Source organism: Nycticebus coucang, chromosome 14 (assembly GCF_027406575.1).
Source record: "Nycticebus coucang isolate mNycCou1 chromosome 14, mNycCou1.pri, whole genome shotgun sequence".
Classification (NCBI taxonomy): domain Eukaryota; kingdom Metazoa; phylum Chordata; class Mammalia; order Primates; family Lorisidae; genus Nycticebus; species Nycticebus coucang.
In genome coordinates this window covers 94701854-94842762 of record NC_069793.1, presented here as the reverse complement: position 1 = coordinate 94842762, position 140909 = coordinate 94701854, and the positions used below count along the sequence as shown (strand labels likewise).

At 42.7% G+C, this 140909-nt stretch overlaps 2 protein-coding genes and 1 pseudogene across 2 annotated transcripts; all 3 read left to right on the top strand.

Moving 5' to 3' along the window:
* The first annotated feature begins 12742 nt into the window (after nt 1-12742).
* Nucleotides 12743-15205, top strand: FUT4 (fucosyltransferase 4). Its single transcript, XM_053562629.1, has one exon. The coding sequence runs from the start codon at nt 12869-12871 to the stop codon at nt 14411-14413; it is 1545 nt and encodes a 514-aa protein (XP_053418604.1). The 5' UTR covers nt 12743-12868; the 3' UTR covers nt 14414-15205.
* Nucleotides 15206-48372: 33167 nt separating this feature from the next.
* On the top strand, nt 48373-103906 carry PIWIL4 (piwi like RNA-mediated gene silencing 4). Its single transcript, XM_053561435.1, has 21 exons — nt 48373-48455; nt 49223-49233; nt 49696-49767; nt 52189-52320; nt 56561-56775; nt 59453-59574; nt 61514-61594; nt 63817-64014; nt 66263-66374; nt 71493-71613; nt 72901-73018; nt 76617-76728; nt 79184-79368; nt 81387-81459; nt 86195-86395; nt 87710-87810; nt 98690-98760; nt 100112-100265; nt 102516-102641; nt 102746-102893; nt 103557-103906. Exons 1-21 carry the CDS (start codon nt 48373-48375, stop codon nt 103671-103673), a joined length of 2553 nt encoding a protein of 850 aa, XP_053417410.1. The 3' UTR covers nt 103674-103906.
* On the top strand, nt 71621-71706 carry LOC128566284 (uncharacterized; annotated as a pseudogene).
* Nucleotides 103907-140909: the final 37003 nt, after the last annotated feature.

Sequence of the window (140909 nt, the reverse complement as noted above, 5' to 3'; positions counted from 1 at the left end):
ATCAAACTATATTTTTTTGCTCTTTAATTCAATAAACATTTTTAAAAAATAGAATTGTAAGGCTGTTTCTTTTATTTATTTTTATTAATATTATATCATAGCTGTGTACATTAATGCAATCATGGGGCACCATACACTGGTTTTATAGACCGTTTGACACATTTTCATCGCACTGGTCAACATAGCCTTCCTGGCATTTTCTTAGCTATTGTGTTAAGACATTTACATTCTACATTTACTGAGTTTCACATGTACCCTTGTAAGATGCCCCGCAGGTGTAATCGCACCAATCACCTTCCCTCTGCCCATCCTCCAACCTCCCTCCCCTCCCTCTCCCTCTTCCCCATATTCTTAGGTTATAACTGGGTTATAGCTTTCCTATGAAAGCCATAAATTAGTTTCATAGTAGGGCTGAGTACATTGGATACTTTTTCTTCCATTCTTGAGATACTTTACTAAGAAGAATATGTTCCAACTCCATCCACGTAAACATGAAAGAGGTAAAGTCTCCATCTTTCTTGAAGGCTGCATAATATTCCATGGTATACATATACCACAATTTATTAATCCATTCGTGGATCCATGGGCACTTGGGCTTTTTCCATGACTTAGCAATTGTGAATTGGGCTGCAATAAACATTCTGGTGCAAATATCTTTGTTATAATGTGATTTTTGGTCTTCTGGGCATATACCTAGTAGAGGAATTATAGGATTGACTTAAGATAGACTCTCACTGGATTAAAGATTTAAACTTAAGACATGAGACTATAAAAATACTAGAAGAGGGCGGCACCTGTGGCTCAGTCAGTAGGGCGCGGGCCCCATATCCTGAGGGTGGCGGGTTCAAACCCGGCCCCGGCCAAACTGCAAACAAAAAATAGCCGGGCGTTGTGGCGGGCGCCTATAGTCCCAGCTACTCGGGAGGCTGAGGCAAGAGAATCGCTTAAGCCCAGGAGTTGGAGGTTGCTGTGAGCTGGGGGAGGCCACGGCACTCTACCGAGGGCCATAAAGTGAGACTCTGTCTCTACAAAAAAAAAAAAATACTAGAAGAGAGTGCAGGGAAATCCCTTGAAGAAATTGGTCTGGGTGAGTATTTTATGAAGAGAACCCCCCGAGCAATTGAAGCAGCTTCAAAAATACACTACTGGGACCTGATCAAACTAAAAAGCTTCTGCACAGCCAATAACACAGTAAGCAAACAGCCCTCAGAATGGGAGAAGATACTTGCAGGTTATGTCTCTGACAAAGGTTTAATAACCAGAATCCACAGAGAACTCAAACATATAAGCAAGAGAAGAACAAGTGATCCATTGCAGGCTGGGCAAGGGACTTGAAGAGAAACTTCTCTGAAGAAGACAGGTGCACGGCCTACAGACATACGAAAAAATGCTCATCACCCTTAATCATCAGAGAAATGCAAATCAAAACTACTTTGAGATATCATCTAACTCCAGTAAGATTAGCCCATATCACAAAATCCCAAGACCAGAGATGTTGGCATGGATATGGAGAAAAGGGAACACTTCTACACTGCTGGTGGGAATGCAAATTAATACATTCCTTTTGGAAAGATGTTTGGAGAACACTTAGAGATATAAAAACAGACCTAGTGTTTCTTTTAAATGATGAAAATAAATAGTAATATTAAATGAATATCCATTTTTATACTTAAGGATGAAATAAATGGGAAGCACTCCTACTGAGGTCTGGGATAAAACAAAAATGCTGTTTTGTCCAAATATGTTTGCACCTTGCTCAGTTTCACTCTTCATTTTATATACGTTATGGACTTCCTGGCTCCAGAGACCTTGAGTTTCCTCAGCTCATGCTAGAGCTAGTTTCTGTGGGTACTGCAGAACTTGATGTCCGAAGGGCTTATGCGCCACATCTTAATTTGGGGCCAAATAGTCATGGCAAAGGGACCTGTGAGCCACACAGATGAGAAGATTGGAAGTAGAAAATACAAAAGCAAAGTTGTTGGGAAAACAATTTCCTTATAGCTGCATCAGATGGAATTTTGTTTTTTGAAAATACAAGTTTTTTTAGTCTTTATTTTTAAAGAGCTCTATTCCCTGTTTTATCTTTGGAACACACTCTTTTTATAAAAACTGATATTTATATTTACAAGTGTAGAAATTTATATTTATGACTTATATTTACAAGTGTAGAAATTATACAATGAAGGGCTTTAGTTTTGTTTTAATAAAAGTACTATCAGGCTACACATATTTTATAACCCATGTTTTTCTCATTTAGCCATACATACATTATGACTATTTTCCTATGTAAGAAATGTTTGTCCAAATCATGATTTTATGGGTTATGTAACATGTCATGATATGGCTGTACCATGATTTATTTAACTTTGCCCTTATTGATGGCCATTCACTTTAAGGAATATTTCCACCTCTTTGAGAAATATGTTGTATGAGCACAACCAATAGGAAACCCCTTAGATTTTCCTCACAGCCTAGACCAGTGGTTCTCAACCTTCCTAATGCCTCCTAATGCCTTTAATACAGTTCCTCATATTGTGGTGACCCCCCCAACCGTAAAATTATTTTCATTCCTACTTTATAACTGTAATTTTGCTACTGTTATGAATGGTAATGTAAATATCTGATCTGCAGGATGCATTTTCATTGTTACAAAGGGGTCACGACCCACAGGTTGAGAACCACTGGCCTAGATGATTCTCTCCCTCATCCTTACAGAAATCTGAAAATTGACACTCTGTAAGAAATAAGCCAGAAGAATTTTGGATAAAAATAGGGTGACAAGTTAGTAGTCAACACTGTCCATTTTAAGAACTTTATCTTCCGGCTTGGGCGCCCGTAGCACAGTGGTTATAGCTCCAGCCACATATACCCAAGCTGGTGGGTTCGAACCCAGCCCCAGCCAGCTAAACAACAATGGCAACTGCAACAACAACAACAACAACAACAACAAAAATAGCCGGGCATTGTGGCGGTCACCTGTAGTCCCAGCTGAGAGGCTGAGGCAAGAGAACCGCTTAAGCCCAAGTTTGAGGTTGCTGTGAGCTGTGACGCCACAGCACTCTACTGAGGGTGACATAGTGACACTCTGTCTCAAAAAAAAAAAAAAAAAGAACTTTATCTCCCTTACATCCCAGAATGCTTGAGCCAGATGCATACTCCTATCAAAACACACACACAGAGAACGGGACTGTAGATTAACATGGAGGGACTTGGAGGACGTTATAGTGAAATGAGCCAGTTACAGAAGGATAAATACTACATGACTACAATTATATTAAGTATGTACAGTAGTCAAGCCCAGAGAAGCAGAGAGTACAATGGTGGTTGCCAGGGGCTGGGGGAAGGGAGACTGGGGGATTTGCTAGTTTGTAAGTATGACATTTCAGTTAAGCAAGGGAAGTTTTAGAGATCTGCTGAAGATTGTATCTATAGATAGCAATACTTTATTGTACACTTAAAAATCTGTTAGGAGGATAGAGGTCGTGTGAAGTGTTCTTACCATAATAAAGTTGAAAAAAAAGATAAGGTGCTACAATGCTGACTGAAACGCAGTGTGCACAAGTAGGATTTATGAACTGGTGGTTTTCCCCACACCAGCTATATTTTATGACCAAAGGCATCCTTTTTAATACGCTGCTTCAGTTTCATCTGGCATAATTACAGTTCTTGCTTGGAGCACAGTCTGTGGGCTGCATAGCCTCCTTCTAATTTATAATTCCACATCTCTATAGCTAAAGGAGGGAGAGTGGAAACTCTTGTACGGAGGGACTCATGTCTCCTCCCCACCGCCAGTGGAAACTCGCTTCCCTTTAACTTGAGACCCTTTTTGGCAATCTGACAAACTTTGCCTAACAGACAGGCACATGGAGATGAGACAGTGGCAAAGGTAGGTGTCTAAATGAATTTTCTACTCTAACGATGACAGTTGATCCATCCAGAGGTGATAAAGAGCAAAGTGACAAGGCAATCAAGGAAATGTTGTTTCAAAAGGCAAGTGGATAGGGTTTCTGAAGGCCAAACACATTCACTGCTTGTAACATCAGCCGTTGACTCCTTTAGCTCTAGAACTGCTCTGAAGAGATCATTCAAACGAATGAGTTGAGTTTGACAGCACATCCCAAAGGGAGAAAGATTTTTGTCAGTTTGTTCAATTTCACCCATGTGCCTCCGTAAATGTTTACTGAACGGAGTTATAGCTTTTGGAGGTTTATAAATCCAAATACCATCTTACCGGAGTGTAGCTTTGCAAATATCGACATAGAACAATTCTCAGTCCCATACTGCAACACTTTAGAAATAGCACTGCAAGCAGGACAATGGCCAAGGAATCGTGTCCTAATATATAAAAGTAAAGAAACCTAAAGTATTCCATCTTTTAAAGGGACTCAAGAAATCATGGGGTCATCATGTCAAAACAATTAAAAATCTTCACTGATATTTCTCAAACTGTGAAATGGGGGACTTAGGGGCAGCGCCTGTGGCTCAAAGGAGTAGGGCACTGGCCCCATATGCCGGAGGTGGCAGGTTCAAACCCAGCTCTGGCCAAAAACTGCAAAATAAATAAATAAATAGAAAGAAATGGGGGACTTAGGAAATGGGGTCCAGGTTGCTTTGCAGGGGTCCTCAAACTTTTTAAACAGGGGGCCAGTTCACTGTCCCTCAGACCGTTGGAGGGCCGGACTATAGTTTTAAAAAAAACTATGAACAAATTCCTATGCACACTGCACTTATCTTATTTTGAAGTAACAAAACAAAACGGAAACAAATACAATCACACCACCGCATGTGGCCTGCGGGCTGCAGTTTGAGGACCCCTGCTAGAGTTTCAAGGTAGCCGAAGAGGTGTAACAGCCCTTCTGTGGTAGAAATGATGAACGGTGGGCTCTACATATGGGTTTTCAGACCACATCTACCTCCTTCATTGAAGAACTGCTGGTATTTCCCTGCTGTCTTGGATGATCCAGGAAATTAAGTGTTGGAACAGTGATATCACTCAACAAAGAGGATAAACTTTTATGCAATGCCTCGTGGTGCTGCAGACAGAAGTAATTCCTGAAGTGCTGTTAGACAGCTGGGGTAGTATTTATTAATATTTCTTCCTCTCCCACCCCCAGCTTCTCCAAGACAAAAAGTCTGTCACATCGTACTGAACATTGCTAAGATTAAATACAGACCAAAGGTTCTCTTTGGAGCAGCTAAAAATAATCTTATAGTCAGCATAATTAATGTGATTTCATCGTCATACATTATGCAAGACTTCTGGGCTATGTTTGATTTGACTACAGAAAACTTGACCTGGAACTATAAAATTTGGCCGTCCTACTCTTCAACAATGTTGTCTTCCTCGTCACATAAGTAACATGCATTTACCCTTCCATTTTCTACATTTGTCAAAAAACATCCATATAACTTTGACCCAACAAGTATTTCTTAATATTGCAAATGCCCTAGGCCACTTTTAGGGGGAAAAAAAAATCACAGGAATGCACGTGATGGATCCTAGTTATACTGTTCTGTGCTGATCAGCTACTGATCTGATCAAGGCAGAATTACTTGACCTGTAAGGAAAACACACCTTTTCCTATCTGCTTTCCTGTAGAATGCCCTAGGTCTGTGTGAGAAATGTGGCTAGATGGGGGAAGAGAAGGGTTGTTAAGATCCCTTTCATCCTCTGCAGGAGGGTTGCACTGTCTCTGTGAGTGAGGGTCTAGTTGCTTTGAGTCAGGCTGCAGCCATGCAGAAGCATTGACGAGGGGCAGGTACCATAGCAAGCTCAACCAGAGACATTTAAGTTTCTGAAACTGTACAGGATTTGTGCTACCTCATTTGACTGAAAACTCAAGCAGACTTGGGGTGGTGGGAGGAGACAGTGCTGGTGAACCTGAATTAGATTTGGAGAGACCAGGGTGGTATTTACCATTTTAACCCTACACGTGGGTACTACAGTCATTATTATACAGTTCAAAGTCTTTTGCATAATCTTTATAAGTGCAGAAACTGAATTGTTTTATTAGTGCCTCATGAAATGTAAAATTAATAGTGTTCATTCATTCATCCATTCATCTACTAATTTATTTTACAAATGTTTATTAAGCATTTGTCAGGCATGTGCCAGACATTGCACTGCGTGATATTAACATGTTCATCTCCATAGCAAAATAATTTTCTGTTCTGTAAGCCTTAAATTCCACAACTTCTACATGTAACTGAAAATAATCTCTATTTTAGGAAAGGGGAGTTTAACGGGAAGAACACAGAGATAAACCCTTGAAATATTTAAATATCACGCAAATACAGTCAGCCTTCTGTATCTATGGGTTCTATAATCATGGACTTGACCAACCACAGATCAAAAATATTAGGAAAAAAAGTATGGCTTCATTCATATTAAATATGTATGGACTTTCTTTTCTTGTCATTATCCCCTGAACGATACAGTATAACAACCATTTACATTAGGTATTATAAGTACTCTACTAATGATTTAAAGTATACTAGAGGTTGGGCAGCGCCTGTGGCTCAAGGAGTAGGGTGCCGGTCCCATGTGCCGGAGGTGGCGGGTTCAAACCCAGCCCCGGCCAAAAAAAAAAGTATACTAGAGGTTGTACATAGGTTATATGCAAATACTATGCCAGTTTATATAAGAGACTGGAGGCTCCTTTGGATTTTGGTATCTATGGGAAGTCCTGGAACTGTACAGAGGTGGAAAGATGATTGTGTTTATGACTTTAACCAGAAAATTTCACCATGTGCATTTTTCTGATCATATAGAATTTTTGCATTACCTGTTTAGTTGAGTAAATGTCCAGGAAGAACTTAAGTGCATAACGAATAAAGTGCTGGGGGGCGGTGCCTATGACTCAAAGGGGTAGGGCACTGGCCCCATGTGCCGGAGGTGGCAGGTTCAAACCCAGCTCTGGCCAAAAGCTGCAAAAAAAAAAAAAAAAAGAATAAAGTGCTGAAGTAAATGTAATAATGTCCCATGTTGACTACCTATAACAATTTATTTTAGGACCAGTAAATTTTTGCAGTGGGATAAAAAGAAATGTGCTTATAAATTCGTGTTAGATTTATTTTTCTATCAATTATTAGGTAGAGCAATGAACAAAAAATTGTGGCTTGTTGCTGACCTCACACGATTCTTCATTTTTAACTAATAGTCCTTTCTATACTTATTTGTCCAATAACACACAGTTAAAAATGTGGATCTGACAAAGGAAACGATCTCCACCTGTTTGCACATGGATTAGCCATTTCATCCACACCTGTTAAATAACCCCTCTCCATTTCCCTGTAAGTACATATATTGGGAGAGACTTTGAACTGCTTTTTTCTCTCTTTAAGGAAAAGAAATTTTAAGTGTACTTAGCAGATCAATGGTCAGTCAGAAAAATCTCAGTGCCAACAGAAAATAACACCCCATTTGAGGATAGCCTGGTTCTCGTGGAGCCCAGGCTGACAGAGGTTGGTCCTGCCTGGAAACCTGGACAGTCTGAATGCCTTCCAGGAGTTTCGCAGGAAATATCAAATCTCTTTCTGGTGAGTAACACTAGGACAGGCTAAAATGAACTAGGGTGGTCTTAGTATCAAATGAACTATTTCCTTGGAAACAATAAAGAATGAGTTAGGATTTTAGGAACCACAGTTGGTCCACTTCTTGCTCCCACAGAATTCTGTCCCAGGTAAAACCTTGGAACCAAATGCGTCACTTCTTCCACATTCAGAAGTAACAGTGACCAGCACTTGGGAGGCCGAGGTGGGTGGATTGTCTGAGCTCACAGGTTCAAGACCAGCCTGAGTCAGAGCAAGACCTCGTCTCTAAAAATAACCACGCATTGTGGTGGGCACCGTTAGTCCCAGCTACTTAGGAGGCTGAGGCAAAAGAATCACTTGAGCCCAAGAGTTGGAGGTTGCTGTGAGCTGTGACGCCACAGCATGGCAGTCTACCGAGGGTGACATAATGAAATTCTGTCTCAAAAAAAAAAGTGAGAATGAGATTGCTCATTCAGCTTGATAAATTAAACCTTGAATTATGGAGCTTTTTTCTATAAAACCTGAGAAACCCTAATGGACCAAAGACTCTTCTTTATACATGACATTATTATCTCTGTGCTTATAACTGAAAGCCAATTCTTCCCATGTGATATTCTATGGAAACTGAGAGGCCTTTAAATGCATAAAGAATTAGTCAACTATTATTTAAAAATTAAAAAGAATCATGGGATGTTCAATGCTGTACGGTGAGCTGGAGCTGAGTCCATCCTCTCCATTTTAAGTATGGTAATAATTCCTTACATGTGGGTGATAGATACGATTTTCCTTGCCCAGCACCTCTTCTCTCTTCTTTGGGTAAAAATATCTCATTTTTTACTTTGCGAAGTTACCTTCCCCCCCTCCATTCCATAAGGTTTTGGGGGCTGATTCTACTTTCAAGAGAGGGTCTAAAGAGAGTCCACATCTCTTGACCACAATGATTGCTTTAAACATGAGCCCTTGGTCCACAATGGGCCAGTGAGCGCAGCCTAATTGGACGTGTTTCTCATGGTTGTCACCAGGGTTCTGATTAATGCATGTAGAACAGTTTCCACTGAAAGCTTAAAAGGTGTCTCAAGGTAATAGCAAGCCGTTCATATAGCCAAGGTCTCTTGATACTTTCCCACTTCCTAGTGCAGAACAGAGATACAGATAATTTCAGTAGTACATTAAGAGTGTTCATCAATTCATTGAGTGAGTATTCACTGAGATGATGAAAACTACTAGAAGCCTTGGGCGGCGCCTGTGGCTCAGTGAGTAGGGCGCCGGCCCCATATGCCGAGGTTGGCGGGTTCAAACCCAGCCCCGGCCAAACTGCAACCAAAAAATAGCCGGGTGCTGTGGTGGGCACCTGTAGTCCCAGCTACTCGGGAGGCTGAGGCAAGAGAATCGCTTAAGCCCAGGAGCTGGAGGTTGCTGTGAGCTGTGTGAGGCCACGGCACTCTACCGAGGGCCATAAAGTGAGACTCTGTCTCTACAAAAAAAAAAAAACCACTAGAAGCCTCATTCTGCCTTAGGTGCTTAGGATGTAGAGGCGAATGAAACGGTCAGAATCCCTGGATGCCTGACAATGGTCTGAAAGACACACATATGGAAGCGCACAGGAGGGCCCTGCAAACCACCCTAGGTGTGTGTTCATGGGACACCAACAAGGCTTCCTGGAAGAAAGGGCTGGCCTCGTAAGTACACACACCTTAAAGTACATAGGTAAACATACAGCTTGCTAAATTTCCTCAAACACACCCATTAACCAGTGCCTACAATAACAAACGTGGCCAGCATATCAGTAGCCCTTATCCTCCCATACATGATACAAATAATTCATTTCAAAAAATAAGAATCTCATTATGTTGATCCCTTGCCTTGCTAAAACCTCCCAAACATTCTCCATGGTTTTTTAGGATAAAACCTCATCTTCTTGGTCAAACTAAACCCTAGTAATTCCTAATCCACTATCTCCATCCTCCCTGCCTGGCCTTTACAGTGCTGCTTCTGTTGTTTGGATCAACATCTCAGCCCTCTGCCTTTCTATTTGAATGATCCACCTTCTCAAAGCCTTCCATGATCCACTACTTGTTAAACTAGAAACGGTGTTTTTATCAGTTTCCTAATTTGTTAAGTGAATGAATAAGAACACCTAGCTTTATTATTTTCCCATAATTTTTTCCCTCCCTATCCCTCATCCCAAAAACAATCCATCCAGAAAAACAAACAAACAAAAATCCATCAATTGCCCTGTTAATAAATCAATGCTTGACCTTAAATCAGTAGTTTGTGGAGAAGTTATACTTATTTCCTTTGATCTAGCCACACCCTCCTGCCTTCTATCCTTTTCCCCCCAAGATAAGACTAATGTAGGACCAGCTTGTTGTCCTGAACCCTACCAAGGTAAGCGGACAAAATGAAATTTTACATTCACAAGACCTGAGCCATACCTTACACAAAAGGTTGGTTTAATTGGAACATGTAGAGTCTTGAGGGAGAAATGGGAGTGGAGAAAGGAAGTAAGCAAGCCAGTTGACATTTAACCAAATGCCTACCTAGTATGTGTTGGACACAATGTTAGGCTCTATCTATTGCCAACTTAAACGAACACAGGGGTCACAGCCTGCAAGGTGACCTTCCTGACTGGCTGCTAAGCATAGCCTTTGGCAGACATTTTGAAGGAGTGGGGGTGGTGGTGGAACAGGAATCTTTGCTGAAGGGTTTGGCCAAGTATACAAATTTAACAGGTTATAAAGGAACTCTGAATACTCCCAAAGGGGCTCCTGAAGCATGTGTAATGAATAAACATGCATGTTATATATGACCCATGTTCACTTTGGGGTGGAGACTTAACATTTAAATGTACTGGGCAAATCCGTATGGGAACCTGGGGAGTGTAAAGGCTTATGGGTTTGGTGCTTTGTTTATGGGAGAATGTGTAATATTTACAAATAAACTTATCCTACATCAAGCACACAAAGTGAATTCAGTGTGAGTTTAAAATGACTTGCTTTTCTTCCAGAGGCTTATAGAGACCTGGACCCCCCACCCTGGGTTACTCACAGAGTTAGGCTTTTTTGGAGTTGTAAATTCCTTAGGCCTTTTCTCTGAAGCTGTACACCCCGTGAAGCCTGAGATCCAAGGGCATGCCGCCCTTCCTCAGAGATACGGGCCAGAGGGTTGACATATGTTAACGACATATTGTCAGAGGTCTATAGGTGCTCTGCCCTGAGGGAAGGACACAGTCGTTACTTCATACTGAGTAAACTAAGTGAATGCTTAAAGATATTCTTCTATCAACTCTGTTCCCCTATGGCTGTTTTCGTCTTTGTGCCCTGCTGGAAAACTAGTCACTGTTTAGAGGAAGAGATTTACTATACAAGTGGTTACATTGATATGATAAATATTTCCTTTCAAGTTAAAATTCAGCTAATAGATAATGGATTAGGTGTGTACGTGACTGGAAGAGTATAAAACTTAAACTTGGAATAAAGAACTTTGCTATACACCATCCCACGGTGTATAGTCTGTTTCTTGACTTAATAATTACAGGAGTGAGTTTAGACCTACAGCAAAGCTGCTGCTCGTTCAAGTCTCAGGTCACGCAACAGAATGTGTAGGGAATTAGATTGTGTTGTGGAAATCAACACGGTCAGCAGGCAGCGCCACTTGGAACCATTTTATAGCTTTTACAATCTGTACTTGATTTTTTTTTTTTTTTTTGTAGAGACAGAGTTTCACTTCATTGCCCTCAGTAGAGTGCCGTGGCGTCACACAGCTCACAGCAACCTCCAACTCCTGGGCTTAGGCGATTCTCCTGCCTCAGCCTCCCGAGTAGGTGGGACTACAGGCGCCCGCCACAACGCCCGGCTATTTCTTTGTTGCAGTTAGGCTGGGGCTGGGTTTGAACCCGCCACCCTCGGTATATGGGGCCGGCGCCCTGCTCACTGAGCCCCAGGTGCCGCCCTGTACTTGATTTTTTTTTTTAAGAGACAGAGTGTCACTTTGTTGCCCTTAGTAGAGTGCCGTGGCGACACAGCTCACAGCAACCTCCAGCTCTTGGGCTTAGGCCATTCTCTTGCCTCAGCTTCCCGAGTCGCTGGGACGACCGGCACCTGCCACAACGCCTGGCTATTTGTTGTTGTTGTTGCAGTGTGGCTGGGCCTGGGTTTGAACCCGCCACCCTGGGTATATGGGGCCGGTGCCCTACTCACTGAGCCACAGGTGCCGCCCTGTACTTGATTTTTAATGAACACATTCTTAACAATAAATCCAAATGGCACTTTTCTCCCCTATCATCCCCTTACATCACATTAGCCTGGGATCTCCCTGATGCATACCTGTGATCTACCAAAAATTTCTCACAAAAGTGCTTCCTCTCTTAGGTCAGCAGCTGACCTATTTAGAACTCTGCTGACAAAAAAGTTGAATATCACAAATGAACACTGAAACCCAGAAATCTGAATTCAAGCTGTAGGTAAAAAAATTTCTCAAATGAAGAAACTTCTCAATGAAGATGCCTCACTGATAATCTTGAAGAAGCCGGTACAATATTTAATCTTTATACCCTAATCTTGGGTACAAATATTTATTTCAATCATTTTCTAGTCCAAAATAATTTGCATAATCTTTAAGAGTGCAAATTTAAAAAAAATGCTTAGTGACATTAATAGTGATGTTCATTCATCTATTTCACTGAATAGGCAGTAAATTCCTAGACAAGCACCTCAGGTACCACATCTGTATCTTTGGTTATTGAGTCCTGGGCGCCTAAATACAAGGAACGCTACCGAGCAGCGGTCAGAAACATTCCGCAGGGTGCAAAGAACGCGCATTACAGTTGCTCATTAAACATCCTGTTCTTTATCCTCTGCTGGGGCGGTAGGCAAAAGGAACGTGCTTACGCCCACTCACGCCGAGAACTTAAGTTTCACACAATGCACACCCTCCGTCGGCCGCACGGTGAGGGCTGATTCCACAACCGGCGGTCTCGGCGGGCCACTCGGTCCCGGCCAGCGACGTGGCGGCCGCGCCCCTGCGCACACGTTCCCACGGCCGCCCGGACTCCCCTCCGGCGGGCGTCGCTGGCGCGTAGCCGGGCTCTGCGGCCGGAAGCGGACTCGGATGCTCGGTGCTGCGGGCGGCTCCGCGCGGCCCCCGGTCCGCCTTCCTTCCGTCCCTGCGCGCGCGGCAGCGGCTTCTGGAGGGTCACGAGCCCTCTGCAGCGCCCTGGGATGAACGGGGCCTTCGCTCTGGAAGGCGAGGGTTCGGGCCACCGAGATCGTGGGCCGGGGCGGGGGGCGCGCTCGGGGCGGCCGTGGAGCCCCCGAGGCGGGATCGCGAGTAGCGGATGAGGCGCGTGTGGGGCGCGGCCGCGGAGCCCGGCAGCTCGGGCGGGGGTGGGGAGCGGGCGGGGGCGCAGCCAGAAACGCCCGGGGCCTGGCCGGGCTGGGCTGGCTCGGGGCACCGTGGAAGGGAGGGACGAGAGGCGCCGGGCTGGGCGGCCTGGCCGGCGCACCTCGCTCTGGCGGCGCGCCCCGCCCGGGACTCGGGAGGAGGCGAGCCCGGCCCCGGGCCTCTGGACTCAGAGACCGCCCCTTCCCGCTCCCGGGCCGGCGGCGAGCGGCAGCGACGGCAGCATGAGAGCCGGGGCGGCCCCTCCACGCCTGCGGACGCGCGGCCAGCGGCTCTGCCTCCGCGCGCCATGGGGGCGCTGTGGGGCGCGGGCGGGCGGCGCCGGGGCCGGGGGCTGCCGCGGGGCGCCCCGCTGGCGGCGGCCGGCATGCTGTGCACCGCGCTGGCCGCGTACGCCTGCTGGGGGCAGCTGCCGCCGCTGCTGCCCTGGGCGCCCGCCGCCCCGCCGCGGCCCGTGAGTGTGCTGCTGTGGTGGGAGCCCTTCGGGGGGCGCGGCGCCGCGCACAGGCAGCCCCCCGACTGCTGGCTGCGCTTCAACATCAGCGGCTGCCGCCTGCTCACCGACCGCGCCGCCTACGGAGAGGCGCACGTCGTGCTCTTCCACCACCGCGACCTGGTGACGGCGCCCCCCGACTGGCCCCCGCCCTGGGGTGCCCAGGTGCGCGACGCGAAGGAGCTGCGCGTTCTAGACCAGGAAGAGGAAGCTGCGGGGGCGGTAGAAGCCCTGGCGACCCCGGGCCCCAGACCCCCCGGCCAGCGCTGGGTGTGGATGAACTTTGAGTCACCCTCACACTCCCCGGGGCTGCGAAACCTGGCCGCTGACCTCTTCAACTGGACGCTGTCCTACCGGACCGACTCGGACATCTTCGTGCCTTATGGCTACCTGTACCCCAGGAGCCACCCGGGCGACCAGCCGTCAGGCCTGGCCCCGCCGCTGGCGCGGAAACGGGGCTTGGTGGCCTGGGTGGTGAGCCACTGGGACGAGCGCCAGGCCCGGGTCCGCTACTACCACCAGCTGAGCCAGCACATAGCCGTGGACGTGTTCGGCCGGGGCGGGCCGGGGCAGCTGGTGCCGGACAGCGGCCTCCTGCACACGGTGGCCCGCTACAAATTCTACCTGGCTTTCGAGAACTCGCAGCACCTGGATTATATCACGGAAAAGCTCTGGCGCAATGCTCTGCTCGCCGGGGCGGTGCCGGTGGTGCTGGGCCCAGACCGTGCCAACTACGAGCGCTTCGTGCCCCGTGGCGCCTTCATCCACGTGGACGACTTCCCGAGTGCCGCCTCCCTGGCCTCGTATCTGCGCTTCCTCGACCGCAACCCAGCAGTCTACCGCCGCTACTTCAGCTGGCGCAGGAGCTACGCCGTGCACGTCACCTCTTTCTGGGACGAGCCTTGGTGCCGGGCCTGCCAGGCCGTGCAGAGGGCTGGGGACCGGCCCAAGAGCATACGCCACCTGGCCAGCTGGTTTGAACGGTGAAGCCGCCCTGCTCTGTCAGTGACCCAGGGAGGCCAGCTTGTGTGCGTCTCCTTGACAGCCGAATCATGGGACTAACTTCTCCAAACACCCATTTTTGCTCTTTGGGAGAAAGGTGATTTACCAATTACTATTATTCAGTTTTGCACTACGCGCAGTTGGGTTTCCTCTGCTGTTGATGGCCAGCAGTTTTGAGGAGTGAAGAATGGGGCCTCTTCCTCACCTTATACCCAGTGTAGAGATGAAGAAATAGGTGCAAGAAGCCGCTGGGGCGGATTCTCTGAATTTCTTCATCTACCACAGGCCATATTTGCGGCCTGCACAGCCTCCAAATCTCAAATACACTGCTCCTCAGCTCACATTCCCTGGACCAAGATGAAGCAAACCCTGGTTTTAGAAAGAGCCTTGTTGCCTCCCAGGAGTTGAAGGACTGTTTCCACACATAAGTCTTTTTCTTTGTTTGGATTCCTCAAAGCCTTGGCTCCTGAGAAAGGTGAGGAGGGCGGTCCAAAAAGCCATTGACTTTCTTAACAAGTACAGTTTGTTTCCCTTCCCTATGAATGGAAACAAGATAGATACTGGACCGTCTTTGGAGGGGAGTTAAGATGAACTTGTGGGTGTACCTCATACACACAGAAATGTATTCCTGCAAAGCTGCCTTAAAATCAAATCCCAAATTCAGTGACCTAGGGACGTTCAGTATTTAATGGAACCCTATGGAGAATCCCTTTACAATGTGAATAATCATCTCCTAATTTATTCTGTTTTTATGTTTTACTATAACTTGGATTTTTTTTTTAAAAAAGCATTTTAATATTACAGATGGGAAAGTAAAACACAAGCAACCTTCTCCCCTGGTGGCCAGAAAATCAGCCTGTGTTTACAAACAGAAGAGAAGGTAGCCACAGTGTCACTTCCATTAAATTGTTTATTCCATGTGTTTTCTGGATCCAAAATTTAGATCGGGATGTCGGTCCTTTAGGGTTGCCCGTATTCCCTGTCTGTAGAACAGTGAAGGAGATCCAATGCATTATTTATGAAATCACGTAAAAGGAAAATAAGTTTCATGATGTCTGTTAGGGGCAGTTTTGTTTCTTTCTGTCAGTTTTTAGTTAAATGTTTAGATCTAAGGGAATGACACTGAATTAGTGCCTACGTTTCTTGTACTCTCTGTGGTAAAAAGCTAAATCTGTAGTTCTCTCTGGTGCCGCAAAGGAGTGCACACAACATACCTTCACAATTCTAGCGCCCGAGACTGTGTTGTGGGACTGGTCTTGACAATGCCTGCAGAATGAACATTACATTCAACAGGTGTCTCCTTGTGCTACTGTGTGCCAAACACTTGGCCTGGATCCCTGGGGAAGACAGAAAGATGTGTAAGGAAGGGTTCTTCTCTTTAGAGCTCTAACAATCTACCACTGCCAAAAAAGTACATCGTGACCAAGAAAACAATTGGTAGACCCTGTTTGATTAAAGTGACATTCTTAGTGATATTGTAATCAGCAATTAGCCAGTTTATAAAGCCTGAAATAATAGGAGTTTTCTCCTCTATTTTAATAAGGATCCACAGTAACTAGTTACTGTAAGAGCTAAGATTAGTTTTATGCAGGGCTCTGCTGCAAACGGTAATTTTGCATTTGATTAGTACAATTAGTTAAATCGTAAAGCAAGATTTACCTCCATGTGCATTGTTGCAGACACACTGGAAAAGCTCCCTTAAGTCTGGGTCCTCCATCTCTTCCTTAAAAGGGGGAAATTTAAACCTAGGGTAAAATTTCCTCATTAAAGTGTTACATTGTTGCAGAATTGGAATTACAAAGTACCAGCCATCCAATAAAGATGGAAGTTCTATTCTTAGAATGATTCTTTTTCTGAGATATTGGCCAGTGATCTTGGTGTTATTGGGGATCTGCTTGGGTCAGAGTTTAGGTTTTGAAGGTAATCTAGTTGAGTTTTGAATTCCAGCTTTGTGAAGTGACTTTGGACAAATGAGTAATAACCCTGGGCTTCTGCTTCCTCACCTGTAAAATGAAAGGGGAAAATACTTTCCAGTTCATCATGAGCATTTCAGGAAGCAAAGATGACTAACACAGCAGGCACCCAATCAATGAGATGTACATACATATTTTCTCCTTTTCTTGCAGTGATTTCAGGGTGTCCTCAGACCCATTTATATGTCTAATTAAATCTCAAGGTATGTCCTACAATAAATCTGAAATAAAAAGGAAGGTGCCTCATATTGTGTATTTCAAATGACTCCCCAATGCTAAGCCATATTTCAAGAATCACTTATTCCCTTTCAGATTAAGCTTAAATTCGCAGACTAGAAAAAAACTACTATACTTTCTTTGAAAAGAATTTTTTTGTTTGTTTTGGTAAAGCTGTATAGTTAAATTATTATCTATTATTAAGTCCATTTGAAACTAACCATATATTTATTATTTAGCATGAGAAAATGTAATTGCATTTTTTGCATGCATGTGCAAGCTGTTAGTATGGAAAAAATTCTAGGCTCCATTTAAAAAAATTCTAAGTCTATTTAAAACTAACCATATATTTATTATTTAGCATGAGAAAATGTAATTAATTGCATTTTATGCTTGCATGTGCAAACTTTTAGTATGGAAACAATTCTAGGCTCATCTCATCAAAAAACGAGAAATGTGGTGATTGCTCATTTTGTTATTTGTCATATTCTAAATTGAGTGGGTTCAAATTTAACATAACAATAGAAAAATGCATATGAAGGTACCATGTATATTTCATAATGTGTTTCCTGTGATTGCCACACTATCTTTTAAAGCATAAGCTTTTCTTTCTAATTTATTTAAATTTAATTGTTAGTGCTTTATGACTCCTAATTACATGAGTGCACGTAGAACTCCCATCATAGTAATGTAGGGGAGACTGAATGGCCTTATGGAAAGAGCCAAAACTGGGTATGTGGCTCTGCCACTTGCTGCCTCTGTGGTCTTGATTAGTCAAGTCACTTAAACTGTCTGAGTTTTAACTTCCCCCTTTATAATGCTTGAATGTGCCTGCATAACGTGATTAGATGTGATGCTGCAGGCCAAGGTGCTTTGTACATTGTAAAGTGCTGTGCAATTACAGGATGCACTAAATGTTCAAGGCACGAGACCAAGAGTTGGCAAACTTTTTCTGTATAGGGCCAGAGGGTAAATATTTCTTTGCAGGCCGTACAGTTTGTTTCCCCAACTCCGCTCTGTTGTTCCAGAGCAAAAACAAGCACAGACCACACAAACAAATGGAGTGGCTAGATTTTGCTCTAGACTTTTAGAGATGTAAAGAATTTGAGAAACTACCTGATGGGGGTTTCTTAGAAGGGATTAAAGAGTTGGAATTTAAGAACTCTAGAGGCAGATATTCCTGGGTGCCTAGACCAGCTTTGCAACATTTCCCAAGTGTTGGATCTTAGGAAAATTATTTAAGCTTTCTGTGTTTTGATAGTTGCACCTCTAATTGAAGGTAATCATATGTAATTTGTGGAGGTGTAAAGAAGATTAGACAAGACACTGAAAGTGCTCACTACTTTGGCACGTAGGAAGCACCTGGAGAAAGCTGGCTGTGATTACTACTGGCCTATTTTACAGGAGGGAGCCAAGGTCCCAATGCACTGCAGGACTTGGCCTAAGGTTGTAGAAGCAGTGTCAGAACCAGCCTTGCTTATGTAAATCACAACCCTTTTGAGCCTCCGTTACTAGTACTGCACAATGAAGGGGCTGGACAAAATCCTCTCTTGGGCCCTTCTTGTTCCACTTGCTATCTCTCTACTAACTGTGGCCCCCTGGGGCTTAAGGAGCTATTTTGCCTCCAAATGTGCCTTCCTTACTGTCTGGAACTGACTTCATCTACAGGAGCAGAAAACCAGGCACCAGAGAAAGAGAAACTGATTTAGCTGATGTCTGTGTGTGTACATACATCTGTATACTGTACATATTAAAGTATCACATGCCTCCGGTATCAGGGACAGCCACATTCTTAGTAATTAGTTTGATCAGTAATTGTGTTGAATACATTTCAAGTCATTCTTGGATGTGTCTCAGGGGCTTTAATGCTGCACATTAAAAAATCAAGTATTTGATAGTTCTTAATGCTTTTAAAAAATCAAGTATTTATGTGCACATGTTCTGACTTTTTGACAAACTGATTAAAGGAACAAGATGGGAGATGACTCCGTGTTTCTGATTTTTATCCGTGATCCACGACACAAGGCATATGTCCTTGCCAGGGGCAGTCTCTGCATGGTCGTTCGTTCTAGGCTGGTGGCTGATGGTTTTGCCTTTTCTGTGTTGTTCCAGGTCAAGTTCAGCTTGTCTTTTTGCTCTTTTCTGCATGGCTTCTTCACTTTGGCTTGGGGATTCATTTCCAAGGGCGTGAGTAATAAACACCTCTCTCTCGGTCTGGCTGATTTTACAAAGCTGATGCTCTTTGTCTCTAGTTCCTTTCCACTAAACTAAATACAGTAGAACCGACGTTTACCCCATGTGCGGGCCAGTACAGGAGGACAGACGTTTACCCCATGTGCGGGCCAGTACAGGAGGACAGACGTTTACCCCATGTGCGGGTCAGTACAGGAGGACAGACGTTTACCCCATGTGCAGGTCAGTACAGGAGGCCTACTTCCTTATGTTGACCAGCTTGTTGCAGTCCCTTGGGAGGTCAACTTACAGAGGTTCTACTGTAATTCCATTTTAAAAAGATGTGGAATCGAGACAGGGAACATGATGGTGAGGAGGCAAGTGTTCTTAACAGCTGATGCTCAGAGTCTTGAAAGGGGGAAATAGGAAGTTGCAATGTACATTATTTTCCCTTTTTTCCTACTTGTCCTCCTCCAACGCACACATGTTGGCATGGTTGTTTAAATACAGGCTTAAATGATGATGGCCAGCTGAGGATAGGAGCAGGACTAGCAAGGAACAGATTAAATAATGAATGAATGAAAAGAAAAGTGCATTATAAAACAGGTGGTGAACATGGATGGGAAGTGAAGAGCAAAAAGAAAAAGGAGGATGGTGCCTGTGGCTCAAAGGAGTAGGGCACCAGCCCCATATGCTGGAGGTGGCGGGTTCAAACCCAGCCCTGGCCAAAAACTGCAAAAAAAAAAAAAAGAAAAAGAAAAAGGAAGGACTACAGATGCCCAGAGAAAGTAAGATCAGTAGAAAGGGAGCAGGAAGGAGCTGAGGAAAGTAGAGGAAAGACAAGGGTTAAAGGACAACCAAAGAGACAGGATAAACTAGAAACGTGCACGGAGAATGAGGGGCTAGGTTAAAATTCACCATTCTCTGCCACTTTGCTGAAAAAGAAATCTTTGTTCCAGCTTGAAAAGCACCATCTGTTAGCAAATATGGAGTGAAATCAAGAAGACTGAACTAACAAGGGAAGTCAGGAACTTGAGGAATAAACTAACATTTTAGCAGAAATATAAAACTATCCCTTGATTCATTACAAAAGATTGTTGAACTCTTACGAATACTCCTTTTTTCATCTTCAAAAAAAAAATGTCATTCATCGCAGTTTTTTTCACTCCTGGTTGGCATACTTCATCTGTATTCAATATCCACTTAAAAGAATTTGTCATATAGCATAATCATCAATTTACTCTTTAAAAGAAAAGAGGAAAAGTTGTAAAGGACTCAGTCATTTAGTATACTTTTTTAGTTTCCTGTAGAACTTTACAAAAGTATCTCAGTAGATCTTAAAAGAGTTGGATTTTGGTAAAGTCTCCATCTTTCTTTAAGGCTGCATAATATTCCATGGTGTACATATACCACAGTTTATTAATCCACTTTACCTCTTTCATGTTTACATGGATGGAGCTGGAACATATTCTTCTTAGTAAAGTATCTCAAGAATGGAAGAAAAAGTATCCAATGTACTCAGCCCTACTATGAAACTAATTTATGGCTTTCGTATGAAAGCTATAACCCAGTTATAACCTAAGAATATGGGGAAAGGGAGGGGAGAGAGGTGGGAGGATGGACAGAGGGAGGGTGATTGGTGGGATTACACCTGCGGTGCATCTTACAAGGGTACATGTGAAACTTAGTAAATATAGAATATAATTGTCTTAACACAGTAACTAAGAAAATGCCAGGAAGGCTATGTTAACCAGAGTGATGAAAATGTGTCAAACTATTTATAAAACCAGTGTATGGTGCCCCATGATCTCATTAATGTACACAGCTATGATTTAATATTAATCAGAAAAATAAGAGTTGGATTTTTATTATGGATCCATTTTGAGATCTTTGAATTAAATGCTTTTAAAAATTAATGAATCTCAACTAATATACAAAATATTACCCATTAGATCATGAGTACTAAAATCTTAATCTGAATTAATTTAATTAAATTTACTTTTTTTGAGATAGAGTCTTATCTGTTGCCCAGGCAAGAGTGCCTTGGCCTCAGCCTAGCTCACAGTAACTTCAAATTCCTGGGCTCAAGTGAGCCTCCTGCCTCAGCTTTCCAAGTAGCTGGGATTACAGAGGCCCATGACAACACTAGCTAATTTTTCTATTTTTAGTAGAGACGAGGGTCTCACTTTGCTCAGGCTGGTCTTGAACTCCTGAGCTCAAGCGATCTTCCTGCCTCAGCCCCCCAGAGTGCTAGGATTATAGGTGTGAACCACTGCTCCCAACCCCCAAATTATTATTGTTACTATTTTACAGTTTTTGGCCGGGGCACCTCTGGCATATGGGGCTGACACCCTACTCCTTTGAGCCATAGGTGATGCCCCCCCCCAATTATTTTTAAAAGAGGGAGAAAAGAGACTATTCAACATTTAACAGGAGTTTCTTGAGTGGCTTCTGTGTGTAAATGTAAATAGAGATGTAAATAGAACTAAGGTAAGGACTCTGTGCTTAAAAGTTTATATTCTGTTGGGCAAGTGCATGCCTTGTAGAAATAGACTTGTGGGTAAATAATCCCAACATATGATAGATGTATTAGACCATATGTAGAATCCAGAATTTAAACTTTTTTTTTTTGAGACAGAGTCTCACTATGTCGCCCTCAGTAGAGTGCTATGTCATCACAGCTCACAGCAACCTCCAACTCATGGGCGTAGCAATTCTCTTGCCTCAGTCTCCCACGTAGCTGGGACTATGGGCACCTGCCACAACGCCCGGTTCTTTTTTTGCTGCATTTGTCATTGTTGTTTAGCTGGCCCCAGCCGGGTTCGAACCTGCCAGCCCTTGTGTATGTGGCCAGCACCGTAACCACTGTACTACAGATGCCGAGACAAAATTTAAACTCTTAAGTAGGAGCTTCAGAGTAGTCAGAGGATTACATTTCAGGAATGAACTTCATCATTAAATTTTCTTAATGTTATTTCTGAAAAAATGCAGGGCTACAGATTCTGGTATTAATACTTTACCAGTTTTCACTAATGCTACAGTTAAAAATAAATGTCATTATTAATCATTATCTTCAAAGTGACTAACCTCTCTAGGGATTTTGCTCTCCTAGCTACTGGGAACACCTGCCCTTACCCAGTGATTTTCTTGGTCTGATACGTCAAGTAAACATTTTAGAAATCTCTGTTCTTTTAGCTGAAATTTATTCTGAAATAAGGGGCTCAAACAGTAATGTATTTAGGTAAGTTTATATACCTTACAATTTATCAAATCTTAGGGAGATAAGGATTTGTGCATTTTAAATTAGGATTCTTTGCAAGAAATTTTAGTTCACTAACATTATTTATTAAGCTTCTTCTATCTATAGGATGTTTTATGTATATTTTTTCTATTTTTTATCCTTCAATTAAAGGAATTATAGTAGAGGGGAAATGATTCCTGCCTGCTGGTATCCATGCCCTCCTGTAATCGCCTTCCCTTGAGTTTGGTTTTGATTAAAAAGTGGGTAAAAGACATAAAAAAAGCTTTTCAAAAGAGACAAATGGCTGATAAACACATGCTCAACACCACTAATCATCAGGGAAATGAAAACTAAAACTACAATGAGATGCCACCTATTCCTGTTAGAATGGCCAATATTAAAACGTCCAAAAACAATAGAAGCTGGTGTGGATGCAGAAAGGAACGTTTACACACTGTGGGACTGCAAATTAGTACAACCTCTATGGAAAACAGTGTGAAGATTTCTCAAAGAACTAGGAGTAGACCTACCATTTGATTGAACAATCCCACTACTGGTCCTTAGCCAAAGGAAAGAAGTCATGTTATCAAAAAGACACCTGAACTCGAATGTTTATTGCCGCACAATTTGCAATTGCAAAGATGTGGAATCAACCGAAGTGCTCATCGGTTCACGAGTGGACTAACAAAATGTGGCGTGTGTATACTACGGACTGCTACTCAGCCATAAAAAGGAAGAATCGAGGCCTTTTGCAACGATTTGGATGGACCTGGAGACAGTTCTCCTAAGTGGTCACAGCTACTTGGGAGGCTGAGGCCTAAGCCCTGGAGTTGGAGGTTGCTGTGAGCTGTGACGCCACAGCACTCTATCGAGGGTGACAAAATGAGACTCTGTCTCTACCAAAAAAAAAAAAGAAAATAGAAAAACAAATACCACATGTACTCTCTATTAAACTGGAACTAACTGATGACACATGTGGGCACAAAGGAAAGTAAAACTCAGTGGAAATCAAGTGGAGGAGATGAGCAAAAACCTACCTCATGGAGACAGTGGAGACTATTTGAGTGATGGGCACACTTACAGCTGTGATTCAAGCTTTACAGAAGTGATCCATGTCACCAGAAACATTTATATGTAGTACCCAATTAATATTGTATTTTGAAATTTAAAAATAAAATAAATTATTGAATTAAAAAGAAAAATATGGGGTAGCTATTTGGCAGCCTTTTGATCTAAGTGCTATTGATGTGTGGATTTATGGACTGCTTCTTATGGATGCCTCTCTACAACTGCAACACTAACGTGTATCTTGCTCCTCTTAAATAGCAGCTGTTCCCTGTTTTGTTACAGTGTCATTATGCTGGAATCATGTCCTAATTTAAGGCACTTTTGTTTTAGAATTGTTTATATTACTAATAGGTTTACATTACTGTAGCCACAGTGATAACTAGAAGTTAGGATAAAATAGGGACAGAAGTCATTCCAATGATCAGAACTCAAAATTATTACATTGATTACTAATACTATTTTAATAATAAAAACCTGACAATTAGTTGCCTTTTTCATAGCACAATGTGTATATTTACTTATGTTACTTTACATGGTTATTTATATCATCACCATATTACATTTAAAAGACATTTGAAAGAAACCGTTGTTATGCCAAAAGTACATGTCAAAACTACCTTTTAATTTTTAGATTGCTCCCTCATGTGTAGCGATTTAGTTAATTTCTTTATATTTTTTATTTTTTATTAAATCATAGTTGTGCACATTAATGAAATCATGGGGTACAATGTGCTGGTTTTATATACAATTTGAAATATTTTCATCAAACTGGGTAACATAGCCTTCATGGCATTTTTTTAGTTATTGTGTTCAAACATTTATAGTCTGCATTTAGTGAGTTTCACCTGTACCCTTCTAAGATACACTGTAGGTGTAGTCCCACCAATTACCGTCCCTCCACCCATCCTCCCCCTCCCCTATTTAATTTATTAATTTTCTTTCATTCATTTAATCCTTGTATCCCCACCTAACTATCCAAGAAAAGTGTATCCTCCTTATCCCCCTCTCCCCACACCTTTCCTTTGATGTATAAAAGGCAGAATTATAGGCGGCGCCTGTGGCTCAGTGGATAAGGCACCGGCCCCATATACGGAGGGTGGCGGGTTCGAACCCAGCCCTGGCCAAACTGCAACCAAAAAATAGCTGGGCGTTGTGGTGGGCGCCTGTGGTCCCAGCTACTCGGGAGGCTGAGGCAAGAGAATCGCTTAAGCCCGGGAGTTGGAGGTTGCTGTGAGCTGTGTGAGGCCACGGCACTCTACCCAGGGCCATAAAGTGAGACTCTGTCTCTACAAAAAAAAAAAAAAAAAAAGGCAGACTTATATTTATATTCATATCGTTATATTTCACTTATTTGAAATTATACTTGAAGTTAAATCTGGGCCTATGGAACTGTGATCAAATTGGAACAGTGTGTGGTGACTTTGACTTGTCTGACTGGCCAGGTCATCTCGATAATGCCCAAAAGCAGTAGGGCTAGTATTTCCAGAATGGTGCCGTCAGGAGGTGATCTGTGGTCAGTCGATGGCCAAATACGTGCGTCCCCTCCAACCTGGTGCGTATCATCTTGCGCAATGATTACAGTCTAACTTCATCGGTATAAACCTCAAACACGCAAACAAGGGGTGGAGGTGGGATAACGAATCCAAAAATCTGCCAATCCGATTCATTAACACCCAGGAACACAGAAACTCACGTTTGCAGTTCCCAGAGTGCTTTTTACCTACTGGTTTCATAGCATTTATTTATTCTTCCATCAGCCATTCGTTGACTTCTGTCCAACAATCCAATTAGCCATTCATTCAGTCAATATGTATTGATGCATGGCAGGTACTCTGAGGACACAGAGGTGAAAACTGTGGTCCCCACCCTCCGGAAGACAAAAGCAGACACAGACAAGGGAAGCAACACTGTTCAAGTGGCTTGAGAAGAGTTATGGTAGAGGAATGAAGGGCATGTACAGGAACATGGGTGAGGGGTTGTCTAAGTCAGCTTAGGTGTCAAGGGTGAGAAGAAATTAGAGAAAATATGTCTGATTTGAAGGAGCTGGAAGAGACGTTCGGCTGACTCCTCTTCAAATATGAAGAGGGGTTATCAGTGTACTTTAGAGGTGAGTATAAGACAGGTGCACTTGGGAGGCGCTAGGGAGCATGAGATAAAACCATAGGTTAGAGGCCTGCATGTATTAATAACTCCAGCCGAGAAAGCAAGGCTGGGCTAGGGCAGGAGTGGGAGGTGGGAGGGCGAGAGGAAAGCAGGTGTGGAAAGTCTTGTAAACGAGGCTAAGAATTTTGGACTTTTTTTTTTAAGTGGTTGGGAACCGCTGAAGGATTCAGTTTAGATTGCCCAGAGTAAATGCCAAAGAGGAGATGCTTCCTTTCTTTACAGGTTTTTGAGCTGTTCTAGATGTTAGGTTTGCTATATTCATTTGCATATCTGAAGCCTAATGAAATTTAGTAAGTTAATTGATTTACTTTAGTGATTTTGGTAGTGCAGCCCTGCCAAGGCCACTCCAGGATCCAGGAAACAGGACTTGAACTCAAGTTCGTCATTCCTAAAATTTTGCTTATGCATCTTTGGACACAGTTCCTCCCGCAACCCCAGCCCTGACAATCACAGATCTGTTTTCAGATAAATGAAATCAGTCCGGCTTCTTTTGCTTAATGTAATGCGTCTGAAACTCTTCCATATTGTGTATCTGTAATACCTTCGTTTTTACTGTTGAATAGTATTCCATTAATTCTTTTTTTTTCTTCTTGAAGACAGAATCTTACTATGTTGCCCTTGGTAGAGTGCTGTGGCATCGCAGCTCACAGCAACCTCAAACTCTTGGACTCAAGAGTTTCTCTTGCCTCAGCCTCCCAAATAGCTGGGACTACAAGTGCCCACCACAATACCCGGTTATTATTATTTTTTTTTATTGTTGGGGATCCATTGAGGGTACAATAAGCCAGTTACACTGATTGCAATTGTTAGGTAAAGTCCCTCTTGCAATCATATCTTGCCCCCATAAAGTGTGACACACACTAAGGCCCCACCCCCCTCCCTCCATCCCTCTTTCTGCTACCCCCCCCCCATAAACTTAATTGTCATTAATTGTCCTCATATCAAGATTGAGTACATAGGATTCATGCTTCTCCATTCTTGTGATGCTTTACTAAGAATAATGTCTTCCACTTCCATCCGGGTTAATACGAAGGATGTAAAGTCTCCATTTTTTTAATGGCTGAATAGTATTCCATGGTATACATATACCACAGCTTGTTAATCCATTCCTGGGTTGGTGGGCATTTAGGCTGTTTCCACATTTTGGCGATTGTAAATTGAGCTGCAATAAACAGTCTAGTACAAGTGTCCTTATGATAAAAGGATTTTCTTCCTTCTGGGTAGATGCCCAGTAATGGGATTGCAGGATCGAATGGGAGGTCTAGGTTGAGTGCTTTGAGGTTTCTCCATACTTCCTTCCAGAGAGGTTGTACTAGTTTGCAGTCCCACCAGCAGTGTAAAAGTGTTCCCTTCTCTCCACATCCACGCCAGCATCTGCAGTTTTGAGATTTTGTGATGTGGGCCATTCTCACTGGGGTTAGATGATATCTCAGGGATGTTTTGATTTGCATTTCTCTAATATATAGAGATGATGAACATTTTTTCATGTGTTTGTTAGCCATTCGTCTGTCGTCTTTAGAGAAAGTTCTATTCATGTCTCTTGCCCATTGATATAAGGGATTGTTGGCTTTTTTCATGTGGATTAATTTGAGTTCTCTATAGATCCTGGTTATCAAGCTTTTGTCTGATTGAAAATATGCAAATATCCTTTCCCATTGTGTGGGTTGTCTCTTTGCTTTGGTTATTGTCTCCTTAGCTGTACAGAAGCTTTTCAGTTTAATGAAGTCCCATTTGTTTATTTTTGTTGTTGTTGCAATTGCCATGGCAGTCTTCTTCATGAAGTCTTCCCCCAGGCCAATATCTTCCAGTGTTTTTCCTATGCTTTCTTTGAGGATTTTTATTGTTTCATGCCTTAAATTTAAGTTCTTTATCCATCTTGAATCAATTTTTGTGAGTGGGGAAAGGTGTGGGTCCAGTTTCAGTCTTTTACATGTAGACATCCAGTTCTCCCAACACCATTTATTGAAGAGGGAGTCTTTCCCCCAAGGTAAGTTCTTGTTTGGTTTATCGAAGATTAGGTGGTTGTAAGATGTTAGTTTCATTTCTTGGTGTTCAATTCGATTCCAAGTGTCTATGTCTCTGTTTTTGTGCCAGTACCATGCTGTCTTGACCATTATGGCTTTGTAGTACAGACTAAAATCTGGTATGCTGATGCCCCCAGCTTTATTTTTGTTACTAAGAAATGCCTTAGCTATACGGGGTTTTTCCGGTTCCATACAAAACGCAGAATCATTTTTTCCAAATCTTGAAAGTATGATGTAGGTACTTTTATAGGAATGGCATTCAATAGGTAGATTGCTTTCGGAAGTATAGACATTTTAACAATGTTGATTCTTCCCATCCATGAGCATGGTATGTTCTTCCATTTGTTAATATCCTCTGCTATTTTCTTTCTGAGGATTTCATAGTTTTCTTTATAGAAGTCCTTCACCACCATCGTTAGGTATATTCCTAGGTATTTCATTTTCTTTGAAACTATGTTGAAGGGAGTTGTGTCCTTAATTAGCTTCTCATCTTGACTGTTATTGGTGTACACAAAGGCTACTGACTTGTGGACATTGATTTTATATCCTGAAACATTACTGTATTTTTTGATGACTTCTAGGAGTCTTGTGGTTGAGTCTTTGGGGTTCTCTAAGTATAAGATCATGTCATCAGCAAATAGGGAGAGTTTGACCTCCTCTGCTCCCATTTGGATTCCCTTTATTTCCTTGTCTTGCCTAATTGTATTGGCTAGAACTTCCAGCACTATGTTGAATAGTAAAGGTGACAGAGGACAACCTTGTCTGGTTCCAGTTCTAAGAGGAAAAGCTTTCAGTTTTATTCCATTCAGTAAAATATTGGCTGTGGGTTTGTCATAGATAGCTTCAATCAGTTTTAGAAATGTCCCACCTATGCCTATACTCTTCAGTGTTCTAATTAGAAAAGGATGCTGGATTTTATCAAATGCTTTTTCTGCATCTATTGAGAGGATCATGTGATCTTTATTTTTGCCTCTGTTAATATGGTGGATAACGTTTATGGACTTGCGTATGTTAAACCAGCCTTGCATCCCTGGGATGAAGCCTACTTGATCATGATCAATGACTTTTTTGATGATAAGCTGTAATCTATTGGCTAGGATTTTGTTGAGAATTTTTGCATCTATATTCATGAGTGAGATTGGTCTGAAATTCTCCTTTTTGTTTGGGTCTTTTCCTGGTTTTGGTATCAGGGTGATGTTTGCTTCATAGAATGTGTTGGGGAAGATTCCTTCTTCCTCAGTTTTTTGTAGTAATTTCTGCAGTACAGGAATAAGCTCTTCCTTGAAGGTTTGATAGAATTCTGGAGTGAAGCCATCTGGACCAGGGCATTTTTTTAGTTGGAAGCTTTTTTATTGTTTCTTTGATCTCAGTGCTTGAAATTGGTCTGTTCAGGAGGTCTATTTCTTCCTGGCTAAGTCTAGGGAGAGGGTGTGATTCCAAATATTGATCCATTTCCTTCACATTGTCAAATTTCTGGGCATAGAGTTTCTGGTAGTATTCAGAGATGATCTCTTGTATCTCTGTGGGATCAGTTGTTATTTCCCCTTTATCGTTTCTGATTGAGGTTACTAGAGATTTTACTTTTCTATTTCTAGTTAGTCTGGCCAATGGTTTATCTATTTTATTTATTTTTTAAAAAAACCAACTCCTTGTTTCATTAATTTTCTGAATGATTCTTTTGTTTTCAATTGCATTGATCTCTGATTTGATTTTGGATATTTCTTTTCTTCTACTGAGTTTAGGCTTAGATTGTTCTTCTTTTTCCAATTCCATAAGATCTCTTGTGAGATTGTTGATGTGCTCTCTTTCTGTTTTTCGAATGTAGGCATCTAAAGCGATGAATTTTCCTCTCAAAACTGCTTTTGCAGTATCCCACAGGTTTTGGTAGCTTGTGTCTTCATTGTTGTTATGCTCAAGGAAGTTAATGATTTCCTGTTTTATTTCTTCCTGCACCCATCTGTTATTCAACAGAAGATTGTTTAATTTCCATGCCTTTGGGTGGGGTCGAGCATTTTTGTTAGAGTTGAGTTCCACCTTTAGTGCCTTATGGTCTGAAAAGATACAAGGTAAAATTTGAATTCTTTTGATTCTGTTCATATTTGTTTTGTGTCCCAGGATATGATCAATTTTGGAGAATGTTCCATGGGGTGATGAGAAGAATGTATATTCTTTATCTTTGGGGTGGAGTGTTCTATATGCGTCTATCAAGCATAGTTGTTCTAGGGTCTCATTTAAATTTCTTATATCTTTGTTTAATTTCTGTTTAGAGGATCTGTCCAGCTCTGTAAGAGGTGTGTTAAAGTCCCCTGTTATGATGGTATTATCAGATATCATATTGCTCAGACTGAGTAAGGTCTGCTTCAAGAATCTGGGAGCATTTAAATTGGGTGCATAAATATTTAGAATTGAAATGTCTTCTTGTTGTAGTTTTCCCTTGACCAATATAAAGTGACCATCTTTGTCTTTTTTGACTTTAGTTGCTTTAAATCCACATGTATCTGAAAATAAGATTGCAACTCCTCTTTTCTTCTGAATTTCATTTGCCTGAAAAATTGTCTTCGAACCCTTGACTCGGAGCTTTAATTTATCTTTTGAAGCCAGGTGTGTTTCTTGCAGACAGCAAATGGATGACTTGTGTTTTTTAATCCAGTCAGCCAATCTATGTCTCTTCAGTGGGGAATTCAAGCCATTAACATTTATGGAGGTAATTGATAAGTGTGGTAGTATTCTATTCGTCTTATTTGGTGAGAGTCCATTGCTTAGTTTTATCTTTTGCATCAGTGTGGAGGTTAGGTTCTGTCCTTTGATTTCTGAGTTCTTACTTTGCTGCTGATCCATTGTGGTGGTCAGTGTGCAGAACAGGTTGAAGTATTTCCTGTAGAGCTGGTCTTGTTGTGGCGAATTTCCTCAATGTTTGTATATCCGTAAATGATTTGATTTCTCTGTCAATTTTGAAGCTTAGCTTAGCAGGGTACAGAATTCTGGGCTGAAAATTGTTCTGTTTAAGTAGATTAAAGGTAGATGACCATTGTCTTCTTGCTTGGAAAGTTTCATTAGAGAAGTCTGCGGTCACTCTGATGGATTTGCCCCTGTAGGTCAACTGGCGCTTACTCCTGGCAGCTTGCAGAATCTTTTCTTTTGTCTTGACTTTGGACAGGTTCATCACAATGTGTCTGGGAGAAGCTCGGTTAGAGTTGAGGCGACCTGGGGTCCGATATCCCTCTGAAAGCAGTGTGTCAGAATCTTTGGTGATGTTTGGGAAATTTTCTTTTATAATATTCTCTAGTGTGGCTTCCATTCCTCTGGGGTATTCTTCTTCCCCTTCTGGAATTCCTATAACTCGTATGTTGGAACGCTTCATAAAGTCCCATAATTCTGACAGTGAACGTTCTGCTTTCTCTCTCTTCTTTTCTGCCTCTTTTACTATCTGAGTTATCTCAAAAACTTTGTCTTCTACCTCTGAAATTCTTTCTTCTGCATGGTCTAACCTGTTGCTGATACTTTCCATTGCATCTTTAAGTTCCCTGATTGACTGTTTCATTTCCTTCAGCTCTGCTATATCCTTTTTATATTCTTCATATCGTTCATCTCTGATTTGATTCTGTTTTTGGATTTCCTTTTGGTTAATTTCCACTTTATTAGCAGTTTCCTTCATTGTTTCCATCATTTCTTTCATTGTTTTCAACATGTGTATTCTAAATTCCCTTTCTGTCATTCCTAACATTTCTGTATAGGTGGAATCCTCTGCAGTAGCTACCTCATGGTCCGTTGGTGGGGTTGTTCTGGACTGGTTCTTCATGTTGCCTGGAGTTTTCTGCTGATTCTTCCTCATGAGTGATTTCTTTTATCTGTTTCCTTGCCCTAATTTTCCTTTCACTTCCTCTTGCTCTTTAAGTTCTTGTGCCTGTGGACTAAGGGTTACAGGACCAGAAGGGTGAGAAGGTTGAGGAGCAAAAAAGGGATGAAAGAAAGGAGGACCGAGTGATAAGAAAAAAAAAGAAAGAGAAAGGAGAGGGGGTGGGGATAAGGAATATTGACAAAAAGAAGAGAGGCACAGAAAGAGGGAGACAGGGCAATATAGGTGTACAGTAGGGTACTTTGACACAACCTTAAAAAACCCCACCTTCTGGGGGTGTCCAGTTGGGTGGTTCCCTTGAGGTCAGCAGCTCTTTGCTAACCTGATCAGACACAGTACCCCACCTCCACCAAGTAGAGAGGAAAGACAAAAATGCTATAAATCAAACCAAAACAAGCAAACAGAAAACTTTACGGGGATAAAATTGGGTGAAAAACCAAATAATAGCGGTAGAAACACTAGCAAAAATGAAGTTGTAGTTATTAAAAAAGGCAGCAATGGGAAATTATAATTAAACTAGAAAAATTGAGAAAGAAAAAGGGATCTGTATGGAAAAGATTGAAATTAAAAAACAAAACATCAACAACGTCAAAATAAACAAACAGAAAAAAACAACCAAACAAAAAAAAAAGAAAAAAAATACACAACCAAAAACAAAGCAGTTTGTATATGTTATTGAATATTGTCTGGGCAACACGTGGTCTTCTGGGGTATGAGATGTTAGTCACAGTTCTGATACGACTGGAGGCTGCTGATTTCTCAAACCCCAGCAGGTAGACACCCTAAATCTCTCTTCAGCCCACTTGAAAGGCACTTTGAACTTGTAAACTTGCTGAGCAGAAGCTTTCCCAGCTTTCTCGCTGGAATCACTGCTGAAGTGGCTATCCACTTACCCAGTGTGCCAAAACCGGTCTCACTCTGCCCCTGAGGGTTAGGGCTGCAAGGCGGCTCAGACCCCACCCTTAGGCTACTTGGTTGCTGGGTTACCAGCTCCCACCCGTTTCTAGCTCTGCGACCCTGAGGGCGGAGCTTGCCGGGGCAGATCACTGACAATGGTTCCGTGTGACCCACCGCCAAACACTATTAGGTCCGTCTGGCTCAGCGGCTCAGACTGGGGCCCTAGACAACGGCCAAAGTTCTCCGCACTCCCACTCAGGCCTTCTCCAAGGCAGTTCAACTCAGTGCCAAGTCCAAGGACATCAAAACAGTTCACAGGTAAGGCCTTTCTGGTTTGCAGTCTCGCTGCTACTGAACTTATAGTTGTGGGCGGGTTTAGACGGATTGAACACAGGCGACCACTTGCCGGTTTTCCACTGTTTTAGTCCTCCTCTTGGGGTCCAGAAGTCTCTCGCTGACTCCCTGTATCCTCATAGGAGTGATGATAGGCAGTTCCCACGAGCCAGAGATGCCTGGAGTCCTATCTCCCCAGACTCACGGTGCCCAGATGCAAGGAAGCTGTTACTCGGCTGCCATCTTGCTCCGCCTCCCCGGTTATTTTTTTGTTGCAGTTGTCATTGTTGTCTTGTAGCAGACCCCAGCTAGGTTTGAACCCACCAGCCCCAGTGTATGTGGCCGGCACCCTAACCACTGAGCTACGGGCTCTGAGCCATTAATTTTTTTTTTTTTTTTTTTGTAGAGACAGAGTCTCACTGTACCGCCCTTGGGTAGAGTTCCGTGGCGTCACACGGCTCACAGCAACCTCTAACTCTTGGGCTTACGCGATTCTCTTGCCTCAGCCTCCCGAGCAGCTGGGACTACAGGCGCGCGCCACAACGCCCGGCTATTTTTCTGTTGCAGTTTGGCCGGGGCTGGGTCTGAACCCGCCACCCTCGGCATATGGGGCCGGCGCCCTACTCACTGAGCCACAGGCGCGAGTTCTTTATTAGATGTAGCTTTTGTTAAGTTTTATCCATGATGTACTTTACCTTGTCATTGTCTTCATAGTGTCTTTTGCAGAGTATAAGTTTTTCATTTTGATAGTCAAATTTATCAATATTTTATTTTATGAATTATGCTTTTGTAGTTGTATCTAAAATTTACCTCGATACCTAAAGTCATGCAGATTTTCTCTTATGTTTTCATCTAGATATCCTCATTCTCTTTTTAAAATTCTCCTGGACTTTTGAAAAACAGAAGTTTGGAATTTTGATGAAGTCAAATTTATCAAGTTTTGTTTTTTTTTTTATGATTCATGCTTTTGGCACCCTAGTTAAGAAATCTGTGTGTAACCCAAAGTCTTTTAGAATTTTCTTCTAGAAATTATATAGTTTCAGATTTTATATTTAGGACTATAATCCTGTGCTTTTTGAATTAATTTTTTTAGCTGGCATAAGCATTTTTTAAAAGTATGGATATGCTTGTTTGCATATATTGAGATGATCATAAGTTGGGATGATTAGTCTGTTGATACGATGAATTACCTGGATTGGTGTTCAAATGTTAACACAGCCTGTATTCCCAGAATAAAACTCACTTTTATTGCTATGGTCTGAAGGTTTGTGTTGCTCCGAATTTCATGCATTGAAATCTAATTCCTATGGTGATGGCGTTTAGGGGTGGAGCCTTTAGAAGGTGATTGAATCATGAGGGTGCTGCACTCATGAGTGGAATTAGTGTCCTCATAAAAGAGACCTGGTGGAGCCTGTTTACCTCTTCTGTTGTGTGAGGATATGCCACGTATAAGAAGTGGGACCCCCACCAGAACCAGACATCCTGGGCCCTTGATCTTAGACTTCCTAACCTCCCAAACGGTAAGAAATAAACTACCCCGTCTAAAGGATGCTATAGCAGTCCAAATGCACTAGACAGTAATCACCTGTTATCCTTGCGATACAGTGTAAGGTTTAATTTGAGCATTTTGCATCTATATTCATGAGACATATTGCTCTGTAGTTTAATTTTTTTTCTTATAATGCCTTTGCCTACTTTCAGTAATGCTAGCCTTATACAATGCGTTTGGTGATATTCCCTCTTCTCGTACTTTCTGTAAAAGTTTGTAGAATTAGTGTTATTTTTTTTCCCCTAAATGTTTGGTAGAACTTACTATATCAAAGCAGAGTATACTTTCATCTTCCCGTATTGTATACTTTCCTTTTTGCTTCTTTCTTTTATTTTATTTTTGTGGACCTGTTCACCTTTCTTCCTTTTGCTGTTCCACTGAAACACAGGACAAGAACATTATGTGTCAGTGATTTTCTTTCTTTCTTTTTTTTTTTTTTTTTTTGCAGTTTTTGGCCCGGGCTGGGTTTGAGCCCACCCCTTCCGGCATATGGGGCTGGCGCCCTACTTTGAGCCACAGCCGCTGCTTGTGTCAGTGATTTTCAATAAAATTAACTATCCTTCCTTCAAACTTTGAACACAAATTTAAAAATGAGTTATATGAGAAATTCCATGTACCTAAGGGAGAGTTTGGTGAAGTATTAAGTTGAACTATGCCATTTAATGTTATTGTCTCAGATCTTTAATGTCCTAACAAGAGAAAATTATTATTTTATATAGCCATTTGTTGTATCTGCCAGAGTCATTTTCTTCTTTATTGTTTAAAGAACCAAAGGTCCAGGTGGTGCCTGTGGCTCAAGGAGTAGGGCATCGGTCCCATATGCCAGAGGTGGTGGGTTCAAACCTGGCCCCGGCCAAAAACAACAACAGAAGAACCAAAGGTACTGTCCATTTATATATTTATTTATTTTTAATTAGGCACTGTGATTTATTACTTTTTTTGTTTCTCTTGTTTTATTTTGTTTTCATTAAATCATAACTGTGTACATTGATGCATTTATGGGATTCAGTGTGCTGATGTGATACACAATGTGAAAAAAAACGCTTACATTGAACTGATTAACACATACATCACCTCACTGACTTATTTGTTGGGGTAAGACAATTATATTCTTTTTTTGTTTTTTTTTTCTTTGAGACAGAATCTCAAACTGTCACCCTGGGTAGAGTACTGTGGCATCACAGCTCACAGCAACCTCAAACTCTTGGGCTTAAGTGATTCTCTTGCCTCAGCCTCCCAAGTAGCTGGGACTACAGGCGCCCACCACAATGCCCAGCTATTTTTTGCTTGTAGTTGTTGTTCGGCAGGCTTGGGCTGGATTCGAACCCATCAGCTCCAGCGTATGCGGCTGGTGCCCTAGATGCTGAGCTACAGGTGCCAAGCTGACAATTATACTCTTTTCTTAATAGTTTTGAAATATACCATTGTATCATACACATTAGGTGAGGTCCCCCCAAATACCCACCCTCCCTCCCCTCTCCACTCCCCTCTCTCCCCTCTTCCCTCCTATTTTCTGGACTATAGTTATGTTTTACCATTTGTATGAGTGTGTAGGTGATTATATATTGATTTCATAGTAGTATTGAGTACATTGGATACTTTTTTCTTCCTTTTTTTTTTTTTTTTGGCAGTTTTTGGCCAGGGCTGGGTTTGAACCCACCACCTCCGGCATATGGGGCTGGCGCCCTACGCCATTGAGCTACAGGCACCACCCATTTTTTTCCATTCTTGAGATACTTTACTAAAAAGAATATGTTCCAGCTCCATCCAGGTAAACATAAAAGATGTGACGGCTCCATCTTTTTTATAGCAGCATAGTATTCCATGGTGTACAAATACCACAATTTGTTAATCCGTTCCTAGGTCGATGGGCACTTGGGCTATTTCCATGTCTTGGCAATTATGGATTGGGCTGCAATAAACTTCTTGTCCAGATGTCTCTGTTGTAAAATGATTTTTGATCATCTGAGTATGATCGTCTAAGTATGATCATCTGAGTATGATGTCTTCCTAGTAGAGGAATCACAGGAGTGAATGGTAGATCTGTTTTTAGTTCCGTGAATATTCTCCAAACTTCTTTCCAAAAAGGTCATATAAACTTGCATTCCCACCAGCAGTGTAGAAGTGTTCCCTTCTCTCCACATCCATGCCAGCATCTGTAGTTTGGGGATTTTTGTTATGTGGACTAATCTTACTGGAGTTAGATGGTATCTCAAAGTAGTTTTGATTTGCATTTCTCTGATGATTTTTTTCATGTATCTGTAGGCCATGCGCCTGTCTTCTTCAGAGAAGTTTCTGTTCATGTCTCTTGCCCACATAGAAATGGGGTTATTTGTTCTTTTCTTATTGATTAGTTTGAGTTCTCTGTAGATTCTAGTTATCAGACCTTTGTCAGAAGTATAACCTGCAAAAATCTTCTTCCATTCTGAAGGTTGTCAGTTTGCTTTGCTTACTGTGCTTTTGGCTGTGCAAAAGCTTTTTAGTTTGATTAGATCCCAGTAATGGATATTTGGTGTTGCTTCAATTGCCCGGGGGGTCCTCCTCATAAAATATTCTCCCAGGCCAATTTCTTCAAGTGTTTTCCCTGCACTCTCTTCTAATATTTTTATAGTTTCATGTCTTACGTTTAAATCTTTTATCCAGTGAGAATCAATTTTTGTTAATGTTGAGAGGTGTGGGTCCAGTTTCAGTCTTCTACAGGTTGCCAGCCAGTTCACCCAGCACCATTTGTTAAATAGGGAGTCTTTCCCCCACTGAATGTTTTTGAAAGGCTTGTCAAAGATCAAATGGCGATAAGTAGTGGGGTTCATCTCTTGGTTCTCTATTCTATTCCATACATCTACCTCTCTGTTTTTGTGCCAGTACCATGCTGTTTTGATGACTATAGATTTATAGTACAGCCTGAAGTCTGGTAATGTGATACCTCCTGATTTGTTTTTATTTCTGAATAATGTATTTGCTATTTGAGTTTTTTTCTGATTCCATATAAAATGAAGCACTTTTTCAAGCTCTTTAAACTATGACAATGGAGCTTTAATAGGGATTGCATTAAATCTGTAGATTGCTTTGGCTAGTATGGACATTTTCACAATGTTGATTCTTCCCAACCATGAGCATGGTATGTTTTTCCATTTGTTAACATCTTCAGCTTTTCGTTTTCTCAGAGTTAATAATTCTCTGTATAGCGATCTTTCACATCCTTTGTTAGGTAAATTCCCAGGTAGTTCATCTTCTTTGGCATTGCTATAAGACGAATGGAGTCCTTGACTGTTTTTTCAGCTTGACTATTGTTGGTATAGATAAAAGCTACTTATTTGTAAGTATTGATTTTATATCCTGAGATGCTGCTATATTCCTTGAGCACTTCTAAGAGTTTCATAGTTGAGTGCCTAAGATTTTCCAGGTATAGGATCATATCATCTGCGAAGAGTAAGAGTTTGATCTCCTCTGACCCTATTTGGATACCCTTGATCACCTTCTTTTGCCTGATTGCGATGGCTAAGACTTCCATTACTGTGTTAAATAGCAGTGGAGACAAAGGGCATCCTTGTCCAGTTCCAGATCTGAGTGGAAATGTTCTCAATTTTACTCCATTCAAGATAATATTGTCTGTGGGTTTGCTGTAGATGGCCTCTTATCAATTTAAGAAATGTCCCTCTATACCTATTTTCTTTTTTTTTTTATTTTTTTTGTAGAGACAGAGTCTCATTTATGGCCCTCGGTAGAGTGCCGTGGCCTCACACAGCTCACAGCAACCTCCAACTCCTGGGCTTAAGCGATTCTCTTGCCTCAGCCTCCCGAGTAGCTGGGACTACAGGTGCCTGCCACAGCACCCGGCTATTTTTTGGTTGCAGTTTGGCCGGGGCCGGGTTTGAACCCGCCACCCTCGGTATATGGGGCTGGCGCCCTACCAACTGAGCCACAGGCGCCGCCCTATACCTATTTTCTTAAGTGTTCTGATCATGAAAGGATGCTGGATATTATCAAAAGCTTTTTCTGCATGAATTGAGAGAATCATATGATGTTTGTTTTTTATTTTATTTATGTGATGTGTTATAGATTTGCATATGTTGAACCAACCCTGTAGCTCTGGAATAAAACCAACTCGATCATGGTGTATAATTTATTCTGTCCATTTATTGATGTGCTAGGAAGGAAGAAGTTTAAGATACTCTTAAACAGGGGACTAAAATGGATTTTGGGTCAACTTTGCCTGGTACCATCCCTGAAGCACATTCAGGAAGCCTAGAGTAGACTACTCCACACAAATAAAAAGGCTTGTGTTTTTGTATACAATAACGTTATTCATTTATCGGGAAGGATTGGTGTGATGTTAAGGCAGTGTTTCTGATTCTCAGTGAGTAAAGCAAATCAGAGATTGACTACAAAGTTCCTCTTTATTTCCATGTGGCTACATATTCATTTGAGTTTTCCAAACACTATAAACAGTTTGCCAGTGGTGTTTTCCAGGTTTTTAAATGAGCATATATTTATTACACTTCAGACATAATTAAACAAAAAAACCTCAATAATTCAGATGTCATTTTAAAATTTTCTAATACATGTAAAAAATTCCTTTCCCCTTTTTCATGCCATCGTCCTCACTTTATCTGAAAGCAGTTTAGTGCGCCCCATTCCTCTAGCGTGACTTATTAAGTTCTAAACTTTTCATTGTTTTCTTTTTTAAAAGCTTTATCAAGGTCATTTATTATTCAGTAATTCTATAAACATGTAGCGTATACTATAAACCACAATAATTTAGACATCAACATTGGTGACCCTGTCATTCTGCTTGAAATTCTCTTGAGATCATGGATATAATATAGATATAAATATATGTATTTTTTAAGTATAACATTTCAGTACCTAGAGTGTAGGTGGTGAGCTAGTTGAATGAAGGAAAAAGATTCACGTTTCTTTCTGTGTATCATAATGCATGAGAGTAAATCATTTTGTCTTACTTTCTTTTTTTTGCGACAGAGTCTCACTCTGTTGTCCTGGGTTGAGTGTTGTGGTGTCATCATAGCTCACAGCAACCTCAAATTCTTGGGCTCAAGAGATTCCCTTGCCTCAGCCTCCCCCGTAGTTGGGACTATAGGCACCTGCTGCAACACCCAACTAATTTTTCTATTTTTAGTAGAAATGGGGTCTTGCTCTTGCTCAGGCTGGTCTTGAACTCCTGAGCTCAAGTGATCCACATGCCTCAGCTTCCCAGAATGTTGGGATTACAGGTGTGAGCTACTATGCCTGGCCAATTTTGTCTTACTTTCACAAGCATTCTGCTTTCATAACTGCCAAAGTTGTAGAATCATTTGAGAAACATGATTAAGAAGTTGGAATAAAGGTTTTTTGTGTTTTCTTAGAGACAGAGTCTTACTTTGTCGCCCTCAGTAGAGTGCTGTAGCGTCACAGCTCATAGCAACCTCCAGCTCTTGGGCTTAGGTGATTCTCTTCCCTCAGCCTCTCAAGTAGCTGGGACTACAGGCACCCACCACAACACCTGGCTATTTTTTGTTGCAGTTCGGCCGGAGCCAGGTTCAAACCCACCACCCTCAGTATATGGGGCTGGAGCCCTACTCACTGAGCCACAGGTGCCGCCTGGAATAAAGGTTTTTATGGAAAAATGTGAAGTGATGAGACCAAACATTTTGCCAAGTGCTGGACACTATTCTAGTGGCTGGGGATAAACAGTGGTAGAACCATCTGGAGGGAAAAGAGGTTAAGTAAGGAAGCAAACAAATAATTTCTATAGCCCAGGAGGGCTTAATGTTTAGAATGATATCCAGCATCTTTTGTCTTTGCTGGGGCCCAAATAAGAGAAACTAGCTTTTGCCCCACAGGGTAGAAAAGGTACACAGGCTTCCCTTATGTGGGGAAGGAAGCTCAGGGAAGGTGAACTCTCCTGCACCAGCTATGTGCCTTGTAAGCTCAGTACAACCCCACGTACATGATCCTGTTTTATACTCACAACATAACCTCTGAGTAGAGTTTTATGATCCCCATGTTACAGATAACTGAGAGGCTGAGATCCTTGCTTTAGATCACATAATCCTTGGGGCAGAGCTAAGGTTGATTCTATGTCTCTTGGGCTCCAAGACTACTTGTCTCCCCTGTATGAAACCTTGAGTTCAGGTGGATGAAATAATACCATTCAAAACCATTCATCTTGAGTTTAGGATTATTTAGGTAGCTTCTTGACTGAAAGTAAGGAAAAAAAGGAAAAAAAAAAAACTACACTGGTGACTTTCAAACCTCTTCTTTTTGGAGAAGAACCCTAATTTTCAGACAGAAGTTTAGGAAGAACCCCAACTGAACAGACCAGTCCTGTTAGAGCTGAGTCACTCACTGACTCCTTTCATTAACCCCCTCAGGAATTTGCCCTTTGATAATTAAGCTCCGTGTGTGTGTTACCATAGTAGTATGTAGGAGACCATACGCCAGGCTTATAGAAACAGCCACCGGTTCTTGAGGAAGGCACTTGGAGCAAGACAGTTTCCTATTTGGCATGGAGGTGTTTCCTAGCCTGTCTGGAGACAATCAAGCGACTGCATACGTTAATGAGTTAAGATTGGTGGCTGGTTAGCAAGCAGGTGTTATACATTGGACATCTGTGGTGCAGCTGGATGGGAGTTGAGCCTGGGAAGAAAAAGCACATAGAGATCATGAAGCATGTAGCACCAGTACGTGGCCACGCACCTGGTGTATAAGGCTTCAGTAAAGCCACGACAGAGGTTGCTCAGGGCTCTCCCTGCACCTATGGGAAGCCCACCTCTTGCAGGCAGCTGTGCCTTCAATCTGTGGTCCCAGCTATTTTTTTCACGTGGTGACAGGGTGTCCACAGCAGGCTCCGATATAAGGGTGACGAGGATGGGATAGTGGACGCACACTGACAGTATTGGGCTAAAACAAGATCAGAACCAGTTACTTAAGATCTTACCAAATTTGAATTTTGTCACCTTGAGAAATCTCGCTTATCCATTTGGAAGACTTGACATTGGCCATCAAGTCTGACAACAGGGAATATGGGGGTCATAGTTATTTGAGGCAGGAGTTCAAGAGGGAATTTGTAGGGCTAAGTCCAGGGACCACACAGGAAGAGTACCGTTCTGAATTTTTCATATTGAGGTCAACAGCTTTTAACTTTGTAGATCTTAGGCCAGTTTGTTATAGACTTCTGGCATATAATGTACATTATACAGTTGCTAATGAATGATATCCCTTCATCCCAGCCACCAGGACTAAGAAAATCAAACGTTATAGTGAAAACCCCTAACGCCAGCGGCGTCTCTTTCCGGTCCTCCTACGTCTACGTGGAGATCAGAGGAGGGCGCCAGGGTGCGAGGGCTTTTTTTTTTTTTTTTTTGGCCGGGGCTAGGTTTGAACCCGCCACCTCCAGCATATGGGACCGGCGCCCTACTCCCTGAGCCACAGGAGCCGCCCAAATCAAACGTTATAATTGAGTCCCTACAAAAGTCATAAATTTGGATCCCTTCCTTGGCATGACAACGTTGAGAGAATATAACTTTGTTTTTTAATTTTGGTAGGCCCCCAGGTAGAGCTGGAAAGACACCAAAGGCTACTCTACACTGTACTGTGGAAAGTGCAGAAGCCTGCTCATTAAGGAAATCTTTCCTTTCCCAGTGTGAGTTCAGGCAGTACCGATCCCTACACCCGTTCATATTTTGCTTGTCCTCGAGAGAGGTACATGTGCTATTCCAACAAGTTCCATAAGTAAATAGAATAAGTGGAAATGCCTGCAGCTCACACACAAGGGGCTGGTGCAAAAGACCCACGTCTACCATGGGCCACTGATGTTAGAGGGTCAGGGATCTTTCTTCACCTCACCTTTTGTACTCTGGGGACATGTGTATGGGGGTGAGGGGAGGACCAACATCTCCGCTAAGCACCACAGGCACAAGGCGCAGGGCCCACGATGCTTTTGGGGTCCGCAGAAATGTTTTAATTTCTTTCAAAATCAGAAAAAAAATTTAGGTAGAAGAAAATGTTTTAGTAAATAATATATTTATCTTCGTACCATCTAAGTGTTATCAAAACTGCAAGGGAGTTTAGGTCCAGTTGCTCACCATACAAAGATCCAATTATTGAGAGAAAGAAGATGTTAAGGAAAAAAGGAATTTTATTACCAAAGACGTCTGCTGGGAGAACTGGGAATCCGGTCTCAAATCTGTCTCCCTGACTAAAGGGAGTCATGGGTTTTTAAGGAGGGGCTGCTGTAGCAGGTCATGATGTAACTAACAAAGGGCCATGTGCCTTGAGGGCAGGTGTGTGTGTAGGGGATGGTGAGTCTTGGCCTCAGGAAGTTTGTCTGGGGCCTTCAGAAGCTCTACTCCTTTTCTTCCAGAAATTCTGTCAATTCTGAGAAACAACTTAAAACTGTCACAAAATATCACCAAACTTCTAAATAAACATCTCCAAACACTTCTAATATTAAATATTGAAAAGTGAACCATACATATAGTTAAGAAATATTAATACAAACAACTATAGTAATTATTTACCGAATTATTTTAGTTCAGGATGGAGAGTGGCCAGAACCTCTCCTGGTAGCTCAGCGGCAGGTGAGACCCCATCCTGCACAGGACACCAGCCTATCTCAGAACACATGCAAACAACCGCCATCAGTCAGACTGGGACCATTTAGCCACACCAAGGAGCTTAACATGCAGAGCTTTTGGATGTGGGAGTAGACTAGAGTACCCACACGTGGGGAGAATGTGCAAACTCCTGTGGCCCAGCCGAAGAATAGATTTTCTTTTTCTCATCACCATGATAACAAAATGACATTATTCAAGCACGTGCTAATATATGCTAATATTTAGAAGCCAAGAAACAAAATGCCTACAATTTCTTTGTAAATGGATCAGGAAAAATATATACACATATAATGAGAAAATAAGGTAAAATATGGTTGAATGTTAACTGATGAATCTTAGTAAAAGTTGTATGGGAATTCTTTGATCTGTTCTTGCAACTTGTAATGTAAATGTGATATATTCCAATAGAAAAAGTTAAAAAAAAAAAAAAAGAGAGACTGTTCAAAATTAATCCAGGAAGTATTGCCCAGTGAAAACATCACCACTGGCATGCTGATTCTACAGATGTTCAACATCTATACCCATGCCGAGGGAAGCAATTTTGTATTAGCCAGAACCACGGGCATTGAACAAACCAGTTAGCTGATGTGAACATGTCTGCAGTTGTCGGTTCTATTTATGGGGACTTCCTAATAAAAATCATAAAAAAATCAAGTTATAGCCACAGGACTGAATAGCCGAAGAAACAACTTGCAGAATGAGTTTAGCCAAATCTTTGATTTGTGCTTATTCTCATTGTTAAAATTCATTTTTAATTCATTGGTATTAATGCTTGGGCATTATTCTATAGCAGGTATGAAACATGTTTTATTTATTTTTAATTTAGTTTTTGAAATAGAGTTTCACTCTGTTGCCCTGGCTGGAGTGTCAGGATGTCATAGCTCACAGCAACCTGAAACTCTTGGGCTCCAAAAATCCTCTTGCCTCAGCCTCCCCAGCAGCTGAGACTGCAGGTGCTGGCCACAATGCCTGGCTAGTTTTTCTATTTTTAATAGAGATGGGGTCTCCCTCTTGCTCAGGCTGATCTCAAATACCTGAGCTCAAGTAATTCACCCGCCTCGGCCTCCCAGATTTCTGAGATTACAGGTGTGAGACACCACACCTGGCCTATGGAATATGTTTTATAGTGAATCCTATATTCTCTTACTAAGTTTCCTCCAAAATAGAACCTGAGATAAAGACTTGCATGCAGGTAGTTTATTTTGGGAAGTGATTGCAGGGTCTAGGAGAGAGGCATTGGGCAGAGTGAAAAAGAGAAGGATGAAAGCCAACCCAGGAATGCATTATCAAGTCCATTACCACAGTGGCATCTACACTGAATCCTACTAGTGACCTTTTGTGAAGCCATAGAATGCAACACAGAATTGTCTTTCCAATGGATGGAAGAGGGAGTATTTATTCACAGTCTACTACCCATTTGCCCCATGAGGTGTTAACTCTCTTGCACTTTGAGGGTTGCTCCTGTGTCAGAATGGCCAAGCAGATTCCTGCAGCCACAGAGAAGTTCTAGGACAGAAGCCAGAAATGCAGGGTTCAGTTGAGGTGAGGTGCTAGCAGGTTACACTGTGCACAGCTGATTGTCATAGCAATGGGGTAGTTTAAAGGAGGAATCAAGGAAAATGTGAAGGGTAGCACAAGGCAAGATGCATCTATGAATAACAGTATCATAAGCTGATATGTGCACATGAAGTGATTTGATGCAAGTTAAAAAGTATGACATATTCTAAAAATTATTTTACATTTTTAATTTGTTCATCAGACATTCTTATGATCATAATAATTAATTATGCAATTTTTATTGTATGGCGAACACCACCCTAAGCATTACTATTATTATTTCATTAATTCTCAAAATAATCCCTGGGCAGGCGGGGGTGGGGGTTTGCCCTATAGTCATGGTTTTCAACCAGGGGTGCTTGCCCTTCAGGAGACATTTGGCCATGTCTAGAGACAATTTTTGGCTGTTAGAATTGGAGGGCATGCTACTGGGGTGCGATGAGTATAGCTCAGAGACACTGCTGCACAGCCTTTAATGCATAGGACAGTCCCCCCACCCCACAAAAGAGAATTACTAGCCCCAAATGTGAATAGTGCTGAGTGAGGCTGAGAAACCCTGGCCTGTCTTCCTCCTCATTTTAGAGTTAAAGAAACTGGGGCTAAGTGAGAGTAAGTAAATTTCCTCGGATCAGAAAGTAAGCAATGGATTTGGGATGTGAATTTTGGTCTGATTCTACAGCCATTGCATATTACAACCGCGCTGTATTACCTCCCCACTGCAAAGAAAAGAGAAGCGCATTTAAAAAGTCACATGTGGCGGCCCCTGTGGCTCACGGAGTAGGGCGCCGGCCCCATATACCAGAGGTGGCAGGTTCAAACCCGGCACCAGCCAAAATCTACAAAAAAAAAAGTCACATGTGGGCTCGGCACCCGTAGCTCAGTGGTTAGAGCGCTGGCCACATGCACCGGGGCTGGTGGGTTCCAACCCCTCCACAGCCTGCTTAAACAATAACAAAAGAAAAAAAAAAATAGCTGGCTGGGCGTTGTGGTGGGCACCTGTAGTTCCAGCTACTTGGAAGGAATTTGAGGTTGCTGTGAGCTGTGACATCACCACACTCTACCGAAGGCACCACAGGGAGACTGTCTCAAAAAAGAAAAAATAAAGTAAAAAGTCATATGTGGAAGGCACAATGTGCATTGTACGTCACTTTTTTTTTTTTTTTTTTGAGATAGAGTCTCATTATGTCGCCCTTGGTATAGTGCTGTGGCGTCACAGCTCACAGCATCCTCAAACTTTTGGGCTTAAGTAATTCTCTTGCCTCAGCCTCCCAAGTACCTGGGACTATAGGTGCCAGCCACAGTGCCTGGCTGTTTTTTCCGTTGCGATGGTCATTGTTGTTTAGCAGGCCTGAGCTGGGTCGAACACGCCTGCCTGGGTGTATGTGGCCGGCGCCGTAACCACTGAGCTAATGTCATAGCAGAGAGTTTAAAAGTACAAATAATGATTGGAAATCATTGATTTAATAACATATCTGTATTTAGAAAACCGAAAGGATTTGACTGAAGTCACATGTATTCCTAGCCTTTCTGGTCCCTCTGTTATGCTATCACATCAATGCAAGTCCCAGGCAAAGGAGCGTAGCACCAGGGAGTGGTACGTTTAGAAAAAATGGGATAAAACCACTCATATTCAGAGAAAAAGCACAGATTTTCAAATCCAGATTCCTTGTCCAGATTTTTTAGCTGCTCCGTCCTTTTTTAGCATAGCAGTTTATCATCACCACAACTTTTAGACTCATTCCTTTTCAAAGAGATGTATTATCATTCATTAGAGTTGCTTCCCTGGAGCAAGTCCAAGGCTGGCCATCATTACCTCTTGCACTTGCCAGCAGTCAAGGTTAACGATTTCCCAAGAGAACCTAGTAAAAGGGTATTCTGATGCAGAATAAACAAGGCAGAGCATGTCAGAATACACAGAATTTGGACCTTTTCCCTCCAGTAGGGGATGTATCTAAAGTAAGGCAGATCAACTATGTGGGCAGAAAAGAATGGGGGCTGAGAAGACCAAGTGTGGGCTGTATCGGTGGCCAGACTTGAATTGGAATCCCAAAAACTTGAGTGAATGCCTTAGTTTTCTTAAGCTTTTATTTCCTCATCTGCAAAACTAAGCCTGGCATGTGTAGGTATTCAATAAACATTAGCTATTCATTGTATTTATTTGATTTTAGGGCCTCAAGTACAGAAAGGCGAATCAATCATATTCTTCACTGTATGTGATTTTCATGCAAGTTATACATTGTATTGTATTGTTTTTTGCTTTCTCTTACCCTACTCACATCTCCATTCTCTTCCCTTATATAGCTGCTCAATCTATTATGTCTGTTGTATATTCTTAGATAGATACGTTTACTTGAAAAAAAATTAGTACATATTCATATATGGGTGTCTCTAATGTTTTGAAAATTAATGTGATATTTTGCATAGTACAGACCTGTTTTTGTTTTTGTATTTTCTTCATTCAACTCAATGGTTTTAAGACCCTATTCATGTTGTTGAGTGTATCTCTGGATGATATTCCTCAGTGTTAGCCTACTCTTCCACTCAGGGTGTCTACCCCATTTTGCCTACCCATAGCTGCTTCTAATAGGAACGTAGGCTGCCTCCAACTACCTTCCACCCCAAATAGCACTTCGATGAACAGCCTACATGTGTGCCCTTCTAAGCTCAGCACAAGCTTTTCAAAAGCGCCAGAGTAGTATTGAATAAGGATCTATACACATTTATTGAAAACTAGGAAAGGCAGACAAAACTGTCATTATTGGTAGAGGACATGATAATCAACATATAAATTCAATGAAATAAAAAGACAAACTTACACGGGAGCCAAGTAGTTCAGCAAGCTTGATAAAGAACATCTAATTTACAAAAACCAGTCTCATAGGTCTATGCTATTACCAATGATTGAGTAATTATCAATTGTGAAATATAAACAAGATACAGCTCACAATAGTAACAAAAATTGTAAAATTTTCAAAAATTAACTGAAATAACACATGAGACTTTTTTAATATTTTTTAAAATTCTATTGAAGGATGCAAGAAGAAACGTGAATAAAAGGGAAAATCTAACATTGTAAAGATGAAAATTCTTCCCAAATAGGTTTATATATTCAATACAATGCCATTGAAACTAAAGCAGAATTTTTAAAGCAACCTGACAAACTTACTTTAAAGTTATAATAAAGTTTGCAAATAAATACATCCATTGGGGAAAAAATCACAGAAAAGACTTGTCCCACTAGATTTTACAGAGATAATACTAAAAAGTGGCAAAGTCTTTGTATAGAAAACACATTCCAAGAAGAGTAGAAATTCAAGGCACAGACCAGACTTATGTATATTTGAGACTCTAGCATTTGCTGGAGGCAGCTCCACAAACCATCAGAGAAAGTATATACTATCAATATTTAACAGATGATGCTGAGGAAAAACGGCTCAGGATCAGGAGATGCAGTTGGACCCTTATCTCACACTATATACAGACGTACTGACACAGGGTCGTGTGTGTAAACCCCTGAAGTATATAAGACATTGAATGTGAATGGCAAACTTACAGAGTGAATAAAAGAATATGTCATATAACATCCTTGTCCTTGTAAACTTAGGGGAGGGAAAATTTTATTTTAAAAAGACCCCAAAAGCACAAACCATAAAATTAAAATTGCTGGATTTAAAGATATCAAAATTCCGGGGTTTTGGTTGGGTAAAGTATTTCATAGCCACATTAACAACTGCTGGATTGGAAGTGGACATTTGCAATATTTAAGAAAAAAGAAAAAGGTTTCTTCCAAACGACAAAGAAAAAGCTAAGAACCTCAATTTTTAAAATGGGCAATGGATGTGAACAGGTAACTCACAAAACGGAAACCCCCAAATGATCATATATATATGATGTATGTTAGATATACGCACATGAATGAAGGGGTGCTTACCCACCCAAGTGATCAAAAAATACAAACTTAAATAATAAGTTGGATGCCACCCAACACATTACATACAAGGGTTGACAATAGCCAGATAGTTGGATGAGGCCACATTTAGGGGGTGGGGAGGATTGGAAGGAAAGGGCCACGTGCGGCCGCCCCGCCCCGCCCCCACCACCACGTGCGCCCCTCTGCTCATGCGCCAGGCTCTGCGGCATTTGCGGCCCCTGCGCACCCAGGGGGCAGCTGGGCACCCACCCACCACCCCCCAGTCGCAACGTCGCCGTCTGCAGCCAAAGAAGAAATCCCCTCCTTGGGACCTTGCAGGGTTTGAAGCCGCGCTGGGCGCCCGGGCGACATGAGCGGACGGGCCCGCGTGAGGGCGCGAGGCATCGCGCGCAGCCCCAGGGCCGCGGAGGTGGGGCGCGCCACCGCCTGTGTGTAGAAGTCCCCTCCTCCCTCGCTCTCCGCCTGGCCCGGCCTTTTCTGCGTGCTGTCACCTCCTCTCCACCTGGCCGGGCCTTTTCTGCGTGCTGTCACCTCCTCTCCGCCTGGCCGGGCCTTTTCTGCGTGCTGTCACCTCCTCTCCGCCTGGCCGGGCCTTTTCTGCGTGCTGTCACCTCCTCTCCTCCTGGCCGGGCCTTTTCTGCGTGCTGTCACCTCCTCTCCTTTCACTACCTTTTCTCTGCACTCCAAGTCTTTCCAAGGCTGCTTACGTTTTTTCCGTCCAGGCCTCTCGTTGGAGTAAGATGCGAATGTGGGTGGACTAGTGCAGCGGACTGAGATGAGTGGCAGGGGCGTCTTTCTTCCTTCCTTTCCGAGTTTTAATTATTTAATTCATTTTTAAATTTCTTGGTAAAAAGGGATGGACCTTCGTGTCATTCTATAGCGTATAATCTAATATGCGATTTGTCTTGCTCATTAGTAAATAAAACTTTTTATTTTAGTAAATAAATATAAGCAATGTCAAACGCAGATTTGGTGTAGAGTCAACTACTGTTTCTTGAGCGTCCAGGAGTGGTGGGACCCCTTGTTGAAGTTAGGAGACCAGAGATTTGACCTGCAAATAAGCAAATTTGGAGTGAGGTTACAACTGCATATTTTTGGAATTTCGAGCAGTCTCGAAAAGAGACTCGAATGAATAATTTGTGGTCATTATGCCTGAATTGTCATGAAATAGTTTTCCCTTGACATTGTTCAATTTTTAGTAGGCCAAGATGTGGTAAGAGAAGATGTTATAGGGAAAAAGTAGTTATAGTGGAAAGAGAAAATATTATTGATTCCCCCTGCCTGTTTTGTGAACGAATTTTGGTCCAGTTTATTGTTGTGTGCATGAGCCACGTAAGCATGAGGTCCTGTGCATCTGTCCCCTCTGATGAGATCTCTGAGCCAAGAATCACATCTCTTTACACCCCCAGAGTCTAACACTGCTAGGCTTACGGTCAGTACTAAAATCAAAGTTTGACAAGTGGGGGAAACTATAGCTTGTCCGGATCCTTTTTTCCAGCATGGGCACTTCTCCTTGCTCAAGAGTTTACTTGTAACATTTTGTTTTTCTAGTCCATAGGAATCTAATAACACGGTAAGTTTTGGTTTGTGAATTACCATCTTAAATCCAAAGCATTTTTCCCCCCAATTTAGCCCACACCTGTTGCTCTCCGTGACAATGAATCGTCCACAGCTGTTGCTCTCAGTGACAGCGCATCAACCTCTAGCAGTGGCTTCGTGGAAACAAGCAGTAGCTCATTGAACAGTAAGTGCAACCTTGTTCCATTTAGTTATGTTAAATCTAAACAGAGCAAGAGGGACACTATTGCTGGGCAGGGTGGCTCCGGCCTGTAATCGTAGACTCTGGGAGGCTGAGGTAGGTGGATTGCCTGATCCCAGGAGTTCAAGACCAGCCTGAGTAACAGCAAGACCCCTATCTCTTAAAAGAAAAAAAAAAAAAAAATAGCCTGGTGTTGTGCTGAGCACCTGGGAGACTAAGGCAAGAGGATTGTTTGAGCCCAAAAGTTTAAGGTTGATGTGAGCTATGATGCCACAGGACTCTACCAAGGGCGACAAAGTAGGACTGTCTCAAAAAAAAAAGGACACTGTTAAGCCCCCCAGCAGCAGGCTCACTTCTTGTGCATTTCAGATTCCTTTCTTGAAGAGTCCCATTTGTCATGTTTCTTTGGGTTTGGGACTTTCCAGTATGGTGTCAGCTGTTACATATCCTGGCAGTGCTTGGTACAAATGGGAATTCATAGACATGAAGAAGCTAGTTCTGGTGGCACCTGTGGCTCACGGAGTAGGGCACTGGCCCCATATACTGGGGGTGGCGGGTTCAAACACGGCCCCAGCCAAAAACTGCAAAAAAAAAAAAAAAAAGCCAGTTCTCTGATTCTTTCTGTTCACTGAAGAATTTTGAAAAAATATTTTATAAATCTTTCTAATATTGGCTTGGCACCCGTGGCACAGTGGTTATAGTGCCACATACACGGAGGGTGGTGGGTTCGAACCCGTCCTTGGCCAGCTGAAAACAACAATGGCAACTGCAACAAAAAATAGCCAGGTGTTGTGGCGGATGCCTGTAGTCCCAGCTACTTGGCAGGCTGAGGCAAGAGAATCGCATAAGCCCAAGAGTTTGAGGTTGCTGTGAACTGTAACACCATGGCACTCTACCGAGGGCAACATAGTGAGACTGTCTCCTCAACAACAACAACAACAAAAAATCTTTCTAACGTAATTACCAATGCCATCAGCTTGCAGGGATGATAGAAACCTGGCAGGCGTGCTCTCTTCTTTCCCAGCTGTGGTAGACATCACCATATGATGGTGTCGCTGTCCCCTGCAAAGCGAGATTTGGTCTCAGGAAACCTGTCAACATGCTTGTCCAAGTAGCCACTATCCCACAGGGCAAGCTGGCATGCTCAGTGTATAAGTTTGCTGGGCTGCCGTACCAATGTAGCACATGTTAAAGTGGCTTAAATAACAAAAATTTATTTTCTCGCAATCCTGAAAGCTTAAAGTCTTAGAGGAGGTGCCAGTGACTTGGTTTCTTCTAAAGCCTGTCTCCTTGGCTTAGATGTGTTCTCCTTGTGTTCAGATAATTTTTCCTTTGTGCATTTCTTAAGGCCTGTGTTTACAATGTTAGTCATGTTGGATTAGGGACAACCTTAATGACCTCATTTTAACTTAACCACCTCTTTAAACATCCTCTTTCCAATAAGGTCATGTTCTGCCGTACTTGGGGGTTAGGGCTATAACATATGAATTTGGGGGGGGGGGAAGGACACAATTTAGCCAGTAACCCCAGGTAAAACCAGTTAGCCATCTCCCATGTTCTGATCACAAAGTTAAGTGATTGGTTTCTCATAAATATGTGAGCACTTAGGTTCTCCCAGACTCTGGGAGTCTGGACTCTGCACCCATCTCATGCCTGGCTCTACTGTTCCTCTCTGGGAGTTTTCAGCAAAAGAAAGTGAGCATCTCCTATGTTCATTTAAACAGGAAGTACTCATTTGGAAACAGATTTAATTTCCTGTTTTCTAGAAGCTACAGTAATATTTTCAAGGTGAGAACACTGGCTTTCATTTTCCTGGGACTGGATCTAGAATAAAAACTTATGATAGAGTTCTGGGCAGTTTTTTTGGCATCTTTTTCCCTGGGAAAGATGAAATATTCAGCTTGTTTCTGAAGTCAGATAGACAGAAATTAGTCTGTGACTCTTCAGAGTGTTACACAAGAGCTAATAGTGAGAGAGCTGCCCTCCATAAATAAGTGTGGGGTGGGACCTGGGGAGATTGGGGGATAGGGCTCTCTCTAGCTAAGAAGAGAAAGTCTACCGCATCATGAGAGTGAGGATAACTCAAAAACTGCTATTTCCAACAAAACAAATTCCTTCATAATTTCCATTCTTTTTTTTTTTTTTTTTTGTGGTTTTTGGCCGGGGCTGGGTTTGAACTCGCCACCTCCAGCATATGGGACCGGCACCCTACTCCTTGAGCCACAGGCGCCACGTGATAATTTCCATTCTTTAGGCTGAAGACGTGTATTCATGAATGTTTTCACAGCGTGGGCACATTTTATTAAACATCCCAAATTTTGATTAGAAATACATTTTTGGTGTAGTAGTTGTAAACTATCACTAGAATGAAATACGAGCGATGACTGCCTTTTCCTCATGTTTTAGGTAAAAATGGTGTATGTTCTGGAGACGATGGAAATACTTTCACAGAAAGGGATGTGACAGTCAGACGGAGCTTCACGGATTTGGGTATCTGTACCAGAGAGAAGTTGGCACATGTGAAAGATTGTAAAATGGGTATCTAGTCTTCATGTTAACTACTTTTTTAATGTTACCAAACTGTGCTTAAGGAATTAGAATTTCTAGGTATAAAATAAACAAGTACGTATATTCACTGCATATGTATTAAACATCTGCTGTGTTCAAGGCTTGTTAGACACTTTCCACTTTTTAGCATTCATTTTCTCTTTTATTAGTAGAGATAATAGTATCTTCCCCAAACTATATTTCATTTTTTAAACTATATTTTACTTTTGGAAAAGATTTCCTCCTTATATCTGCGGTGGGACTTAAAAAGATGCTGCTTCTCTTTCCCAGCCTTTTTACCCTATGTGGGGAATAAAACCTTTCTGGATTTGATCTCTAAAGAGAAAGACATGGCCTGTGGGGGAATTCTTTATCCAGATTCCAGGCTCACCTTTAGAATTGAATGCACAATTGTAGGTATCTGTATTTTCTGGGGAATAGGTCTATTGTTTTCATTGGATTTTTAAAAGATGTTGTAGTTCCCTGTACCAGCCCGTATAGCCTGTGGCTAGGAGGAGTGAGAGTTATAAGAAATACCTGTATGGCTCAATGGAACACCTTGGTGGAAAGGGCATTGAGAGGGATTTAGCTCTCCTAACAAGCATGAGAGCTCCCGAGATGAGAGCAGTGGTGAATTGGCAGTCTCTACACCTGTGGTGTTGAGAGGCACGAGATCAGCCTTATATTAGGCTGGAGGAGAAGGCAGTCGGGAGCATGCGCATTCTATCATGGACCCGCTTACTCTGACTCTGTCTCCCCTCCTGCCTGCAGAACGCCAGCACGGCGTCTGTCTGCTGAAGATCACCAAGCTCTGCTAAAGACTAAGATCTATCTATTCCAAGAAGACTGCTTTACTCTCTCTAAGACTCTCTCTCTCCTGCTGAAGTAGATAGACCTCAGGCACCTAAGAGAAATGGTTCCTGAGCAAGGTAGCTTAGCGGTCTGCATCCAGAACCTAGTTAAGCTGGGCCGGAGACCTGGCCAGTCCTGGGCACTGACAGTTCCCTCTCAGAAGTTAAGACCCACTGATGCAGATGAGTGTTTTTTTCAAACTTTTAAAAAACCAGGCAGCAGGGTAAGAAATCAATGTATTATCCAGTGTACACACACTGGACTCACACAGTCGAAGCAAGTTTCACAAAACAGTGCTGACCCTTAGTGCTTGCCAGGCGCCCTGTTCTGTTGCATTCTGGCCTTTTTATTAAACGTGATTCAACTCACTTAGTTCTGTAACTGCAGCACGAATGGGGCCCAGGTGCAGTTTGAAACACTAATGTAGATCTCCAAGAGTCAGCCCAGCTCTGGCATTCTAGGTTGACTTCTTTTATCCATTTATTAAACACGTGAACAGCGGGAAGTTCCCGCCGCCCGCTAGGGGTGGGCCCCACGCGGCTTCGAGGTCTCCTGTGAGCCGGTTGTGGCCCACACCTTCCTCTGCCCTGGTCTTGTACTCCACTGCCATCACACCAGTCTTGAAGTGCTTGTAAGTGACTGAGAGCCTCCTTGGGAGGCTTAGTGGAGGCAGCAAGAAACGGCCTCTGAAACCAAGAAGCAGAACGGCCAGGCTGACTACTGTGTCCCTTGATTCAAGGGAAGGAAAAATTTCAGGACTGATTGAAGGAATGAGAGAACAAAATGGATCCAGTACCAATTCTGGATTGAAGCTGTGTTCACCTTGTGTCTATGAGTGGCAGGAAGGAATGAATCAAGTCTTAAGTGAGTCTCTCTGAGCCTAGTAGTTCCACTTCAGGGATATTCTTCCTAAGAATATGTACGCAAATACAGAAAAAGGTATATGCACTAAGATGTTCATAATGGTGTTATTTATACGAGTAATAGTGAAAATGGAAACCTTGTCAAGTGTACAAGCACATTCAAGTGGAATATTAACGTTATTAGAATGTATACAAAGGCTATACAAAAGCAAAGAAAATGTTTATGATAGCTCTTGAAAGTAAGTGACCAAGATGCATGATCTATAAAAAGTACATTACAGGCCAGGCGTGGTGGCACATGCCTGTAGTCCCAGCACTGCGGGAGGCCGAGGCGGGTGGATTGTCTGAGCTCAGAGGTTCAAGACCAGTATGAGCAGCAGTGAGCCAGAGTAAGACCCCGTGTCTACTAACAACATCAAAAACAGCCAGCACCACCAGAGGAAGAAGAAAATCAACAAAAAAGGAGTACTTCAAACAAAGAAGAATGAACAAGCAAACTGAAATTAAAAATATAAAAAAATTTTAAAAAAAAAGTACATTACAAATACGTTTACAATAAAAAGGCCACACTGTTCAGAGGAAATAGGACAGGAAGAAAGAAAGCTGTCAACAGTGGTTATGATTTAGGCGTCTCACACTGACATCCCATGGCATCAGGACCTGTTAACTGCTTTGTATACGTTGAGCCCTTTCTTTTTTTTTTTTTTTAAAACGGATTTTTTTTTTTTTTTTTATTATTATTTTTTTTTTTTTTGTAGAGACAGAGTCTCACTTTATGGCCCTCGGTAGAGTGCCGTGGCCTCACGCAGCTCACAGCAACCTCCAACTCCTGGGCTTAAGCGATTCTCTTGCCTCAGCCTCCCGAGCAGCTGGGACTACAGGCGCCCGCCACAACGCCCGGCTAACGTTGAGCCCTTTCATCAGATGAGGCACATACTGCTCTCTTCACTCTGAGAAAAGGGGGGGGGGGTCATTCAGGCGGTGCTACTGCACTCCACGCGAGCCCCTTCTTTTGCTCTAGTCATCAAGCTCTCAAAGAACTTCGCCTCAACCAGAAGCCACAGCTACTTAGGGGAACACCTTGTCTTCCCCAGGAAAGGAGTAACAAAGTCTTTGAGGGTCCACACAGGAAACCTGTGGCCTTCCCAGTCCTTAGTGCGGCCTTGTGACTGAATCCAAATTTTACCTAACAAATCCTTGCATTAAAAGGGGCGCAGGGGAAGGGGGAAGGGAGCGGAGGTAGAGTGATTGGTGGGATTACACCTGCGGTGCATCTTACAAGGGTATATGTGAAACTTAGTAAATGTAGAATGTAAATGTCTTAACACAATAACTAAGAAAATGCCAGGAAGGCTATGTTAACCAGTGTGATGAAAATGTGTCAAACGGTCTATAAAACCAGGGTAGGGTGCCCCATGATCGCATAAATGTACACAGCTATGATTTAATAATAATAAAAAAATAAAAGGGGCACACCAGAGGAAAAAAAAACCGTGAACAGCTAAATACGTTGTCATTTCCTCAGTATTTGGGAGCACAAAAGAAAGCTTCTGCTTAACTACAACAGCACAGTGATGTCCGGTGCCTAGCAGGTGTAAAACCCCGGGTTGAAGCCGAGGAAATAGGATGACACGGGGGATGCCTCTTCCTTCTCACCACCTCAGGGGTCACTTTCCACTTCCTCTGTGAGGAAAGCCACACAGAGCCTATTTGATATCATTCTTTTTTATAAGTCACAAACTATAAGAAGTGAGAAGTACTCCCAAGAGTCTGCCCTGGGGGAGCTTATGTCATCCTGAGGACATCCTTATGTCAATACGCCCAGCGTATCGCCACCATCTCTGATCTCCTCCTGTAGACTTTTAAGATGTGAATAAAAATTTCCTTCGGGCGCTAGAGTTTCTGGAAGTACAGCTGGTCTCCATGTGCCTGCAGAAAATAGAAGCCCAGAGGCCCTGTCTATTCCACACGGGAAAGATGTGATTCCTTCCTCCTCCTCAACCTCCGAGCATCTTCTCTGGGATTGTATAAGCGTCTCACCACTAAACTTTTTCAGAATATTTGCAAGTGTGATTAACTTTTCACTATCTGGATTTCCCAGAGGGTAGGGGTTGTATTTGTGGTAAAAACCAGGCAAGTTCTTTATAATAGGAGAGTAGCATCATTTCAGAGCAACATCTGAAAATATCACTGCAACCTACTGATTTGAATTGAGAAAACGGGAGCTGGAAGGCAGGCTCTGGACGGCGTCCTAGGGTAGCTGAGTTCCGCTTTTTCTCTTCTCCCAAGGACAAGCGTGTCAGTGTCTGCTCTTAACGTTCTCATGAGGCCAGCTTCACACATGGTCCTGTCTCAACTCCCAACATGTTACGAGGCTGCAAATCTTAGAGATTATCTTAAGTCACTGAACAAAAGTCTTTGCTTTACAGCACCTACTGTACAGATGCAAATAAGTTTTTTAAATGAAGTGATTATCATCCACAGGGTGTGATTTTTTTTTTTTTTGTCTTCCTTAGGCTCTAGTGGAATACCTGTGAAACTGGTGACAAATCTGTTTAGTTTAGATTTGCCCCAGGACTGGAAGCTGTACCAGTATTATGTGACATATACTCCAGATTTAGCATCCAGAAGGCTGAGAATTGCTATGCTTTATAGTCAGAGTGAACTTTCCAACAAAGCAAAAGCGTTCGATGGTACCATCCTTTTTCTCTCAGAAAAGCTAGAAAAAAAGGTATACTGTGGTTTATTTTTCACTCTATGTTCGTGAGTATATATAGACCTGTATATTTATATATGAGTACATACATGTTTACAAGATTGTCAGAACAAATGTTTGACTTCTTTCCTCTTGCCTGAGAGCTAAAAGACTTTTTTTTTTTGTGGGTTTTGGCCAGGGCTGGGTTTGAACCTGCCACCTCCAGCATATGCAACAGGCGCCCTACCACTTTGAGCCACAGGCGCCGCCCCCCTTTTTTTTTTTTAATGAAATCATAGCTGTGTACATTGATATGATCATGAGGCATCATTCACTAGCTTCACAGACCGTTTGACACACTTTCATTAATTAAGACGCCACCAGTAATTGCTTTCCTAGCTAAGGAGCTGATGATTTGACATTTTAAACATAAGAGCCATAAGTATCCTTCAAATAGGCATCTTTTTAAAAAGCTTTTTGTCAACCATGGAACTCTACCGAGGGTAACAAAGTGGGACTTTCTTTCTAACAATTGAAAGAAAAACAGGACAAAATAAAACAAAACTTATCCTCAAATAGGCAAGACTTGAAGAAACACCATTTAGCCTGTGGCTTCAGAACTTTACATTCCTTGTCTTTTTGTGCTCCTGCACAATTATTCCTCTGTATCCAAAGGATTTTTATATCAGTCTGTGATTGTAGAATTGTCATTTCTTTTGGGAGTGGTTCTGTCAAGAAATATGAGTTACTTATGGCAATTTAAAAAGTATTTTTTAAATGTTACTATTGGAATTGGCAATTGGATGTTTCATATTCTTTTATCCATTATTTTTACACTGTCAATGTTTTTTAATTTTAAAGATATTGGCATTGATGTTATCACATGCTTTGTTCTAAATATTAAAATTACCATAAGAAAATATTAAAATTACCATTTTCTCTATGAAAAATTGAAATGGAGCATTGGATTAGAACTTTATGCTTCTATCCTTTGGGAAACTTAGTCTTTTTATTCAACATTTTGGACAGTATGAGACCAGTTACATAATTCTAAATTATGAAACGTTAGGCACATTATTGTGGATTTTCTCAGGAAATGTGTTTCTGGGCACTCTTGGGGCCTCTGTTCTTTCATGAGACCCTGAGATTTGCAGGAGCTACTTGAGTGGTGATTTCATCTGGATATGGGACTTTAAAATCATACCATGTGGCTACATTTAATGGGTTGGAAAATCTGGATCTGTACTTTAGAAACATTTTTTTTATTCTCTGTAAGTCCTTACTCATCCTTCAATATTTTGTCCTGTGACCGGATGTGGATAGCATGGTAATATGGCTTCCCATACTTAAATGACCTATTTAAAGTATATTGTTATCATTAAAGATCATTTTGTTTTGTGGATACATTTGTAGCAATACTTTAGAAATTTAGATATGTTAAAATTATTATATGCTATCCTGGAAGGGTCCAGCTTACTTCAGTTGTGTCTATGGAGAATGGAGAAATTTTACTCTGCGATGCTTGGAGTAAGTTAACACCACTCATTTCTTATCCAAAATGAGTATGTAGTATGTGCCGAACACCTTTTTGGTTCTAGGGATGAAGTCTGCTGAGGAGGCAGGTTATAAAATAGACTCTAAAAACTTGGAAAGGACAAAATACATAAATGCCTGTTAATTAACTGACTCCTAATCCCTTGTCCTTCTGAAACATCTCTGATCACTGATGGAAATTTATTGCCGGATCTGTGCCTTCTTTTGTTTTAAAAACCTGTCCTGTGTCCTGTCTGCTCTAGGAAGTTTTTTAATTGGGGAGAGAGAAACCTACTTATGCATTCATTATATTGCTAGGACATTGTTCCAGGTTATAAGAATCCTAGGATTTCACTAGCCTAGGGGTGTCCAAGCCTTTTTTATTCTCTGCCACATATTGGAAAAAGAGGAGTTGCCTTGGGCCACAAATTAAATATGCAAAACTAATTAGCAAAAAGAAAAAGTTCTGTGGATAATTTTCATGATATCTGATACCACAGATAGGCAAAAAAAAGTCCCACAGGGTGCAGGTTGGACACCCCTGATGTAGACCTTCCGAAATTTATGAAATCAGATTTTTTGTCTCTTCTAACTTATGCCACTTTCTCTCCTCTCTCCCCGTGTTTATTTTCCCTCTTCCCTCTTTTCTCTGCTGCTTTCCTCCTTTCTGTTCTTCTACATTATGAGTAAACTTTTCCTCTGGAATCCATGAACTTGAGACGGGCAGGGTAGCCCACTTATAGGCTTCTGGGCATCCCTAAACCCTCTGAAAATGGGTACATTATGTACACTGTGGTATATGCTGCATAAAATTTTCTTGACATAATGTAACTTGTTTCCAACTCTCAAAGTAATTCAGGACCCATCACCTTCCTACCCCCTAAAAAGCTCAAGAACCACTGCCCTGGAGTTTCTTTGAATCAGATCTTTGAACCATGAATCTGGCTTTGATTCTCCATTAAGAAGTTTGAGAATAAAGAGTGGTGGTGCTTTCTTAGAATTAACCAGAGACAGAGGAAGGAACCCTCCGAACATAAAGTAACGATCAGGTTATTGCTCAGATGCTGACGCCTGCCATGTGTTTCTGTTAGTGGTCTAGATGGGGACAGCTTTATACTGTCTATAGTCTGCAGTCCTGGGGATAATGGGTGGCATGTGTAGTAAGTATCTCTTTCCCCAGGTCACAGAATTATCAAGTGAGACTCGCCGAGGTGAGACCGTGAAGATGACTGTCACCCTGACGAGTGAGCTGCCGACCAGCTCCCCGGTGTGCATCCAGGTCTTCAACATGATCTTCAGGAAGTAAGGCCCTTGGCGGGCGAAGTGAATGTGGGCTAGTGAGACCTTTCAGCCGAAAGCACGTGTGTTCAAATATCGGCCATTTGTAAGCAGCGTGCCAGCAACAGTGTCATCTTCAGGCTGTTTTTCTCATCCTTCTATGAGTGATAACGTACAGCACAGTTCAACACAGCCGCTCGGTGGCACAAACTGTCACTGTCTAGTGTTAACCCAAGTTGAGAGAGGCATATTCACCGCATCTCCCTGGCAACAGGGAGGGCGCCTTTTTCCTTTTTTTTTTTTCCTGTGGCTTTCCCACCCTGTCCTTTCCCTCCAGACTTTAGAAAGTTCCCTGTGTTTGGCTTTGCTTCTTTTTCTCTTGGCACATTGATTTGGGATGTGGCAGACATCACTGTGTGTGTTCTACCCTGCTCCCCCCTCAGCCTCTCCCCTCCCCACGGGTTCACCATTGTAACCAGGTTTTTCAAAGTTCTTCAGACTAGTCCAAAGATCACATACTCCACATTCATCCTGGGGATAGAGTAGAGCTCCATGAAATGCAGATTTCCTGGCCCCTCAGTGCACCGACTTAGGAAACGGTTTCATGGGCAGGGGCTGAGAATGCACATTTTTAGGGTACATGGAGCCTTGAGGGCACGTGCCCCTGGTGTGGGTCAGCAGGACACTCTGTTTACAGACCTTCGAGGCCAGCCCTTTGCTCAGTAGTGGCCTCTACAGAGGATGAGGACGGGGAAATTTGGGTCTTTACTGAATAGTTGGGCTCCTGAAGGAGCTGCCCCACGCAGACACTCCTGACTCGGGTCAGATGTCCTGTTCACTTGTGGCACAGCAGTTTTACAGAAGCCAGTCCCGCCTCTCCCCTTGAGAGGAGGCTCTGTGAAACCAGCGGGCTCTGGGAAGATGCTTTTCCCCAACAGAGCTCTTCCACTTGTGTTTTATCTTACTTGAGTCTCACTAGAACACCCTGAGGCAGGTACTGTCAAAATTCCCATTTTACAGATAAAGAGGCCGAGGGTTAGTGATACCCGGTAGCCAGAATCACAGCCAGGACCCCTGGTTTCTGCCTCAACACTGCTTACATTTACCCCTTGTGCTGGGCACCCCCACATAAGGAGGTCTCAGATTCCTGAGGTGGCCAAGATCAGCTATGGCAGTCAGTCTTGGTTAATTAGCAGACCGGGAAGGCTGAGTGGCTTTAGCTCCTCATCACAAGAGGGGAGAGTCCAAAAGAGGCTTCAGACTTGGCTAGCTGGAATGTTAATGCCCACGATCTTAGTAATGGACCCCATGTGAGGGCTGTCTGGGAAGTATCTGGCCATGTAATAGGAAAAAGAATATTAATAGCTGGATACTTTCTGAACAGCCCTCATATTTATCATTGCAGTTACGCTCAGGCAGATACAAGTAATTTCAGTTGTATTCTTCTCAAATAGGAAGAAGTGGTAGTTTTTTTTTTTTGTTTTTAATAGAGTCTCACGCCATCGCCGTAAATATCGCCATGAGTGCTCTGGCATCATGGCTCACAGCAAATTCAAACTCTTGGGCTCAACTGATCTTGCTTCAGCCTCCCAAGTAGCTGGGACTATAGGCACCCACTGCAATACCCCGATAGTTTTTCTTTTTTTAGTAGAGACCTGGGGAGGTGGTGGTGGTGGTTGCATTCTTGTTCAGGCTGGTCTTGAACTCCTGAGCTCAAGCAATCCACCCACTTCAGCCTCCCAAAGTGCTAGGATTGTAGGCGTGAGCCACCAGGCCTGGCTGGAAGTGGAAGTTCTTACGTGTATACTCAAACATGTGTTTAGTACCTAAACCTTCCAGTGCTATGAGAGTGAGAGTCAGTACCTATAGAGTCTTACCGTTACGTTCAGCAAGGGTGTAAACTTAGAATTACACCATTTTTGACTGACACTTACCAAGAATTCAAAAAAATATGTATTTGCAGGATCTTAAAGAAGTTGTCCATGTACCAAATCGGGCGAAATTTCTATAATCCTTCAGAGCCAGTGGAAATTCCCCAGCACAAGTAGGTTTATTTATATTTTCTTTTACTCTGAAATTGTTCTAATGTGAACAACATAATTTCTGATGCAGTATTATGCCTTCTCTGAGAGACTCTGGTATGAAAATGTAATGGATTATTTTAATTATCGAGTTTCATTTGTGTAGACTGGTAAATTTGAACATGAAGCTAGCAGCTTGTTTTCTTGTATTAGTGTTATCCGTAGGGGTAGATCATTATCGTAAATCCTGGAAGGATATTCAGAAACTGAATTTTCTGTCTGTGATAAGTAATAATGGAAGCATAACAAGCTGTATTAGGCTGTAACACATAGTGGGTGCTCTGTTTTGTTGTTGAAAGGAAGTTAGCAGAGTAGGGGTAGTTGACGTGAAATCATCGGGTAAACAAAGGTCAGACAGAGAAGCCAACCAAACCAGCCTGATGAAGGACAGAACTGTTGTGCACACTTGGCTGAATTCCCACCCGAGTGGTCAGCCATATCTTTTTTTTTGGGGGGGGGGGACAGAGTGTCACTATGTCGCCCTCAGTAGAGTGCTGTGGCGTCACAGCTCACAGCAACCTCAAATCTTGGGCTTAAGCGATTCTCTTGCCTCAGCCTCCCAAGTAGCTGGGACTACAGGTGCCCGCCGCAACGCCCGGCTATTTTTTATTGCAGTTGTCATTGTTGTTTTAGCTGGCCTGGGCTGGGTTCAAACCCGCCAACTTCAGTGTATGTGGCTGGTGCCGTAACCACTGTGCTCAGGCGCCGAGCCAGGTCAGCTGTATCTTGAACTGGTTGTTACTTGGGTCTTAAAATACTGTGGTCAAGCTAAAGACGAAGAAGCAACCAGTAGCCCAAAGCCAGATACATGGAGGGAAAAGCACAGCCGCGATAGAGAGTGGAGGTGGGGGGTTGACCTTTTGCCGGGTAGAGGAAAAAGAATGGGTTTTCCGTATGTTCTGTGGTCAGATTGGTCTCTCTAAAGCAGTGTTTTTCAACCTTCATTATCTCATGGCAAACTCGAATCTGTATTTAAACTTCTGTGGCACACTTAAATTATGTTAACCCCCCCCCAAAAAAATGAAAAAAGAATATACTTACTTTGAATTTCTTTCAAAAATAATCTAATAATCTTTACGTGCCCTGGCGCACCAGGTGCAAATCACTTCTCTCAAGCCTCCTGTTTCTCCCTGTCACTTGTTTCTCTCCTGGTTTAGAAATTCTCACAGGCCCAGGGCTGTGCACCAGGTGCTCAATGTGTGTGCTTTCCCTGAATACTGGGTTAGTGTCGCAACGAATTAAGTACACAAACTATAAACTGCAGTGATTTTAAAAATTGTTTGCTTATTCTTTCATGCTGTTACTGTAACTTCTGTTCAAGACTTTTCAGTCTATGCAGGAAGGAACTGTTACCTTCACTTCTCTTGTGCGTCTGTTCATGATGTGACTTCTGTATTTCTTAATCTCACAGTTGTTATTTTTGAGACAGAGTCTACCTTTGTTGCCCTTGGTAACCGTGCTGTGGCATCACAGCTCACTGCAGCCTCAAACTCTTGGGCTCAGGCAATCCTCCTGCCTTAGCCTCCTGAGTAGCTGGGACTACAGGTGCCCGCCACGATGCCCTGCTATTTTTAGATATGGGGTCTCACTGTGGCTCAGACTGGTGTTGAACTTCTGAGCTCAGGCAGTACCCCCACCTTGGCTTCTCAGACTGCTATACGTTAAGCTCATTATTTGGTTTACTCACTGCCGCCACCTTTGAGTCTAGGAACTTTTCTGAACTTAGATGTTTTAATGATGGGGCAGATCTCTTTATAAATAAATTATTCCTGCAGCTGTTGTTTCTTGTGGACCTACCCCCCGAATTTTGGTATTATCTGGAGACATTTTTGGTTGTCACAGCTACGGGACTGCTACTGGGCCCTAGATAGGATCCGGGGATACTGCTCAATAGCCCACGATGCCCAGAACAAGCCCTGACAAAGGATTATCTACTCCAACCCAAGATGTCATTGGTGCTAAGGTTGAGAAACTCTGCTTTACAGTAATATATTTTATCCTAAATGATTGTTTAAAAACACTCCAGCTGAAAATAGTTTTTCGTTAGCAACTGGAAGAAATCAGACCCAAGAAAATAATTATCTTAGAAAATCTAAAGAATTAGAATGAAAAATCACCATTTAAAATCTTTATTGTTTTCCTGGTATAACATTTACATTTGTTTTTTATTTTTTTGTTTTTGAAGATTATCTCTCTGGCCCGGGTTTGCCATTTCTGTAAGCCAGTTCGAAAGTAGGCTCCTGTTTAGTGCTGATGTAAGTTACAAAGTCCTGCGGAATGAGACTGTTCTAGAATTCATGACTGCGCTCTGCTGCAAAACTGGCTCATCCTGCATCATCCAGATGTGTGAGAAACAGCTGATAGGGCTCATTGTGCTTACAAGGTAAAGGCTGCACCCTTTTCTCTGAGAATCAGTTATTTAAGGCATTTGGGAACAGGAATAGGTTTGGAGCATTAGCGTGGTCAGAGATCTGATCCACTTACTCTTCTAGTTAGAAGGCTGGCTGTTCTCAGTCGACTAGAGTTCAGACGTGCTTGTGTGGTGTACTGGACGATCCAACAGCTGCTCTGGTCCCAGATTCTCTCTTGGGGTGGCCTCCCCTTCTCCCACTCTCTAGTCTACCCACCCAAGCTGCACTTTGCCACTTTAGTTCAATTCAATTGGATGGATTCCCCACCCCCAGTTCTGCCTATTAAATTTGGACGTGCACAAAGCTGAGCTCTCATGTCCCCATTTTCCAAAGCCTCCATTGCCCACCCAGTTGGAATCGTTCAGTTCCCTCCACGGGCTGCTTCTGTTGCTCTTCGTTTATAGCCACTTCTGTATGGCGATTTTATATTATCTTACAGGATGTTAGATCCATGTCCCACCTCCTCTGTTAAAGAGTCTGAGCGCTTCTAGTCTGAGACCATTTTTACTGCTTTGCAGACCTCTAGGTTTATCTGTATAAATTCACTTCCATGCACATTGGACCAGATTAAACATGGGCAGATCAGAGGAATTCCTGAGTACTAAGATGCCTGCTAGTCCGAGAACACATTTTTTTTTTTTAATTAAATCATAGCTGTGTACATTAATGCAATCATGGGGCACCATGCACTGGTTTTATGTACAATTTGAAATATTTTCATCAAACTGGTTAACATAGCCTTCCTGGCATTTTCTTGATTATTGTGTTAAGACATTTACATTCTACATTTAGTAAGTTTCACATGTACCCTTGTAAGATGCACCGTAGGTGTGATCCCACCGATTACCCTCCCTCCGCCCACCCTCCACCTCCCCCTTCCCTCCCTTTGGTTGCCCTGGGTAGAGCGTTGTGGCTTCGTAGCTCACACCAACCTGGAACTCTTGGGATCAAACGATCCTCTTGCCTCAGCCTCTAGAATAGCTGAGCCTTCAGGTCCCCACCATGACATCCTGCTAGTTTTTTTCTATTTTTAGAAGAGATGGGATTTCCCTCTTGCTCAAGCTGGTCTTAAATCCCTGAGCTCAAGCAATCCGCCCACTTCAGTGTCCCAGAATGCTAGGATTATAGGTGTGAGCCACCTCACCCGGCCCCAAGAATACTTCTTTGAGGGGACATGTTAACCTTCTAGTCTGGCTTAGAATTTCCACTTAATTTTTCTGGGTTATATAGCAGAGAGGTGGACTGGCTGAATTTCCACTACCTGGGATAAAGAGGTCACCCTCTTATCGCGATCTTGCTGGATTAGCTTACTGCTTTTCTTTTTTTTTTTGTAGAGACAGAGTCTCACTGTACCACCCTCGGTAGAGTGCCGTGGCGTCACATGGCTCACAGCCACCTCTAACTCTTGGGCTTACGTGATTCTCTTGCCTCAGCCTCCCGAGTAGCTGGGACTACAGGCGCCCGCCACAACACCCGGCTATTTTTTTTTGTTGTTGTTGTTGCAGTTTGGCCCGGGGCTGGGTTTGAACCTGCCACCCTCGGCATATGGGGCCAGCGCCCTACTCACTGAGCCACAGGTGCTGCCCAGCTTACTGCTTTTCAAATCACTTTGCAGGGACCAGAGGCTCTAGACAAGCCTACCGTGGAGGTTTCTGTCCATGTGCTGGGGCACCCGTGAAGATATTCCAGGCCACCCAGCTGGAGGGGAAGGGAGTTTGGAATCTCACAGCTGAGATGTTCTGTGGTTTTGCTGGGGCCACCCTAGCAGGGACGTAAGCAGGGTGTGGTCGATCAGACTTCTTTTGGTGGTTTTCTCAGAAAGACTACCTGGGGGCTCAGGAATCGGAGCAACACCTGAGGAAGCTGATGAGGAAGTTTCAGGCAAAGCTCAGGCCTTTGGACATTTAAGAATGATTTACCTAAAGTTAGAGCATCCGTCAGTGACAAAAATAAACTGTGGTCCAGTGACTTTCCCACAGGTTTGGTTGGAATGCTGACAGAGGTCCTCCTGTATACTGAGGAATTAAGTCACGTTCTTCTCTGATAAGAACTCATCATTTTTTTAAAAAAAGGAATTGTCTTGTCTTATAATCTTTTGTGATTTCTGACATTTTGGAGCCCTTATATTTTGAATTAAAAGTATGGTGAAGTAGTTGTTCGTCCTCGATGATCTAGAAAGTTTTTTAAAATTATTATTAAAGAGACCCTTGCATTTACCAGATACAATAACAGAACTTACCGTATTGACGACATTGACTGGTCCGTGAAGCCCACGAGCACCTTCCGGAAGCGGGATGGTACTGAGATCACCTATGTGGATTACTACAGACAGGTAGGAGGCGGTCTGCCTTCAGCCTCAGCTCCTTGTTCTCTTCCAGTCCCGTGGTCCCCGGGAGGTCGGGCTGAGTCTGCCTCTGACCCGATTCTTGCACTGTCTCCTTTTCTCTGTCCCCATCACCCCACCTTGGGACCCTGTCTCCTGGGACCTTGTTGCCTTCTGTCCCTTTCCTCCTGTAATCTCAGCCTATCCCTTAAAAGCACATTTTATCATGTCACTTCCAAAGTTAAACCATTTGCATGGCTCCCGCTGCCTTAGGAGCCACATGTAACCTTTCTGGCAAAGTCACGGTGATATATCATCTCCTTGTGATATATCATCTCTTGCCACATCCCTGTTCCTCCCCTGTGCTTGGCTGGACTTGCCTTGTGGGGTTCTGTGACTCAGTTTCTCCCCTGTGCATTTTCACACATGTTGCTTCCTCTCCTGCATACCCCTCTTAGCCAGACAAATGCTGACCTCTTTTCTGTGCCCAGCTGGCCATCAGCCCTCACGGGAGCCCAATGGCTCTCCTTCCCTGAACTTAGCTGCGTCAGGTCACTGCTGGCACCACACGAATGGATGGACCTCCATCCTGGACCTCGGACCCTGGGGGGTTACCTTGAGCTTTTTATTTCTGGCTAGTGCTCTGCACACAGTAGATAATCAAGACGGATTTAGGGATGGGCTCTCCTGCCGCCTCTGAAAGCTCTGTTCACAGTCATCAGTCATCCTTGATCCTCACCTTTCAGGTTTGGCGCCTTTCAGAGTTCAGTGTACAGTTGTAATCAGGTCCCCAAATCTCACACAACAACAAATAAAAAAGAAAAACACTTCCTTGATGTTTTGAAAGTCAGCCACACTGGTTCCAAGAACCTTTTCAGTTCTTTCGAGGCACGAAGTTCTGCTGCTATAGAAATAGTTCTATAAAGGTCAAATGCAGTTACTGTCTGACCCTCAGGGGCTTTCAGTGGCATCTGATACCTGTGACCCCTCCCGCCAGAAGGAATTGATCTTTTCCTTCTTGGACTCCTGACACCCCTGTGGCTCTCCATTCAGCTTTCAGATTCTTCTAGCTCAGTCTGTAGCAATGGTTCCCTCAATAAAAGGCTTTGTATTTTGAGATGCTCAAGTAGAGTGTCTTTGTATTGACTTCATCCCCAAATTATGTATTCATCTCCCTTGTGAGAACAGATTTGCATGAGTATCCTGCAGGCATCTCAGACTAACAGTGTTCAGACTGAGGTCATTGTCACTCCCATTTCTGTTTCCCCCGAGGATGCAGCAGCTCAGTTAGGGGTCCCTTTGCCTCTTTCCCTTCTTCACTGTCCCTGAGATGACAGTGTGTGCTTTGTCCTTGTCTCTCTGGAACCCATCCCTCCTCCCCATCCCTGTTCCTGCTGCATTGCTGCAGGACCTCTCCTGGACCTCCTCAGGGAGGTAACACAGTCACACTTTAGGCTCTTTCCTCCGTGTGATCTGTCATCTTAATGGCCACTAGAGAGATTTTCTGAAGGGCTGCCCAGATGTGTGACCAAGAACATAAGCCCTGGAATAAGATGGGCCTGGCTCTGGCTGTACACCCGTAGCTCAGTGATTAGGGTGCCAGCCACATGCTCCGGGGCTGGTGGGTTCAAGCCAGGCCTGGGTCTGCTAAAAAAAAAAAAAAAAAAAAGTAAAAGGTCTTGCCTCTAGCTGTGTAACCTTGGATTATCACTTAACCTAAAGTAGCAATTCTCAACCTGTGGGTCGCAACCCCTTTGGACTGTATTAAAGGTTCATGAAAGGTTGAGAACCACTGACCTAAAGGGTCATCTGTAAAGGGAATTTCTCTCTCTCTTTTCTTTCTTTTTTTTTGAGACAGCATCTCAGTCTGTCACCCTGGGTAGATTGCTATGGCATCATAGCTCACAGCAACCTCAAACTCTTAGGCTCAAGCAGTCCTCTTGCCTCAGCCTCCCAAGGATCTGGGACTACAGGCACCCACCACAAAGCCTCACTAGTTTTCCTATTTTTAGTAGAGATGGGGTCTTTGATCTCCAACTCCTGAGCTCAAGTGATCCACCCACACTGGCCTCCCAGAGTGCTGGGATCATAGGTATGAGCCACTGTGCCCGGCCCTCTTTCTCTGCTTCCAAGGCACAGTGGAGCACTGAACAAGCTCATCTGTGTGCAGAGCATTTCTCAGGGGCTAGCATATTGTGAGCACTGAGTGAAGAGTGGAAACCCTTCCCCACTTTCTGTCCTCCCTTCTTCCTCTCCAGAGTCACACAGTTTGACGCCATCCCCTTCCAGCGTCACTGCCCTCAGCATCCCCCACCCTGTGCTCCAGGCTGTCATCACCGCGGTCTGCTCACCAGTCACTACAGTTGGGAGACAACTGCATAAAGCCACACCACACCTTTCTCCTTCATCCTAGCTTCAAGCTGACTTGTGAAGTCCTCTCTGACTCTGCTTTCTGTCACACATGCAAAAGAGCCACCTGTTCTCTTCTCTGGGCCCCCGTGTCATGAATCATGTTTCTATAATACTTCCTTTGTAGAACAGGGATGGTGTTTGGTTAATCTTTGATACATAGTTACCTAGTAAAGCATCTTGCACATAAAATGTGCTCTGTGTTTATGTATTAAACCCACAGGGAATGGGTTACATACTTTTGTTTCTTTCCTGAAACAATTAAATTTGTTTGATTAAATTTGTTTCTAATTGAGAAGAAGTATTTTACCACCCGTGACATTCTGAACAGGGAATCATGCTAAAAACCCCCTCACTTTTTTGTAATGAGTTGTGATTCACTGTGTCTATGTACATTGTCATTAGGGAGAAAAAGAAAACTGGTCACTGTCCAGTTTGTCCTCTTCTCTGTCCCACAAGAAGACGACTAAATTATTATGTAGTCATTCTTCAAAGTGGAAGACCTCATACTTTTGACCTTTATATTTCTCTGTTTTATCTTATCCTGAAACTTTTTTTTTTTTTGAGACAGAGTCTCATTTGTTGCCCTCAGTAGAGTGCTGTATAGTCATAGCTCACGGCAACCTCAAACTCTTGGACTCAGGCGGTTCTTTTGCCTAAGCCTCCTAAGTAGCTGGGACTACAGGCGCCTGGCTATTTTAGAGACAAGGTGTCCCTCTGGCTCAGTCTGGTCTCAAAACTATGAGCTCAGGCAATCCACCTGCCTTGGCCTCCCAGTGTGCTAGGATGACAGGTGCGAACTACCATGTCCGGCCCCTGAAACATATTTTTAAATGCTAAGAAAACCGTGCAAGAAGAGGATTAAATTCACCTTCTGACGGTGGCTCAGAAGGTCACATTCTTGCCATGTACCAGTAAATAGCAGCCCCCTTTCTTGGCCATGCCCCAGTCTTGCTTGCACTGTTACCCGAGACTCTTCATACTCCCACATTTTCTGCAAGGTTTTCTCTTGGCTTCTGCCTTCACGAAGCCTTCCCTGATCCACTAGCCATACACTGTTTCTCTTGTCCTTTCCACCTTGCTAGCCCAGGGATCCTGAGCCGAATTGTGTAACAAGCGGAGTCTGAAGAGAGAAATGCTGAGCGAGCTAAAATTCCAGTTACAGGGGCTTTGGGGAAGGTGTTAATTCAAGTGTGCCTTGATCTGTGGAGGGGATAATAGTATCTATTTCATAGTTTTGTTGTTAAAATTTAATGAGGAAGAATATAAGCACTTATCATATCATTGTGCTTCTCATCTGCCCTCTTTGTAGATAACATATTTACTTGAAGGGCACTTCCTGGAACAGAGAAAGCACCCCAGGTGCACTGAATTAATGAAGCCACGTAGGAAATACCCCTTTTGATAGAAGGCGTCTCCAAGGATTTTAGCCATAGTATTAGTCGCACTTGCCACTTTAGAATGATTTTGAAAGATTTTTTGTTTGAATGACTAAATGTCCTTCTTTGAAAATGCCCTGGTGTGATGGCTCATGCCTGTAATCCTGAGCACTCTGTGAGGCCAAGGCAGATGGGAGGACTGCTGGAGCTCAGGAGTTAGAAAACAACCTGAGCAAGAGCAAGACCCTGTCTCTACTAAAAAACAGAAAAAACAAGCTGGATTTGGTTGTGCACACCTGTAGTCCCAGCTACTGGGGAAGCTGAGGGAACAGAAGCTCATGAGCCCAAGAGGTTGAGGTTGCTGTGAGCTGTGACACCAGGGCACTCTCCCCAGGGCAACATAGTGAGACTCTGTCAAACAAACAAAAAAAAGAAATGCACACATCTAGTTTCCTTTATTATAATTACTATTGTCAGCATCATGTATTGCCCAGGCATTTCATAAATAATATTTTTCCAGTTGTTGTGTTACTAATGTTGAGTAAATTATACTGGAAATGAGTTAATTGTGACCTTTGCCGTTGGAACATTTGGCAAGGTGAGAATATTGGAATTTGATTTAGGAAGGGAAAAAGGAGTCAGGTATAAACTAACACTTGCCAAAGACTCATTATCAACTGGACACTGGGCTAGTGGTTTGCCCCGCTGCTGTTACCCTTATTTCATGGGTGAGGAAAGGCAAGTAACTTCCCTCGTGTCACGGTCCCAGCAAGTGGAAGAGCTGGGGACCAAATTCACTTTTGTCAGACTTCAGAGCTGCTTGCCCATGAAATCCCTCTATCCTGGCAGTTAAGGACAGTTATGCTCTTATTTGAGGTTGACTCAGCAAAACCCATGCCTCCAGCTTGCATATAGACAATTTCAAAATGAATACAGATGTTTAGAACCAGGGAGTTCCGTGTGGGGCTGTCCGCCTGAGTCCTCAACAGTGGAAATGCTGGCTTCGATTCTGCCTCATCAGGGTCGTTGAGTGATGTACAGAACCCACTGGAGACTGTTCTGAATCTGGCTAAAACCCAGAGCACGGAAATAATTTTTTTTAATGGTGTTGCATTATAAAAGAAAATAATTAAAATAATAAAACTGCTCTCACATAAAAAAGATAGGTCCTGGGAAGAAGGCAGACATGGGTAGGCGACCATGGAATTTTCTCCTTGCTCCACTGAAAAGATTTGCTTCTGTATTCATTTTGGGATTACCTTGTTGCTTATAAGCAAAGATGCTTATCTTGCTGTGTTTTCCACGTTAACCTTTTCCTCATTAATCTTGCATTTTATAGCAATATGATCTTACTTTATCTGACCTGAATCAGCCAATGCTTGTTAGTCTGTTGAAGAGCAAGAGAAATAACGCCGAACCTCAGCTTGTTCACTTGGTACCTGAACTCTGCTTTCTCACAGGTAATGTAAGACTGTACTTTCAGGGATCATTTCTATAGTTTGTCACAGGTAATGTTTGCATCTTATAACCCTGTCAGGCTCCTGGTCACAGGGCCTGGATCCCAGGTCACAGCCAGAAGCTTCTTAAGTTAGATTAGGGCCAGAGCGTTAACTTAACCCACGAAGGATGGGCCTTTTAAGTAATGATCAGTAGTAGAGACAGGTGGAGATAGAGTCTGTTTTGGGTCTGTTTTCTTTTCTCCTTTTGTTACTTGGATGTAAAATAGTCTCCCTGATATTTTCCTAACATTGAGCTGCTCTTTGTCATTTTTTGAGCTTCATTTGTATAAAAAGTGATTGCTGGGCAGCGCCTGTGGCTCAAAGGAGTTGGGCGCTGGCCCCATATGCCAGAGATGGTAAGTTCAAACAACCCAGCCCTGGCCAAAAACTGGAAAAAAAAAAAAAAAAGTGATTGCCTTTGATTTTCTTTGGGTATCATGTTAGAGCGATGTCAGAATGATTCTTGCTTTTCTTTTTGCATGCGCTTCCAGAAGGTAATTCAGTGTACAACAGTGTACAATATGAATAACTGGCTTGAGTACTTTTAATGATGTTCATTTTAACTAACAGGTTGGGCCTAGGCAGGGAGGGATTTTCTACTTTTTATATTTCTGTACTGCCTGAGTCAATTATGTATATACTTTGCATTTAGAAATCTTAATAAGGATATAATCCTTGGGGAGAGAGATGTGCATTCTCAGTGGTATTTAGATATTGTAGACAGGCCCAGCCCAGTGCGGCAGCCAGCAGCCGCAGGAGTTTGCGGAACCCTTGAAATGTGACTAACCTGAGTTGGAAGACTGTGAGATGTGCCGTGAACGTAGAATGCAGACCAGATTTTAAAGGCTTAGCCCAGCGGTTCTCAACCTTCTAATGCTGTGATGTATTATCATTGTTACAAAGGGGTCGTGACCCACAGGTTGAGAACCATTGGCTTAGCATGAATAAAAAGGAAACTATCGTATCAATACAATTTTTATGTTGCTTACACGTTGAAATAACACGTTAGATATATTGGGTTAAATAATATATACGACTTAAAATAACTTCATCTGTTTCTCTCTGGCTTTTCTTGACGTGGCTACTGGAAAATTTAAAATGCTGTCTGTGTTTTCATTTCCATTGGTCAGCGCTGTATACAGATGGTGAATCCTATTGAGGCCAAGTGGAAAAGTTTAAACTGTGCCTGAGATGAGCTGGGGTTGCATATATTCAGTTTTTCACTTTGTTTTCATTTGCATTTCCTAGGACTGACTGACCAGGCCACCTCTGATTTTCAGCTGATGAAGGCCGTGGCTGAGGAGACACGGCTCGGTCCTTTGGGCCGGCAGCAGCGCCTGGCCAGGCTTGTGGATAACATCCAGAGGTACCGGGTCACCTTGCTGAGACTGTGTGTACCCTGCCTGGGGCCCAGCTTGTAGGATTGGGTGATCTGTGTAACACTTCATTCCTTGATGGAAATGTCCCATTCTTAGTGGTTCAGAGCAAGGAGCTTTAATACTGTGCCTCCAAAGCCCAGAGCTTCATCTGAGATGCCTCAGGACTAGTGGGATTGCGGGGAAGTCTGGAGGGGCCATGCTGGTAGGAAGACCACCTCCCTTCACCTAGACAGCTCTGCTTTCATTAGTTTTCTACATTGAGGATAAAATTTTGAATGAAGAAAAGGGTTGTAATCTAAAAAACTGCAACACTAAAGACCTCCAAAGGAACAAACCCCAGGCCCCCATATTAAGGGTTAAGAATGTTCAGATCTAAATGTAGGGCCCTCAGCACACTGAGCGTAAGGAAAACCCCACTATGTACTCTTTTAAACTCAAGAAACCTTTATAGCTATTGGTTTAGTTCATCTGGTTCTCAGACTATGTTCCTGCCCACAGTTATGACAGTTTTCTGTAACCTGTATGGGAAAGTCGAGCTGTTCTCTGGTTTCCCCTGTGACCTCCTGAAACTGCACTGATATTGTAGCCCCACATGGCTGCTGGGCACTCCAAGGGTCTGATGACACATCTTGAAATGATCATTTTTTGGTTATATTGGGTTAAATAATATATATCTTTAAAATCACTTTTTGAAGACAGGTACTAGAATATCTAAAATTATATATGTGGCTCGCTTTACATTTTTATGAACGACATTGTTGTAAAATGGTTAGTTTTCTTTCAAAAGTTTTTTTTGAGTAATACTACCTCATGGAGGAACTTGGAGATTTACATAAGCAAAAAGAGAGTGTGTGTGTAAAGACTCAGTACGTATTTGTTTGATAAATGAATGAATCACAGGGAATGGATGGTGTAATATCCTTTCAGATATTTGCAAAAGCCTATAATCCTTTTCTTTTTAGGGAAATGAGACAGAACTGTACATCATGTTTTATAAATTGAGTTTTTCACGTAAAGGTTTTTTCTCAAACGTTGCCACATGATAAATGTGCATTTATTTTATCATGCTAGTGGTTTCTTAGTTTCCATTTCATAGATGCACTTTGTGTCATTTATTCTGGCTATCCCCCAGACTAATGTTTACTGGAGAAGACTCTCCTGCTAAATTCCGCTTCTCCTGGGCTGTGGATTCGTCCCCAGCGCATCTGCCGGCTGCCTTTCGGTACTGCTGTTTCCCTCCGACCAGTGATGTCCTCCCCCAGCTCAGCCTGGACAGAGAGTGTCGGAAGCACAGTAACTAATTCAAAGGATTATTGACCAGACAAGACATAGCCTTAATAGATGGAAACAGTGAGCTATCACAGAAAGACAGTGGTAAAGAGGTTTGAGGGTTTGAGTTTGAGGTCCCAGAAAAAATGAACTGGAGCTTTTATTTATTTATTTTTGAGACACAGTCTTGTCTCCCAAGCTACGGTGCAATGGTGCAGTCATAGCTCACTGCAGCCTCAAACTCCTGGGTTCAAGTGATCCTCCCCTCAACCACCCAGGTAGTTGAGACTATGAATGTGTGCCACCATGCCTGGCTAATTTGTAGAGATGGGATCTTGCTATGTTGCTTGGGCTGGTCTCAAACTCCTAGCCTGCTGGCTCCAAGGGAATCCTCCTACCTCAGCTTCTCCAAGTCCTAGGATTACAGGCATGAGCCACCATGCCCAGCCAGAGACAGAACTTTATTTTTTTCTTTCAATTTTGCTTTCAATTTCAGCTGGCTTTTACTCATCTTAGTTTGAAGTTTTGTTTTTTTTTTCCTTTCTTCCTTTAGCGATTCTCTTACCTTTTGGCTCCCAAGTAGCTGGGATTATAGACGCCTGCCACAATGCCTGGCTTTTTTTTTTTTTGGTAGAGACAGGGTCTCACTCTGGCTCACTCCAGCTCATGCTGGTCTCAAACCTCTGAGCTCAGGCAGTCCACCCGCCTTGGCCTCCCACAGCGCTAGGACTACAGACATGAGCCACCATGCCCAGCCAGAGGCAGAGCTTTAATAGAAAAACAAAGGGTGTCCCATTCGATCCTGCAATCCCATTACTGGGCATCTACCCAGAAGGAAAAAAATCCTTTTATCATAAGGACACTTGTACTAGACTGTTTATTGCAGCTCAATTTACAATCGCCAAAATGTGGAAACAGCCTAAATGCCCACCAACCCAGGAATGGATTAACAAGCTGTGGTATATGTATACCATGGAATACTATTCAGCCATTAACAAAAATGGAGACTTTACATCCTTCGTATTAACCTGGATGGAAGTGGAAGACATTATTCTTAGTAAAGCATCACAAGAATGGAGAAGCATGAATCCTATGTACTCAATCTTGATATGAGGACAATTAATGACAATTAAGGTTATGGGGGGGGGAAGTAGAAAGAGGGAAGGAGGGAGAGGGGTGGGGCCTTGGTGTGTGTCACACTTTATGGGGGCAAGACATGATTGCAAGAGGGACTTTACCTAACAATTGCAGTCAGTGTAACTGGCTTATTGTACCCTCAATGAATCCCCAACAATAAAAAAAAAAAAAAATTAAAAAAAACAAAACCCTAACCCACAGAACGTCACAGCCTAGCATAAACATGCTCAAAACACGTACATTAGCCTTGTAGTTGAGGAAAATCATCTAGCATAAAGCTGATTTTATAATAAAGTGTCGACTATCTCATGTAAAAAAAAAAAAAGAAAAACAAAGGGTGGGTTTCCTCAGTGTCCTGTGAATGCCTGGCTTAGTGGCTGCTGAGGCCAGGAGACAAAGTGTTCGTGGTTACCACACTCAAGGAGCTTATGGCTCAGTGGAAATTGTCATATATCTTCCATGAGATAAAATACAAACATGACTAAAGCTTATTTATCAGTTTAAAGTACTGTACAAAAAGAAAGTACTGTTCCTTTTGCTAATGGGAATGTCCTCCTCACAGTCTTCCTACCACCCTGCGTATTCTAGGCGTCTTCTCAAGTTTAATTTCTTCCCTTCCCTTCCTTTATCCTCCATCCACTCCCAAACCAAGAAATTCCCATAGTTCCACATCCACTGGCTCCAAAATATCTCATGAGCAAGTTTGTCATCAGGAATGATAATAGTGTACCGTTTCAAGCACATGGCATGTGCTAGGCGCTACGGTGGTCACTTTACCCGTACTGTTACATTTAACCTTCACACCAACCCTATGAAACAGCTACTTTTTATTATCCTTGTACTTTTCCAGTAAGGAAACCACAGCATTAAAAAGATGTGATCGTTTGCTCAAAGTCACATACTGTTAAGTGTTAGAGCTAGGAGTTAAACCGAGGTCTGTCTCGCTTGGAGGCTCATTTTTCAAACCATGGTGCCCCCCACGTATCCCAGCTCATCCCAAATGGGCAAAGTTATCCCAAATTCTGTTGAGCAGGGGAAAGAAATGGTATGTAAAAATAGAAGCCAGGAAAGAATCCTAAAGACACTGAAAATCAGCCCCTGAATAATTCAGCAAGATACAATTTATATTTCTAACGATTAAAATAAGCACTTAATGATTTTAAACGACTTTGTCAACAGAAACAAGGATGCTCGTTTTGAGCTAGAGACCTGGGGAATGCATTTTGGAAGTCAGATGTCTGTGACTGGCCGAGTTGTGCCCCCAGAAAAGATATTAATGCGAGACCACATAGTAAGTATTGTGATTCTTTTTTCATTCATAAATATTTACTGGAATGTTTGTAAGTTTGATCATTTGCCAAAGTGACTAGTAACTCACCCACTATTTGGTGTCTTCATGGCCAAGTCCTGCCCTCACTTTGTCCTAAGACTTTAGTTACCCGCTGGTTTCCTTTTCGATCTGAATTTAGTTGTGTGGACTTCGTGGCACCCAGAAGGCATGATATATGTTAGTTAGAAAACAGCATTTCAAGCCATTGCAGTTAAAACATACCTACCTTTTACTGGGTGTTGTATTATTCTTATATACTTCAAATTAAAAAAAGAAAAAGCCACAGTTACCTGTGAAAAATTCAGTGACCATTAAGTCTAGTAGGCTACGTTTCCTGACACCAGAATTGGTTTTTAGTTGCCATATCCTTTGTGTCTGTTCATCTTTCAAAGGAATGCTTCTCAGACTGGCATGAATATGAAGAAATTCACACACAGCCCAGCCCCAGACGTAGGGCTTGGGGGAGAGAGGCAGTCTGAGGCCTGGGGAACACCCAGCAGGCCACATCTGCCCTTCAGTCGAAGAAATAAGCCTCTTTTTCGAAAAATTACTCATTATCTTTTTGCTTTCCCCCTTTGTTTTCCCCACTTTAAAGGCCAGTTACATTTCATTTTTTTTTATTGTTGGGGATTCATTGAGGGTACAATAAGCCAGGTTACACTGATTGCAATTGTTAGGTAAAGTCCCTCTTGCAATCGTGTCTTGCCCCCATAAAGTGTGACACACACCAAGGCCCCACCCACCTCCCTCCGTCCCTCTTTCTGCTTCCCCCCCATAACCTTAATTGTCCTCATATCAAAATTGAGTACATAGGATTCATGCTTCTCCATTCTTGTGATGCTTTACTAAGAATAATGTCTTCCATTTCCATCCAGGTTAATATGAAGGATGTATTTATTTTTTAAAGTCCCTCTTCTTATTTTTAAAGGCCTCTTCTTAGGCATTATAAACTGACTTGTCTGAACTAATATAACTGAACAACAAATACATCTTGTTGGCAGATTGGGAAGTTTTTATTTCATCATCTCTTTTTAACAAAATATCACTAAATTACCAAAACCTTTTTTTTTTTTTTTTTTTTTTGGAGCTGAGGAAAAACTACTTTTCAAAACAAAACTTTGTAAAATACTAAAATTTAGACCTATGAGTATCTTGGGCAGGAGTCAGTGAAGCAAAGCTCAATTTCAGATCCACATATGAAGAAGGACTTCAGATACTTAACATGATCCATCTCATCATCTGTATAAGTAAAATCACATTTACCAGAGCTTTCATTCTTATTTATTTATTTGCATTGTGTGTGTGTGTGTGTGTAAACTGATGTCTATAGGAGAAAGGGCATGAAAATGAGAGACCTCATCCCCTAGAGGTAGCGGATGGCTGGGGTGACTGTCATAAACTTCTTGGTCAATTCTGCTTTTCTGAAGCTAGGTGGGTCTGAGGCACTAAGTAAACCAAAGGTTCCTAGGCCTCAGGGTGTGCCTAGGCACACTGTCCTGGGTCTGTCCCCACCCCCCACCCCCCGCAGTCCCTGTAAGATGATGGCAGATGGAAGTGGCCTCGGTGTGTGCACGGACACACTGTCTTGGGTCTCTCCCTGCATCCCTCCACCCCCAGTCCCTGTAAGATGACGGCAGGTGGAAGTGGCCTCAGTGTGTGTACGGACACACTGTCTTGGGTCTCTCCCTGCATCCCACCCCCCGCAGTCCCTGTAAGATGACGGCAGGTGGAAGTGGCCTCGGTGTGTGCATGGGCACACTGTCTTGGGTCTCTCCCTGCATCCCACCCCCCGCAGTCCCTGTAAGATGACGGCAGGTGGAAGTGGCCTCGGTGTGTGCATGGGCACACTGTCTTGGGTCTCTCCCTGCATCCCACCCCCCGCAGTCCCTGTAAGATGACGGCAGGTGGAAGTGGCCTCGGTGTGTGCATGGGCACACTGTCTTGGGTCTCTCCCTGCATCCCACCCCCCGCAGTCCCTGTAAGATGACGGCAGGTGGAAGTGGCCTCGGTGTGTGCATGGGCACACTGTCTTGGGTCTCTCCCTGCATCCCACCCCCCGCAGTCCCTGTAAGATGACGGCAGGTGGAAGTGGCCTCGGTGTGTGCATGGGCACACTGTCTTGGGTCTCTCCCTGCATCCCTCCACCCCCAGTCCCTGTAAGATGACGGTGTGAGCAGGAGGGCTGTGGCTGTCCTCATACTTGCTATAATGGGTAGAAATGAACTTTGGCACAAGATAGAACCATTTATGGAACGCACCTGGATTTGTGGATCTGTGTTTTAATACTTTGAATAGCAAACTGTTTATAGTATAAACAGTTCTGTTAGGACAAATGGTGGCCATCTTCAAACTGTCTTTATTTACTGGCTCTCTGAATAGATTTGTTCAATCTGTTTATGATCATTATTTTTCTCAGTTTCAACCTGTGTCTTCTGCTGATTGGTCCAAGGATATTCGAACTTGCAAGATTTTAAATGCACAGTCCTTAAATAAATGGTTGATATTATGTAGTAACAGAACAGAAAATGTGACCGAGAGCTTCCTGAACTGCTTGAGAAAAGTGGGAAACGTCATGGGATTTAACGTGGACTACCCCCAAATGTGAGAACGCACTGAATTTTTTTCATGTATTAGTTTGGTTTAGTTATGGTGTGGTAAGAAATAATGGCTGATGTATCTACAAAAGTTTCTTTATGTCAGTAAAGTTTCCCAGTGTGAAGTACCAAGAAAATAGTCATAAGTAAATAGATACTTTAATGACTGAATTTCTATAAAGTTAAAACATATTTTCTGTTGGTCTTCTCTGACCTTGTTTCCACGGTTCTTGGTTGATAGTCTCATTCCCTGGAAATCGGTTGAGAGCTAATTGGGGTGTAACTCCTTCCTAAGTTTACTATTGCCTTCTCAACTTTTTTTCTTCTTTCATATCAGTACGTATAACTGATATGAATCTTGCCGGTTTTTCATATCAGTTATTTACTTAACATCAAACAAGCTATTAACGAAAGTTGCATGACCTGACTTATTTAATAGGTGTATGCTTTAAACTTTAACATAAAAAATAGATGTAAAATAATCTGATTCTATTATTGTAGCATAAGATTAGTTATTTATTTATTCTTAGACTATTTATTGAGTATTACTGTGTGCTAGATACTATCCCAGTTGATGGAGGTGAGAAAAGTAAGTTGCTTTCACTTTAGGAAGAGATACATACACTCTTACACCCAAGGAAAAGCTGGGGAAGCTCATCGTATTTAACCTGATATGCTTAGAAAAGTATGCAACAGATACTTCTTTTTCTTTGTTATGCTTGAGGTGCAAATGTCCTAATTGGCAAGGTGGAAAGTTATTCTTTAAACACGTAGCTACTAATTAATTACATCAGCAGTGCAAGTATTGTTGGAAACGGTAGTTATTCTGTCTCAGCTTACATCGTTGTTTAGAATTCTCCTCTTATCAAATCTGTTAACTAATCGCCTGGTTTGAGTTTCACCTGCTCTAATTTCTCTTAGCCCATAAGCTAATAAAGCAGGAAAGATTATGAAAGAGGCCACAGTCCACAGACCCTGGGCTGGCGTCATAAGCTCTTTTTCACATGAATTCTCTGACTAGGCCTGTTGCCGGGTTCTGTCCTTAACCTGTTTTATTTGAAACCTTATATTTTATTCCATCCTTTTTCTTGCCCAGGAAGTATCTGTTTACCTGTTAGATTTAGGTGCATCGCTTCTCGTATATAAAGCACTTGCCTGATGATTTTAGAAGGAATGGACAGAAAGGGCAGCTAAGTCAGAGTGCAAGAAGAATTAGAAGTCGGAACCATGTAGTTGTTCAGACAGGGCTGCTGGCTTTGCATGTAGACCATTTAGAATCAGCCTCCAGGGGTTAGTGGTCCTGCCGCCCGCTGGGCAAGGTTTCAAAGGCTACTGGGCAATGGCACAAATAAATCATATATGCATAAAAGAGGCTGATTCTATGTAAAAAAACTAGACTTATAAAGTCCTGTGTGGGGGGATGGCTCCAGATGCTCTGACCCCCAACATGATCTAAGGACAGAACATACGTTTTGTACGTACTTGATGGTTGATTGATTGATTAAGGCTAAATATTCCAGGCTCCATACAAGCTGCCACTGAGGGGAAAAAATATTTTTGTCTGAATCATGCAGACTCGCTAAATATCTTGATGATTCATTAACCTGATATTTTCTGAAACATCTATTTTAAGATTCCTATAGAGATTTAGCATTGCAGAAATCTAAATGCTGGTGTAGCTTGAGCCCTTTTTCAGACACTTGATGACAGGACGCTTGATTTCAGAAGCTCGTTTTCAACCCCATTTTGAACAACAGGATTATTCATTATAGGGGTTCTGCACAACTGTGAGAACATTTCATTTTCTGCCAAACTATTTTTATGCTATAAAAATGGTTATTTAATGTTTTTGGCATCTCTTGTAGTGAAAGAAACAACTTTAGACTCAGGAGGTTTTTATCTTTCCATAATTTCTTCCCTAAAATTTTTAGTCTGTAATGAAAATGTATTTGTACTATTTCTAATACCGTAGCACCGTATGCTCCTAAGAAGGAATTAATCTTCAAAATTAATCTTTTTATGTAGCATAAGAGTACAAGAAAATCCAGCTGCCTTTCTTAGAGCCGTACAGCAACATGTTGAGCCTGATGTTCAGTTGGTAAGCATGAGATACTTTTAAGTTTTTATATATAGTTATATTTTTACTTTATATGTAAAATCTAAAATAAGGGATTTGGACATACTTTCCCATGACATGTTTGCAGATTGCCTTGCATTTCCCCAAAGCACCCAACCAAGTGTTAATGTTAATATCGTAGTCAGTATTTTATTTCCCTTTTATATTTCTAACATTACTTTTTGGGGGGAGGGGAGACAGGGTCACTCTGTCACCTCCATTAGAGTGCTGTGGCATCACAGCTCACAGCAACCTCAAACTCTCGTGCTTAAGTGATCCTCTTGCCTCAGCCTCCTGAGTAGCTGGACTACAGGTGCCTGCCACAACACCCGGCTAGTTCTTTTTTTCTGTTTTTAGTAGAGACAGGGTCTTGCTCTTGCTCAGACTGGTATTGAACTCCTGAGCTCAGATATGTGATTTGCAAGGTATTTTCTGCCATTCCACGATTGCCTTTTTTAGGCTCCCAATTGTATCCTGTAAGATGCAGTTCTTAATTTTAATGAAGCCCAATTTACTTTTGCTTCCTATGCTTTTGATGTCATAGTCAAGAAATCCTTGCTGCATGGCATCCCATGAAGTCCCTGCATTTTCTTTGAAGAGTTTTGTAGCTTTTATGTTTAGATCTTTGGTCCACTTGCTTTTTTTTTTTTTTTTTTTTTTCACTTTGTTGCCCTTAGTTGAGGGCGGTGGTGTCATCATAGCACACAGCAACTTCAAACTCTTGTGCTCAAGCGATTTTCTTGTTTCAGCCTCCCTGGTAGCTGAGACTCCAGGCTCCCACCACGATCCCTGGCTATTTATTTTATTTTTTTTAGAGATGGGGGTCTCACTCTTGCTCTTTTTTTAGAGATGGGGGGTCTCACTTTTGCTCAGACTGGTCTTGAACTCCTGTGTTCAAGCAATCCACCCATCTCAGCCTCCCAGGGAGCTTTTAAAATACATTGCTTCTTGTTACTCCTATCTCAGTCTCTTGGATGTCTGTATATTTTCCAATTTACTGGGGGTCATCTCTCACTTAATATTTGAGAAAAACCCACCTCACTGCATAAATGTTGGGGTAGCAGGTGTTCTCCCCAGTATTTCAGAGGATTCTTGGGGGGGGGTTTCGAGTTGCCTGTGGCCCCAAGGTTCCTGTTTTCTCTGAATTCTTGCTGCCTTCTGGGTGTTCCATCCTCTCCGAGCACCGTTTCCTCCTGCACAGCATCGTTTTTGGGACATCTGCAAAAGGTGGGTGTGACCACGCGTGCCTAGCTGACTGCAGACTGCGTGGGGCCCGGGCACGATTACATCACATCTCAACATTTCAGACAAGCTAAAATTGACATCCTGTCCTTGAGAATCTCTCAGCCATTCATATTTCCTTGAAATGTCTATTCGCCTTCCAGGCCTGGTCCTCCCCACTATTGCGGGGATTTTTCTGGGTCTTCCATCGTCTCTTCTTAACCTCCCTAGCTCTCTTAGCCCAATGCAGCAAATTCCGGTTTGTATCTCATGCAAAATAATGAACCTCCCTGTACCTAAGTGCTCTTTTAATTAGTTTCTCTTTTAGTTCAAAGGATGTTATATTAAATGAAGACAATTCTCAACCTAAGAGCATTTATTTTTTTACTTAAAGTACAGAAACTTACAGAAAAGTTGCGAGAATAGTACAAAGAACTCTTGTATCTCCTTGACCCAGAATCCATCATTACTGACATTTTGCAGTACTTCCTTCATTATTTCCTGTATTTTGTTTTTCTTGAGCCATTTGAGAGTTAACTTAACAGACATGGTACCCCATTGCCCTTAAATTCTTCAGTGCACATTTTCTTTTTTATTGTTGGGGATTCATTGAGGGTACAATAAGCCAGGTTACACTGATTGCAATTGTTAGGTAAAGTCCCTCTTGCAATCATGTCTTGCCCCCATAAAGTGTGACACACACCAAGGCCCCACCCCTCTCCCTCCTTCCCTCTCTCTGCTTTTCCTTCCCCCCAATGACCTTAATTGTCGTTAATTGTCCTCATATCAAAATTGAGTACATTCATGCTTCTCCATTCTTGTGATGGAGAATAATGTCTTCCACTTCCATTTTCTATAAGCAAGATCCCTCACTGACAGAGCCATAGGACAGCTGTCCAATCAGGAAATGACTTCCCCGACTGTCCCACCAGTGTGCTCTGGAGGACGAGGATCTAGTGTGATGTACTTAAGTTGTTCATCTCGGTCAGACGTCTCTCCTTCAGCCCGACACTGTTCCTTAGATTTCCCCTGGTTTTGATGACTTTCTAAAGTACAGACCTGTTACATCATATAATGTCCCTCAGTTTGCGTTTGTTAAGTTCAGGCTTTGCACATTTGGCGAGACTTATCACAGCAGTGATCCTCTGTCCTTACAGAGTTCCACCTTGCAGTACTCTGCCAATTAAGGAGGCATCTGCTAGACGACCCCACCATAAAGTTACTCTTTTTAATCAGTTTGTGTGTGTGTGTGTGTGTGTGTGCTTTGAGACCATACAAGTATCCTTTTCCTCATCAAACATTTACGCCTTAGTCTGAGCATCCATTATAATTCTTGCCCAGAATCCATTATTACTGTGATGGTTGACACCTGAGGATTCCACCCAGCTTCCATACTTAGGAGGGGCCGAGCAACAGGCCCCATGTGTTCATTAGTTGGTATCAGTATGGACTTACAGATTTGTATTTTATTTAGTAGGAGGAAAACAAATTTTCTTTGCAGTGAGGTTTTCCTGTAAATGTTATGGTTCTGAAGAGCAATACCTTTCATGAGCCGTTTGTTTGCCTCCCTTTTTTTTCTGTTGCTCTTATTATTTGTTTTGATGCTCATCATCTTGTCCTTGATTTTGACAGTGGGAGCCCTGTTCAAGCTGACTTCAGGGCCTTTTTCCTGTGTCCCCCCCTTTCTTAGATGGGATGTTTCCTTATTTTTTGGCAAAATAAGACATACAAGGCTTATCATGTAGTTTTGCTTCTCAGCCCTGCAATCAGATATTTCTTACCAGAGTCCTTTTGGCAGAAAATAGTATTTAGAAACAAATATTTGGGCCATTGGCATGCTCATTTGCTAAATGGGTGTTGCCCTCCCCTACCCAGGCTTTCTCAATGGGCAGAGCTAGGAAATATGTGCATGTCACGTGGCTCCTGTTACCCTTTCCTTGTCTGCTCACTCCTCCAGACCCTGTGTGTAGCTCATACCATTTGGCTCCCATCTGCTGTCAGCCCGGGCCCCACTGGGACACTGCCTTGTTCTGCCACCTTCCTTGTTTGGCAGCAAACTCATGGGATGGAAGGAAGGCTTTTCACTTTGAGAATTTTGCTGATAATATAGAAGTATTTTTGTCTACTTTATATAATTAAGTGTAAATAATCTTAGCCTCTGACATTATAACTTTAAATAATCGTATGAGTCGGGGGGGCAGTGCCCGTGGCTCAGTGGGTAGGGCGCCAGCCCCATATACTTAGGGTGGCGGGTTTTAACCCAGCCTCGGCCAGCTAAAACAGCAGTGACAACTGCCACAAAAAATAGCCAGGTGTTGTGGTGGGTGCCTGTAGTCCCAGCTACTTGGGAGGTTGAGGCAAGAGAATCACCTAAGCCCAAGAGTTGGAGATTTCTGTGAGCTGTGATGCCACAACACTGTACCAATGGTGACACAATGAGACTCTGTCTCAAAAAAAGAAAAAAATTGTATGTGTTGGAAAACTTGTGTTTTTTTGTCCTAATCATGGCAGTGCCCATTACAATTTGGGAATTTTGGCTCGGTGCCTATAGCACAGTGGTTACAGAAGCAGCCACAAGCACCAAGGCTGGCAGGTTCAAGCCTGGCCAGGGGCCAATTAAACAACAATGATACCTGCAACAAGAAAATAGCCCCACATTGCAGCTGGTGTCTGTAGTCCCAGCTACTTGGGAGGCCAAGGGAAGAGAATCACTTAAACCTAAGATTTTGAGGTTGCTGTGAGCTGTGATGCTGTGAGCTGTGGGCAACAAAGTGAGAGTCTGTCTCAAAAAACAAAACAGCAACAACAACAACAAAACCATTCTGGGGAGTTTCGAAGATAGAGACTAAAGGATGGGAAGGAGGGGAGAGGTGAAGGCCCTTCCGTGTAGGAAACACCTGATAAGTACAGGTAGTGACAGAGATGGGTGGAATTAAAAATACCAGGGGCCAGAACTTCCTTTATTCTTATTTTCCCTCCCCCAGTATTTCTACTTTCAACTTCCAGTAAAAAAAAAAGTAAAAGTGTTTTTTGTTTGTTTTCTTCATTTTTGATTATCTTATACTTGATGGAAAAAGCACCACAGGTTAAGCTAATTCTCCACTTTGTTTATCTTTGGGTGGAGTTGGGGGCGAGGACAGTGGGAATGTGAGCTGGAGAAGGGTAGGAAGGGGCCAGCGCAGAGTGGAGAGACAAGGTGGGAAGCAGAAACAGTGGAGAAAGAGCTTAGCAAGAAACACAGAGGAAGGAAGAGTCGGAGGAGCTGGACAGTGTGGGAATGGGCTCTGCAGAGTCAGTCGCTGCTGAAAACGCACTTCAAGTGGTGGGGATGAATTTTTCCGTGTTTTGATGGCCATTTGAGTATTTGCTTCCTGGGAACTTAGTGACAAAAGATGTTGGCATGATGTATGTATTCGTTTTTTCAAAAAGCTACTTCTAAGCCTAAGTAAATTTCTAAAATCTTCTGCTGCGTTTTTTGTTTGTTTGTCACTTTTAGGTGATGTGCATTCTGCCTTCTAATCAGAAGAGCTATTATGATTCCATTAAAAAATATCTGAGCTGGGACTGCCCAGTCCCAAGCCAGTGTGTTCTCGCGCGGACCTTGAATAAACAGGGAATGATGATGAGCATTGCCACCAAGATCGCCCTGCAGATGACCTGTAAACTCGGAGGCGAGCTGTGGGCCGTGGAGATACCTGTGAGGAGCCTGTTGCACTTTTCCATTTAATAATCAGTCAATTTTTAAAATTAAAGCAAAGTAGGCAGTAGTATCACATGATCCCAGAATTATTTGGTTGGTCCGTTGAGCTTTTGTCCTGGGTTCTGGTGTCACATAACGTTGGACGTCCAGAAGGTGAGGCACAGCTGCTCTTCTCCGGGACCTTCAGTTAAGCTGCTAACTTAGAATATTTCATGGAAGAGAATCGAGTTTGGAAAAGACTTAAAGGGACCTGATTTGTATCCCACCCACCCCCAGCTTCTGTTTTACAGTCTGAGGGCCATGGTCTCCAGCTTTGCCAGCTTTCAGCAGGAGCCTCACTCTCAGAGCAGCCTGGTGCCCTCGACGGGGCTTCCTAGAGCTCCGGGAACTGGCACAGCCTGTGATCTGAATCTGCAAACTGGTGGAAACTTAGAAAATCCTCTTCTTTTTCCTGAATGTACTGTAGCCACCATGGAAGAAAGTGAGGAAATGTGAAATGAGGAAAGGTTGCCCATTTCTTTCTTCTGTTTTTTTTTTTTTTTGCAGTTTTTGGCCTGGGCTGGGTTTGAACCTGCCACCTCCGGTATATGTGGCCGGCACCCTATGCCTTGAGCCGCAGGTGCCACCAAGTTGCCCATTTCTTATATTGTAGGTCACTATGAAACTTTTGAGATAGACTGTGTTGGAGTCATTATTTTCACTTCTAAGGAATACACAGTCCGAGGCGTCCTTTTGCACGTTTCAACTTGCTTGCCTTAGCCGTGTTACCGGGAAGGCTTCGTTTGTTTCCATCTGTGTGGATTTGAAGTTTTTGATTTTGGTGTATCTCCAAGTTTTCATAGTGCCCCACATACGTGTATAATCAGGATGCATGTGGTTCTCTCCGGCTCCAACGCCCCCTACCTATACCCCGCTCCCCCCAGGGGTGGAGGTGCACAGCACCTTAGAGGTCTAAAGGATGGGGATGGAGTTCCTCTGCAAATTTTTCAGACCAGAGGTCAAGAGGTAAGGGAGAAATGGACCGATTAGGGTCTCAGAATCTCTTTAGCCCCTAGAACCTCTTGCCGACCCACACAGAAGATGAAGGGTATTTTGGACTATGGTGAGTCTCTTAAGCCCAGTATATCCCATAGTTTTCCTTGACCTTTAAGTCTTTCTGGTTTAACAATTGGCCTCATCTGGATCTTGATCTCTCTCTTAGATTAATTTAAATAATTCAGTAACTGGAAGCAGTTTTTAAAAATATTTATATTAAATCATTGGGGAAATTATTCCTCACCCCATTAAATGAAGACAATGTTAATTTTATAGCTGAAGTCCTTGATGGTGGTCGGTATCGACGTCTGTAAAGATGCATTCAAGAAGGAAGTGGTGGTCGGCTGTGTGGCCAGTGTTAACCCCCAAATCACCAGGTACTGTGAAAACTACCCTAACACAGTCTGCAGTTACTTAGACAATTAATTTTGGGTTTCGCTAAAGAACTTAATAGCAAGGGAATTGTTTGTATTAGTCATTCATATTTTAATATTGAGGTAATGTGTAGCCTCATTAAAAAAAATTTTGTTCATTTGTTAGGGTATGATATTGCTCATATTTCAATCATCTTTCCCAAATCATAGAGGGGTAGAAATTCTTACACATTTACTTATTTTCTGAATGTCCATGTTGTATTGGGACGTTACATATATACCTATGCTAAGTAGTTGATTTCAAAATCTGGATTAGTATCTTGATCTGAGCTGCCACTTACGCTGTGATCAAGTTCTGGTTATCTAACTTTGGTGTCTCTCACTGTATTATCCTGTAAAATGAAGATAATGTGCGTATTTCATAAGGCATGTATGGTAATTATGTAAGATAAAGTGTTTACAGGGGTGATCAATGGGTGTTTAACCCTTTTCCTTCTCTGTTGCACATCGGAAGAAGGGTTGTCTTGGACCACGCATTAAATGTACAAACATGAACAGAAGTTGATTTACAAAGAAAAGGTCTATGCATAATTTTTGTGATATCCAACACCACAGATAAGCAAAAAAGTCCCCGTAAAAACAGCATGAGGCCTATGGGCCTCCGTTTGGACACCCCTGAATAGCCACCCATGGTAAATGCTCAATACATATTTGCTATTACTATTCTTGATACTTGCCGATATTTGACGTAGCTGTAGTTCACACAGCTCTTAAAAACATGGGCAAGATTGGGTAATGCCTTAAACATTGGCCCATAATCCTCATTAAATTTTAGTTGTTAGAAATGTTCTTATATTTATAACTAAACAATGTTTTCTGAGGCTCTAGAAGCTGCTTGCAAAATGTTTTTCTCCTGGTTTATTTGATATACTCTGTTAAATTTGTGGTCAGATAATATATTTGGGATTGAAATAAGAAAAGTAACCTCCTGCTTCCAAGCCTACAGCTCCATTCCAGCTTGCATGAGATGCCTGTTAACATATGTCAATTCATTAACCAAGTTGATAAAGGACGTTCATTTTTTTCCTTTGTACATCTGGAATTTATTTTGTGGTAGAGTGAGATAGGGATTCATCTTTGTATTTTTCCCCAAGTCGTCAACAGTTATCATCAAATTTTTCTAGCTTTATTGAGGTATAATTAACAAACAAAAATTGTATATATTTAAAGTATACAATATGATTTTTTTTCTTTTATTTCAGATTAATGTGAGGGTACAAACAACCAAGTCAACATATTTGATGTTGTTAGGTAGAGTCCCTTTTGTGCTTAGGTACCTCACTCAAAAGGTGTGCCAAACACCCCCACACCTTGCTCTTTCAGTGGGGGCACCCTACTCACTCCCTTCTCCCCTTTCTTCACTTCTGCTCCCCCCAACTTGAATTGAAATGAGTTTTTTTTTTTAACGTGGGCAGACATTAGATCAGGGGTCCTCAAACTTTTTAAACAGGGGGCCAGTTCACTGCCCCTCAGACCACTGGAGGGCCGAACTATAGTTTAAAAAAGAAAACTATGAACACATTCCTATGCACACTGCACATATCTTATTTTGAAGTAAAAAAACAAAATAGGAACAAATACAGTCACGCCTCATGTGGCCCACGGGCTGTAGTTTGAAGACACCTGCGTTAGATTGTCCACTTGGTTCATATTAGAATTGAGTGCATTGGATAATTGTTTTTCCGAACGCATAAAGCACACTTTGTTAATCCACTTCTGAGTTGATGGGTATCTAGGTTGTTTCCACATCTTGGCGATGTAAAGCATGCTGCGATAGACAATCTAGTGCAAATGTCCTGATGATAAAATGATTTCTTTTTCTTCCTCGTAGATGCCTAGAAATAGGATTGTGGGGTCAAATGGGAGGTCTAATTTGAGTTCTTTGAAGATTCTCCACACTTCTTTCCAAAGAGGCTGTATTAGTTTGCGGTCCCACCAGCAGTGTAAAAGTGTTCCCCCCACCACCCCGCTCTACGCCAGCATCTGCAGCTTTGGGACTTAGTAATGACAGTATGATGTTTTGATACATGTTTTGTGCAAGTGCGATCATTACCACGTTCAAGCTAATTAACATATCCCTTACGTAGTCCCTATATTTTTGTGTGGTGAGAATATTTAACATCTGCTCTCAGCAAATTGAGGTACCCAGTAGTACATTATTATTATCTGTAAGCAACATGGTGTACTTTGGGTGTCAGGAGCTTATTTATCTCATAGCTGAATGTTTTCAACCTTTGACCACCCTCTCCCCACTCTCCACTGGTAACTCTTCTCTATGCAGTGGTTGTATGAGTTTGACTTTTTAAGATCCTACATATACATGGTCAGGCAGTATTTCTCTTTCTGTGTCTGGTTTAATATATCGTCCCCTAGGTTCATCCATGTTGTTGTGAATGGCAGGATTTTCTTTTATAAAGCTGAATAATACAAGTATTCTCTGTGTGTGTTTGTGTGTCTGTCCCAACTCTTTTTACCTTTATCTGTCAGTGGACACTTAGGTTGATTCTCTGTCTTGACTATTGTGAATGATGCCGTAATGAACTTGGAAGCACAGATAGCTCCAACATACTGATTTCATTTCCTTTGGGTATATATTGAGAAGTGGGATAGCTCGGTCATCTAGCAGTTCTATTTTTAACTGGTTTCCATCGTGGCTGTACTAATTTACTTTCTCACCAACAATGTATAAAAGTTCTCTTTTCTCCACATTCTTCCCAACCCTTCACTTTTCACTTTTTGATAATAGCCACCCTAAATATGTGAGGTGATATCTCATGGTGGTTTTGACTTGTGTTTCCCTGATTAGTGATGTTGAACACTTTTTAATCTATGTGTTGGCCATTTCCGTGTTTTCCCTTGAACAATGTCTATTCAGGTCCTTTGCCCATTTTTTATTAAATCATAGATGTGTACATTAATGTAATCATGGGGTACGATGTTCTGGTTTTATATATATTTTAAAATATTTTCTTTGAACTGGTTAACATAGCCTTCACAGCATATTCTTAGTTATTGTGTTAAGACATTTATATTCTACACTTAGTAAATTTTACACGTACCCTTGTAAGATGCACCGTAGGTGTGGTCCCACCAATTACCCTCCCTCCACCCATCCTTCCCTCTCCCCTCCGCTCCCTCTCCCCTTTCCCCTTCTTCTTGGGCTATAATTGGGTTATAGCGTTCACATGAAAGCTATAAATTGGTTTCATAGTAGGGCTGAGTACATTGGATACTTTTCCTTCCATTCTTGAGATACTTTGCTAAGAATATGTTCCAGCTCCATCCATGTAAACATGAAAGAGGAAAAGTCTCCGTCTTTCTTTAAGGCTGCATAATATTCCATGGTATACATATACTACAATTTATTAATCCATTCATGGCTTTGCCCATTTTTAATTGGATTATTGCTTTTTGGGGTCTATTATGTTGTGTGAGTTCCTTTTATATTTTGGATATTGTTCCCTTAATGCATATATGACTTACCAATATTTTTCCCTGTCTTTAAGTCTATAAGTTTCCTTTTCATTTTGTTGATTCCTTCCTTTGTTATGCAGAAACTTTGTTGCTTTTGTTATCTGTGCTTTGGTGTTATATCCAAAAAGTCATTGTCAATTTTAGACAAGGTAGCATGAGGAAAAAAAATCATTGCTAAGACAAATATCTATGTTTCTTCTAGGAGTGTTGTAGTTTCAGATCATGTGTTTAATCCATTTTGAGTTAATTTTTGTATGTGGGGTAAGGATCCATTTTTTTTTTTTTTTTTGCATATGGATGTCTACTTATCACAACATCATTTATGGGAGAGACTTTCTTTTTCCTATTATGTATTCTTGGTGCCTTTGTCAAAGATTCATTGACCGTATATGTGTGGATTCATTTCTGGGCTTTCTATTCTGTTCCATTGGTCTAGATGTCTGGTTTTTTTTTTTTCTTTTTACTAGTACCATGCTGTTTTGATTGTTATAGCTTTGTAATATAATTTGAAATCAGAAAGTGTGATGCATGTTTGTTCTGTTCATTTAAGATTGCTTTAACTATTTGGGGTTTTCTGTGTCATAAAATGTTAGTTTTTTTTTTTATTTCCATGAAAAATGCCTTTGGAATTTTGATAAGAATTGCATTAAAGTTTTAGATTACTTTGAATAGTATGGACAGGGCGGTGCCTGTGGCTCAGCGGGTAGGGCGCCGGTCCCATATGCCGGAGGTGGCGGGTTCAAACCCAGCCCTGGCCAAAAAAAAAAAAAAAAGAATAGTATGGACACTTTCTCCATATTAATTCTTCCAATCCATGAACATGCGATATCTTTCCATTTATTTGTGCCGTCTCAATTTATTTTATCAATGTTTTATAGTTTTCAGTGTACATATTTTTTACCACTTTGGTTAAATTCATTTCTACATCATTTATTCTTTTTGAGGCTATTGTAAAAGAGATTGTTTTCATAATTTGTTTTTCAGATTGTTAGTGTTTATAAACAGTTGATTTTTGTATGTTGATTTTTTTTTTTTTATCCTGTAACTTTATTAAACTTTTACTAATTCTAAGAGGTTTTGGTTGAGTCTTTAGGGTTTTCTGTATATAAGATTGTGTTATCTGCCAACAGACAATTTTTCTTTTTCCTTTTCAATTTGGATACCTTTTATTTCTTTTTCTTATCTAATTGTTCTGACTGGAGCTTCCAGTACTCTGTTGAGTAGAAGTGGTAAATGGACATCCTTGTTTCGTTGATGCTCTTAGAAGAAAGACGTCTGACTTTTCACTGTTGAGTATGATGTCCATTATGGGCTTGTCACATATGGGTGGCCTTTGTTGTATTCAGGTACATCCCTTTTATACCTGATTTGTTGAGAGTCTTTCTCTGAAAGGATATTGAATTTTGTCAAATGCTTTTTTCTACATCTATTGAAACAATCATACAGTTTTCTTCTTCATTCTATCACTGTGGTACGTCACATTTATTGATTTACACATGCATCTCAGATATAAATCTTGATCGTAGTATATTGAGGAAGGAAAAATAAATCTTACACTTTCTGGTGGTCCTGAGAATGCAGTTGCAGAAGAACTCAGTCTCCAAAGATAAGAAATAACTTGAAGAAATACACTAAACAGGAATAAACTTGATAGAGACCATGTAACAAATAATATCACTCTGGTTTCTTGAGAAATATAATCATTAGCTTTGTGTGATTTTACTAAAAATTTTCCCATGACCTAACATCTGTAACTGTAACTCCATATATATATATAGTATAAAAGAGCTTTGTGGGGATGACATGGGGGAGCTCAATGCTTTAAGGCTGTGATGGCCTGCTGAGTTTCCCTGCCAGCTAATAAAATTCCTTGCCTTGTAATCTTTGGTGAGAGTCTGTTGGTTTCAAATAGACAGTCCTACAATGGTATGACCATTTTAGTATGCTGTTGAATTTTGTAATTTCTTAACATATAGTGTCTGTCTGGCTTTGGTATCAGGTAATGTTGGCCTCAAAATGAGTTTGTAAGTGTTTCCTATTCTTTAATTTTTTGGAAGAGTTTGAAAAGGATGCATACTAATTCTTTAAATATTTGGTAGACCTCATCAGTGAAGCTATCAGGTTCTGGACTTTTTTTTGTTCGGAGATTTTTGATTACTGATCCAATCTCCATGCTCATTATTAGTCTGTTCTCTCTATTTCTTTATGGTTCAATCTTGGCAGGCTGAATGTTTTCAGGAATTTCTTTTTGATTATCCAAATTGTTCATGGTTGTCCTTGTGATTTTTGTATTTTTGTGGTATCCGTTGCATTAAAAAAAAACTATTTCTACTTTTTTATTTCTGATTTTGTTTGCTTGAGTCTTATCCCTTTTTTAATTAAAATTGTCCCTCAGTATCCACAGGGGATTGGTTCCAGGACCCTCTGTAGATAATAAAATCCAAAGCTGCTCAGGTTCTTCAGGGAGCCTTCCATACTTATGAGTTCCACATCTGGAGATTCAAGCAACCATGTCAACAAAGCCTGTTGAAAATGCTGTTGTTTAAATTCCTGAATGTGGAACCTGAGGATAAGGAGATTCAGGCATAGTTAGTCTAGCTAAAGGTTTGTAAATTTTATTTATCTTTTCAAAACACCATCTCTTAGTTTTACTGATTTTTTCTATTTTTTTATCCCTGTTTTATTTATGTCTGCACTGATGTTTATTTTTTCCTTCCTTTTGCTAACATTGAGCTTCTTTTTTGTTTTTTTATTTTTTGATGTAAAAGTTTAGATTGTTTATCTGAGAGCTTCCTTTTTTGTTCATGTAGACATTTACTACTATAAACTTTCATGTTCAAACTGTTTTTACTGCATCCCATAAATTTTCTTATGTTATGTCTCCATTTTTGTTTGTCTCAGGTATTTTTTTTTTTTGATCTATTGATTTTCATGGGCGTGGGTGTGGTCTTTTATTTCCACATATTTGCAAGTTTTCAGTTTCCCTCCTCTACTGATTTCTAGTTTCATCCTGTTGTGGTCAGACAAGATACTTAATATAATTTCAGTCATCTTAAACTTGTTAAGACTTGGTGTTGTTTTTCCTGGAGTATGTTTGTTCTGCCTATGCTAGAGCAGAATGTGTATTCTGCTGCTGTTGGGTTAAATCTATGTTCTATGTCTTTAGATTCATTCTGTCTAAAGTGTTACTCAAGCGAGCCTGGAGTGATGGCTCATGCTTGTAATCCTAGCACTCTGGGAGAGCAAGGTGGGTGGATTGCCTGAGCTCAGGAGTTTAAGACCAGCCTGAGCAAGAGCGAGACCCCATTTCTACTAAAAATAGAAAAAACTGTCTGGCATTGTGGTGAGCACTTATAGTCCCAGCTACTGGGGAGGCTGAAACAAGAGGATCTCTTAAGCCCATGAGTTTGAGGTTGCTATGAGCTATGGCACCACAACATTCTGTTCAGGTCAACAGAGTGAGACTATGTCTCAAAAAAATAATAAGAAGAAGAATACTGGTCATTCCTAGTCCAGTGTTTACATACTGATTTTCTATCAGTAATCTATCCATTGTTCAAAGTGGGGTACTGAGGTCCCATACTATTTATTATTATATTACTGTCTATTTCTCCCTTCAGATGTTGATATTTGACGTATACGTTTAGATGCTTTGATGTTGGGTGCACATATGCTTAGAACTGATACATCATCTTGATGAATTGATCCCTTTATCATTGTACAGTGACGTTCTTTGTCTTTGTGAATTTTTTGACAAAAGTCTGTTTTGTCTAAGTTCGTTTATTTATTTATTTATTCATTTATTTATTTATTTTTGAGAGAGAGCCTCAAGCTGTCGCCCTCAGTACAGTGCTGTGGCGTCATAGCTCACAGCAACTTCCAACTCCTGGGCTCAAGCGATTCTCCTGCTTCCGCCTCCCAAGTAGCTGGGACTACAGAAGCCCGCCACATCGCCCAGCTATTTTTGTTGTTGTTGTTTGCAGCCATCATAGTTGTTTGGTGGGCCCTGGCTGGATTCGAACCTGCCAGCTCAGGTGTATGTGGCTGGTGCCTGAGCCACTTGAGCCACAGGCGCCGAGCCTTGTCTAAGTTTAGTTACCCCTGCTCTCTTTCGGTTCTGTTTGCATGGAATATTTTTTTCATCCCTCCAGTTTGTTCACTGTGTCTTTAAATTTGAAGTGAGTCTCTTGTAGGCTGCATATAGCCTGAGCAAGAGCAAGACCCCATTTTCAGCTCCAGAATTTGTTTGGTTCCTTTCAATGATTTCTGCCTCTTCATTGAAATTCTTGTTTTGTTTATGTATTTTTCTAACATCATTGAGTGTTCTATTTGCATTCTCTTATAACTTGCTTAAAACAACTACAGTAGAACCTCCATAGTTGACCACCTGCCTACATTGATCACCTCCTTAAATTGACCTAATTTTCATAGCGTAGACAGCATCACATGTACAAATAAATAGAGTAGACCCAATTCCCTATGTTGAATATCTCTATATTTTGACCAGTTTGTTATAGTCCCTTGGGTGGTCAACTTACAGAGATTCTACATTTTTAAAATTTTTTGTCAAGAAGTTCATATATCTCCATTTACTTGGGGTTGTTTATTGGAATATTATTGTATTCCTTTGGTAGTGTCATATTTTCTGATGTTTGTCATGTTTTTTGAAGTCTTGCATTAGTATCTTTGCATTTGAAAAATGTTGCTTGCTCTTGACTGGCTAGCTGCGGGAGAGAAGTGCCCTCACTAGTCAGCCCAGACAGGTGTTCTGAGGTTCCCTCACACCTGTTCTATGGATGTGTCTGCTCTATATTTCTTGTTCTCTCTTTAGGGTAATTCTTAAAATTGCTTATGTTCTTTCACTTCCACACAGCCAGGCCATCTACCAAGAGGCTCGCATTGTTTTCCTTTAGAGTCCTTCCCTGAAATGCTCATTCGTGTGCCTTCTGCTCATCCTGCAGAATTGACATAGCTGTCTGTGTGAAGTGCTTGTAATTCCTGTCTGCAGGGACGTGTTTGGGCAGCCAGCATGGGCAGGGTTGGTGGTGAGATGTGTGGAACATTTGGGGTGCTTGTGGGTTAATTGAACAGATCTATAAGCAAGGCATCCTAAGCCACCTGTGGGTAAGCTGCTGTTTTGTTTTTTTTTTTTTAATTTTTCCTAAGTGAGTTATGGGTGAGTGTCTTGATGGCATTCACAGAGCAGTTGGTAAGGTCTGTAGCCTCCCTTTCCTGCTCCCAGATGCTCTCCCCCCACCCCAGCTGTGCTGATTACTTTGGTGTTGTGAATGAGACAAGAAAGAAGTGGGCATCTTGGGCAGCATCCTGTATAGCTGGTCTGCCAGGTCCTTACTAATTCTCTAACTTTCACTTTGTAAGAAAAACCATGGGCCTGCGTGGGGTTTCTCTGAGCGCTAAGTTATGCCACCCTGGAGGGGTGACACAAGCAAAGTGAATTCGTTTGTGTGACCCTCTTTAATCCATTTATTCTTGGATATTTTATACCAGTGGTGTGCTAGAACTACTTCTCCATGGACTCCTGGACTCCCACAGAGGTACTGTTATCCATGGGTAGTTGTCACAATTCACACTCTGGAAAGCAGATAATGGTAGAAACCTGTTATTCTGACGTCTTAGTGACATCACTCAGGACTTCCAGTTTGTTAGCAGCATTCCTAATTAATGTTACTATTTTTTCTTTTTTACTCTTTTGGAGACATGGCCTTATTTATGTTCTCCAAGCTAGAGTGCACCGGTTAGTCACAGGTATGGACCATAGCACTCTACAGCCCCGAACTCCTGGGTGCAAGCAACCCTCTTGCTGTAGCCTCCCAAGTAGCTGAGACTACAGGCATGCGCTTTATATTGTTGCATGTGTTTAGAGCTGTAATAAGGTGGGCACATACTTACCAGTAAGTTATGGGCTTCATTTTCCAGGTGCTTTTAATGAAGTAATGGCTTTAGCAAGAGAACTTTCTTCTGAAATCTAGATAAGTTTTAATTATGTTATGATTTTTAAATTTAAAAGGCTCACCTATGGAAATGGAAGTTTATGCTTGAAAAGTCTTTGACTATTTGGAAATTAGAAGAGCTTTTAAACTAATATATTTCTGGGCGGCGCCTGTGGCTCAGTGAGTAGGGTGCCAGCCCCATATGCCGAGGGTGGCGGGTTCAAACCCAGCCCCGGCCAAACTGCAACAAAAAAATAGCCGGGCGTTGTGGCGGGCGCCTGTAGTCCCAGCTGCTCGGGAGGCTGAGGCAAGAGAATCGCGTAAGCCCAAGAGTTAAGAGGTTGCTGTGAGCCGTGTGACGCCACGGCACTCTACCCGAGGGCGGTACAGTGAGACTCTGTCTCTACAAAAAAAAAAAAAAAAAAAAAAAAACTAATATATTTCTTTCTTTCTTTTTTTTTTTTTTTTTTGAGACAGAATCTCAAACTGTCACTCTAGGTAGAGTATTGTGGTATCATAGCTCATAGCAACCTCCAACTCCTAGGCTCAACCGACCCTCTTACCTCAGTTTTCCTATTTTTAGTAGAGACAGGGTCTTGCTTTTTGTTCAGGCTGTTCTTGAACTTGGAGCTCAAGCAATCCACCTGCCTCGGCCTCCTAGAGTGCTAGGATTACAGGTGTGAGCCACCGCACCCAGCCATAATACATTTCTTAATAAAAATTATATAGTGGCTTCTAATTATTAGTTTTTACTATATTTCAAGTACTCTGCTACGTATTTTACATCTATTCCTAACTTAATTTTTACCATAACCTTATAAGGTAGTAGCTGCCTTACTATCTTATAAATCTCCTTGGTGTACAGATAAGGAAACTGAGACTTAGGTTTCCATAGCAAAGTTACATCGCTGGTAAGTATACTGGCCAGGATTTGAACCCAGATATGTCTGACACTAACACTGTGCTTTAGTTTCTCTTTTCAATAAATCGTAATCACTGCCAGAGGTGGTGGCTCACGCCTATAATCCTAGCCCTCTGCGAGGCTGAGGCGGGTAGATTACCTGAGCTCAGGAGTTTGAGACCAGCCTTAGTTGAGAGTGAGACCCCGTCTCTAAAACTAGGCGACTGTTGTGGTGGGTGCCTGTAGTACTGGGGAGACTGAAGCAAGAGGATCGTTTGAGCCCAACAGTTTGAGGTTGCTGTGAGCTGTGGCGCTAGTCACTCTACTGAGGGCGACAAAGTGAGACTCTGTCTCAAATAAGTAAATAAATAATAGATTGTGATCACAGAATGTATACAAAATTAGGAGCATTGAATTATATTTTTAATTTTTTAATTAAATTTCACAGTAGAAATTTTAAAGCTGAACCTTACTTTTTGTCCTTTGCTTGCTTTAGGTGGTTTTCCCGCTGCATCCTTCAGAGAACAATGACGGATATGGCAGATTGCTTAAAAGTTTTCATGACTGGTACTAAAAATATAGCAATGGGTGGTGGCTCCAAGGGCTGTTGCTTCAGACCTTAAGTCTGCGTGCTTTTAGCAGGAAAAAAGATAGGCGGGAAGAAGCTCTCCAACCCTGTCTGTGTCAACTGTCACCAGCAGAGGCTCTCCAGAGCTGCATGCTGCTCACAGACTCTGTGGCACTTAAACATCGTCTCTTTGTGATAAACATAAAACCAGGAGGAAGGGAAATTTGTGGCTGCTGATGTTCCTGGCAGGATGAAGGTCAAAAGAAAACTACCGTGGAGAAGTGAGGGTTATGACAGAGCAGTGTTAAATGTAGACACAGAGAAGCCTTTGGGATTGGGGCAGGGGTGCTAACAGGTAAGGCAGCACAGCAGGGGGAGATGGGAGAAAGCAGATTAGTTTGCAGTGCAAGGTGATGGAACGACGGATCAGGGCTTCTGCTTCTCCCCAGCCCTGGCCCAGGTCTGCCTCTCCTGTTCCTTAACAGTTCCTTGTGCAAATACCTCCCTCTTCTGATTTGCATTTCCCATCTTTAAACTTTGGGGGGTTGTAAAGAATTTGTTTTTCCTGAAGAAGTGAGTTTGGTGACAGTTGACAGTTTACATATATGATTATTTCTATCAAATTAAAATGCATTTTCTGGACAGCAAACCTCTTCTAAAATACACGTAACTGTGCATCCTATACATGGAGAGAATTATTCCATCTTACTGTTTCCCCTTGCCTCAAAACCTGGTAAATTTTTTTTAGCAGTTACTATGAAAAGTTTCTGCCAGGTAACAGTTACTGTCTTATCTCTGCTCTTCACAGGATTTCTAGTTGGACTGGGCAGAAATGTTTTCAGAGTTCATGTCGTCAGAATGGGAATAAGTTGGACAAGTCTGTGTGAAGAGATATTTTCAGGAATGGCCAAGCCATTCCCTTGTTTTCATATTTATTCTCGTTAAGGAAGAAAGTGACATAAAATTATGTAGTTTATAACTACAGAAAGTATTTAAAGACTTGAAGGCACGAACTATTAGTATTAATTTGGTTTTAGGCGTTTGTGTATCTATACCATGAATTCAATTTTAATTTATTCTTTAAATATTAAAATTTTTATGCAAGAGATATGCCCAGTTTAAAAATATATTATTCCCAAGAAACCATTAGGGTTCCTCAAATAGCAGAGACAAAGGAATTCTCCCTAAAGTTATCCGATTTTATATTTTTGCAAATATAACTGTAATTAAGCATTACTCTATTTTACAATGGCTGGAGGTAGGAAAACTACTTAAACCTTGCAATATATGGGAATGCTGTTTTTTGTTGGCATTGGGTAAGCCATTGTTTTCTCACACCAAATTCTGCAGGAGCTCTCAACAAATGGTACAAGTACAATCAGGATTTGCCTGCTCGGATAATTGTGTATCGTGATGGTGTAGGGGATGGCCAGCTAAAAACACTTATTGAGTATGAAGTCCCGCAGTTGCTGAGCAGTGTGAGAGAAGCCAACTCAAATACCAGGTATTCGATTACTGTCCTCGCCTCCACCCTCCTGATCACAGCACCTTCAGCTGTAACGATTACACATTACACACAGGCATGAGAGCATAGCTTTTATTTTTATACGATGAAGTTTTGCTCTGTGTCTGCCTCATGCCAGTAGAGCTGTATGCCTTTCCCCTAAATTGGAGGTTAGTTGGGATGGTCTGACATAAATAGCATGGGTGGTGTAAGCCCCGGGAGCCCCGGTTCTGGGGGTGCCTAGAGAAGGGAAAGTGTAGGAGACGCAGCAGGAAGCCTGCAGGGCTGCTGGCCCGTGATGATGCTTCATACGTATTAATATGCCATGGAAGAAAACAGGCTGTGGTTTCAAATTTGAGGCCCCAGTCAAGACCCAGAACCAAATCCTCTGAGTCGCAGGCACAGATGTGTACGTGAGGTTGATGGAAGGTGCCGCAAGGGGTCTGAGCTGCACAGGTCAGTCACACCATCTCAAACACTGAATGCCTTGCTCTGTTACGTTTTAAAATTTCAGTGTGTCCTTACAAAATTTTCCTCAGTGATTATGTGAAGTGGTAAGTGCAAAAAAATATTTAAAATGGTAAATAGGGGAGGACAATATTCCTAACTTGGCTCCTAAAACTATTTGGAAAGCATCTTATCCTGAGCTATGCACAGGGCTCCATCTACAGGGTCACACCATCACCAGCATCACGCAGAGTGTCGTGGCCACAGTCACAAAGGAGAGCAGTCTTGACCTTAGTCATTTACCGTCACAGGGATCCTCAAACTTTTTAAACAGGGGGCCAGTTCACTGTCCCTCAGACCGTTGGAGGGCCGGACTATAGTTAAAAAAACAAAACAAAACAAAAAACTGTGATCAAATTCCTATGAACACTGCACCTATCTTATTTTGAAGTGAAAAAACAAAACGGGAACAAATACAATCACACCGCCGCATGTGGCCCGCGGGCCGTAGTTTGAGGACCCCTGGGAGGGAAAGCCTGATAGCTTGATGGCAATATCACCTTGAGTTCACCCTCCGGTTAGAGCCCAAATACCTTGCTCAGCACTTGACGGCTGTGAATGTATTAAGAATCCCAAGGGCGCAAGTGAGGGATGCAGGAAGTACAGTGCTGAGGAATTACTTTTCTTGTGCTGTAACATCAACTCTCAAAAGTTTCAATACTGCAAATGCTCATAAAGTTAAAAAATACATATAATGCTGAAAATGAAACTTTATAGTAATCCTTACATCCCGGAGATACCTTCCATGACGGTGAATATTTGGATTCGGCCTTGACTTTACCAAACACTTTAACAATTACTCATTCAGCTCTTGGCCAGAATGGGTATTTGCTCCGTCTGTCTGTCCACACAGGTGAGTTTTCATGATTCGGAAAGGATGATTTGAGGAGTAAGAGGAACTTGTGCTTGTCCCTTTGTTACTCAGAAATAAAGTTGAAAGGAAGAGTGAAGTTGAAAATAGGGTGACTATTGCTAATGAGAACAATAGGTCTGGTCTCCAGGGATAGTTCTGGAAAGTCTGCAGAACTGCTCGTTGAAACTCATCGTCCTGTTAATTATTCCTTCCCACCCCTCCAGATGACATAAACGAGGCCAGTGACTTGGCACGCCACACTTACGCAATGATGAGGACAGTCTCCAACTTGAAAAGTTCTATGGATCTCTAGAAAAGGAGGGAATGTACTGGATGATTTTTATTTTTTGTTTGTTTTGCAATGTTTCTCTAATGCATTTCTACTTCATTTTTTATTTTTGAGAAGAGCCTCACTCTGTCACGCTGAGTAGAGTGCCGTGCTGTCATAGCTCACAGCAACCTCAAAATTCTGGGCTCAAGAGTACCTCTTGCCTTAGCCTCCTAAGTAGCTGGGACTACACGTCCCCTCCACAGCTCCTGTCTAGATTTTCTATTTTCGGTAGAGACAGGGTCTTGCTCTTGCTCAGACTGATCACAAACTTGTGAGCTCAAGCAGTCCACCTGCCTTGGCCTCCCAGAGTGCTAGGATTACAGTTGTGAGCCACTGCACTTGGCTTATTTCATTTCTTAAATTAAAAAGAAAAAGAAAAAGAAAAAATTGAGGGCTCAAAGGAGTAGGGCGCCAGCCCCATATACCGGAGGTGGTGGGTTCAAACCCAGTCTTGGCCAAAAACTGCAAAAAAAGAAATAAATAACTTAAAAAAAAATTGGAAGGCTGCATGGATGGTTCCCATTTTCTTCTTTGTACTCTTTGCCTCTCTGATTCTAAGCTCCAGGGTGTCAGTGATCGTGATCAGAAAGAAATGCATGCCACGGTTCTTCACAGAGATGAGTCGCACCGTTCAGAACCCCCCGCTCGGCACTGTGGTGGATTCAGAAGCAACACGTCCTGAATGGCAAGTGCCAAAAGCCAATTTTTAACAACATATTCATTGTGCGTTTAGCCTTGTTCTTGCTCTGTTTGCCTTCTTTCCCACATTCATTCCATTTCCCTTGGCAGGTATGACTTTTACTTGATCAGCCAGACCGCCTGTCGGGGAACTGTCAGTCCCACCTACTACAATGTTATCTATGATGACAATGGCTTGAAACCTGACCACATGCAGAGACTTACATTCAAACTGTGTCACCTGTATTACAACTGGCCGGTGAGTGGAAGCTGTAAATATGACACTTAGGATTCCCACCTAGGAAGTGTCATGCAGTTCACCTTTGTCTCCTTAGGCATGGCACAACACCTGACTTTCTCAAAGGAATGAATAAATGAATGATCCATAGTGGGAAGAACCCTGTTTACCATAGAAATAAAACAGCAATAACTATAATCATAAGTATTTATAGTTTCTAGAGGACCTTCCTTAATGCATTATCTTTATGCACGTCTGGGAGGAAATCGGGGTGTTGTTATTTACATGTTACAGGTGAGGAACTTGAAGCCAACTCACGTGTTGTGAAACAGTGTTAACAGGCATGGGTCTGTCCTGTGTCCTTTGTGTTAGGGCAAGAGCTTCTCTCAAAGTCTAAGACCAAGGTTTGTTCTGAGCCCCGTGGAACACAAGGTCATGGGAAACAGATTAGCCCTAAATTGGATGCTCCCAGCTCTTAGCACCACAAAGCCACCGTCACCTTCCACTCCGTCTTTCCTAATTCCCAATGAGTGAGGTCGTCCTGTGTTGGTTGAGTTTTCTTATTGTTTACCCAGAAACCCATTCTATTATCTACATAACCAGGAGATGAAAAAATTCAGGAAAGAAATCACTTTGAAGTACAAGTTGTGCTCTTAATTATTAAAAATACTTTTCCCTCCTCAGGGCTTAGTCAGTATCCCAGCACCGTGTCTGTATGCACAGAAGCTGACCTTCCTGGTGGCACAAAGCATTCATAAGGAACCAAGTTTGGAATTAGCCAATTCTCTCTTCTACCTGTGAGGACAGGAACCCCTGACATACACAGATGAAGAATCTAAGGAGCAGCTGGGATACTTTGTGCAAATCTACCACAAGCTCAAGGCTGGGTAGGGAGATTGAGCTTACTCTTGACTTTCAGGGGGAAAAAATCTGAAACTGTTCAAAAGAATTTTATGTTATGTTATTTTAAAGAGTTAAATGCATAAGGTAAATTCTTGTTAGGGTATGTGGAATTAAAATACTCCATCACCTATAAAGAATGACACAAGAGTTGAGTATCTTCTAAGAAAATCAGTGTTTATACCGTGCTATAGTCGGTTCTACAAATGAGAGAAAAAAGTTGATATTTTGTTGCTAGATAAATGAGAGTCTAATTCCCACCCTAAATTTTGCAGAGGTTTTCTTAATGTTATAGAGCATTTTGTAAAGTTGTTTAAAGAGTTATAAGAAAATAAAGTTCAAAACATCACATGTGTTTATATCGTTTTTTGAATGTTGACATTACACGTGAACTTCATTATTTAAGCATTTTCGCCAAAAACTCTTAACCATTAGACCATTTCTCCACCAGTCTTTGAGTTCTGTTCTGAATCTGAACTTAATCAGTTGGTCTCCTGACGAGACTGTATTTCACTTACTAGCGATCACTCTTAGTGATGATCTTGATTTCTGCTCTCAAGAAAACAAAAGCTTTCAAAAGACTACATTTTCCTTAACCTAAGAGCAATATGCCCATAGCCCCTGCCCACCCCTCTGCTTGTTACTATAAATACACCACATCTGTGCTCCTATAAAGCTCTGTACTAAGTCGCGTTCCCTCTGACCTAGGAAGGATGCTGCTCCAGTAATTCTCCCCTCTCCTGTCTGCATCATCAGTTTTTCCCATCACTGCTGGATTATTCCCAGTCTAGTTAAATATGCTGTTGTTTCTTCTATGCTAAAAAGGAAACCATTTCTCCCTCCAGCTTCCATCCCATTTCTTTGCTCCTCTTTGGAGAAAATCATGTCAAGAATCTACAGTTGAGGCATCCAGTTCTTTACTCCACTTAGAATTTCACCACAATCACACCATCAAAAGTACCTTCGTCAAGGCCACCAGTGACCTCCACTTTGCTAAATCTGATAGTCAGTACCCAGTGCTGGGCTCACCTGACCCAATCGGTCATTTCCCTCTCTGAGTCACCTTACTGCAGTCAGCCTGCAGTATCCCACACTCTTGGTTTCTCTCCTGCTACTTCGATTCCTCACGTCCAGTCTGCCTTTCTGGCTTCCTCTTGTCTTCTTTCCCTTTCTACCTTAGCACGCCCCTTTAACAATGGGGCATTCTACGAAGCTCCAAATTCTCCTTCAGCTTAATCTCTATAGCAACTATCTGAATTTGTCTTTAATGACCCTTGTACAGATGGTAAAACTGAGGATTAAAGATGCGATGTGATTGACCAAAATTTATGGGATTATTTGGAGATCTAGAATTTGTCCTGGAATCGGTTTGTTTGGCAAACCCATTAAGATGAACCACAACACTCTTCAGCCTTAATGAAAGGGACTCTCAGATTTAGAAAAATTAGTCTCAAGAGTTCTAATATGAGGGAGTGGCTGATGTGATTTGAAGTTGCCTTTTCGTAGCAAGTCTTCAGAGGCAAGGGCAGGGCAGCAGTTCAGGGTGGTGGTTTTCTTTTTGTGTTGATGTTTTCTTCCATTAAAGTACAAGGGTGATAGGTGCTACCTAAGCAAACCGCTTGCATCTAATGCTGCATTTTCGTGAGGTCATACAAAGGTCTATGGAGCTGCCCACCCTTATTACTGAGCACAGCCCAAGATACCGAATGGCTCATTACCATTTTATCTCACCAGGGGGCGCTCACAGACTGTTATGTGAGCAGCGTTCTCCTTGGCCATGAGCAACAAATAGCGGGAAAAAGAGTCAACTTAAGTAAACTCCCAGAAGGTAACATAGGAGTTAGAAATTTTCTTTTTTTTTCTTTTTGAGACAGATTCTCACTATGTTGCCCTCAGTAGAGTGCTGTGCCGTCACAGCTCACAGCAACTCCAAACTCTTGGGCTTAAGCGATTCTCTTGCCTCAGCCTCCCAAGTAGCTGGGACTACAGGTGCCCGCCACAAGGCCCAGCTATTTATTTATTTTTTATTTTTTGCAGTTGTCTTTGTTGTTTGGTTGGCCCAGGCCGGGTATGAACCCACCCCTGGTGGATGTGGCTGGCGTTCTAACCACTGAGCAAACAGGCACTGAGCCAGGAGTTAGAAATTTTCCTTTGCGCTTTGGTTGCAACATGCTTAGTTGTTGGCTGTAATAACTTCCCTCCCCAGGACTCAAGTTACCCAATGTGTAACATGAGTAGAGCTTAGATCAGAATAGTGGCTCCCAAACTCGGGAATATTATAACATCTCACATTTAAAAACTTTAGAAAAAAAAATACAGTTGCCTGGGCCTGCCTCCTAAAATAGTAACTTAACTGATCTGGGATGAGGACTGGTCATCTGAGTATTTTTTTTTTTTTTTTTATTGTTGGGGATTCATTGAGGGTACAATAAGCCAGGTTACACTGATTGCAATTGTTAGGTAAAGTCCCTCTTGCAATCATGTCTTGCCCCCATAAAGTGTGACACACACCAAGGCCCCACCCCCCTCCCTCCTTCCCTCTTTCTGTTTCCCCCCCCATAATTGTCATTAATTGTCCTCATATCAAAATTGAGTACATAGGATTCATGCTTCTCCATTCTTGTGATGCTTTACTAAGAATAATGTCTTCCACGTCCATCCAGGTTAATATGAAGGATGTAAAGTCTCCATTTTTTTTTTAATGGCTGGATGGTATTCCATGGTATACATATACCACAGCTTGTTAATCCATTCCTGGGTTGGTGGGCATTTAGGCTGTTTCCACATTTTGGCGATTGTAAATTGAGCTGCAATAAACAGTCTAGTACAAGTGTCCTTATGATAAAAGGATTTTTTTCCTTCTGGGTAGATGCCCAGTCATGGGATTGCAGGATCATGGGAGGTCTAGCTTGAGTGCTTTGAGGTTTCTCCATACTTCCTTCCAGAAAGGTTGTACTAGTTTGCAGTCCCACCAGCAGTGTAAAAGTGTTCCCTTCTCTCCACATCCACGCCAGCATCTGCAGTTCTGAGATTTTGTGATGTGGGCCATTCTCACTGGGGTTAGATGATATCTCAGGGTTGTTTTGATTTGCATTTCTCTAACATATAGAGATGATGAACATTTTTTCATGTGTTTGTTAGCCATTCGTCTGTCGTCTTTAGAGAAAGTTCTATTCATGTCTCTTGCCCATTGATATATGGGATTGTTGGCTTTTTTCATGTGGATTAATTTGAGTTCTCTATAGATCCTAATTATCAAGCTTTTGTCTGATTGAAAATATGCAAATATCCTTTCCCATTGTGTAGGTTGTCTCTTTGCTTTGGTTATTGTCTCCTTAGCTGTACAGAAGCTTTTCAGTTTAATGAAGTCCCATTTGTTTATTTTTGTTGTTGCAATTGCCATGGCAGTCTTCTTCATGAAGTCTTTCCCCAGGCCAATATCTTCCAGTGTTTTTCCTATGCTTTCTTTGAGGATTTTTATTGTTTGATGCCTTAAATTTAAGTCCTTTCTCCATCTTGAATCAATTTTTGTGAGTGGGGAAAGGTGTGGGTCCAGTTTCAGTCTTTTACATGTAGACATCCAGTTCTCCCAACACCATTTATTGAATAGGGAGTCTTTCCCCCAAGGTATGTTCTTGTTTGGTTTATCGAAGATTAGGTGGTTGTAAGATGTTAGTTTCATTTCTTGGTTTTCAATTCAATTCCAAGTGTCTATGTCTCTGTTTTTGTGCCAGTACCAAGCTGTCTTGAGCACTATGGCTTTGTAGTACAGACTAAAATCTGGTATGCTGATGCCCCCAGGTTTATTTTTGTTACTAAGAACTGCCTTAGCTATACGGGGTTTTTTCCGGTTCCATACAAAACGCAGAATCATTTTTTCCAAATCTTGAAAGTACGATGTTGGTATTTTGATAGGAATGGCATTGAATAGGTAGATTGCTTTGGGAAGTATAGACATTTTAACAATGTTGATTCTTCCCATCCATGAGTATGGTATGTTCTTCCATTTGTTAATATCCTCTGCTATTTCCTTTCTGAGGATTTCATAGTTTTCTTTATAGAGGTCCTTCACCTCCTTCGTTAGGTATATTCCTAGGTATTTCATTTTCTTTGAAACTGTGGTGAAGGGAGTTGTGTCCTTAATTAGCTTCTCATCTTGACTGTTATTGGTGTACACAAAGGCTACTGACTTGTGGACATTGATTTTATATCCTGAAACATTACTGTATTTTTTGATGACTTCTAGGAGTCTTGTGGTTGAGTCTTTGGGGTTCTCTAAGTATAAGATCATGTCGTCAGCAAAGAGGGAGAGTTTGACCTCCTCTGCTCCCATTTGGATTCCCTTTATTTCCTTGTCTTGCCTAATTGTATTGGCTAGAACTTCCAGCACTACGTTGAATAGTAAAGGTGACAGAGGACAACCTTGTCTGGTTCCAGTTCTAAGAGGAAAAGTTTTCAGTTTTACTCCATTCAGTAAAATATTGGCTGTGGGTTTGTCATAGATAGCTTCAATCAGTTTTAGAAATGTGCCACCTATGCCTATACTCTTCAGTGTTCTAATTAGAAAAGGATGCTGGATTTTACCAAATGCTTTTTCTGCATCTATTGAGAGGATCATGTGATCTTTATTTTTGCCTCTGTTAATATGGTGGATAACGTTTATGGACTTGCGTATGTTAAACCAGCCTTGCATCCCTGGGATGAAGCCTACTTGGTCATGATGAATGACTTTTTTGATGATAAGCTGTAATCTATTCGCTAGGATTTTGTTGAGAATTTTTGCATCTATATTCATGAGTGAGATTGGTCTGAAATTCTCCTTTTTGGTTGGGTCTTTTCCTGGTTTTGGTATCAGGGTGATGTTTGCTTCATAGAATGTGTTGGGGAAGATTCCTTCTTCCTCAATTTTTTGGAATAATTTCTGCAGTACAGGAATAAGCTCTTCCTTGAAGGTTTGATAGAATTCTGGAGTGAAGCCATCTAGACCAGGGCATTTTTTGGTTGGAAGAATTTTTATTGTTTCTTTGATCTCAGTGCTTGAAATTGGTCTGTTCAGGAGCTCTATTTCTTCCTGGCTGGGTCTAGGGAGAGGGTGTGATTCCAAATATTGATCCATTTCCTTCACATTGTCAAATTTCTGGGCATAGAGTTTCTGGTAGTATTCAGAGATGATCTCTTGTATCTCTGTGGGATCAGTTGTTATTTCCCCTTTATCATTTCTGATTGAGGTTACTAGAGATTTTACTTTTCTATTCCTCGTTAGTCTGGCCAATGGTTTATCTATTTTATTTTTTCAAAAAACCAACTCCTTGTTTCATTAATTTTCTGAATGATTCTTTTGTTTTAAATTTCACTGATCTTTGATTTGATTTTGGATATTTCTTTTCTTCTACTGAGTTTAGGCTTAGATTGTTCTTCTTTTTCCAATTCCATAAGATCTCTTGTGAGATTGTTGATGTGCTCTCTTTCTGTTTTTCGAATGTAGGCATCTAAAGCGATGAATTTTCCTCTCAAAACTGCTTTTGCAGTATTCCACAGGTTTTGGTAGCTTGTGTCTTCATTGTTGTTATGCTCAAGGAAGTAAATGATTTCCTGTTTTATTTCTTCCTGCACCCGTCTGTTATTCAACAGAAGATTGTTTAATTTCCATGCCTTTGGGTGGGGTCGAGCATTTTTGTTAGAGTTGAGTTCCACCTTTAGTGCCTAATGGTCTGAGAAGATACAAGGTAAAGTTTCAATTCTTTTGATTCTGTTGATATTTGTTTTGTGTCCCAGGATATGATCAATTTTGGAGAATGTTCCATGGGGTGATGAGAAGAATGTATATTCTTTATCTTTGGGATGGAGTGTTCTATATGCGTCTATCAAGCACAGTTGTTCTAGGGTCTCATTTAAATCTCTTATATCATTGTTTAATTTCTGTTTAGAGGATCTGTCCAGCTCTGTAAGAGGAGTGTTAAGGTCCCCTGTTATTATGGTATTATTGGATGTCATATTGCTCAGACTGAGTAAGGTCTGTTTCAAGAATCTGGGATCATTTAACTTGGGTGCATAAATATTTAGAATTGAAATGTCTTCTTGTTGTATTTTTCCCTTGACCAATATTAAGTGACCATCTTTGTCTTTTTTGACTTTAGTTGCTTTAAATCCACATGTATCTGAAAATAAGATTGCAACTCCTCTTTTCTTCTGAATTCCATTTGCCTGAAAAATTGTCTTCCAACCCTTGACTCGGAGCTTGAATTTGTCTTTTGAAGCCAGGTGTGTTTCTTGCAGGCAGCAAATGGATGGCTTGTGTTTTTTAATCCAGTCAACCAATCTATGTCTCTTCAGTGGGGAATTCAAGCCATTAACATTTATTGAGATAATTGATAAGTGTGGTAGTATTCTATTCGTTTTATTTTGTGAGAGTCCATTGCTTAGTTTTATCTTTTGCATCAGTGTGGAGGTTAGGTTCTGTCCTTTAATTTCTGAGTTCTTACTTTGCTGCTGATCCATTGTGGTGGTCAGTGTGCAGAACAGGTTGAATTATTTCCAGTAGAGCTGGTCTTCTTGTGGCGAATTTCCTCAATGTTTGTATATCCGGAAATGATTTGATTTCTCCGTCAATTTTGAAGCTTAGCTTAGCAGGGTACAGAATTCTGGGCTGGAACTTGTTCTGTTTAAGTAGATTAAAGGTAGATGACCATTGTCTTCTTGCTTGGAAAGTTTCATTAGAGAAGTCTGCAGTCACTCTGATGGATTTGCCCCTGTAGGTCAACTGGCGCTTACTCCTGGCAGCTTGCAGAATCTTTTCTTTTGTCTTGACTTTGGACAGGTTCATCACAATGTGTCTTGGAGAAGCTCGGTCAGAGTTGAGGCGACCTGGGGTCCGATAGCCCTCTGAAAGCAGTGTGTCAGAATCTTTGGTGATATTTGGGAAATTTTCTTTTATAATATTCTCTAGTATGGCTTCCATTCCTCTGGGGCATTCTTCTTCGCCTTCTGGAATTCCTATAACTCGTATGTTGGAACACTTCATAAAGTCCCATAATTCTGACAGTGAATGTTCTGCTTTCTCTCTCTTCTTTTCTGCCTCTTTTACTATCTGAGTTATCTCAAAAACTTTGTCGTCTACCTCTGAAATTCTTTCTTCTGCATGGTCTAACCTGTTGCTGATACTTTCCATTGCATCTTTAAGTTCCCTGATTGACTGTTTCATTTCCTTCAGCTCTCCTATATCCTTTTTATATTCTTCATATCGTTCATCTCTTATTTGATTCTGTTTTTGAATTTCCTTTTGGTTATTTTCCACTTTATTAGCAGTTTCCTTCATTGTTTCCATCATTTCTTTCATTGTTTTCAGCATGTGTATTCTAAATTCCCTTTCTGTCATTCCTAACATTTCTGTATAGGTGGAATCCTCTGCAGTAGCTACCTCATGGTCCCTTGGCGGGGTTGTTCTGGACTGGTTCTTCATGTTGCCTGGAGTTTTCTGCTGATTCTTCCTCATGAGTGATTTCTTTTATCTGTTTCCTTGCCCTAATTTTCCTTTCACTTCCTCTTGCTCTTTAAGTTGCTCTTTAAGTCCTGTGGACTAAGGGTTACAGGACCAGAAGGGTGAGAAGGTTGAAGAGCAAAAAAGGGATGAAAGAAAGGAGGACCGAGTGATAAGAAAAAAAAAAAGAAAAATAGAGAAAGGAGAGGGTGTGGGTAAAAGGAATATTGACAAGAAGAAGAGAGGACAGAAAGAGAGAGACAGAGCAATATAGGTGTACAGTAGGGTACTTTGATACAACCTTAAAGAAAAAAACCACCTTCTGGGGGTGCCCAGTTGGGTGGTTCCCTTGAGGTCCGCAGCTCTTTGCTAACCTGATCAGACACAGTACCCCATCTCCACCAAGTAGAGAGGAAAGACAAAAATGCTATAAATCAAACCAAAACAAGCAAACAGAAAAGTTTACGGGATAAAATTGGATGGAAAACCAAATATAGCGGTAGAAACACTAACAAAAATGAAGTTCTAATTATTGAAATAGGCAGCAATGGGAAATTATAATTAAACTAGAAAAATTGAGAAAGAAAAAGGATCTGTATGGAAAGGGTTGAACTTAAAAAACAAAACAACATCAACAACATCAAAATAAACAAAAAAAACAACCAAACCAAAAAAAAAAACCCACAACCAAAAACAAAGCAGTATGTATATGTTATTGAATATTGTCTGGGCAACACGTGGTCTTCTGGGGTATGAGATGTTAATCACAGTTCTGATATGACTGGAGGCTGCTAGTTTCTCAAACCCCAGCAGGTAGACACCCTAAATCTCTCTTCAGCCCACTTAAAAGGCACTTTGAACTTGTTCACTTGCTGAGCAGAAGCTTTCCCAGGGAAGTGCTTGCCGCTAGAGTCACTGCTGAAGTGGCTATCCACTTACCCTGTGTGCCAAAACTGGTCTCCCTCTGCCCCCGAGGGTTAGGGCTGCAAGGCGGCTCAGACCCTGCCCTTAGGCTACTTGGTCGCTGGGTTACCAGCTCCCACCCAATTTTAGCTCTGCGACCCTGAGGGCAGAGCTTGCTGGGGCAGATCGCTCACAATGTCTGCCTGTGACCCAGAGCCAAACACTATTAGCTCCGTCTGGCTCAGCGGCTCAGACTGGGGCCCTAGACAAAGGCCAAAGTTCTCCGCACTCCCACTCAGGCTCTCCCCAAGGCAGTTCAGCTGAGTGCCAAGTCCAAAGACACCAAAACAGTTCACAGGTAAGGCCTTTCTGGTTTGCAGTCTCGCTGCTACTGAACTTACAGTTGCGGGCAGGTTTAGACGGATTGAACATACGCGACCACTTGCCGGTTTTCCAGTGTTTTAGTCCTCCTCTTGGGGTCCAGAGGTCTCTCGCTGACTCCCTGTATCCTCTCAGGGGTGATGATAGGCAGATCCCACCAGCCAGAGATGCCTGGAGTCCTATCTCCCCAGACTCATGGTGCCCAGATGCAAGGAAGCTGTTACTCGGCTGCCATCTTGCTCCGCCTCCCAATGTAAATTTTTTTTAATTTCAGAATATTATGGGGGTACAAATGTGATATTACTTTTGTACTGCTGAGACAAAGTTGTAAGAGTGCCCATCATCCAGATAGTATCCGTTGTACCTACTAGATGTGATTTCATCCACCCCCTCCTCATAAATTTTAGAAGAGTTTATATATGTATATGTGTGTCTGTATATATATATATTTTTTTTTTTTCTTTTTTTTTTGAGACAGAGTCTCACGCTGTCACCTTTGGTATGTTAGGCCTAGTGGGCCTAGGCTAAAGCAAAAAAGTGTCTGGCCTAGGCTATAATGGAAAAATGCCAGCAAACTCCTGGCAAATTTCTAGACTGCGAGCTTTCAAAGAAAGAAATGAAATAAGTCTAGTTCACCCCCAAGATAAATGAGAAAGTACTAATTGATTTCTTGCTTCCAGTTCACTCCTAGTTTCTTGCTTATCTAACTCCCTGGGAAACAAACCGGGAGGCACCAACTATCCCTGGACTGACCTTTAAACAATACCAGATGGAGAAATACAGAGACTAAGATGTATGGGGAAAGTATTGAAACTAAGATGTATAGGGGGAAAAAATTAAAACAAGGAAATATGACGTGTGGCTAACTAACCACACAATTCTGCTTCTGTACAATGCTTGCTTGCTACCTGTCCGGATCCACCTGGACAGCCTGCGTGCCACCCAGGATGCAGACCAAGCTTTAAAAACCCAACCCTTTAAGCACTCAGGGCTGCTCTCAGAAACCCCATGTTGGGACACTGAGGCAGTCCCCAGCCGGCTCTTCAATAAAGGGACTCTGCTATGAATTCACCTTGTTTGACAGTGTGGAACTCCTGAGCAAAACAGGTAGAGTGTCATTGTGTCAAAGCTCACAGTAACCTCAAACTCTTAGGCTCAAGTGATCCTCTTGCCTCAGCCTCCCAAACAGCTGGGACTACAGGCACCTGCCACAATGCCTGGGTATTTTTAAAGATGGGGTCTCATTCTTGCTCAAGGTCTCAAATTCCTGAGCTCAAGCAATCCACCTGCTTTGGCCTCCCGGACTCCTAGGATTATAGGCCTGAGCCACCATGGCTGGCCTTATATTTTCTTAATATACATTTCTCAAGAGATTATAAATCAACACAATTTTTATGGAAGTCACTTTGGTCATATGTATCACTTACTTAAAACTGCTTTTGACTCAGTAATTCCCTCTTTGGGTATAGATCAACAATAATAATAGTAATAGCAACTCTAACATAGCACTTACTATGTGCCAGGCATTTGTTCTAAAGACCCAGAGTCACAAAGTTACCAAACTGAGAATCTGGAATTTGAACTTGCACACAGTGGTTCAAAGCCTATGCTGAGACAACTTTTGCTGTGTCAGGTGAGAGAATATTCGCTACAGCAGGAGAGTTTAGAAACAAACTATCCATCAGTGGGGTGTAAGTTAAATAAAGAGTGGTATATCCATTGATAGGACACAAAGCACAGATTAAAAATCAGGTTTTAGAAATAATAAGCTCACATAGACAAAGACGATACTTGGCTCCGAGTTGGTGAAAAGGCCCCCAAACAGTGCACAGTCTGATTTGAATCTACTAATCTAACCCACCATTCCTTTGGATGGTGATATTTTAATTTTCTTTTGGTGATTTGTTGTATCTCCCACATTTTCTAAATGAATTTGAATTCCTTTTGTACTCAGAAAAATATTAGTAATAACAAATTGCTCTCTGAGCAGCATAACCCAATCAAAATACTATAATGCAAATCATGTATATAATTTTAAATGTTCTAGTAGCACATTAACAAAAGTAAAAACAAACAGGTAAAATTAACTTCTAAAATATTTCTTATATAACGTAAGTATATCTAAAATATTATTTTCTTAACACATGATTAATATAAATTCATTATTAAATAAGTATTTTACTTTTTTGTAGTGGGCTTTCAAAGTCACTTCTAGCACATCTCAGTTTAGTCTCATCACATCTTAACTGTTCAACTGTCAGGTTGCTGATGGCTATGGTACTAGACAGCACAGCCCTAGATCCTTGGCGGAAGCCACACCTTCAGATCAAATACGCCCAAACCATTACTCTAAAACCCTCCACCAACAACCTCAACTTCCGTGTAACCATTTCCATCTGGGTGAAGCTGCTTTTTGTCTTATGCTTAACATATGATAAGAAGTAAGAAGGGAAAGATCACAAGGATTTCTGCATAGTTAACTAGACAAAGAAAGAGCTACGTGACTTCTTGCAGAGAGAGCATGAAGAAAGGAATATGGTTGTTTTGGGAACCGAGGAGAAGCAGTTGGGGGTTCATTCCCTAAATGTTCCCCAGGCTGCGGGGGCCTTGCCGCCTCACACGTGCTCTCCACAATACCTGCCGAAAGAGGTGAATGACTAAGAAAATTCACATAATCAAAGGGATAAAATACTATACAAAAAATGAATTCACTTTTGCAGAACTTCTCAATTCATGGAAATATGGAATGAATTATGTGAAATAGAAAAAAAAAGCAGAAAATAATCCATGATTACAACAATGAAAATATGTGGGATATGCATTTATGAAAACTAAAAACATATTTAGCCAAGTAGGAACATTACTTTCCTTCTTCCCTGTCAATACATGCAATATAAATAAATAACATGTACATCCTGTTTGCTAAGCAAACTTATCTTACACCAGAGGGCAGAATGGCTAGAGAAAATCACTTATTTGGTGTTCCAACAAAGGACCACTATCTCTCAATCATCACTAAAATGCAGGGACACTTTGGCAAGTGACTCCCAGTTACCAGTGTGCAGCTTAACCTACCACTTGGAAAGTAATGGCAGATTTGGGATTTTTCTTAATCCTGGTAATTATTGAAAGCAAAACAACCATTTGATGGCTAGTGTCAGACTTTATTTTCACATGATAACCTTCACTCCTTTAACGAGAGGAGTACACACAAGGTAAAAAAAAAATTAGCGGGGGCACCTGTCGCTCAGTTGGTAAGGTGCCGGCCCCATATTCTGAGGGTGGCAGGTTCAAACCTGGCCCCGGCCAAACTGCAACAAAAAAATAGCCGGGTGTTGTGGCAGGCGCCTGTAGTCCCAGCTACTTGGGAGGCTGAGGCAAGAGAATCGCTTAAGCCCAGGAGTTGGAGGTTGCTGTGAGCTGTGCGATGCCTTGGCACTCTACCTAGGGCCATAAAGTGAAACTCTGTCTCTATAAAAAAAAAAAAAAAAAAATTAGCTTTCTGTCTTTCACTGTTACTGATTGTAGTTTGATTTCATGCAGGGTAGATCCAAATAGCTGATTCACATTAGAAAAGAGAGTCTCCATCTACCTTTCACAAGCACTTTGCTTTCGAAAACATAAAAAGTTACCAAATCATTTAGTACTTAAAATTAATAACCACCTCATCATCTTGTGGTTTAAATGATGATGGAACAGTAATTCAAGCTGGTTGTGTCCTATATTTCCATTATTAATATAATTAGTATTCGTAGATCTTTCTTTTTTTTTTTTTTTGTGGTTTTTTTTTGGCCGGGGCTGGGTTTGAACCCGCCACCTCCGGCATATGGGACCGGCGCCCAACTCCTTGAGCCACAGGCGCCACCCTCGTAGGTCTTTCTAAATTGCTGTACTCTAGCCCTAGGGGGGAATGATTTCAAAAGGCTAAATACATATACTGATCCAAGGTAATATTTCTTATGCATCCAGCCTTGGATTACAGAGCAATAGAGAGTAATTTTGGCACCAACTCTTTGGCAAGATTGTTTAAAAACAAAGGCACTATTGCACACAGCCTAGCATTTTTATTTTGCCTCGCACGTCAGTATATTTATGTAATACTTTTTCTTCAATATAAAAGCTGTTACCTTAATATTTTTGAAAAATTATTGCTATTTAAAAATATAGGTTCAGCACATATATGGGAGCTGGCAGGTTCGAATTCAGCCCAGGCCTACCAAACAACAATGACAACTACAAGCAAAAAAAAAAAAAAAAGAATAGCCAGGTATTGTGGTGGGTGCCTGTAGTTCCAGCTACTTGGGACTACAAAGGAATTGCTTAAGCCCAGGAGTTTGAGATTGCTGTGACTATGATGTCACAGCACTCTACCGAGGGCAACATAGTGAGACTGTCTAAAAAAAACCCAAAAAACTATACATATATGGTAATTATGAGACTTCTAATTGGCTCAAAAGCTCAGAGCTAAAATCCAGGTTGAGTTTGAACACATCTTACAAAGGGTTGAGATCCAAATTGCATAGACTTCGTGAAACTTTCGATTTAAGCCTTAAATTTACTGGTAATCTCTCTGAGGGTATCATTGTAATAAAAGAGGATTAAGAAATAATATCTGATAAAATTATTTGCCTTGTCCAAATGGTCTGGTTGCCAGATGTGCTATAAAATTCACATCTGAGGCCGAGTGCAGTGGCTCAGGCCTATAATTTTAGTACTCTGGGAGGCTAAGGTGGGTGGATTGCCTGAGCTCACAGGTTGGAGACCAGCCTGAGCCAGAGCAAAACTCCCCACCCCCGTCTCTAAAATATAGCTGGATGTTGTGGCAGGTGCCTGTAGTCCCAGCTACTTGGGAGGCCCAGGCAAGAGAATCACTCAAGCCCAGGAGTTTGAGGTTGCTGTGAGCTGTGATGCCACGAAACTCTACCCAGGGTGACAGAGTGAGACTCTGTCTCAAAAAAAAAAAATAAATAATAATGATAAAACATTCGCCTCTGAGTGATCTTTAACAAAATATAGTTTCTAAACTAGAGCAATAATAATGATAAACATGAAAATGTTACGAAGACTACCAGTCCTTGCTAACATACTACCTAGCACGTGTCCTCAATTGGATACACTTTATAAACAGCCTTCAATCGTAGAGCTACTTTTTTTTTAGCACATAGTTTTAAGCCGTAGGGCTAACTATACATGACATAAATCTAACCAAGAGAGCTGTACTACTTAAGATTGAAAGAAACTTGTAGAAATAATAATTTTGCCTAACTTTAAGCCATAGGACTAATTATAGATGACAGAAATAACTGTACTATTTTAGTTTCAAAGAGACTTTAAGAAATGGTCATATTTAAAGAAACCAACAAAAAGGTAAAGTGAGGTGGATAAGCTGCTGTTAGGCCCAGCGGGCCTAGGCTAAAGCAAAACGTGTCAGGCCTAGGCTACAATGGAAAAATACCAGCGAACTCCTGGCAAATTTCCAGCCTGCAAGTTTTCAATAAAAGAAATGAAATAAGTCTAGTTCACCCCCAAGATAAATGAGAAAGTACTAATTGATTTCTTGCTTCTAGTTCACGCCCAGTTTCTTGCTTGGCTAACTCCCTGGGAAACAAACTGGGAGGCACCAACTGTCCCTGGACTGACTTTTAAACAATACCAGGTATATTATGGAGTGGGAGATTAAAAAACCACCAAGGACGCCAATGAATGGAGGCTGATTTGGGAGTCTTTATTAGGTTGGCCAACCGACTGCCCCTGTACGTGGATACAGAGGGAATAGTACTGGCCATGAAAAGGGAAGGGTTTATATAGGGTAAATTATCTACGCTATCAGGGGCTACGTGCAGTCCAACCAGCAAGCAAGCAACTGACTTTCATAATCGGTTTGTTACAGAAGCAGAAAACAGCATTATAGCCCTTGGGGGTACAGCAATCACAGGACTAGGCAGGGAAACAATTTTATTTTTGGACAATGGGTCAGGCAATCCCTGTGCCACCACACTGGCGGCTACTCCTGTATTTTGCTACTTCACTTCCTCCTTTCAATTCCTCAGTTGAGGGGGCTTATGGGGGCGGCAGGGGGTTTCTTGTCCCATCACACTCCCCCCTTCTGATTAGGGGATGAACTAAATCTTTGTTTCATCCTCTTCATCTTTTTGCACTATATTTTTATAATGTGTTCTCAAGACCAGCGATTTTACTGCCTGCACTCGTTTTTGAATGTATGAAGTTAGACAATCTATGACGCATGGTCCAACAGGTAATCCTAACAAAAGGAGACTAGGGGTGCTGCAATTGCAGAAAGGGGTGTTGTTAACCAGGGTGACCCTGGAACATTCCTTCATACCAATTCTTTGGCTCTAGCTCAGCCCCTCTCTCCTTTAGTCTCTTTCTTATTTCAGCCATGCCATTTCTTATGACTCCTGAGTTATTAGTGTAAAAACAGCAAGTTTCTCCAGAGGCGGCGCAAACCCTTCTTGCTTTAAAAATAGAAGATCAAGCGCCCTTCTATTCTGAAGAACTACTTCTGCTAGGGAATGTAATGAAGTTTCCAATCTTGTCTCCAGATCGTTCCATTGCTTCTATTTCTTTGTCTATTATTTGAGTTAGGGCCTTGAAATCTCCTCCTTCCTTTATCAGGGCGGCTTCCCCTCTTATGGCTGATCCAGCTATTCCAATTCCCACCAGTGCAGGTATTAAAATTGGTGCTCTTTTCCTACGGAAATGTTCTGATAAATCTCCTGATGATAGCCCTAAATGTTCCTGCCCTCCATCCCCAGAGTAATAATACACTTGGGGTAAAATATGCACTAAAATGCCAAGGGTAGGGCCTTTTCTAAATATATAGAACTTAGACCAGGGGTAATACCAGTAGTAAATGCAAGCCAGGCGCCATCCAGTGCTTTTAGTAGGCATGGCGGTGGCAGCCAGTGCCCGCAGGCAATTTGGCCGTCCTGCCGCCCCCGAATCTAAATCTTTTAGAGAAATACACCTCCGGCCACTTCCAGGGCCCCAAAGTCTGAGCCAAAACTCCCTTTGCTGCACCCCAGTCTCAGTCACATACAGTTGAAACGGCTACAGGGCTGGGGAGGGCGAAGGCCGGGGCGCCAACTAGCGCCCCCTTCAGGATGCCGAAGGCCGGGCTTTCAGCCTCTGTCCGCACTAGCTCCTCCCTCTTCCTCCTGAAAAGGCCTGGAGAGGTTTCGCTATTTCGGTGAAATCTGGGCTCCAGAGCTGACCATACCCCACCGTGCCCAGGAATCCCGCACCTGCCTCTTGGTTCTCGGCTGGGGAATCTGGAGGATCGCCCGATGGCGCTAGCGACAAGGCCCGCGTACCCTCACGCAGTTCCTACCCCAGATACGTGGCCGTCCGGGTGCACAAGGGCGCCTTTTTAGCTGACACCCAATATCCCAGCTTCTGGAGGGTTTGTAATAAATTGCTGTGGCTGTCTGGCTCGTTACTAGGTCCCTTGTCGCCACCAGCAGGTCGTCCACATATTGGAGCAACACCACCTCAGGGTGCTGGTTTCGGGAAGGGCGGAGGCCCTGGCTGAGGGCTTCATCAAACGTGGGGGGGGGGTGGAGGGGTTGTTCTTAAAACCCTGGGGGAGTCTTGTCCAGGTTAATTGTCCTGTAAAGTGTCCCTCAGGATCTGTCAAAAGTAAATATGAGTTGACTTACTGCTGCCAAAGGGAGTGAAAAGAAAGTGCCCTTCAGATCCAATACAGTATAAAATTGATGACTCAGAGGCAGCAGACTGAGCAATGGACAGGGATTTGGGAGAGTTGGGTGGATTGTTTCCACTTCTTTATTCCCCTCTCGCAGGTCCTATACCGGCCTAAAATCATTAGTGCCTGGTTTCTGGACAGGCCAAAGAGGAGTGTTCCATGCTGATTGGCACAGTATTAAAATTCCTGCTTCTCTGAGTCTTTGGTGGTATATCCTTAAAAGATTAGATCCAGTGGCAGCAGGATGGCCAAATTGCCTACAGGCAGTGCACTGCTATCCCCTGTCTTGCTTTCAAAGTAATGGTATTGTTTTACCCTTATAGGTTCAGCTGTACTCAGTAACTAAACTATGATGGGGGGTTGGTGGGCAGCCTAGTCCAAGGGGGTTAGTCTCTGCCCATACACCTGGTATCTCTTGCTGCAATTTCTTGAGGAAGGGCGAGGACGCCATTGACTTATCAGGACCTATAAGGCGGTATTCTTCTGATATTGGACATGTCACCAGTATTTCTGAAGATTGATCATGTGGTGGCTTCATAGGTAATTCCGCCCCTTCCTCTCCAAAGGAGATTGTAGCCTGTAATTTGCAGAGTAAATCCCTACCTAATAAGGGGTAGAGACAATCAGGCATGACTAGAAATGAATGGGTAATAGTTCCGTTTCCCATAACTAGAACTAGTTATTCTAGTTTTAGTCCTGGGATAAGCTTTTGTCTTGCCCGTGGCCCCTTGTATAGGAGTCTGATGGTTTGGGAGGGGGCCCGCTGTCTCTTGTAAAACTGAGTAAGTTTCCCCAGTATCTACTAATAAATTTACAGGTTGGCTCCCTACTTCTAGCATCACTGTAGGCTCCTGGGGGCACAGGGGAAGGGAGGCTCAGCCCCATCAGTCTAATTCTAATAGATCTGGAGCAGAAGGTTCTTTATCAGTGTCCTTCTTTCTTTGGGGCATTCATTCTTCCAATGCCCCAGTTCCTTACAAGAAATGCACTGGTCAGACTTCAAAGGGATGTGGGTCCTTCTATCTGCGTCCCATCCACTTGGGGCCCATCTGTTTCCTCTGAAACGGGAGTTTTGTCTCCGATTCCCTTGTTGCTCTTGTAGGGCTGTGACCAATACCTTAGCTATTTTCTTGGAATGTTGGGTTTCCACATTGTCCCGATTATTATAGACTCTTTGAGCAACCTCCACTAACTCAGATAGGAGTTTTCCCTCAAATCTCTCAATTCTCTGTAACTTTTGTTTTTATATCTGGGGCCAATTGAGAGACAGAAGCAGTATTAATAGCTCTCCTATTTTCAGGAGCTCGGGGTCTATGGGTGCGTATGATCACTCTAAAAAGGCTGCAGGTGTCTCATCTGATTTTTGAATAGTCTCACTTACCTTAGAGAGGTTGGCGGGCTTTTGGGCTGCAGCCCTGAGTCCACTCAGCAGAGTCTGGTGATAATTGATGAGCGCTCCCTTACCTGCACCCGTATTAGGGTCCCCAAATGGCCTTGCGCTGGGAAAAGCCATCCGTATTTCCTCAGGGTCAGTGGTAGGTTGATCATTGTGTCCCAAAACGTGCTTCCATGCTTCCCTCAAAATTCTTTCCCTTTCCTCTGAAGTGAACAAAGTTCGCAACAGCTGTTGACAGTCATCCGGCCAGGCTGGTGGGTATAAAAGATTGATTCCAGCAAACAAATGAAAGGCTGAAGTTGATCAGAAAAGGATGGATTCTGCTGCTTCCAGTTATAGAGATCACTAGTAGTGAAGGGAACATAAACCAGGATTGGGACAGCATCCCCCTTGGCAGTGGGTTGGAATGTCTGCCATAGGGCAGAATAGGGGCAGGGGGTGGTTGGACCGGTAGGCTTGCTTCAGGTAAGGGGTCCATTTAGGGGTGTCCACTCCGTGTATGTGGGGGGCTGGGTACGAGGTCTGGAGCTGATTGACTTGGAGCAGATGGGGGACTAGGGGGGTTGTTCTGGGTCTGGCTCAGAAGCTGTAGGAGGGCGTGGAGGGCGTCTTCCCATGAATCCAAAGGGTTCCCAATCATCAGAATTGTCTGGTAAAACTGGAAACAACTCCCCTTTCCCTTTATCCTTCCCCTTTTTCCTACAGTTTCCTCATCCATCTCTTGGCCCCCCTTCTGATTTGGGGCCTTCTTAGGCTGGTTTACTAGAATAGTTTTACTCCTTTTATTTTTTGTACAGATCTTCAGATAGGGTGGATCATCAATACAAGTATCAATCCGAACTAAAATATAAGGAATTTGGTCCAGGTGCCCTGGATTTCCAAAAATAATCCTTTTGACCTGATATGCTGTCTGAAGATTTGTAGCACCCTCAAGGGGCCAATGTACTCCAAAGTAGGCTACTCTAATTCTCATAAAGTTCTTAGAAAAGGAGCATCAACTTTGTATCCATAAAAGAGAGCTCTCTGCTTGAAATCCTCAAAATTTTCCAAAATACAAGAAAGGGGGGTATTTGCCGAGGATGACTGTCCCATGTTTTATAATAATCTATAATAGCCTTTCCCAATGTAATCGGTGATCTATCGATCAGTGAAGGTTAGGCCCCTGATTTAAGTAAAAATAAAAAGCCTTTTTTACTAAGGGTTCCAACAGCACTACACTAGCCAAGTCTTGGAGGGTCTGGACTTGTAACTTCAATGCCTTGTTTCTTGTCGTAGGCAAACGGGGGGTTCTAGGAGGGTAAATCAAAAGGGATGGATTCCAAGAGTCCACTGGTGCCAAAAGTTGATGATGTATTGGGTAGACAATGTAAGAGGCATAAAGCCAATACACCTTCTGGAGAACAAATATTCCTCTTATTATATAAACAGGGTGGGAGTCAATTGTTCTCCTGTGTCCTGCCCCAGCGGGAAAAGGGAAGGGATGAAAGAATAGGTGGACCAATAGATCTACTGGATGGGAATTTTGGATCCACCAAGGAATTATGCTATGACTAAAATTAATCCAAAATTTTCCTGCAGATTATGGCACCCTTGTAGCCAATACCCTGGCAGTTACCATATGTAAGTTCCTCTTTGAGAAGTACACCTATCCCTGCGGCTACAAGGAGAGCTGCAGGGATATGGGGAAAAACAATAGCAACACTTAATGTGGGTTTTAGAAAACAAGCAATGAGCTGGGGGGGGGGGTAGAAGCATTTAAAAAGGAATTTAACTTCTTCAGGAAGAGCTTGTCCTATTGTAGAAAAGAGGATAAGGTCTAACCTTAAAGGGGGCATTCAGACAGGCATGAATTAGAGCAAAAATAGTCATAACAATTAGATAGGACCCAACCAGTGTAGTTTTCTCAGCAGGAGTCCATGACTCAGGGGCCACAGTGTATATTCCAATGGCAAACACCATGCCAACTACTCCTAGTGTAATCCAAACGATGATATAAGGGATTGGATTGACAAACAGGGGCAGTAGATCCCTAGAGAAAAAGTAAAGAAACAAATTTCATCAGGGTGGAAATCAGAAAGAGTTCCTTGTAAGTGAAAGACCAGACCAGCACCATCTTAAGAGTTAAGTTTCGCTCACCCCCGCCATTTCAGTCAGTAAGTTTACTTTTCCAGACAAGCCCAGGCAATTCCCCGAAATCATGAGACAACCACCCTCCAACCCCCCACCTAACCAATCCAGAAGCGCCCCCTTTGTTTTAAGCTGTGCACGCCCATCCACTGCTCAGGACCATAAGAACCCCCTGCTCGGGCGGCGCCTGTGGCTCAGTAAGTAGGGCGCCGGCCCCATATGCCGAGGGTGGCAGGTTCGGACCCAGCCCTGGCCAAACTGCAACAGAAAAATAGCTGGGCGTTGTGGCGTGCGCCTGTAGTCCCAGCTGCTTGGGAGGCTGAGGCAAGAGAATCACGTAAGCCCAAGAGTTAGAGGTTGCTGTGAGCCATGTGACGCCAGGGCACTCTACCCGAGGGCGGTACAGTGAGACTCTGTCTCTACAAAAAAAAAAAAAAGAACCCCCTGCTCCAGAGCTCAGGGCTCCTGGCTCGGATCTGTTGCAACGAGTTCCCAGGAGCCCAAGTTCGAACTTGCAATAAAATGCCCTTTTGCTTTTGCATTGGACTCAGCTCCCTGGTGGTCTTTGTGGGGGATTTCGAGATCTGGGCACAACATAAGAAGGGATCAGAAACCCAAGAAATGATGTGTTCAACCGAATCCGACTCTGGACGAGTCCAATCTTCTATGAGACAAGTCACAAACTATGAAAAACGACACGTCAAAGAAACAGATGGCGTAAAACAGAAAATACACTAGGTCACACCTTGTCCACTTTTTAAGCCTTGTCTTAGCAACAGGCGGCCGTACAAATATACGAACCGGGTGGTCACATCAAGAGCCTCTGATCACCTTTTTAAACTCTATCTTAGCAATAGGTAGGCCGTACAAATCCCAAACTGGGTGGACCTAGAGGTGGATTGTGCCACTTACGCGTATGCTAAGTTGTGGACTAGAGTGCAGCCTGAGGACCAATTTTGCCACTTAGCCGTATGACAAGGCTGTGGGCTAGGACTGCTTCCCTTCAGCACACACCACTCACTCATATCCTACATACAAAGAAACCTGACTCAGCCTCCCTTATAAGCCCCCAGAAGATCACTGAGCTGCGTCGGGCCACCTACGTGATCATTGACAGACTTATCAGTAAGGACCCGGACCCGGATGACTCCTTTTTCAATTTTGTTTAATTTAAAAAGAGTTGAGCCCAAGGGTTCGGGTCAGCCTCAATCTGGGGCTGAGGTACATCTCTCAGTGGCCACCCACTGGAAAGAGACCAGGCCATCCCCGGTCACTCCCTGCTCATCTAGGTGGTCCCACACCAGGGAAAGTCCCCAGGGATCTCACTGGGGCCTCCAGATGTTACAGAGTGTGAGATTAAAAGACCACCAAGGATGCCAATTAATTGATGCCAATTTAGGAGTCTTTATTAGGTTGGCCAAGTGATTGCCCCTCTACATGGATACTGAGGGAACAGTACTGGCCATGAAAAGGAAAGGGTTTGTAAAGGTTTCTTTATCTATCAGGGGCTATGTGCAGTCCAGCCAGCAAGCAAGCAACTGACTTTCATAATCGGTTTGTTACAGAAGCAGATAACAGCATTACAGCCCTTGCCGTTACAACAATCACAGGACTAGGTAGGGAAACAATTTTATTTTTGGACAATGGGTCAGGCAATCACGGTGGCGCCACAAGGACGGCTACTCCTTGTATTTTGCTACTTTACTTCTTCCTTTCAAGTAATTCCTCAGTTGAAGGGGCTGATAGGGAGCAGAGGGTTTCTTGTCCCATCACAGGTGGAGAAAATACTGAGACTAAGATGTACGGGTGAAAGTATTGAAATTAAGATGTCTGGGGGAAAATGTTAAAACAAAGATATATGACGTATGGCTAACCGCAAAATTCTGCTTCTGTACAATGCTTGCTTGCTACCTACCTGGATCCACCTAGCCAGCCTGCGTGCCACCCAGGATGCAGGCCAGGCCTTAAACACCTTAAGCACTCAGGGCTGCTCTCAGAATCCCCATGTTGGGACACTGAGGCAGTCACCAGCTGGCTCTTCAATAAAGGGACTCTGCTATGAATTCAGCTTGTTTGACAGTGTGGTCTTTGTGGAACTCCTGGGCACAACAACTGCATTCTCTGAGTATTTATCTTGAAAAGGAACTAAAATCCATATTCTGAATAACCAATGTCTGCAAGCAAAAAGACAGAACTCCCAAAACGCGATGGGTAAATGACACCGAATTACAACGGAGAAGTGCAAGACAATTGAATTCTTCCCTCCCTTCTTCCCACAAAACAAACAAAAGCAGAAATAACCAACACACTGGCACTGCTGGTTTACCTTCTTGGTGACCCTCAGAGCAGCTTCATAGCGGTGGGTGAGAAGCTGCGGAATAATTAATGAATGAAAGGCAGGGCTGAGGGCTCGGGAAAGTGTGCGAGACCCTGCCTTTCACAGGCTTCCCAATGCTGTGTAAGAGAGCGATGGAACTGTAGTTCTGGGCAACGGTCTTCAAAAACGTTTCCATCCCTTCCTGGTGGTGGTAGCTGAAACCCAGCGCTGCTACCAAAGGCAGCAGCAGCCCAAGCCAGAGGAACGGGAAGCCCATGTTCTGGAGACGAATAAAAATAATAATAAAGCAGAAAATAGATGAGGGAAGGCGCGCGCTTTCCCAGCCCCAGCTCGCGCTCCAGTCCTGGGGTCCTGACACTAGTGCTTCCTGCTTCCTAAGGATGAGGGAGCCGGGACAGACACTTTATCTGGCGTCAGCAAGGCACGTGCAGCCCAGGTGCCCTCCAGCTACTCCGCCCTCTCCTCCTTCCGCCATCCCGCAGTCGCAGCAGCTGCGCCCTCAGCCTCACCAGGGAGCAGGCACACACCCTACCCCACCTGCGGCCGCCGGGCGGGGCCCAGCCTTATATACTCCAGCCGGGAGGCGGGATCACCGGCCCCGCCCCCGGACCGCCCTCCTGGGCGGGGCCTTCGCACTAAAGTTGCCTGGGCGCGCGGCCTTGCGGACTTGCGGGCGGCGGAGAGCTGCGAGGGTACAGGCTCTGCTCGCGACGGCCTTGCCTGGCGCCCCGGGGTGGAAGCGTGTCCTCGCCCCCAGGCGTTCGCTGTCGCCGGCTGCGGCCACTTTGGAGACTTCCGGGGCTCGGCTGACTTCCCGCACGTGGCGGTGCGGGGCCGCCTGCAGCCGGGACGCGGCTGAGTGCGGCGCTCCCGAGCCCCGCTCCGAGCCGCGCCGGGATCCCGAGCCCCGCCCCCAGACGCGCCGGGATCCCCAGCCCGCCTCCGAGCCCCGCTCTCAGCCGCGCAGGGATTTCCCCAGCCCGCCCCCGAGCCCCGCCCCCAGCCGCGCAGGGATCCCCAGCCCGCCCCCGAGCCCCGCCCCCAGCCCGCCCCCGAGCCCCGCCCCCAGCCGCGCAGGGATCCGCAGCCCGCCGGCTCTGCAACCGCGCGGGCTCCAGGAAAGAAGAACGCGTGTGTTCGTGTGTGAAAGTTTTAATGCCATCAGCTGTGACGTCCGGGAAGTTTTCCGACAAATTTATGTGGTGGATGGGATTTGACTAAATCAGAGTTGAATTTTAGAACTGGAAAAAACCTGGAAGGGGCAGATCCAGTGTTGTAAATCCCACGCTTCCTCCGCCTGTGTTCCCAAGGCCAACCTGAGTTCTCGTTCCCTAAAAGGCTGGAAGGATGAGGAGGTCTGTGTCTGTGTGCGCGCGAAGGGAGAACGAGGGCGTCGCGTAGACTTGAGAGTGGTTTGTGGGGCGGCCCCGCCTCTCTAAAAGAGACACACACACGCTCACACTTAACACATATCTGCACCCACAAACACACACACACACACACACACACACACCGGGGTTAAGAGGGGCCTGTGCAAGGATCTGAACGCAAAACGTTTGACAACCACTGGTTGAGATAACATTCATCTTAAGTAGATTAAAAATACTGACGCAAAGGCTCACTCCAGACTAATTGAACAAAATTTCTTTCGTTGAACAAAAGTATTTTTAAAAGTGAATCTCCTGTGAGTGAATCTCCTGTGCCTTCAAGAACTGAAAATACGGCTTCTAACGTCGTAAGTGCGGGGCCTCCTCTGAGACCGTAAACTCACCCTGCCTCGGTTTCCTGGTCTGTAAAATGACAGTCTTAATTGTACCCACCTAAATGACGTTGGCAGGCACACTGTAAGAATAAAGCTGTAAGGAGAATTTTCTAGGAGTTTGAATATTTTAGTATGACATTGGCTTTTGAATTAATTTTTAAGTGTGCCGCAGTTACCGCGCTCAAGTCATTTTCACAAGACGGCTGGAAAGGCTCTGTTTTCATTGTTACGTGACTAAGAGATCCGAGAGAGGGGGGACTTATTATTAGCATCTTCCAAATTTTCTAGACATTAAGGTCTAAATTTATAGTTGTAACTAACTAAGAAATCAAGGTTCAGTTCACATTGGGTCAGTTGTTAGGGCAAGCCCTGAAAACAAAGGCTATATAATACAATCATATTTTTGCCTTCAAAGTTTTGGAAAATTTTTTCTTACCAAAGGCCGTCTCAGTTTATAGTCCTTACTAGTGATATATGAAAGCATCTGTTTGGCCTCTCTCCATTATTATTATCTCTTCTTTAAATACTTGCCTTTTCATGTAGTTAAAAAATGGAATTTCATAATTTTAAGTTTTATTAAAGTGACTGAGCACTGCTTTCATATGATTATTGGCCATTTATTGTTCCTCTTTTAAAAAATAGTCTATTCATATGTTTTGCTCCTTTTTCTAATGGCGTATTATCTTTTTCTTGATTCATAGTGTTTTTATGTTTCGTAACGTTTGTTATTCTTAAATTATGCTTTTCATCTATATTTTCTTCCAGTTCTTTGATATTTTTATTTTTTACACATACTTTTTCTTCTTTTTAAAATTTCATTAAAAAATTAATTTATCGGGCGGTGCCTGTGTCTCAAAGGACTAGGGCGCCAGCCCCAGATGCCGGAGGTAGTGGGTTCAAACCCAGCCCCGGCCAAAAACTGCAAAAAAAAAAAATAATAATAATTTATCTTTTAGAGCACTTTTTGGTTTGCAGAAAAATTGAGCAGAAAGTTTAGGGAGTTCCCATACACCCCTTTCAAACCCCCACCCAGGTACACAATTTTCTCTATTATAACATCCTAGTGACTGTGAAACTATATCTCATTGTGGTTTTGATTTACATTTTCCTTATAGCTAGTGATGTTGAATATATACTCATGTGCTTTTCGGCCATTTGTATATCTTCTTTGGTGAAATGTCTCTTCAAGTCTTTTGCTCATATTTTAGGAGTTTTAAAATATATTCTGGATATTAACCTCATACCAGATATTGCAAATATTTTCTCCCATTTTATTCTGTTGAATGTTTCCTTTACTACACATAAGATCTTACATTTAATGCAGCCCATTTGTCCATTTTTGCTTCTGTTGCCCATGCTTTCAGTGTCATATACAAGAAATCCTTGCCAAAGCTAGTGCCATGAAGCTTTCCCCGTTTTCTTCTCATTGATGCACCCTCTCCGTAACACCCCAACTGACGCACCCTCTCCATAACATCTTGACTGATGCACCCTCTCCGTAAACACCCCGACTGATGCACCCTCTCTGTAACACCCTGACTGATGCACCCTCTCCATAACACCCCGACTGATGCACCCTCTCTGTAACACCCCGACTGATGCACCCTCTCTGTAACACCATGACTGATGCACCCTCTCCGTAAACACCCCAACTGATGCACCCTCTCCGTAACACCCCGACTGATGCACCCTCTCTGTAAAACCCTGACTGATGCACCCTCTCTGTAACACCCTGACTGATGCACCCTATCCATAACACCCCGACTGATGCACCCTCTCTGTAACACCCTGACTGATGCACCCTCTTCATAACACCCCGACTGATGCACCCTCTCTGTAACACCCTGACTGATGCACCCTCTCTGTAACACCTTGACTGATGCACCTCTCTGTAACACCCTGACTGATGCACCCTCTCTGTAACACCCCGACTGATGCACATTTTCCATAACACCCCAACTGATGCACCCTCTCTGTAACACCCTGACTGATGCACATTTTCCATAACACCCCAACTGATGCACCCTCTCTGTAACACCCTGACTGATGCACATTTTCCATAACACCCCAACTGATGCACCCTCTCTGTAACACCCTGACTGACGCACCCTCTTTGTAACACCCTGACTGATGCACCATTTCCATAACAACTCAACTGATGCACCCTCTCTGGAACACCCCAACTGATGCACCCTCTCCATAACACCCCAACTGATGCACCCTCTCTGTAACACCCTGACTGACGCACCCTCTTTGTAACATCCTGACTGACGCACCCTCTGTGACACCCTGACTGACGCACCCTCTTTGTAACACCCTGACTGATGCACCATTTCCATAACAACTCAACTGATGCACCCTCTCTGGAACACCCCAACTGATGCACCCTCTCCATAACACCCCAACTGATGCACCCTCTCTGTAACACCCTGACTGACGCACCCTCTTTGTAACATCCCAACTGATGCACCCTCTCCGTAACACCCCAACTGATGCACCCTCTCTGTAACACCATGACTGAGGCACCCTCTTTGTAACACCCTGACTGATGCACCCTCTCCATAACACCCCAACTGATGCACCCTCTCTGTAACACCCTGACTGATGCACCCTCTTTGTAACACCCTGACTGATGCACCCTCTCCGTAACACCCCAACTGATGCACCCTCTCTGTAACACCATGACTGAGGCACCCTCTTTGTAACACCCTGACTGATGCACCCTCTCCATAAAACCTTGATGGATGCCCCCTCTCCATCACACCCCCACTGATGCACCCTCTCCATAACACCCTGACTGATGCTTCTTCACCATAACACCCTGACCAGTACGTTGCTTTTGTGAAAGGCTCACAAAGTGGTGAAAACACTGGTTGTGAATTCACATTCATCTGTATCCCAATCCAGGTATACCAATTATGAACAAGTTACTTTTGTCCTAACAATAAAATAGAGATAATTACCTTCTTCATAACATGACAGGATTAAATGCCTAGCCTGGCCTGGCAAATAGCCAAGGGTGCAATAAATGGAAATTAAGAAGTAAGTGGGTTGACCTGGCGGCAGCAGCAGCAGTGTGGAGTCCAGCCTGTGAGCTGCACTCAGAGATGAACAAAGGCAACCCTTGTGGTGCAGGAAACCTTGCCTGAATTCATGTCCCAGCCATGGAAAATGGTGAGATATGCTCTGCTCCTCCGACACATCCAAAGAGGTTCTTGGCTAATTTTCAGAGCTGCTTAATCAACTACAGACTTAAAGGATAATCGAAGTTCTTTGTTTCTCTTGGCAAAATCATGATTTGCAAAACTCTATTTGGCAAGAGAAATGTTCCAACATTTTTTTTTTAAAGAAAATTATTTAATTTAAAAAAGTGGATTGCATGGACAACCTCTAAGGGTGCTTTCGGGTCACCACATTCTGTGGCTCACGGCATTGTGTGCTGGTGTGGGGCCCACAGAAGAAGGACTGGGGCTGGGCATTGGGGTCGGGCAGACCTGAGTGTGAGCCGGGGCTCTGCCTCTTCCTGCTTGTGATGGGGTCAGGGTTCCTCATCACCCCAGGAATCTTTTTCCTCATCTGCCCAGAGGGGGAATGGAGAGTTGTGAAAATCAAATCAGAATATTTCTGTGGAAGTGTCCAGCATGGCTGTGGGCACAAGACAGACAGTGAATGAAGTGGGAGCCTGTCTACCGATTCTCTTCAAAGTCACTCAGCAGAGTGACTTGAGACTGTAGACCTTTCTGGTGAGCTGCAGGTGAGGCTTTGCCATTTGAGCATCTATGGAACATATTTCTTAAACCCCCTAAAGAACTATTTTTTAAGAGGGAAGGGGATGAGAGGAGAAGTCAGTGCAGAAACCTGGGAGCTGGAATTCTCTGCTCCTTAGCTGGCTGCTTGGAAGACATGGGTTGCTCTATATTCATCCATCCACTCACCCACTCAACAAATATTTATTGAGCATTAGCCAGGTGGTGGCTCATGCCTGTAATCCCAGCACTCTGGGAGGCTGGGATGGAAGGATTACTTGAGCTCAGGAGTTTGAGAACAGCTTTAGGAAAAGCGAGACTCTATCTCTACTAAAAATAGAAAAACTAGCCAGGTGTTATGTCAGGCACCTGTAGTCCCAGCTACTCAGAAGGCTGAGGGAGGAGGATCCCTTGAGCTCAGTTAGTTTGAAGTTGCTGTGAGCTGTGATACCATGGGTACTCTAGACTCTGTCTCAAAAAAAAAAAAATAATAATTTACTGAGCACAAATTCTATGTTGGCACTAGGCTTCAGGCTAGAGATACAACAGTGGAGAATAAACAGTCCTGCCCTTGAGAATTCACAATCCACCGGGAGAAACAGCCACTCACACAGCAATTAAGGTATTGATCAGTGTAATGGGTGCCGAGAGAGGACTAGTACACCTGCTTCCTGGGGAGGCTGTTACTTTCACTGCCTTAAATTTATCAAGATAGGGGTAGGAAGAAACAGGCTTTTCAATTATTTCATGTAAAGATTAAGCCCCAGTGGTTCACAGCCACTGAGTACTGTGATCTCAGTACTTGGGAGGCCAAGGTAGAAGGATCACCTGAGGGCAGGAATCCAAGGTCAGCCTGACCAACATAGGGGGGGCTCATTTCTTCCCCGCCAAATTAAACAATTAGCCAGGCATGGTGGAGCACCCTTGTAGCCCTGGCTACTTGAGAGACTGAGGTGGGATGATTGCTTGAGGCCAGGAGTTCCAGGCTGCAATGAGCTGTGGTGGCCACACTCCAGCCTGGACAACAGAGTGAGACCTTATCTCTAAAATAGAAATAAAGACTAATCTATTAAATACCTGTACATCAGTGGTTCTCAACCTTCCTAATGCCTCCTAATGCCGTGACCCTTTAATACAGTTCCTCATGTTGTGGTGACCCCCAACCATAAAATTATTTTTGTTGTTACTTTGTAACTGTAATTTTGCTACTGTTATGGATCATAACATAAATATCTGATATGCAGGATGTATTTTCATTGTTACAAAGGGGTCGCGACCCACAGGTTGAGAACCACTGCTGTACATTGATTACAATACTTAAAACATGAAACACTACAAATGCAGTTGAAACCTGCTATGTAACTTTTCCTCACTGTTCACGCCTTCACCCAATAGGAGCCTGTGCCATCTGCTACATAGAATTTTTTGAGTGAAGCAGATTTTCTATTAATACAGACTACAGTTGTATTATAGTTAGGACTTTCATTTCACTAATTCATTCCATGAATCAAAACAAGTCAAAGTTCTGAAAATTTTTGCAAAGATATTTACTTTTTACTGTTTTATAATTATTTCCTAAGTTGGCGTTTAGACTACTGAACCCCATAAATTATTGGGAGAAATATTAACATATGTTGAAAAATTTAGTAATGGAAGAAATGACTCATTCACTGTAAATATCACTGAGCTCACTGCACTCACTTTTGGGGTTTCTGCTGACCTGGCCCCTCCTGACATGCTGCAAAGCACCCAGCAGAACTTGGTCTGTGATGAAGAGACAGTTATTCTTTTTTTTTTTATGTTTCACTCTGTTGGTGGGATTGCAAACGAATACAGCCATTTTGGAAAGAAGTATGGAGAATCCTCAAAGAACTCAAATTAGACCCCCTATGTGATCCCACAATCCCATTACTAAGTATCTACCCAGAAGAAAAAAAATCATTTTACTATAAAGATTTTTGCACTAGATTGTTTATCACAGCTCAATTCGCAATTGCCAAGACTTGGAAACAACCAAGTGCGCATCAACTCATGAGTGGGATAAATAAATCATGGTGTATGTATAACACGGAATACTATTCAGCCATAACAAAGATGGAGACTTCACACCTTTTGTGTTTACCTGGATAGATTTGGGGAACATCCTCTTAAATATCACAAGAATGGAAGAGCAAGTATCCAGTGTACTCGATACTATTATGAAACCAAGACATGAACAACTACACACCCACATGGGAGAGAAACACAAGTACACTCAGGTTGGGGGGAAGGAAAGGGGGTAAGCTCTCACCTAACAGGTGCAATGCAGGGGTATTTATGGCACACCTCCTGGGGAAGGGCTCAACTACACCTTGAACTTTACCTAACAAACTCCAACAATGTAACCTAATCGTTTGTACCCTTATATTAATCTGAAATTTAAAAAAAAGACATAATGTGAAAAAATAGAAATAAATAATTTTTTTAATGGTAGAATAATAAGAGAAAGGTTTGTTTCCAAATACCATGTGCATGGGGGGAATAAATAATGTTTTTAAAAGAAGTTCCACTTAAGAGTGGTATTTGCCGCTGTGGACGGGGAACACATGTCCAGCTCCAGGGAGGGACACAGGTTTCCAGTGATGCTGTAACGTGATTACAGACGCAGCACCCAGTGACAGCACATTCAGGGGCAGCCTCCCTGGACAGGAGGTTTGGAAACACCTTTTCATGCTGCTGGAAGGAAATGTGAAGAAAGGCTTGGTAAAAATTACCCGACTGCCAGTTAGAGGAGTGGGGACGCTATTTCAGACATAAAAGAAAAGAATCCGAAGCCTCGAAGGGGTAGCTCACTGGGACAGTAAATGGCATTTCCTATTTCTGGGGCACAGAGTCTGAGGTGGGAAGTGGGGAGATACCGGCCAGAGGAGCCGAGTGTCCAGGAGAAGCCGTCAGAGAATGAACAGTGGGAAAAAGTGCTCAGAAACTCGTGGGAGGAAGTGAAAAATTAAAGTGGAATTTTAAACTCTCATTATAATTTTTCCTAACACTTTCCTACAAGGTCAAAATATTCTTCATGCATTCTTTTTATCATTTATTCAGTAACAGCGACGTTCTCAGGCTAAAGAATAGAGCGCGCTAAGCGAGTGCTCGGTCCCGGTCCCACGGCGCGCCCAGCGGGGCTGACCGGCTCCCAGGCTGCGGGGCTGACCGGCTCTCAGGCCGCGGGGCTGACCGGCTTTCAGGCCGCGGGGCTGACCGGCTTTCAGGCCGCGGGGCTGACCGGCTCCCAGGCTGCGGGGCTGACCGGCGCGCCCAGTGGTGGCTGACCGGCTCCCAGGCCGCGGGGCTGACCGGCTCTCAGGCCGCGGGGCTGACCGGCGCGCCCAGCGGGGGCTGACCAGCTGGCAGGCCCCTTCACCACGCGCGAGCGCCGGGGCGAGCGCTCAGTCTGAGACCCCGGCCCCCAGTGCGCCTGGGAAAGTGGGGGAGCAGGAATGTAGAGGACGCCGCAGGCAGGGACACCCGGAGCAGGCCAGAGCTGGGCTCCCCCCTTCTCGGGACAGGAGAATCAAGGCCAAAAATGGCAAAGAGATTCAGCCCGTTTCAGACCCGCCGCTCACGGTCAGAACGAAACTGGCTTCCCGAGTGTGGAGCCGCAGGCACGCGGTAGGTACTGGGCCTCCTTTGAGAAATCACAATGGATGTGATTGGTTAATTCCACCATCCAAAATAAAGCCAGGTAGAACAAAACTGTAACGGTGCCCCAGAGAGCAGCAGGCGTCTGGTAGGCCCTGGGGTGGGTGGTGGCCGAGCAGACCCCACGAATTAGCCCAGAGCCCTTACACCCTGTGGCCTGTAAGGTCAGCCCTGGTTCACCGGAAGCCCACTGGACGAAGGGGCAGCGCGTGGTGGGACCCTCAGTGGCATCACGCGAGGCTGGCCTAGTGCCCCTTGTATAAAAGTAGGAAGCCAGGTGCTCTGTACAGAGGCGAGATTGTCCCCCGAACATTTGGTAGGAAGGCTCCCCTCTGAGCTGGGATCACATTACGTTAATTGCTCAGGGCTGTGCAGTAGGCTCTGCGAGACAAGATTTGACTTGCGTGTGGACAGTAGGAAATCTAAAACAAAAAAAAGCCCTGAGATAATACAAAAATTGGAAGCAATCCTTGATGTCCCCACACATGTTACCAAGTATGTAAAAACACACCACACATGCGCACAGGCCCTGAAAGCGCCTCCGGCGCCGGACCAGGGACCCGGGACGCTCCACAAGGTGGCGCTGCCCGCCACCAATAGCTCCGGTTCGTCCCCCCGCCGCGACCTTGTTTCTCTGCCCTTTGCTGAAATCAATTACATATTCTATTGCCTTTTTCTTATTATTTTATAAAATGAACACAAATTGGATGTTGTCGTGAAGGATAGAATCTACTTAGCAAGCGGGATCAGTATCTAATCCCTTTTGTAATTTCTCTTTTTTGTAAAATAATAAACAATTGTTCTTATTTCATTTTTAATCCCTTATGGAGTTTTTCTCCCCTCCCCTCCTTCTTTCTTTTTTAAATTTTCTTGATGTCTCTTTTATTTCAGAAAAGTGGAGAAAATTTCAAGCGTATAGGTCAACGTCCCTAACTACAACCAACTCACAAAATCACCCCCTGTTGCCTGGACAGCCCCTGGTTCACAGGAAGCCCACTGGGAAATTTTGTGAGTCTCTAGGCAGGTTTCTGGATTTTGCATACGTCTTATTTTCAGGTACTCGGTGCTTTTCCATGTGAAGTGCTTCCCAAGATCTAAAAGCACAGCATTTTCAGGCCTGGGTGCCCCATTCAAAGGGACTCAAGCAGGCAGGAGGGGAGCCGTCAAGGTAGTGGGGACCAGTCACAAGAATAGAAAAGCAAGTATCCAATGCACTCAGTACTCATATGAAACCGACAGGAGAGCGACTACACGTCCACACCAGGGAAAAACACGAGTATATTCAAGTGGAGAGAAGGGAAAATGGAAAGGGGAGAAGGGAGAACTGGTAAGCTCTCACCTAATGTGTACCATGTAAGGTACACAGCACAGTCCCTGGGGGAAGGGCTCAGCCACAACTTGAACTCTACCTTAGAAAAGCAAGCAATGGAACCCGACCCCATTTGTACCCTTGTATTAACCTGAAATTAAAAAGAATTTTAAATATCATTTCAACATTTGTTGAAACCTTGAAGATAGCATAAACATTGTTTATATACACATGCACTAAAATATTTACCAAGAAATGAAAATATGCAACATTTATTGGAAAGAGGAACACAAAATTCATTAAAGTGATTACTTCTGAATCACTTTAAAGTGATAAAGAAAGAGAGAAATGGGATCACTAGAGTACAAAAAGGATTTCAATTTCATCTGGACTGATTTATTTAAAAAGATGCTAAGAAAATATTTTAAAATGTTAAAATTTAATAGAGTTGAATGGTGTCTATTTGGGAATTTATTTTAATTTCTTTACTCTTCCATATGCTTGATATAATTATTATAAATGTTAAAGATTACTTTGCAAAAATAAAAGGTATATTGACACATTAATATAGGAATAAGTAGATAAATAGTATAAGCAACAAATCAGTTGTACTAAAATGTTAATACTAGGATGTCAGTTGTGGATTTTCGGATGTTCACAACATAATTCTTTCAACTTTTCTGGATGAATGCTTGAATAAAAGGTCGAGTGATCTATTTCTGAGATTAAATGACAAATAAGAAAAACCTGAATATTTCTAACAACAACAATAACAACAACAACAACAAAAAGGTGGTGGGGACCAAGCAGGCGACAAGGTCAGGTGTGGGGCATGAATCCAAGGGAGGGCCCTTGTATAGCAGCCAAAAGTCAGGATCAGAAGGATCCAAACCAAATACTCAGGCCAAGGAACAGGAGGAGGATCACAAGTGAAAGGTGAAAGCAAAATTCAGAAATGGAACAGAGACTAGTGAAGAGAAGAGAAATCCAGGAAGAGGCCTGGGATAATACCTCATTAATGCAGGACCTCTGCGTCCTACTTTGATGAGTTGGCAGGTGTTTGGAGTGTGTATTGGGCTGGGTTAAATCTGTAGAATCAGCCCAGCACAGTGGCTCACACCTGTAATCCCAGCCTCTGGGATGCTGAGGGGGGAGGATTGCTTGAGCTTAAGAATTTGTGACCAGCTGGAGCCAGAGCAAGAGCCCCATCTCTAAAAATAGCCCGGGGTTGTGGCAGGTGCCTGTAGTCTCAGTTGCTTGGGAGGCTGAGGCAGGAGGATCGCTTGAGCCCAAGAGACTGAGGTTGCTGCAAGTTACGATACCACAGTACTCTATCGAGGGCTATAAAGTAAGACTCTGTCTCAAAAAAAAAGAGAAAAAAGAAAAAACTTACCCCTCAGAGCTGGGATGCCACTTCTGTGCTGACCAGTCCATTTATCCTTTAGGAGGCCAATACTCGTGACTTGGCTGCTAGTTGCACTTCTACAGTTTTCATTTACAGTTGGGTAAACTTTTATACCTGTCTCTCAGGATGTACACCAAGGTGCTCCAAGCCTGGAAATTCTCAGCTTCTCCTCCTGTCAATCTGCCTTGTCAACCATAAACCTTGGAGTTTTGACTCTCATTGTTTTTTCTGAGGGAATCTCTGTGAATGTTTCTAGGCTCTTTAGCCTCTGTGCTCTTGTCTCAAGAAGTTCTCCCTAACTCTTGGGATATTTTACTCTCTTTCTGAGAGAGCTTCCCCTTTCCTAATTTCAACATTCCTGGCAAATATGGTTATAAATTCTTTGGCCCTAGGATGTATATTCCAAAGGATATGCTTGATTTGCTAATATAATTATCCATAAATACTTTATAATTAAATAATAAATCCCTTTGGCTTCTTTAAATGCCAGGTTCAAGGTACCTGGAACCAAAATACAAGTAAGCCTGCAGGCCCTTGTCAGTGGGGTTTTAATAAACTATAGTACTCTGAGCTAAATTTATGTAGGTTTAAATTACTTTTTTGAAATATTCACATGCTGTCTTCTATTTATCTAATAAGAGATATGTGGACTTAGCTAATTTCCCTGCAAATCATTTGTGAAAAAGTATAAATACTTTTTCTGGCAAATAGTCCTCATGGTTGTCGTTTTTCTAAATGGAGCATAAAAAGGGAGAGCGATGCCCCTTTACATCCGTAGGAAAATCATTTAGTAGTGAATTTAGCAATTGTCCTTTGATAGACCCACACTGCCTGCCACTCAGCATCCCAGCTCAGGCTGCAGAGTGAAACCACATTCAGGTGATAATAGGCCGTGACCTCAACACGACCCCAAAGGTTGAGGTCTTCCTTCACCAATATGGTGCATTTCATCTGCTCTAGCCCTGCATTGATACCAAATAGCCTCCCTTGCCCCAGCATTTTCTTTTTACTTTTTTTTTGTGTGTGTGGGGGGATTTATTGAGGGTACAGAGAACCAGGTTACACTGATTGCATTTGTTAGGTAAATTCCTCTTATAACTATGTCCTGCCTCCAAGAGGTCTGTCACACACTGTGAGCCCCCAACCCCCTCTCTCCTTCCCTCTTTCTGCTCCCCCATTGCCCCACCCCCCACCATGTACTAGGTTATCAATTGTCCTCATAATCAGAATTGAGTACAATGGATTCTTGTCTCTCCATTCCTGTGATGCTTTACTTAGAAGAATGTTTCAACTCCATCAGGTTTATGCAAAAAATGTAAAGTCTCCATATTTTTTAGTGGCTGAATAGTATTTCATGATATACATATACCACATCTTGTTAATCCATCGTGTGATCTCAGGAATATTATCATGTGATCGCCACCTGTCCATCGCATGATCCTGACGGGTCCTTCACTTAATCATCATGCCACATGATCATCAGGTGATTGTCAGCTATCCTTCACATGATCACCACATGGTCATCACTTGATCACAGCAAGATCGTCATGTGATCCCCGAGATCCTCACGTGATCGTCATGTGATTTACACCTGTTCTTCACATGATTGTCGGGTGACTGCAATTGAAGAGCAGCCTACCATTTCCAAAGAGTGCTTCCACCTTGAGAAAGGCTAATAAGACATTGACTAATGGGAATTAGCAGAGGTTCAAAGATTATAATGTATGAATTTTACAAAAGCAAGAGAAGAAAAATATTGATAAATTCTTTCTGATTGTGTACTAATCTCAGTAGAAGACCACATTATAATTGACCACATTACCATTTAAAAATCATGAAAATCCTTTATCTTTAATAATAATTGCAATTCATGCTTTATATTAATGAAGAAATATTAAATGTATTTTTCAAAATTTGTTTAAAAGGTCTCACTTTTGGGGGGATTCTGGGAAGATGGCTGACTGGTAGCAACCCTCGGCAGAGGCTCCTGAGCACAGGAAGAAAAACTGGATAGAATCAGACTCTATGAAGCCACAGGTGGGGAGTTGAGCCAAGAAAGAAGTTCGGCAAGCTGTAACTCCAAGGAAGAGCATTCAAGAAAACAAATTAAGGGTACAAAGCCTATCGACTAGAGGACAGGAGACCCCTCCCCTAAGCAGGAAGCCTGCCGCAGGCTATCTGCAAATGAGCAGGGACTCTCATTTTACCTGGTTGGAGAGAGCTGCTAACTCCAGGTCTCTTTCTGCAGGGAGGTCCCACTTATGAACTACCCCACCAGGCATAAAATTGAACAGATATTTACTCCCACAAATCCAAACTTCCAGTCTACTCTTCCCCCTTGCATGACGGTCTGAAGTTCTTCCCCCTGCAGAGCACAGAGTGTTTGGTCTTGTCCTGAGAGATCTGGGCATAGTGTGGACTGTCAACCATCAGGACGGAATCTGTGACTAACAGGGATGAAAGAGGGTGTGGGAAGAAAGGGACACTCAGCGGGAAGAGGAGCAGTCCCCTGGTTATGACTATGCCCGGTCAGTGGTGCTGGTGACCCTTGGTTCAGGCTGTATCTGGCAGGACAGAGTGCAGAGCCCCTGGCTCTGGTGGCACCCACAGCAGGAGAGTGGTTGCCCTGTGTGGACTGAGTTCGGCATACAGGGTTGGTCCCAGCCCCTGCTGGGCCTGCAAGCAGAGGCTTCCTAGGCATGGACTGAGACCTGAGAGTAAGGGTGTGGCCCCCTGATTCCAACAGAACCCTGGAGCAGTGGCTTACTGGGTGTGAACCAAGACCTGAGGGCTAGAGCATGGTCCCCTGTCTCCAACAGACCTGGTGATCAGAGGCTTACCTGGTGAGGACTGAGACCTGTGGGTGGGGTGTGGTGCCCTGACTCCAAC

Coding starts and splice junctions, on each gene's coding strand:
- FUT4 (XM_053562629.1), top strand. CDS start 12,869: ATGAGGCGCGTGTGGGGCGCGGCCGCGGAGCCCGGCAGCTCGGGCGGG.
- PIWIL4 (XM_053561435.1), top strand. CDS start 48,373: ATGAGCGGACGGGCCCGCGTGAGGGCGCGAGGCATCGCGCGCAGCCCC. Junction 49,768..52,188: donor AAGCAGTAGCTCATTGAACA/GTAAGTGCAACC, acceptor CTCATGTTTTAG/GTAAAAATGGTGTATGTTCT. Junction 56,776..59,452: donor CAGAAAAGCTAGAAAAAAAG/GTATACTGTGGT, acceptor CTCTTTCCCCAG/GTCACAGAATTATCAAGTGA.